Source organism: Apteryx mantelli, chromosome 4 (assembly GCF_036417845.1).
Source record: "Apteryx mantelli isolate bAptMan1 chromosome 4, bAptMan1.hap1, whole genome shotgun sequence".
Taxonomy (NCBI): domain Eukaryota; kingdom Metazoa; phylum Chordata; class Aves; order Apterygiformes; family Apterygidae; genus Apteryx; species Apteryx mantelli.
Genome location: NC_089981.1, coordinates 69,936,866 through 70,081,044, shown reverse-complemented (window position 1 = coordinate 70,081,044; position 144,179 = coordinate 69,936,866). Strand labels below are relative to the sequence as shown.

The window sequence follows — 144,179 nt, the reverse complement described above, 5'->3', positions numbered from 1 at the left end:
AAGTAGTTGTCTACAGCAATAGTTAGGTCTTTCACAGCTTCTTGAGCTGCATTCCCCTTCTAATGCTGAACAGGGATAATTTCCTTAGTAACTCCATTTCTCTGGAGTGCTTTAGACCTCTGTGCTTCAAATGGATGAACTGGTTGATAGAAAATATTGCAATGATGCCTAGATTGTTCCTAAATTTTCTCCTTCTCTGAACAAAGAATTCCAGATTAGCAGCCAACAGCCTTTTATGAAAACACTCACTGCTAGCACTTCCCTCTACTTGATTTTCATGGTTGTATCTTTAGCTGAGATTGTACAGAAAGAGAGAAAATAAAATATATCTTAAAATCTTTTTTAATGTTTGCTTCCATGTGACAGCTTCCTTTTGCTACAGCCACTTATTCCAAGATGCTTTCTGGTTTCTTCAGATCAACACAATCTGCTGTATGAGCAATAAAATTCACAAGAATGGCAGGAAACAGAAGAGAAACTGGGTTTCAAAGCAGGAGGAACCTAAACCATGTATTTTGTAACACAGCATTGATTGCAAATGCCCTCTGATGCTGAACATATTTGAATTGAGTTTATTAGTGCCATTTTTGCATTCAGTCTTCTCTGCTTTTCCATGAAGGCTCCTGACGTTTTCTCCTACATTTCACCTTTCTTGGCTTGTGCAGACATCCTTGCTTTAACCCTGTCAAAACACTGCTATTTCAGCAGTCCACAGTATTGATGTGCTAGATGGGTAAAGCATGGTTATTTGCTACCTGACCCTTCAGAGCTCTGCCTGGAGAGCACTGGGCAATTCCAATTTGATAGGTTTGCTGTTATTCCGAATGCGTGCAAATGACTTGTGTGCTACAAGGTCATGGTTATGGAGAATTTGGATATGCAGAGAGCGAGTTCAGAGATGTTTAGGTTCCCTGTCTTTCTTCAGTGATGTATGAACCTCAAAAGCTTTCATGCATCAAAAAACGGGTACATACTGTGTGAGTGGACAACACTGTTGTGGATAATAACCATTGTTTTAGGAGTCTAGTTGCTTTTGTTTGAAGGATTTGATTCTGTGATAGAAAGAAATGAAAGAAAGAAACGGGAATATTCCTTAATATCTACAGCTAGTAGGAAAAAAGAAAAGAGTGAGGAGATTTCAGTCATGTTTTGTATTGAGATAGCTTATGAAATCCAATTCATTGCTTATTGTTGTTTATAATTCTTTCTAAATATCTGCTTCTAATCTGTAATTTATTGCTCACATCTGTAGCATGCTTGTAAGATTTTTGCAGTCTATTCTTATGAATGAAACTGTGTTATAAAATGTCACTAAAATTTAGAAATACAAGCTGACATGGGCAGATTCTTAAAACCAGTTTGAATGCAGGAAAAAATATTGTAGTGAAATTTGTATTTAAATTGCAGATTTCCCTGAAACAAGGAAATAGGAGGTGCCCAGAACCTTACCCAATGTTTTTGGATCAAAGAACTTTGAAAATTGTCGGTGTTTTAGGTTTCAGTGGGCAACCTCATGTACAGGATGCTGTTCTTCTCTGACTGGCTGTGAACTACAGGGATGCTCAGCCAAAATTTCCAAGAGTATTCTGCATGTGTAGTAGGAAGTGATGTTTAATTTCCATTCTCCAGTGAGGACTTCCCTCTTCAGTACAAAAGGTGCTACTCATTGCTCCATACTGACAGGGTGCATTTGCTCATTCAGGTGTCTTGGCCTGGCTTACGGTTGGAGAACATATGCAACGTTCAAAGTAGGAAAGCAACTACATGCATGAAAGTTTTTCAAGAGTGGTAGTTAAGGATTAGCACATTGGTGAACAGATTAAAATTTTACATGTAAGCATGTTTTCAATGTTTTGCGGAATGAGACACTACAGTAACTTTCTCCAACTAGCCAGAATATAAAAATGTGTCTTCCTGTATCATATGCTCCTCTGCCCTTACAGTATCTGACAGCAGCTCCTATAAATGTAATGAACTATCTGAGGGTAAACGCTGACTTTCTAATGGAGAACACTACAAATGGCATAGCTATTTCCATGAAGTTATTCTTCAGTACAAAAACCTTAACAAATGATCTTCCTTTCTGTGCTCATAATAAATTGGCAGATTTAATTATAGCATAGATTCCCATCCCTCCTTCCAGCCCTAATAATCGTATTCAAAGTCTTCCATAGAAACCATGTGAGATTGAATATGCTTTTGTCTTGCCAGCTTACAGTACTGGGGTAATGTAGCCTGAACTTTAATAAATGTGTGATTAAGTTCATGATTTAAATACCATTTAATTGATCAGGAATTTATATTCTGAAGTCCTCCTTAATGCCATTTGATTGCAGCAGTGTGCCAGGTAAATTAAAACAAATAAAAAAACCCAAAGGTATCTCATTATAGCAAATCATAGTTCCCTCTGGATCATGTAAATGAGTTAATATACTGCTGTATGCTTGCAAATGTATTTATTAGCAGTTTACTTTCAACATGTTCTTCCGTGAGTTGTTTCTTTTTCTAGCCAGCTGTTTAATTATATATTCTCTGTATGTCAGCAAATGACATCTTTTGTGACTTAAAATGTTAATGGGTAGCACAGGATTGATACATCTGTTTGAATTGGCGTGAATGTAAGAAAAATCCTGTACTGTGCTGGTAGCTTCCTTCGCCCGACTGTTCCTATTTCTTCAGTGCAAACAAACTGTGCTAATTTAAAAGAATTGCTATTATAACATTCAATCTAAATGAATCATGAAATTGCAGCTCAGAAAAATTGTAATGCTGATGTAAAATGAAAATGATGTAGAATAAAAATAACTTGGGTTCGGTACTTGGTGAATTCTAGATGGTGTTGGAAGCTGTAACTGCACTGCCTTAACAAATGCTGCCTGTGTGAGGCCTGGAGTTTGCCAGTAGTGCACAACAGTCATATCCTCTGCTCCTTTTAATGCTGCCTGTTTCACCCAATCTTACATTTCTCTTTGTATGCCCTTCTAGGGACTCAGTCATGTCTCATTTGCCTGTCTCTCTGACCTACCTGATGAGAAGGGCTATCAACCATGCAGCTGCTGCCAGCGGCCTGGGTATAGCCTCTCATGGAGACAGAGGGACCATCTCATGGCCTGTGTGGAACAGGAGGCTTATGATGAGCAGGTCCTCAACTTCTGCCCCACTTCTGCTTCTGGGATGTGTGACAGACACCTCACCGGAAAGCAATTTCTTCTTTCATTCACAGTGGCTGACTGCACTTTGGCTGACTGAGTCCAGTCTCTCCTCCATCAAATTTTGGTCTTCGAGAAGGACTGTCCGCATCCACTGAAAGGACAATGTTTTCCACTCTAGCATGGGTGATGCTGAAAACTTCTGGATGAGGTAGGTCTTGCTCAGTGCCAGGACCTGCAAGCACCTGCCTTGCAAATAGAGCATTTCATATGCTTGTTACCACTGCCTCAATTGTAGGTTTCCAAGCCAACTGGCAGGAGGGGTGACCAAACTCCATCAAGCACCCTGTACTGCTAGATGCAGTCTCAAAATCAGGTGTGTGTGTGTGGGGGGGGCCGTGAAGAAATAGTCCAGACTTTGTTGACATTTGCTGACTGGTTTATGTTCTGAAGATAATCTTTTCTTAAAAGCAGCTGATAGTGTATTTTGTCTGCAACTTTCTTGTGAAGTAGGTATTGTATTGATCCTTTGTTTACAAATCAAGCTACCTTCAAATTAACTAGGCGACTATTTTATTACTTTATTCTGGTCTGAAGGCTGTGTGATGCCTGAAGCCATTATCGTTTGTGACTTTTCAATAAAATCAACCACTCGCTCCATGAACTCTCTCCGCAAAGATCTTGGTTTTTAGTTTTGGATAATGCTAATTTATTTTTGCAATATTAAGCCTTGTACTGCATGTTAGGAACTTATTCACCCGTTTTAAATGAATAATATATATTTAATTTCTTTTTTAAAATCTGATTTTGAGACAAAATTGATGTAAATGTAACCTTTTTCTTGGAATTCTCTACCTGCATTAGTGTAATTCTTCTGTACATTAAGGCAAATATGATCATAGTTAGCCTGTGTCTGCTCTTCAACATCATGCAGCAGTGGCATCGCTGATTTAGTGAAATGCTTGTCCAGCTTCTGCTGCCTGTCCAGGCTTAGGTTTCTTTCTTTTACTCTCAGAGATAGAACTGGAATCATGGCAATAGCCCCCTAAGGTGCTAGAATATATGACTGGCAGTGGACCACCGTTACTTATCTTATACAGAGCAAAACTACTACCAGTGCTAATGATGCTGGTCAGTAGTGATAGATTAGAATTCCCGTGACAGTCATAAAAGGACCTACAACCCATAGCCAACTCTGAGCCACCTAATCCCCTGTCAGAGTAAATGTGACAATGATATGAAGGAGACAAAAGAACCCCCCTAAAAATTAAGTACTCGGTGTCTCAGGAGTTATAACAGTGCTGGGGCATGTAAACCTGTCCTTATAACTTAGTTTTAAATAGGAGGGGAACTTCCCTGACGACGGAAACTGTAGAGGCCGTAAGAGAAGGATATCTTTGGGGCTCTATACCTTCTTCGCAACATTGTCAAAGGAAAACAAAATGAGCAACAGAAGTCATGAATCTAGACTTGTTGCATGACTAAAGCAGTTGGGTCATGACTAAACTGTTATGAGATTCCCCATACCAGACTGCCAACATTTAGCAGAAGGTTGAACTGTGTTCCTAACAAATATTCAAAGCACAAATGTACAGTTGCCAAATATGTCTGGCTTGCAAAGTTCATTCTGTTTTTATTCTAGCTGTTTTGTCCCCATCCTGCCCACTCACATCTCCTGTCATCAGTAATTCGTCTGGTGTCTAGAACGACAGCAATTTTGTATGACTTCCGAGATAAGAAAATCTTGATTAAAAGGAAGCTTAAAGTGGGAATTTATTCTGTAAAAGATTAATGTGGAAAAAGTCAGCCTGCACATACCTGCTTCTGCCAGCTTGAAGGTGGTCACTTGAGAACCGCCTAGGTGCTGGCCAACTGGGGAATCTATCCAAGGTAAACTAGGAGTCTGTCTTTGCTCTACAAATAGGTGTACTAAAAAAGCAGTTTGTTCTTTTGTCATTCCATCAAAACCTCAATTCCAGCTTCTAGAATTTCAGTTTTTCTCAGTGAGACTGTGAGATGCTTTTGTCCTTCTTCATTTCTGTATGACGCTTTACAAATTTGGTGCTCTCTTAAGGTTTAGGGACAACTGTGGACAGAATGGTTGAGATGAACAGTCATAATCTCATGGTCTACAAGGCATAGCAGTTTTCTGATGGAAATTAATTTTAAAACAAAGGTGACTACAGAATAGTAAACACACAGGAAATCCCTTCATCAGCTGTTACTGCACAATAAGATAGAGGTAGGCATACCATGGAAAGCAAGACCAAAGCCAAAAATCTAATATCTTGAAATCATGCAGTAAACTTGCCTGAGCTCAAAAGGCAGTGAACTGAAAGCTGTGTTTATTTTATGGCAGAAATGCAAGGTGAGTTTGGCACAACAAACAGGAGTTTCACCTCTGGTTCTAAATGGAAGTGTCACACAACATTCGTGTTTAGACAAGATGCACCCGGATCTAGGTAACGAAAGACTCAGAAGAGAGTCCACATGAATGTATTGACTTTATGAATGGATTGTGCAGTATGTTTCAAAGGTACATTAAACACAAATAGTCTGTGACAGGCACATTAAACTGTTCATGCATGCTCTCTTCAGAGTATATGAAGCACAACCAGTGATTCTGTGAAAGGGTGGGGGTTTTTTTGGTTGTAGGTCTTTTTATTAAATCTCTTTTCTTGATCAAAGAGACTGGTAGAAAAAAGAATTACTTTGGATAATATAGATTACAAAGATTGGGCACTTAAAAAAAAATCTTTCTGTGATGCTTCTTCTGCTTTTGCTCTGATTCATTCCTCCCGCTATCACCTCCAAATCAATTTAGTACAATTTTATGGCAAAAAACATTGATATTGGAGAAACATTTGCCCTGCAGCTCTTTTGAAACTGGCTTACAGAGGTAATTAGTGAATGAGCATGGAAGAAGAGTCTGTGTAAAGGGACCAGGAGTAAAAATGCATACTGCTCCATATGAGCTGTGTGACACTGAGCAATACTTGTATGCAATGCAGGGAACTGAATTTGTGCTGAAAAATAATTTGAGGAATTCCACTTTTATTTTGTTGCTGGATTGCTGACTAACAGATTGCAAAGTCTTAGAGCTATTAATTATTAGATTTGTGAGTTTCCTTACTGAATAATTCTCAGGCTGAAATTTATCTGTAATACAATAAATCAGCAGCTGAGTCTGTGAGGTTAGTTATGGAAGTCATGGTCTGTTCTCCCAAAGGACGCCGTATGTAACTAACATGAGATTTATACTGTAGCTTGCCACAGAGTGCAAGTTGCAAGTTTTGCAAAGAAAAGCAGCAATATTTGAAATATGTCATTGGAGAACATCTCCATTCTCATAGTGAACCTTCCACAAATTGCAAACACTAGCTAGGTCTGAACTGCAGCCTATCCAAAGGAGTGTTCCTCACCAAGAAGTCTCTGGTTAATAGTAGGTCCACCTAAACTAGCAAATTAAAACAGAGTTATGTTAAGCATTTGATGCAAACACTCAAATGTGATGTTCTCTCTTTCTCTCCTCCTAACCACAGTAGAGATAGGAAGAGCTCTGCCTTGCTTTCCTTGAGGTCACTGAGGCAGAACGTTACAGTAAGCACAGCTGCAGTGTGTGTGGTGTGTAAGCCCAAAGGAGGGAAGGATTAGGGATGGATCCTCCTAGGCTGTCAATGTCCAAGGCCCTTGAAATTGGGGCCTCCAGTTCTCTCCAATGGGTGAATGTTATTTCTCACCATCCCTACTTTTGGAGACCATGAAGGTCATGACAGAAATAGAGTTGGATGGCTCAGCCATTTCCAAAAGGGCAGTGAATGTGGTCTCTCAAAACCCTCCACCGCGTTTTGTGCTGTAGCTGTTTCTAGGTGGCACGGGGTTAGGGTGAACAGCCACACAGCACAGCACCAGACAGGGAGCACGTGCACACACTAGCTGCTCGAGCCTGCAGTGGGGGGATCTGAGGAGCAATACAGCCACTGGAGTGGGAACCTGCTCCAGGCATTGGGCTTGTTGTTTGTCCTTACTCAGGGGTGTGTGTATGTTTGTGCAAAGGAATGCAAGTGAATATTAGGTGAAATAAATAACCTTTGGTTGAAAGCAGGGCCCTCATACCTCAGTATCACCTCTATACCTTTGGGAGTAGTAAGGTCCATCCCTGCCAGAACTTTATAAATCTTAGTGAAATCCTGGAGCCTCATTTCTCTCCTGCGCTATGTGAGGCCAGCACTGAGCCCAGCACTGTGTCACACCAAGATGGCAACTCCACGCCAGGAGGGGAAGCACACCCTCAGGGGGATCTCCGCCAGCCAAAAGGCGGTTGAGTTGTCCCTGGTTAAAAGTAATGTCTTACCAGGCCAAATGCTATATAGTAGCTTACTTACCATATAGGCAGCTTATACCTTCAGGCTGTGATGATTATAACAGCTATTCAATCTGAAATGATCCAACTCAAGCTTTAATTTAATTTTTAACCCATCACCTGTACATCATACTAAAGCACTTGTTCAGGGTTGTTTTAGAGGGGAAGATGCTGACATCTGACTCACTGCTTCCTGTAGCATGTAGGTGTTTCTTGGAGCTCCATCAAAGAGTGACCCATGCCAGTGCTGCTCACAGCCTCAGTACCAGAATGACGCTTGAATTTAGTGCTGAGGCTATTACTATAGAATAATAGAAGAGGTATCTGGTAGTTAAATGCATGAACTGTGCATCTCATATTTTGTGACAGTTTTGCTTTGCTTTTGCACATTAAAAATAAAGAATGGAATCTAATTTTTGGTAGAACTGAGGTGGCTGCAGCAGAGTTGGACTAGAAATGAAAATGGCTCCAAAGATTTGATTCACTGGCTGCAAAACTGCATAGCACAAGGATCAAATAGGTTGTAGAAGGCAAACGGCATTCCCTGTCCATCACCAAAAGTTAAAAGCATTACAATAAGTAGCATGGTTGTCATGGTGACTGAGTGTTTGTTTATGGTAAAATACATCAGGCAAAGCTGAAATGCTTTTAATTTAAACTTCAGATGACAGAGAATTGACTAGTGTAAGCAAGAGCAGAAATATACTTTTGGTAGATACATGCAAGTCATTTTTTTTCCTATAAATATTCCCCTCAGTACTCATTCTTTTTCCTGCACCCTTCTTATCCTCTTTTAAGTTCTGAACATGTTTGGCTTCTGGCAATGCAAAGAGCCAGCAAGACAGGTTTAAAGGAAGATGGAAATGGGCAATACTCATAAACAGACTCCTGACAGTAAACAGACGATTGGTCTTTTTATAGCAACACTTTCAAGAGCAGAATAATCCTGAAGTCTGAATGTTGCACTATACACTGTGTGGTGCTAGAAGTTGCATATACATAAGCACTCAGTTGAATAATCTGCAATGTTGCATTGGATCAGCACTTTTTCTCCTGAAAGTGTCAGACAACTCAATTGTCTGGGCTCTATAGTCTAAAATTCAGTTTTCTTGTCTAAAAATCTCAGTCATTAAAAAAAAAAACTAAAAAGCTTAATGAAATATTCAGTTTGCCCCTATCTAAACTGAGGGGAAAATTCTGTTAAGGGAGGAAGTGTCCCATAGACTATAAGATAATTTGTCATGTGACTGCAACTTAGTTGCATGTAAATTACTTTTGTTAAGCTGTAGCAGGGCCTACATCCGCAAGCCCTTCTGTGAAACCATTAGGGGCAAAGCTGGCCCCTTGAATCCAATAGCAAAATTCCCAGTGACTTCAGAGCATCAGGGCTCAGTCAAAGACTAAGGGACAACAGCATCCTCACCTACAGTTGTGTAGTTCCAGATAGCATTTCACGTGCATGGCAAAATATCCAAAGGACTTTAATAGGAGATTTCCAGGAGGTCTGGAGCACTGAGCTAAGTTGTTTAAGGGCTGGAAGAATAAAATTTGTTGAAAGCCTGCAGATCATTACAGATATCACCTTTTCTCTCTCTCTGTCTCTCCCTCTGTTCAAGGGAAATAGATGCGATAGATGGAGATGAATACCTGAATGGTTTGTGTGTAATGATAGCTGGTTTATAAGAGGCTTTTTGATGGTGGGGAAATCAACTTTATTTTGCATTTAATTACATTTTTAGCAACATCTCACTTTGTGTTTTATGGTTTTAAATGAACTGGTAAAAGTTTAGCTAGTAACAATGGTTATAGATTAATAGTCAGAGGCAAATCTCATTGAAATCAGTGGTAAGAAATATATTAACTTTAATGGGCATCAGATCAAGACCTTAAAGAATTGTACATGACACCAGTTAGGTAGCTTTTATAAATATCGCTTTAGAATAAAAGAGGAAACAGTATTTAAAGTTCTCTCTGTTTTGTAAGAGAGGAAAAATATATGGTTTTAGGTTTGAAGAAGCTATCAAGTGACTTTCCTGACAGAGTAAATAATTTTGTCTGATAATCAGATTTGCAGATGCTCAAGTAGATTACTAAACTAGCAATTTTTTTCATGGCATTATGAGTGATAATAGCAATATTATTTACAAATTCATAAGAATAAATTAAACATAAGGAGTATGGGAAGTCACTGTAATGCACTGCAATAAGAAGCAATAAGAATGATTCCACCAAAAATGCTTGAATGCAGAAATGTCAACATTTTTGTAGAATATTTTTGTTTTGTTCTGACATATTTTTTCCTATTCCTAAGAGAAATAAAATCCACCACTTTTCTAGGTCCCCTTAGACACCTTTTTAGCAATGCATTGGTTTTCTGAAAGGAGAGCTGGGTGAAACATTTACCATGAAAGTAGCTTTTAAATGAAATTTCCATCTTCCCATTTTATGACGCTTCTGCAAAATACTATCAATTTCATATTTATTGAATTTTCATGAAAACAGTCCTAGGCATGGGTAAAATTGAAGAGTGAATTTTGTGTGAAAACTTTGGCCTATCAGATATGCTAAATCAAAGTAGCTCAAATTATTTTAATAGTCCTATATTTCTTACAGTCCAAAATGTGTGCCTTTGAAAACACTTGAAAGCTCCTCAAGGTTTCCATTTTGAAAAGAGCAACATCTTTGAGCTGAAGAACTGGGAGGTGAGAGGCAAACAGATTAAGGCTAAAATCTACCAAAATAGCAAGGCTTAACTGGTTAAAGCTTGGTTTCAGTGGGAGCTGCAAGTCCCCTGCCCTTTAGGAGTCAGTAAGGAGACCTGCGTGAGCATTTATGGCTGGAAAACTTCCTCTCAGCTGGCTTTCTTGGTAGGTGAGGCAAGTCAAGAGCACTGGGTCCTAATTCTGGTTCTGTTACTGGCTAGCTGGGGTGGAAAACAGCATGGACATCTACTTTCTTCCACTGGCCTTGCTCTTGTTGCAGAAGATATGCCTGCAGCAAAGAAAAGTTCATTTTTTGATTTCGTTTCTAGTTCTGAATGGCGCCATGGCTTCTTACACAGGAATATTTGGTGTCCTAAGACGTGGCTGAGATCCCCTTGCTCATCTCTCATAGTCCATAAAACGTTCTGCTTTACTGCACCAGGCTGGAGTTGAATCTACATTCCTGAGCGCTCTGCAGTTCACTTTTCCATCCTTTACGGGTTTCCCTTCATGTTTTTCACTGTAATATCTGAGCATGTTATTCATCCCCTGCCCCTGCCAATCAGTTGCCAACAGTAGCATTGCAGAGAAAATAAAAGGTCACATAAAGATAATTGCTTTAGTGTTTTGCTGGGATTAAGCCCGCTACTTTACTGCTGCGGTATAATTTCATTACGCGTTTGAGCTCTGAAACCCCAGCCTGTGAGCATCCCTCAGAGCGTGTTAAGAGGGTATCTGATTTCCTCTCTGTTTCACTCTCCCGCTTTATAAATATTCTGTTCATAACGCAGAAAACTAAGGATATGGATTTTAGCATGATGGCATGGATAAAGTTAAAACTTTAGGTGCGTGGAGACTCCTCCGCTGACGCGCAGCGAGGCCTGTCCCTGCCTGTGGGCGCAGGCTGGGGTCTGGCACGCAGGGCGGCCGCCGGTTGCCCATGCAGCTTCCCGCCCAGCGCAGTTGCTTACCCCTGCCAGCCGGCACTGATACGTCGTGACGGGAGGGTCGTAGGTGAAATGGGAGACCTTTGTTCCTCATCTAGGTAAATTACCTTTCCACTAACATACGAGCCCAACCTTCAGGGTTTAACCATCAAGGTTAGGTTATTCAGAAAGGAGAAATCACAAGAGCGATGACACAGAATTCAATATTAAGTGCTGGTTGAATACCGAGCACCTCTGCTGAAGCCAGCAGCTGGACACCCCTGAAAATCAGGCTTTTCATGTCTAAAATTCAAAACCAAACAAACCCAGAAAAAATAAATATAAATGCAGCTTTGTGGAGAAGTGGAAAATAGGCTGGAATTTCCACAGCTGATGAGATTTTTCTTGTCGCTAAATCTTCAGCAATTTTTTGTTGGTGTTTTTTTGCCTCAGATCTAAATTTAGGGTGATTGCAATTAATCTTGACTGAATGTCTCCTGGCCACTCTCTATGAAGGCAAACAAGAACCCTAAAGAGTGTTTGCACATGTGAAAAATATACTTCTAAACTCAAAAAATGCTCCTCTCAGCATCAGATGGCCTTTATTCAAATGCTGCATTTATTTCTTGGTGAGACTTTGCTGTGTTATGAAATGGTCCCTTGGTCTTCCTATTGTGAAGAATACTGTGCCAGAAAGGTGTCATATTTTTTCAGTAATTTCAGAATTTTTGATCTCTCCAGTATCTTTAATGTATTCTTTTGGCAGCAGTTAATGCTTGAGTGAGTCCTATTTTCTTCTTTATTGGAGTATTACGTGGTTTTGAGTAATCCTTTAATAACACTACAGGTTACAGCGCAGGGAGTTTTGTTAGCATGTGCGGTGTTTATCTGTACCTAGACAGTCCCATACCATCTGTCAGGATTGCTTTTCCTTGATTATGGATTAGAACAATTATAGCGATAATGAATAATAATAGTAAACAGGGAGATGGATGACTCAAAAGACTAGTAACACCTAGAAATGAAGCCCTTGACTTCCGGGTCACTGATTCAATTCGGCTTGAGCTGGGATGGGCCCGAAGTCAGACCCAACTAATTCCCGGGGTACGGTATGAAATAAGTTCATATTAGTTTGGCTTTTGGGGTACTTTATAGGTAGAATGAGAAAAGACCCATGAACTTACAGGACCTTACCTACATTGAACATCATAATGAAGTATCAAAATCAAGTTAAGAAAGATAAAGCAACCTGAATAAGGATTACATATCCCTCTCTCTGTTCCTCATTTACAATCTCCTAACTGAATGTCTTAATATGCTGGGGCATAGGGCAATACATAACTCATCATTAGACAAATATATACCAAGATACCTCCAAGACAACAACATGCCATTTTACTCACTGAGAATAGATTTAGCCCTTTTTTTAGTTGTCTTAGCAGAAAGGTTGTGAAAGCTGTAGGATGTGGAGAATGAACTCTCCCTTATGGAGAGTTAAAGCTGCCCTGAGGTTGCGCTTGTCCAGGGCAGACTAGAATATGGTCCTAACATGCGAGCGCAAAAATGCCTTTACCCTGAGCTCTCCTGACCCACCGCAGCTGTAAGGAGAGAAGAGCTGTGAGTGGGGCTTGCTGGAGTGATTTTTTCACTTCCAGATTTTATTTCTTGAAAATTGTTTGGAAGTGTAATGGTTAATAATTGCACAGGGCGGGTAGCAAAGACTAAAGTGATGGCAAGCCTCTCCCCCAGACAATTGTAGGCAGGCAGTGAGCCCAGAAGGAGGAGCTGTCTGTTGAAGTGCCTCTGGTGAAGAGAAACAGGGATGACTAAAGAGAATAGATGGGCAGGCCTGAAACAAGTTATTTTTACAGATGCTGTTTTATAGAGCCTGGTAAAAAGGGGGCATATTGTTAAGTGAAGAAAAATTTTAATTATAATAATGTATAAAAGTCTAGGCTAACTAATCATGTGATCGTTTCTTCCTTTAATAAAGTATTGTTAAGCCAGATGACTCACATCTCAAAGAAAGGAAAATCAGGTCAGAAAACTGAGTTTTGTTTTTCCCAGGTTTTGAGCAGAGGCTCCAGCTGGCATTTTCTTAGTGATCCCTTTAAAACTGAACACAACCCATGTTGCTGTCAATCAGTGGTTGGCAGAAAGATTACAATAATAACTTGGAGTGTCTAACTCCATGGCAGTAACATGATGCATCAGGAAAAGAACTGCTCTTAGGGCCCATGGAAAAATGTCCAGTATTTAAGTGTTTCTCCTGGCACACATGGGAACCAGGCTGAGAGTGCATATATCGAGGAGCATTAGTAAAACAGCTGAAGTCCAGACCAATAAAAGAGGCAATGGGAAGCCAGTCCTCACGAATGGTTATGAAAATAATAATTTATACACTTAATGTAAAGCTTTCATTTGCATGTCTCAAATGGTCTTATAAACACTGATGAATTAGGCTTCAAAGCACTCTTGTGAGATATTTTACTCCCATTTTTGCTCCCATTATTAATGTGTAAATAAATGAGTGCACAGGGAGCTGAAGCGATCTGACAACAGGAGCAATGTGAGTTTATGTGATATCGTATGAAAGTAAGGCCAAACGGTTTCAGCTCTCTGCATCCTACCCGATAGATCTTCAAACTTCCCAGGGCATCAGTTAACACCCTCAGGACTTGCCAGATTGTTCAGCTGCCCTTCTAATAATGAACGGAAAGAAAGAACGGAAATTACAATGATTTCTGTACAACATTTATAGATGATATTCCCATAAATTTATTGATGGCTAGCTAGGTGCATTCATTTTCCTGGTCACCTGAAGAGATGTTTCACTGTGAATGATGATCTATCTCCCCTATCAAAAATATAGTCAGAGAAGCCCCACTGAAATTATTTAAAAACTATATAAAGATTAGTGAGAATTATTATATCTAATGACTGGCAATATCAATAGGGAGTATGGAATGAAAAGACTCAGAGATTTATGCTGAACTCTTTACTTCTCAAACTCTTGCCGTTTCCGGTGGAATTTCAGATTTTGAGTGGATACAGAAAAGATGTATTATAGGATGTGTCTGTTTTGATCTACTAAATAGGACAAGTTTTTACTCTTTGGAAAAATGAACCGTGAGTAAAAACAAAATCAGTTGTCTTCTGGTAATCAAACTTCTCTTTTCCCTTTAATTATTGCTGCATATGTAAGGGAACTGTTGTGACCTCTATTTTTGACGTTGTTGTTGTTGTTGTTGTTGTTCTTCTTCTTCTTCTTCTTCCCTCTGGTTCACTTCAAGGTGCTTTCCCCACCTTTTTGAATCTTTTTGTAGAGGAGTCTTTGAAACCAGCTCCAGCCAAACACTTGGAACAAATAACTGTTTGGTAAAAGAGAAGTACAAATGCTACTATCTTTTCCCATTTCTAAAAAAAAATCAAACTTCAAAAGGAGATTTTTTTCATATAAGAGCAAGTTTAAAAAACTGAAAATTTTACACTGCGAGAACTGTGCTTTGTCTGTAGTTTTCTTTGTCCTCTGTGCTGTTGTTGAAGGTTTTGAACTCCACCAGCTTCCCTGTTCCAGTTCAGGGCTGCTGTCTCTGTCTCCAGCGCAGCTCTCTGAAACACGGGCCTGATTCCCCATGCCCTTACGTTAGCTGTAACACCGCTACTGCTTCACTGATTCCAGGAGAGTATTCCTGATTTGCACCAGGGTGAAAGGAGAACTGACTGGAAACAACAGCACTGGATTCAAGCTACGTCAGGCAGCTCCGAAGCCATTAATAGCAGGTCTGCATCTCCCTGAGAGTCTTCACCTTCTGCTTGATCCTGGAGTTCAGTCATAATCCTGTAGAGCGCATGTTCAGTGTGTACATAATTAACAACAATAAGCACTGACTTCTGTATGAGAGGAGCAAATCCCAGCCTTCTGCACAAATTGCTTTGGTTACAGTAAATGGGGGGAGAGAGATTCTGATATGTACAGTTTGCATTTGACTGGCTTTCTCTTTTCTTCCTTCTCTAAAGACAGGTGTTAATCATTCTATGTTTAATTTTATTTTTGTTCAACTCCACTTGCAAAATATTAGCTGCTCCTACACTCTTAAAAGCTTTACAGAAGCTACGGATGTATGTAAATTTGTTTTGCTTCTGGAAGACTGAAGTGTCTTTGGGGGAGACAGTCAAAAGCAGCTGAAGGATTTGGGAGCACAGATTAATGGGCTTTCAAATGTTCATCTCTTGTTTCAAGCCTTTTTACCTGTATTTATGATGGTTTTATACAAGGCAGTAGTTTTGTTCCAATTTTGTCATAGCTTGGCAGATTAGCCACTGAAAGAGCTGTCAGTCGGCTCAGATAATGGCAGACTTGGATAATATGTTTGAAATGGAGACCCATCCCAGATCTTTCATTTATTAGTATTTTTCCACTCCTTTACTCACTCATGCTACTGAATACTTTCCTTGATTGTCTGTTCTCCAGTTGTAAGGACCACTGTCATGAGTACAAGGCTTACAAAAAATACGCTCTTAGCTGCTGTGTTAAGTCATACATTAGTAAGAAGGATTTACTAGCTAGGATATACTCTCACTATATTTAACTAGATGAAAATGTTGGACTGGCATCACTTCAGTCTTCTCTGAATATCCCCAGTGCAGATCCTTCAGTTACCCTGTTTCCATATTTCTGTCTGGTTCTCCATGATGTAGTCGTCTCTCCCAGCCTGTTGTGTCACTTGGGGGAAAATCTGTCGTTCAGGGAGAAACTGGGGGAGAGGCAGTGAAGGATTTCAGGCATTCAAAGCCAGTTTACGTTCATCATTTGTGCAAGCTGAACCAGTTCTGAGTGAAAGGAGCGTTGTGAATTGTTTGCATTGCAGATAAGCAGCATTGCAGCGTGGTTTGAACATACTCCTCCAGTCAGGTAAATCAGCCTGAATGCAGAACACTTCCCAACACGGGTCAGAGGTTTTGCATATAGGCGGCAGGGGATTAAAGCTTATTCCAGAGGAGATTCCTGTTTAACTGTACAACAAAATACCCCTTTAGCATTGACAAGGATAAATAAAGCCCAGCACTACCAGCTGGGTAATTAGGCTTTATATGATACTGTGCATAAGCTGATGAAGTTTTCTAATTAGTACTTTTTATACACGCATTTAGATACATAAGGTAAACCTGAAAATGAAATGGATTGAAAAATCCTTCTTGTGCCTGGCTGGTGTTTTTTGTCTGAATGATCTTGGGACCAAGGTGGGAACGTTGCCTCCGGATCAGAGTGGCAGGGACTGGGCTTGGCCCTGTTCTGTCTCTTCGTGGTTTGCTGCGCTGTTGTGTAGGACAGGGTCATTTCTTTGGATTTTTTTTTTTTTGTCTAGCAATTTTCTTGTTATTACAAAGGATCTGGAGCATTAACGGTTTCCTTGAGTTCACCTGTTTTCTTCGTCTGTTGTTGGAGTTGTGCCTGTGGGTACTTTATTAAGGGTTTGAGGTGGTTGCGGGAGTTTTGGGAGATGTTTTAGGGGGAAGGGAGAAAAGGGGAACAGATATTCCACAGATGTTTCTGGGCCTGCCACTGTCCATTGAAGATATGGAGCTCATATGTTCTCTTCTGGTCTTACATTTCTACTGTCCCAACATTTTTTTAATTGACGTGGAAAAATTTTCATACGTTTATTTGTCCCAGACAGCTGTTTTTTGAAAAATTGAGTTTTAAAGGAGTTTCAGGAATCTTAGAGAAAACAAACAAAAAAGGAACGTGAAGGGAGAAATGTACAGTTAAAGCAATTTTAGAAAGGGGGGTAGCACAAGCCTTTCTGAAGCTACATGATATGAGATATACTTGTGTTAAAATAAAGTGCTCAGGTAAAAAAGAAAACAGCAGTCTCTCAGTTCCCTGTAGGAACTGGATTTCCAAGGAAGAGAAATAATTGAAATCAGCCACTATTAGCTAGAAGGAAAAGCATAAATCACCAGCTGGAGGAAAATTAAATGACAAATGGATGAGAGTGCTGGGGACTAGTCACCAGTACTGGTAAAAAGAGGAAAAAAAAATCTCTAGCTGTTTTAAAGAACAAAGTTTTGTGGGTGGAGAGAAGTAAGACATCCTGTTTTATTTATTTTTAATAATTCTGACAGTTGTCAGAAGGCAGAATTCTCCTTGAAGGTAATTCTTACTTGCAGACTGCAGTATTTGAACCTAAATCTGTAAATCTCTAAATCTGGAGCACCATACCCGTTTCATAGAAAGACCGTCCAAATGTTTAAAGGGCATTATTTGGATACAGAAAGGCTGACCTGGCATAGTGCAGAACATTCAGGTTGAAGTTTTTTTCTCTGACATATTTTAAACACAATGTCACATGAAAGTAATATATAACCTTTTGTCTCCTTTACAGGAGCCTGCATAAAACATTTAGTATATACTTTAAAATCCTTTACTGTGCAGATTCTCCTGAATCTCAGGTGACTGGGGGAACCAGCTCATCTACATTTTGGACCTTTGACTTCTGCTGTAACTATCCAATCTGTCTTACTGTTTCCATGGGTGACATTTTTTGCTCTTTCATTCATTCCAAATAATTTTCTTTTTAACCTTGTGATACCAAAACATTTCATTGTATTTGAAAGTAATGACATTCGGTAATTGGTGATGCGCCAAGTGGTAAAGGGCACCGCCAGTAATTTACTTGGATGCTGTTGGTATGAAAGCTGAAATAATGTGATTCATTAGCAAAGGGGTATGAGCATATGAACAGTATCTTCTAAACCATTACCACAAAGAGGCTGATTGTAGGCTGCCTTGGTTCTGTGCACTTTTCCTTTCACTGCTTTAGCTATAATTCTTAATAAACATCTATTAATGATGAGGAGAAGTAGTAAAAATTTAAAAGGGATTGGAAGGAATTTTCATTGTCTTTTTTGTTGGCTAGGGGATATGGTAACCTTACTCTAACTCTAAATTTCAATATTTAATTAAAATAATCCTGAAGTTTTAGGGTTATGAATAATTTTCTTTCTACAAATTTGAAAACTCAAAATATTTCACAGGATGAAATTGTAGTGTTCTGGCCAATCGTAAGTATTATCTGTATCCACATATGACAGAGAGAAAATAAGGTATAAAAATATATTTGTGTGTGGTTATAGAAGTGAATGTGAATAAGCACCGCTGTACTGTGTATTAAAAACTAGTGTAAACTATTGGGCTTAGGACAGGACTGAGAGTCAGAAATAAAAAAGCATATGATGCTTGAACCAAATTATCCAAATATATGATTCCCATGTGGCTTTACATGAACTGTCTAGTGTGTCTTAGTTTCTCCTACTTCAAAATGGAAATGATGAATTCATTTTGTGGAAGGTTTTGTGATTTTTTTTTTTTAATTTTTGTTCCAGGCAAGGAGAGAGACAGGGAGACTTGGTAGCTGCTATTACAGTCTTCTGTTGATATAAACATGTCAAGATTCATTTTGACCAAATCTGTCATTATTAAGTCAGTCTCCTTCACCTTAGTAGGCATTATTATGTAATCATTATGAAAATATAAGCTAAGTGTTTGTATTTCATGAAGTTACAGGTCAGAATTATCAGTCTAAACAGGAAAAGAAGGCAGTAAGGAGAGAGGCTCAGGGAAGTGACTTGCATCATTATCTCGCTGAGAACCCCCACCAGAAATATAAGAGCTTTCTAGATATATTTCCATATGCAGCACTTTCTTTCTCTACTCTTTCTCATTCAGAACAATTCTTACTCATTTGCATGTCATTATACAATGCTGATGGGCTTCTTTGTGACAAGAATTTCATAAGTCTGTAAGTTCGGCTACACACATACATGCTTGTTCATTCTTAATGACATTAGTTTGGGTGACATTTGGCTTTGAGCACACATTATTCTTGCTCAGTTATGGCAGAATAGATAAAGAATTGCAAGACACAGTCATACCTGTGTCCCTGAATGAAGAGTCATTGTGTCATGGTTATGGAGACTGAAGTGTCATCAAAGTGAATATATTATAACAGTCTATTTTCCAGTTCAACCTGGCCATTATTCACTTTTCAAAATAGTCAGGTTTGGTTTTATTTACAACTTTGCCACAAATCCATAACCATGCCACCAAATCACTGCTTCTTCAAGGGTTTAGGCAGACAGCTATGCCACTGCTCAGCCTATAGCAGCACTGAGCCTGGAGGAGTGTCTCCATCCTCTCCCATTGCCTGAGAGCATCCCAGCAGGTCTACAGATCTGAGTCATGGGCCGAAATTCTGAATTTGAGTAATAAATGAGGTACCTAGATGATGCTGGTATTCAGTTTTTCCAGTCCTGAAATCTTCATCTGTGTGTCTACAGTGTATAAGCTCTACATCATGGAAGTGACAGTTTAATTATTTTTCATAAAGCATTCTGATGCATCCATGTTGGAGTCTATAAGATAAAGTTGAATATAGCTTATACATCTGTCAGCATGGATGTATGGAGATAGTAACACAATTTGTTGCTAGACTGAAGTCCCTTTTTTTTCCTTGTAAGTGTGTTTTGAAATGTTTGTTGCTATGAGACTTGTCTTGGAGCTGCAGCTGATTATCACACATGTTGCCAGCGTGGCTTTATCCTCAACTCACTTAGAATTCTACACTTTGGTGTCAATACTTCCTTCGGCTTCCACATCCAACACAAAAACAACTGTTAGACATTTTAAGATTAATATCAACTATATTTATTTCCTATTATAAAACTATATTTATTTCCTATTATAAAACTAAACAAAATAAGTCATAACAATCATTAACACTTTTCCATTAATGGAGTATATTCAAACTAACCTCACAAATAACTATTACCAAACCTTGAAGTATTCAAGACAAATTCAGAGCATGTATAAACAGGATGTAGATTTACATCTCATTAAACCAAGTCTGAAATTAGCTCTTTTACTTTTTTAATGTCCAGCATAGTTTAACTAATGACAATGTTGTATCAAATGTTATATGGATGTGTGCATGTAAGCATACGTGTATGAGACTAAAATATTTCTATCAAAGGACACATCATTGCGTTTTTTATGAGGACTGAAGATCTGCAGGTTGAGGAGGGGGATTTTTTTTTAATTGAAACATGTTAGGTGTCCTATGGTTGTTCAGTAAATGAATCCATCATGATAGTGTTGTCTCCAGGGAAACTTTGAAAGCTATTACCTAGAAACTCAGTGAAGATCAATTATCTCCTAGCACCTGCACATGTGCAATACATTTAAATAATGGCAACTGCATATAATGGAAACATAGGGGAAAAGAAGATTTTTTTCAACCTAAGCACATCAGTCATAGTAATCAGCCTGTTCTTTCTGTGTCCTATCAGATGAATTATGTGGGGAAAGTGCTTTGAATGCCACAAGAGCTGCTGTCTTGCTAGCACATGTTCCTTCACTGTATGACATTGAATTGTCTTTACACTAGGTAGGTCTTTCTGTGTGTCTGTCTGCCATCAAGTGCAATCTCGAAGCAAAGAAGGTCCCCCATTAGAGAAGGATTCCACCACAGAACAGGCTTTCTCTGATGGGTCAGCCAGAAGCCAGGTCTTGGAGTTGCTTAATCAGCAAGTGCTGCTATTTGGCAACAATGGCAAAGCATGGGGAGATCCAGAGCACTCCCTGCAACACTGTAAGGGGAGAAAAGATTTCTAGAGGGGAATGAACAGCATGAACTGCTGTAGAAGTCATTCTTTTAATGATTCCTGGATTTAATTATTATTGTTATTAATGATGTTATAGCGCTAGAGCCATTAGTACAAGTCTTAAATAAAATGCATGACAAGCACCTTTCTGTAGCCTGGAATTACAAAGTCTAACAGATATTCATTGCTAGAAAGCTGCATTATAAAAATATGCATTAAGATTGTCTCTAACCTGTTAATTCTGCTGAATTCATCTCATGTCTGGTTTTGCTTATAAATCTCAATTAGCCACTGTGGTGTTGAAAGCAAATAAGAGATTACAGAAAACAAAATAAAGGTTTTTAGAGAAAAAGTGTTAGCAATATGGAAAAGAATTTTGTCACTTATTAAGAATAATAAATTAGTTGATTCCAGCCAGGTCTTACCGCAGCCTTAGTACAAAAGCATGTTTTAGTCCTGATTTTCAGTATTAAAGAATGCAGATTCTTATGGATGTGCTGTCAATATATACATGGCAATGAAGTTATGGATCTGGTAACGCAAAATATCCTCTGAAGTTAGATGGGCGAGTCTCTGCAAAAATCATTTGCTTATGTGAAATACAGCCTCGCTTTGCCACTTTCATTACTGAAACATTATATAAACCACCCTGTAAATATACAGTAATTGGTTCCTTTGAAAGTTTTGGTGTATTGGTGGGAAAATTCTATCACCAGTGAAGAACTCGGCAAAGTCACCAAAGAAATGTTCGTCCTCAACAGAACTGAAAGTCATTTGCTGTATTCAGGGCATGTACTCTGGGTACCAGCATGTAATCTGGTCCCCCTACCCAGTGAAAACAAATAGTCCAAGAGAAATCTTAATCGCCTCGAGGCGGGAAAGGGAGCCAGCAGCTGCCACTGCCGTGGAACAAGTGGAAACCGAGTGAGCGAGAGGATTGGAGACCTCCATGCTCTTTGGTCATGAAATGGCTCAGCCCCTGGATGTTAGCCTGCAATATATATTACAAAAAATACCCCGTGGGCTTAAAATACTCTTTCTCCTGTTATCTCCTGTTAGGAATAGTAATAGTTATAGATTACTCTCTGCGTGTAGCAAGCCTCATGTTCTTTGGGGGGTTTTTTCGGCCTTGGTATTGGGTTACTGAATTCTAGCAGTAGTGGATGTTGCTGTGAAATTGAGAGAGCAGTGGGAATGAAACTCCTCCAAAGCACAATGTGTTCTCCCCCTTCCTGTAGCACAGAGCAGATAAAACACACCCCAGTGCTAGCTGCACTAGGGAAGGTACTACTTTAGCTCCCACAGCCACTCTAGACAATCGGTGCTTACATTCAGGATAAGCAGCAAGGATTTGCAGACTTAAAGGCCAGCACAGACTATCTAGTTTGCTGCCTTGTACCCACAATATTTTCTGGAAAAAATGGATTATAGCATGTCTTTTTTAAAGCTACATTGCTTCATTTGAGCGACTCCAAGTGCCGCTACTGCTGCCTAGGGGAACTTAGCAATACTTAAATAAATTTGTCACAAAAACACTTGGCCTCTTTCAAGCGTCACTGTCAAACTGCATCTTCTAGCCACTCAGTCCTGTGATGCCTTTCTGGCTAGCAAGGTAGAGAGGCTGCTTGCCATCATACCCTTTCAATGTGCAAATGCCTAAAAAACAATGATCAAATCACTTCTTAACATTCGTTTTGAGTAATCAAATATACTGAATTCCAGAAGCCTTTCAGTATAGTTTATACTATACAGTATAGTACACAGTATGGTTTTCTAGCCATGGATACTTTTTATGAAGCTCTGTACTCTTTCTAGCATTTAGACCTTGAAGGGTGAGCGCCATGCTGTTCACACAGCACAAAACAATTTACGTTGGTTCTTTCAGAACTTGAGACAGAGATCAGATTTTGTTATACAAAATAAGCAGCAGGGATATGTTTCCCTCCTATTGTGGGCTCATCTGTGCTTCGCTACTAATAAATTAAAATCTCTGTGTTCACTGGTGTATGGCCAAAATGTCATAGCTGTTGAACACCTTACTTATTTATGCTTAGTGTTGCTCTTCAGACTTGTGTTCTCTAGGAATTACACTGACACAGTTAGCGATGCTAACAAAAATTTAGATTATATCTCACATATTGATTTCCAGTCAAACAAAGAGGAAATGCCTTATTTCACAGGTATCCTATGCCTTGTCTTGTGTTACTAACACAGACTCTGATTTTTGTCTGAAAGGTCAATAATGTCAGCTATTTTTTTTTTTTTTTATTACTAACTCATTAATTTAATAATGGCCATCTATATCCAGAATGGAATTTATGGAATATATATTATGACCATCTGTTACAGTAGGATTTTGAGATCCTAGAGAGAATGGTTCATAATTCTGACACAATGTCCTATGGATAGCATAGAGCATTGTGGCAGATGGAAAAAGATGGATTTGAACAGATGGATCTGGGAGTGGTTAATGTCACACATACTGCTATACAGTGGGGCAGAGCACCCAGGCTAAATTCTCGCCAGAAGGAAAAGCCTGCAAATTGGCACTCTGAACAGTCACCAACTATTACCGAAATAATTCAGCTGAGAAGGCAGGACTGCTCACAGCACTGCGTATCCAGCTGCACAGGAATAGCCAAAGGCAGGATTTTACTTTCAGAGTAATATGCCAGAGTGACAAACTGCGTAAATTGTTAAGGTATGAAACAGTTGATTATGTCTAGATTTATTTTGGATTGACTGATAAGGCTTCCCAAATGCCAACAGCTACCAGTCAAAAAAGTCATTCTGAAGTGATGGTGAGGCAATAAGTACATTAATGCCAGACTTTGCATGAAGAATGTACCTCTTGGTAATGCTAAAGGTTACAGCTGGATTTGCAATACAGTGTTTTCAAAGCAATATAGCAATACTTGAGATATCCCTTCCAAAAAAGCCTATTCAAATCATTGTCCGTAACAATGACACTGGTTTGAAAAAGTGAATCACATGGATTAAATATTATTTTCTATTTAAAATTTCAACTTGCTGTTACTAATAGAGTACTCATTCTTTGGAACAGGATCTAGTCCAAATCTCACCATGGTTGCTAGGAAGCTTTCCTTGCACTCTGATGGGAGCTAGCTTATGCCTTTTGTATGCTGCTGAGACAAAATGATGGAAGAGAGGAACAAATAAGATGCATGACTACAGTTACCATTAATCAGGTCTCTAATCTGTTTTCTGTTCAATTCACAAATTATACTAATAGAAGAGTTTTGGTCTGAGATGGTAATATTCCTGAGGTGCCTAATGCAGGGAGTTTCAGGCAAAATTCAGTTCTGGGTAGTGGTGCAAATTTCCAGTAACTCCATCTACTTAACAGAGTCTTTCCACTTAGAGCTCATTTTTTTGCTTCTCTTTGGACTGCAGATGGGAACTGTCATAATTCATCAAGTGTGTTTCTATCAGTCAGCTTCTTGCAGTAGTGGCATTTGGCAGTACAAATACGTGGACGGTTGCCTTTGCAGTCTTCGGGAGCCCTGTGAGGTGATTTCTTCACAAGTCTACTTGCTTGAGGGAAGAGAGGAATATATTTGAAACATATTAGAAATATATTTGCACCTGAATGATGTCTGCAGAAGCCTGTGTTGAGGTGCAGAGGTACCCTATGATTTATGATGCAGGACTTTAGCATGGGTATTGTGTGTGTTTGATAGCGCACTCTCACACATTCAGAGAAAGATCTCACGTGTTGTGTGTTCCTCAGTGTAGGCAGTAAGAGCCCAATTCTGCGAGGTATCAAGCGTCTGTTAGTAGAAGCTCAGCAGCCTCAGTGCTGTTAGCACCATATTGTCTTAGAGTCTGCTCTTCAAGGCTTCTGGATGAGCTATACTTAATAACAGGATTTCAAGTACCTCCTCTCAGGATCTTGGCAAACTAACTTCAGTTGGTGTTTCAGATGCTCAGAGCCACTCCAAACCAGCTTGTAATGAAAAATAGCATTATAAAATAGGCTATATTTAATACCTTTGTGCACTGCCAACTGTAATACAAGGTTCAAGAGAAGCTCTGAAAGCAGAAGGCAGATGCTGTGGAATGGCATATTGTTTGTATAGTCATATTTTGTACTTCCCTCCTTCTCCTTTCCCTTCAAGAGTTTTTTTTTATAGCTGGATTCCCCATTATCTACCTTCTTCCTTTATGCCTGTTTCATGATTCCCATTGTCCCAAGCTGCAGAAATCAGTTGTCTAGTAGCCTTGTCTATTTTAGGAAATCTAATGATTTACCTATAAGCAGAAAGGCACATGTCTGCATGGCTTGTAAGAGCAAACCTTTTGCTTCTAATAAAATATTGATTTCCTCTCATCCAGTAATTTATGTCTTCAGTTGGTTTGATCATGCACCCTGCTATTTTTTCACAAGAGATAGCAATCGCTGTGGGAGTTAAGGTCTTTTTAGAATACAAATGGGCTGCTTTTTTTTTTCCCCTGGATGACAATATATTCATGCACAGCTTTACACAGAGTTTTATTACAAAGAGATGAATCCCTGCAAGGCAAGCATTGTGGCCATACCCAAGGGGAACCCAATTTTATTTTTACATTTAACCAAATTAATTTATTGAATTAGTGCATACTACAGTTAAAGGTCACTATGTACACATAATTTCTAACAGTTACAGTTTCTTAAACGAAACCTCAATTGCCATTGATAGAAAAAATGAAAGGCAGCTTGGAGAGAATGGAGTTCTCCGATTGTATGCTGAGATGATGATTTCTTCAATACCTTCCTTATAGGCACCTTCAAAGTTTAGCACCTCATATTAATACTTTTTCATAAATGTCTGATAGCAAAGAACAAATCCAATTATCTCAGGACAAAAAAGTTATTTTCAGAGCTCTGTATTGTCTTCATGGCATCAATATTCTATAATGCTTGGTATTAGCATGGCATATGTAGTGTGTATATAATTGGACTACACACTGCACTGTATTTCAACTTTTATCATATTTTGATCTTTGTTTTAGGCAGTTTTATATTCACATGTGGTGATTGACCAGCGTAGCCATAGTCTTTTTTTTTCTGCTTCTGGTGCAGTTGCTGGTAATTCAAATGCTATTAGCAGCAGCAGTTTGCTAGTAATAAATACATGAGAAAATGGGTATTTTGGAAAGAATGGCCATTAAAATCTATGCTTTGATATTCATTAGAAAATAGCGACTGTGCTGTTGGCCGGTGTTTAAGATGACATAATCCTAGTTAACTAGGGGTGACAATGTGATACCTGTTCTATTCTGTCGTGGTTTCCTGTAATTCAGGAAAGGAAAGCAGAGGCACATTTTCTTGGCTGCAGTGATTCTCTGCAAAGCTATCTTGCAGCAATATTATGTGTCTGTTTGCACATGTATATCTGCATGCATGCCCCTCCCCAGCTGAACGGACGCAGCTCATCCTCGAGGAGAAATGATGCTTGATACAAGAAAAGAGCAAAACAACATCCCAGAGTGACAGCACGATAGGACTGGGGGCTTTCTATGAGCATAGTGACTCTGGCCCAGCAGATGAGCCTCTGCCTTAAGGAAGAGTCCTGTACGCGGCTTAATATGAGTGACAGGTACAGCTATTGCTAATGTTAATTGAATAAATATGCTGCTCTGCACAGGATCAGACGTGTAACTTCTTCTAGTATCTGTTTCATGGGGTCACGTTTCCACAAGACCAGAAACTTCAGATACCTTCCTTGACAGACAAAACCTTCTGACACATATATTTCTCATTCCCTCTTGAAAGGCATAGAGTGAGAATGTGCAGGAGGTCTATTTCTCTTTTGGTAAATTATACAACCACTTATTCTTGAAGTAAGATTGCATAAGTGCGAGATGAGAATGATAACAATAACATCAACAACAACAATAATAATTGTTGATGGGAGCTGTTCAGAATGTTGGCAAAATACACTTCTGAGATTAAAAACTAACCTGGTTCAGGCACTTCAAAGTATCCTGCAGTTACACAGTCTGAAGCTGAAACTGTGTTTTCTTGCAAAGGATTTCTATTCCCAGAAACTGAGCATGCTGCTGGTCCACCTGACTTATTATTGATTAGTTCTATTTTTGTTGCTGATAAGCATTGTTGGCATTGTTTACAACGACAGACCATAATAGAGTTGATACTAATTGAGGAGAGAGCATGCATCCTCCCTGGGTTCAGCTCTGGCACAAATTACTATTCCTGGATTGCAAGAGGGAAGGAAGAAGGTCATTTTTCAAAGTTTCTGAGAGAGATGTATAAATAGAACTCAAAAAGCCTTCATTTCCTTGTTTTAATTCTTGATTTTGTTACTTCATCTGCTAATGTGAAAATCGGTTTAGTCTGTGGGTAAGAATGACAACGAAAGAAAGCATCAGGAGATGAAAAAATGTAAAACTTTGCAAAAAAAGTAGTGTGAGCATGTCTTTAATACTTTTTAAAAAGTATGTATTTAGAATAATCTGAGGACACACAAATATATGGGGTACTGAACTAGGGATTACAAATGGATGATTGCCTCCTCTTTCTCTTGCCTACTGTACTGGCTAAAGGAAATCAGTGAGTTTCAAATTTTTCTTTTTCAGAAGACTTTGGTGACTTTAATTAAATCAAAGAAAGCTTCAGATAAGAGTGGTAACAGGCTATATACATACAAACTAACTTGTTTCTGAAAATTTCTGTGTGTTTCTGGTGGTGCTCCGAGACACTGATGAAAACTGTTGGGTGAAACTTAGAGAAGACAGTAAAGGAAGAAATATTCAAATAAATTGTGGAATAGACAAAAAAAGTTAGGATTTCATCATCTCCAACAAACAAAGAGAAGAATCCGTAAGAGAAAAGACTAGATGAGCTATGGCAGACACATCTTTCCTCTTTGCTATCTATGTCCCGTTCTGTCATCAAAGGACAAGTTCTGTAGTGCCTCAGACAAGGTCTGTGATGACTTGATATTTGAAGTTGTAACATGGAAACAGAAGAGTTTAGTGGCAGATATCACTGATATGTCAGCAGAAGAAGCACCCTCAGAAATGGCAGCTATGAAGCCTTCCCAAAGCTTCCTGTAAATGTCCTCACAACTTGCCCTCAGAAGTTTCTCAGGTAGATGTGTGCAGTGGTGGCCACATCTCCAACCCAGAACAGCCTGGAAGTCCTGTAACTGTGCTTTCTTGGCAAGTTTTACTCAAGGAATTTGCAAGCAATGGTGTGCTGACTCCTGAGGAAATTGGAAAGGCTTTTCATAGACCTCTCATCAAGCTCCATGGTCAGCTGCTCAGAGAACAGAGTGTCTAACTTCTAATTAGGTAAAGTCCATCTAATCCTTTATTGCCTCATTGCAACGCTTGCACATTAAGAAAACATTTTACAGCAAATAGATACACATTCAGTTCTTTCATCAATGCCATCAATATCTGAGTATATGAGAAAACTTCTTGACAATGAAAGCTGATTATGAAATAGCCATCTTAGTGATGGAAATGTCTTCACTTGGAACTTTTAAAACAAGACTAATGAACAGGCTGGAACAATCCTGTATAAGAAAGGAAAGATGGAGTCCTCTTTATTATTGTTTATATTGATTTTTCTCTCTTTTTTAATTCAATATCTAAGTTTTGAGTTGTTATGACTGGCAGAACTTTTTGAAGAACAAACTTAAACATTAAAAAAAGACAAATGATAACAAGAAAACTTTCATAACCATTGCTTAGACTCTTTAGTAATTGTGTTCTTACCTTATGCTGTCTTGTAGTAAAATCATTATGAAAAGCAAGTTTGCCTTCTTCATTTTGTTTTTATCTCAACCTGTTAGTAGTCATGAGTTATAAGCAGCCCTGCTTTTGCTTGTATTTTGTCTTGTGACAGTTTTTAGGCATTAGTTAATATGGATTAGGAAAGATCTTTTGCTCCTTGTGGGCGCACATCTTTGGTGCTTGTGTTCTTGTCCCTATTTTGTCCTGTTTTATATATTTTGGCTTTTTTAATCTTAAAAAGCTATTATGTTTTGAAATATGTTTTGCTTGAAAGGAATTGAAGCCCCACACTAAATTTCCACCAGATCTCAGCAATTCCATATGTAGATGATGCATGTGATTTTGAGTATCCCTGCTGATTCTGTGCCCTGTGTTACATTTCCATACTAGACTGCTACCAAAAACTGGAATACCTTATTCAGCTTCTTGTCCAGCTCCAATACATGTACACTGCTTGCACAAGCTCACAACTCAAAACTTTTCTTCTCAGTACTTGAATTTGTTGGATCCCTATTAAAGAGACAAAGGACTGGAATACAAAACTTTTGTAGTCCAATCTTATACCAAAATTAATGCCATTAAGTATTATAACATGATATGCTAAATAATGAGTGCTACAGATGGAGCCCAGGTTGAGTTAAAGGCGGAGATGATACCTTGCAGGGTCAGATTTGTATGCTGTAATCTATCTAGTACAAACATGAAGTCTTTCTGCATAAACTGGGATGTGTTCTGTGCACAATCACAGATCACATTTCGTATTTTTTCCAAAGGTCTTGAAGAGTTCTCTTGTTTAATAAATTAAAACATTTGTTTCTCATCACTCTGCCTGAATCCCATGTCACCTTGGAAAGCCTGAAAAAGACAGGAATGAAGAAGGAATAGAGGCAGTAAGGGAAGAGAGTACTAAAAAAGATGATTCTTTCAGCATGATGTGTGCATGCTTGGGGCTCATCTATTGCTTAGGAGGATGGCAGAGAAGGCCCAGATTTTGATTTTGACTTTGTTTTTTCAAACAGTGAGAAATAAGAGAGAAAGACAAGATTTGTCAACGCCAGGCTAGAGATCCAGGCTGAAACTTCCTAATAGAGTTAAGGCTGTTGATACAAGAGCACCTCTGTGCAGAGCAGCTCAGTCTCCATAACCTTTAGTGAGACCACCATAAGCTGGGATCCTTAGATAGGCAGAGAGTTAATTGCAGGCTTATTCCTCCCCAAAAAGCCAAACAATTCAACCTGCATTTTCAAAAAATTACAAAATAAAGAGCTAGAATTTGTTATCAGTATACTGTATCCTCTAGTACAGGAGTTTTACTCTCTCCTATATATGAACTGCTGTATATCAGAATCCTTCTGTATGCAAACCAGCCTGCTATGCAACATTTGCTGCTTATTCAAGGATAACAGAGAATTAATCTGGGACTGTAAGCATATTGCTCGTGCTGCCTCTTCAAAACAAAATCTTTACTCTTTATTGCATGGATGGGTTCACAAAGCCCAAGCAAGATAGATATTGAGGTGGAACTAGTATAAACTGAGCTTCCCCATCCTTCTAGGGCCAATGGGAATTGAAAATACTCCGAAATGTGCTGTGACTGAGACATGCTATTTGGCTAATAATTGAGTGTGACGTGCACGGTCATTCAAAAACTGACACATGTACAAAATGCTGCTGTTTTGCCCTGTTACTGGTCAGGGAGGTGTTACATGTTTTCTTCTGCAGACTAAGGACAAATAAAAAGTCACTGACTATATCTTGACAGCTCTCCCCCCTTTTTTTTCTCCTGATGTACCAGAAGATATGAATCATTGCAGCAGTGAACAAGTTGTGCCTGTTGTGCGTGTGGTTCAGAACGTAGCCGTGTCTCTTTGGAGGGCTCTACAGTGTTATCTCTTCCCATTATTTCTGGTTAATAATTTTTTTTGTTGGATTATGTGACAAATAGATCAGTGCACTTGAAAGGGAAACTATTTAAAGTGCTCTCCGATAAAGTAAATTAAAACATTTCTCCATTTTACAAAACAGAAAATTTAGGTCAGAGATCAAATTTGTCTTTGCCTACATTCAGGCAACTCATTGACCGTACTGAGATTGTGCAGATGAAAGTCAGGGCTGAATGTGGTTTGGTAAAGCTGAGATGCGGTTGTTTGTCAATCGTGCACTAGGAACTAGTGCTAATTTACTTAGAAAAGCCATGTGTGTATTTTTCTGACTTTAGACATCTACTCTAGTTGCTCTTGCAGAACCCACAAAACTCTGTGTAAAAGAGTTGTAGTCTATCATGATTTGTTCATCACTTGAAGTGAAAAAAAGCTATAGTGGGCTGTCAAAGGACAGGTCAGTCTTCTAGATGCTCGCAGGAGAATTTTAGAACAGAGCAAAGATCATTAACACTCATTAACATTTACCGATTTGGGGCTCAAGAGAGTGGAATTGCATGACTATAAATGCTGAAATCTTTTCTATGGCACTTTTTATTGTCAATAATGCTGCTGATGCATGAAGAAGGCAGAATATAGTTTGGCCTCAGATGTCTAATTGAAATGGCAGGGCTTTTACAGCAAGGTCTGACACAAATAAATAATATAGTTAATAATGGGAAGTATTCTAAGTTGTAAAGAAATGGAAAAGTATTGAAGAAAGCATCTTAATGAAGGAGAATCAAGAAGGGTGTAAAAGAAACCTTTCAGAATGAGAGCACAATGCTTGGTTGTGGTCACACAAGAAAAGGCAGAAGGTGATAAGAAGGTAAAGTAAGCCAATGTAAAGTAAGCATGAAATACCCTAAGACAAAGATTTCTGCAGAAATGCAGAAAGTCAGTTTCTGTGCATAAAATGGCAGCTATCCGGATAAGGTCTGGTTCCCATAGAGACTGTTGCCAGCAGTCCTGCTCCTTATGAAGTGAAGCACTAAGGGGACATATTCTGGGTGGCATTTAGATACAGAACGTTGAAAAACAGAATATTCACAAAAGTATTTACACACTTGATTCCCACCAAAGTCATCCTAAAATTCTCAGTGTCTGGGATTATGACACTCCTTGGTGCCATTATCTAAACAGAAGCCTTAACTTCAAATACTGCTCTCTATCTCAGACAGAATACCTGTCTTAATACCTGACTTAATACCTATAATAAGACACAAATCCTTCCTAGTCTCATGCCTGGTTTATTTTTGTCCTGGTCTCCAAACTTCTCTGGCAAGGCCCCAGAGTGGTAGCTAAGCTAAGAAAACACATAGAGGCAGAGGAAGATTTCCTGCAGCATCTCTTGGTGCTTTTACGTGAGCTAACTTGATGCCAGAATGATTTAAGGGGTATTTCTCATACTTTTTTGTAGAAGCACAGGCATATAAGGTCCTCCCGGAAATAGGAAGCATCTCAGCTATAGCTTCGTGAAAGGCAGGGGCACTTTATGTTTCCTGAAGTGCCAGCCAAGTACCTCTGTTCCCCAGCAGAATTTGTTTTTACTGTAGTAGTAGACTTGTTTAGAAAATTTGGTCTGAAATTTGGTGGTTGGAAATTCTGTCACTGGAGAAAATGGGATAGCCCCATTGACTCTAAATTTTCATATCTTGCCACTCAGATTCATTGCTTTCCACACCTCACTATTACTGCCATAAGCAGTCAGATATGGAGAGACCAGGCTAGGAAATTGGGCAGTTCTTTTTCAGGGAGATGCCCATGCTAACCTGGTGACTCCTGCTCTCAGGTACTAGAGGAGCCACTGATGATAAAAAAACAGTTCTAGGACAGGGTTAGACATCCCTTTTACAAATTACATGAAATGCATGTGAACTATACTTTATATCACTCTCCTCAGTTTCAACATTAGTAGGGGAAGATTCTCAGCCCAAGAAAATTGCACCAATTTCAGCATGCTGTGCAGGACAAAGACAATTTTTTATTATCCATTTCTTTCTTTTTACCAACACAAGCCCATCTTATTCTCTTTGGCAATTCTTTATTTTTCTTCCTTTCATTGCATAGAAGAAAAACTATCCTGTTTTAAATAGGTAGTTATTCCTGCCCAACACAGCACCCTGCAGTTATTCATACTGTGTTTATTCCCATATAATTATTAATATGATGTAATTGCTCAGCAAGATTCTTCTCATTATCTCTTCCAAATGAAAGCAAAATGAACTTGCAGTGAGCTACCAAAGAGCTAAAGCAGTATGTGGGAGAGCAGTAGGATGCTGAAAGGTTAAGGATCTGTCCTGCTGGCCCTCTGAGCCTGCAAACGACAATTTTCCAGTAAGTGTGCACCAAGCCGAGGGCTGAGTGACACCTAGCATTTACTAGTCTGCAGCTTCCCTGAAATAAAAGCCTGACACGAGCTGATGGAAAGGGCCAGAGCTCCCCAAAGCAGCTACAGGAGGCTTTATTATACAAAGGCTAGCTCCCCAATGGATGTAAAGCTCCCTGCCCTAGGGGGATTCATGCCAGTTTGCCACAGCCTGAAGCTCTTTTCTTGAGCCTTAACATGCCCAAAAGGCTTTAAAAAGATCTGTTCCTGACTGCACAATATAGTCAAATGAAAGCCCAGTTTCTAGCAATTGATTATTGAGCTGACTTCCCTGACGGCATTTCTTGTGCAGATTATTCATCTATAGCAACCCTGAATTTCAGCTAAGTGGAAGCAGAGGGCCACAGTCTCAACCCATCTACAAAAAGGAAGGAGCAGCTCTTCTGGACTGCAGAAGATCGATATTTGACATTTGATTCTTGTCTGCTGTGAAACTGATGCCTGGAGTAACCACTTAGGATCTTGTGAATGCTCTGCTTAAAATAAATGAATAAATAAAATGTGGTTCCCCTCCCCAGCCACAGAATAATAATTCTATCCAATAATAAGAGTTTTATTCTGAAATAGATTTGTTTTTATTTCAGAATAGTATGGCCCCTGAAGGAAATATTTGAAAATAAATAATATTGGAATAATCTAGTGGAATAATTATGCCAAAACTGAAGGGTATTGCTGGTCAAATGTCCCTATACAGTGTTGCCTTCATGTACATTTAAAAAAGATTAAAATACAGTCTTTTTACAAATCTTGTTTCATACCAAGTATATTGTTGTACATCTAGGAAAAAGCCTTCTATATTGAAGTTTTCTTGCAGGAGTTTGTGAACTACTCAGGCTAGAATGGAAACAATTAAACTTCATGCTTTTCATAATGTTGTATAAAAAACTCCTCAATAAACAGAAGTTCCTGTAAAATATTCAAAGTTATGTTAATTGTGCTTGCACTGTATGGGTGACTGGACCAAATTTTCTATAGTCTTGTAGATTTATCAGACTGTTAAACAGGTGCTACACTCTGGGCTTGCTGATTATATAAAATGGCCTTTTTTCTGATCACACATAATTTTACCATCTTTGGAAACAATCATTGCCTGAGACATCTTGAAAAGACAGCTGAACGCCCTTCCACTCCCCCCAATAACAAAAGGCATTTTTGTTTTTCTGTTTGAGGCTTTAGGCTTTCATTATCTTTACGGAAAAGGAAAACCAGATCATGAAGTAGATTAGAGTTCTCAAGCTAAATGAGTGATAATAATGGAGAACTCTGACGCCTCTTGCCAGATCGTGATCAGAGTGACATGAAATAGGGCGATACAGTACACTAGTACAGGATTAGTGCAGTACAATACAGCGGTGGGCAATCAAGCACGTACTGAAGAACGTGTAGATCCTCACTGAACATAGACTGGAATACCTTGACTGGGGAATTTTAGAACCCACTCAGTTAATTGCATTACATGATTAGAAAATACAGAGACAGACGTTTTCATCAGTGTGGTCAGACTCTGCCTGGTTATTGCACACTATAATACCAAATGGTTGGAGTTTTATTAATAAACTCCTATAAAATATCTTCTATTTATGCCAAAGATTCTCATTTTCATTTAAATAGGAAAGCAGATTGAGACCTTTTGGCAGGTGTCCTGGCAGACCACAAAATCAATACACTCATCTTTTTTCTTGTTAAACAGAAATGCAAAACATTTGACCTTAATGTCTCGTTTGATTCAAATTGGAATGCTTAATTGTGGCTTTGAGTTTTAAAATATTCAAATCTCCAAAATATTAGCAAATTTTCTTTGTTTCAAATAATCTGAGATGTTTGTTTTAGAAAATGACAGAATGAAAGAGCACTGCTTTTCCAAATACTCCGTTTTAAATTTTCTGGCTGCAATTGATCTGAATTAATAAATGTTTTTGGTTATTTATTAATTTTTCTTAGAAATAATCTATTTTCTTTTGCATATCCCCCAAAAAGAAAACATGTAAAAAAATCCAATAGTTGCATTGCTCTTAAATGGCTATAAAAATGAGAATCAATGTATGCATAGACAATACATCACAAAGAGCTTTAAACCCTTAAAAATGATCTCTTTGAATTTTTGCCCATAGGTATATTTATGCTATAAGCTATTCTGCATGGTACCTCTCTTTCATGTGGAAGTCAGAGACCTCACACAAATGGTGAATTTAAGACTGTTCCACCATTCACAACATTGTACTATCATCACAGACACAACTGTGAGGCTTTGATGCATGTAGGGAACTAGAGGGACAACCTGTATGTAAAGGACATGCATCCACAGCCCATCACGGCCTCATGATCTCTGTGTCACAGAAAATACTCGGTCCTGCATATGCCCTCCAGGGACAGGTGTTGGGAACTGCATGGATCACAGATCTTGGCTCCATGATTCTGATCTGAAGGCTGGTAAAAGGGTATTTTACAGGGCTCCTCAGTGAGCCACGGCCAATCACGGTAACAGTAATGAGGCTGTGTTGCTCTCATATGCAGGTGCTGGGTGCTGGCACTGTGGTGGGATGTCACCAGCTGCACTGCTGATAGTGGTGACTGTGGGTACAAGGAGAATAACCAAGCTGACCAGAAGTGTGAAGTGCTCTGACCATGTTTTGGGGAAGGGTGTGGATTTGCAAAAGTCCATGTAAAAAAATCATTTTCAGCTATGCTGTTAGTTAGTTCTTATGAAAGAGTGAGGAGAAAGCAATCTGATGTCTTGTAACAGCTGAAGAAAGGCAGGATAACATGGATGCATCTCATTCTTGTGTTCCCTCATTGGAACAAGTCTGTCTGTGCTGAACCATGTTTTCCAGGTTTCGTATCGGAACTCGTATGTTCTTAGTTAATATTTTAGGGATGTGAAACCTCACTATGCCTGGGAGCTAAAAGATGAGATCATTTGGGGGATGAATTGGGGCAGTCTTATCTGCCATGGCAGGAGAAGTAGTGGGTCATTGAGAAAGCACAGGGCCAAACTGGAACCCTTGTAAACAAACTGGTACAAACTGCAACTGCCTAAATTCAGAGATGAACCCACTGACTTTTTGAAAAGGTGCCTCCAAAGAAGAGTAGATGTAGTTGAATTTGGTTCCAGGACTTAGTGATATCCCAAATGCAAGAGGCTCCTGCCAGAAAAAAAAAGAACAAAGTTTCTCCTTCCTTCTCTAACAAACTGAAATTTTAAAAAGGGGTAAGACCAGACAAGATGATCTATTAGAAGAAAAGCTGGAAAGACAGAAGGAATATTTTATCTTTATTCTTCATGTTAACAAGTACTGATCTCACTATGCACCATGTCAAGGTTTAAAAGAGAAATTTAATTTAACCTCTAAAGACAGTCTGAAACTGTGACATAACTGTAACACACAGAGCAGCTTCTTTTGGTTGGTATAACTACTTTTGCTGCATGGAGAAATTGCACCTCAGCAGGCTCTGAATATCTGCTCTCACAGGTTTCTCAGAAACCATTCAGATCAAGTTAATGTTATGTTGGAAATCTTGTACCTTTCTGAGCAAAGCTGAATTATTTGGCTATTGTCATTTCCTGAAATTCAGCATGAATTTAGATCTGCATGATAGTATTTCATGGTAAAGATGTAAAGTTTATTCTATTGAACAACTTTTTACGTTAAAACCACATTTTCTCAGTGACTTCAGTTGTAAGTTCTTCAGAGAAGTAACTAACAAAGACAAAAAAACGCAAATAACAGGAAACATAAAAAGGGATTAAAAAACAGAAAGTCATCTGTTGGTTGCATTAAAAAGGAACCCAGGTTACACAATGGCAGTTTATCATGATATTGCAGGCCTCTAAACTTAGCAGTGGTCGACTCTGGAGTTCATTCAAGTTCTCACGAAATTCTCTTGAATTCTGCTTGCAGAGTTCATTGCAGTAAATGTATCCTTTCTGACCCAGGCAAAATACTAATGCTGAGTGAGGCTTTCTTTTTTTTTTTTTAACATAGTACGACACTTCTCTGTATTGTGCAGTTGCTTAGATTAGTGACAAACATGTGAGTAGAGAGTATTTTATAAATGTTCTTTTGGACATATAAGGGAACAAGGTGGAGCAATATAGAAGAATGAACTTGGGGAAAATACAAAGGAAAAGAAGGGAATGGATGTCAAGGTTTAGTGAAATGGAGGCAGAAGGAAAAAGAAGAAGTTATTGGATGGACTTGTACTAACTATCATTTTTTGTTACTGTTAAATTAAAGAATTAAATACACATGATTGGACCAGCAAAATGAGAGTTGATGGTGTACTATAGGGCGTCATCTGCATTTTAGTGGCCAGGTAGGTCCTGATGGTAAAAAGAGAAAGTACATATTATCATTCAACACAAGGTTTATTAATTGATTTCCTTGTTTTACCTGGATACATTTGGAATCATCTCAGAGAATCACATTATTGAAACGTATTTTTTTCATATGAATAATATAGCCTAGAATAAAAACTGAGCACAAAGGAGCAAAGCTAATAAATGCTGAGAATTTAATTCATTCCATACTGCTTTCTGAAACACATAAATCACTTCAAAATAAAGATCAAAGTTGTTTAAAATGTTAGCTAATTGATGAGTCTTTTGACTTTTAAGGTTGAGGAGATTCATAGTTGCCACTGAACTAATGGAAGAGGCTTGTGTAATTGGTCTGTCTGGTCTTATTACATTAAGAATACCAAAAACATGGCAAAGGATAAAGAAATATCGTAGTTAAAGAGTTATAGTGAGGAGAAGAAAGTACTACCATTGACAAAACTGTAATTGAACTGGTAATACAGTTAATAGAAGGAGCAGGCCTAGTCCTCCTGGGAAGCAGGTGTGGTGAGTATAAAGCACCCGAAACAGGTTTATTCTAATGTGAGCTCCTTGGAGAAGACTGGGGAGAACCAGTATTGGTCAAGATAAGAAGCTGGATATTGCAGAGCTAAGTGATGGAATAGCTTAACACCAATATAGCAATTGAAAAGTCTGATTGTTGAGAAAAGATAGGGATGGAAGTGGTTCACTATATTTCAGGGAAGTGTGTCTGCAAAGAAAGAAGAATGGGTAAAATGGGTAAAACATGAATCTGCTTAGGGGGGTCATTCAGCAATACAAAACATATTCTAATGTACTTTGAGACTGACAGTAAGAGAGCTGTAACCTTGGGAACTCAACCGCTATAAATTCCTGAGGAGAGGAGCTGACCGATCGCAGGATGAATAAATACGAGGGAGGAGGGAGACATAATTAAACAAAAAAGTGTTACAAAGTAAAGTAAGTATAAACCAACTGTTAATAATTCTAGGCTGGAAGAAAGCTTGTGACCATCAGTGTTGGACATTTTGATTTTTCTTTTCTTTCAGTCCCCAGGTCTGATGATCCACACCCTTACAGCTTGCAGCAGCTCGAGACAGAGTCTGAAAGGATCATGATAGTTCACCCCACCTTCAGTGAAACTCAGGGCACAGTGGCCAGCTCTCTTTTCTTCTGCATAAAAACCACATCTTTAAGACAAAATTTTTGTGCTTTTCTGATCACACCTCATTCTGTAAATCCTGGCTAAACAGACCAAAATCGCCACCTAGTGAGAATAGTGTCTCAGTTCACTCATTTCAATCTGTTGCAAATAAAATAGAAATATGCAATATTTTGCTACATTTCTCTGAGTGAAAGTGCTTCAGAATGCTTTGCAAGAACAAATTAAGCATTTAAGCAAAAAATGAATTTGCAGAGGTGGTAGGAAAGCAGGCATTCTCCAGAAGATAATATGTATCCAAGCACAGAGATTACTACTACTTTCTCCTGCAACCACAAAGCTGGCTCAGACCTTATAAAAAGTAGCTGCTTTCAAATCTTTAAAAAATGCCTAGCAAATCAGGTTCATCATAGTGTTGAGATTTTATTAAAAATAATGACATTTAAAACATAACTTATTTTGAGTTCTTTTTTCCTCTCCTACATTTAAGCATTTAATATTCACCTTCTCAAGATTCTTTGCGCATTGATAAACACAAAAAAAAACAAGAAAAGGAAGGGGAAAATACCTGAGAACCTCCAGATACAGAATCCGTGACTTTCAAATGAAATTTAAATTTTTCATATGAAAAATTTCTGAGGAACTCATGAGTGTAAATAACAGTGAGACAGCCAGAATTTGCTGGTTTTTTTTTTCCAAGTTAAGTTATCTCTCTTTACTTCTCTTGGTCAAGATAGAGTTATGGTGGTCATTGCTAATAAATATTTCTACAACTTTTTGAAACTCTTTATGTCAGGCTTATCTAAAGTCAAATTTTGAATCTACTGGTGAAGTAGCAAGGAATCTACCAGCGTAGTAGAGATCCCCCCCCCCCCCAAAAAAAAAAAAAACCTTTAGGACTGAATTTTCCCTTTCCAAAAGGAGCCAACTTTAAACTGCTAAATGCTTAAATCTATCTCTGGTGTTCCACAAAACCAAATCATCCTCAAAGTGTGAATGCTACATTTAGTGATGAAATGTGCTACTCATACAGAACATGGGGAGTTACAGCAGCTGCAAATTTCAGCTTTAAATGCTGAGTCACCAGGAATGGCTTTGGAATACACTGAGTATTTTACTACTTTTGTTGCATTATGGGTTCCCATAGCAACACATGGACTGGGTTGAGACACCACTATTGTGCACCAATGGCCGTGCAGACAGGCAGGAAGATTAGCATCAGTCATGTCAAAATAGAGGTCCAGAAAACTGCATATGGTCTATCACACATTTCTGGCACTAATTCTGCAAAAAATGCATGTGAACAAATAAAAATGTAAGGGATAGTGAATGCAGGATTGCTCTTCTGTACCATATCTTCATATGAAGCTTTTTCTCAACTTGCTTGTGCTAGGCAGAACCTGTATGCAGGTTCGCTGCTTGAGCTGTGAGCCAGGCACATGTGCACACTCTCTGCAGGCCAGGATGGAGAGCTCACTTCTGCCTGCATGGGGTTAACATGAATGTATTACCAGGGCTCCTTAGTTTGATATTCTCTGCATTCACCTGCTGCACAGCATTCTGAGACAGAGCAGAAAATTATTTATGGTGCTGCACTCCATGAGGAAGAGCAAGGAAAAGATGGATAAAGCCATATGTCTATTCTCTCTTGTTCTGAGTGTAAGATTAATCTCAGAAATTGCTTCATAGATATTTTGCACTGTTAGAGTTCTTGCCCTCGAAGAAGTAGGGCTTTTTACCTCATTCAGGAGTCCTTGGGTCGCCTAAGGTGAAAAGATACCTCAGAAGACAGGTTGCCATAGGCCAGCCCACTTTGTGAGACCTTGAGACTCTAACTAACCTGTAGGGATGCTGAGGTATCAGGGGAAGAAGAGGAAAAGTTATTAAACAGGCAGCAATAGTGGGAAACAGCTGTGTCCTGAGGCCTTTGGTTGCACCTTCTCACACCTGCTTATCGTCTGTTGTGTGTCCGGATGGAGGAAAGCTGAACTGGGAGGGACTGTATGAACTGCAGAGTCAGGAGGGTGACCCCCATGTATGTGCTCTACTGATTTGATTGAGTTTTCCATCTGGCACCCGCAGTTAGTCTGTTGAAGGGAATATGAGGGAGAAGATACTTTTTCCCTGTCTTTTGCATCCCAGCCTTCTTCCTTTCTGCCCATTGAAGTGGAGCCACTAATCTTGCAACTTCCTCAGAAGAGACACTCCATCAGCCTTGCCTCCTCAGTCTCACCACTTCACCTCCTTTCTAAGGATGTGAGCCAAGGTGATTCTGCCCAGACCAGGTTAACAGGATGAACTGCATGTTCCTCACAGTGTCTCAATCTGACAATGCCACATGTAATTAAATTTTGGGGAAAAGAGAAGATTAAGTACAGACCTCTCCTTTAGACTGTGGCTCTCTGGCTTTACTGCTTGCCATGGTATCTACAGAGGTACCCATTGCTCTGCCAGAAGTAGTAAACCAAGGGGACAATTTTTCCAATACGTTAATGTATCCCTGAGACAGGGCTGGGATCTAGATACAACTGGGCTCTGCACTATAGTGCTAGAAATGTGAAATAAGAATGCTCCTAGGTGTGATTTTTCATGCAGGGTGGGAAAAAGAGTCATTTCTTTGCAAATTAGTTGTTAAAAGGGAGGAAGCTTTTAAGGATTAAATTGCCAAAGAGGATAAGGACACAGTTATTCAAGCACAGATTTGAGGATACTACCACCAACTCTTGGAAAAAGCTCATGAAGGTCATTACTTGTGATAAATGAAATTCAGTATCTCATCTGAAAGGCAAAGTGCCACAACTAGGTGATCTAAAGAGCCATAACAAGGCATGAGCTGCATCCCTGACTTATTTACTTTAGTTTCATATTTAATGAAAATAAAACTAGACATGATATTTATACATACATTTATATGTGATTGGACACTAGTATAGTATCTGACTGAAATTGCTTTTACACAATTTGCCACCATCTCAATGTTTCATCCTTAACAGATTTTGAATTTACCAGGAAAATACAAAAAAAAAGCAAAAAAAGAAAAAACTGAAAAAGAATCTTTTATCCCTGCTATTGAACCTTTAGCCAAGTAGTTGCTATAGCAATAATATTTCTCAAAATACTATATTTAAAGAACCAGCTCCTGAGAATTACCTCAGCTCTTGCGAGACATGGTTGGCTGTGTCTTGCACATAGCTTTGTAGTATTGGTTTATCTCTATCGGGCTTTTAACATCTAAGCTGATACAAGCTTTTCTTTATTGTTTGCTGTTTTTTTCCTGAAGCCCCAGTCCCGAACGGAGCTAACATCTTTCTAGGATATCACAGGATATTAGGTGAAACAGCTTTGTCACTATTAATTCACAGCTGAGCAGGCAAAAACTCTCTGTGACAGCTTAGGCGAGCGACCTTGCAGTAAATACAGCCCTTGTGGTAGAGCAATAAAAGAGAAACAAAGGAACCTTTCAGATTAGCCCGCGGCGCTTCGCTGCCTTTCCTGCCGTCCTCGCGGGCCTGGGCAGCGCTCAGCCGAGGCGCCGTGTGGGTCCGGGCTGAGCTGCGTCTCGCAGGGCGCCAGGGCTGCCAGGAGCCGCGGTCTTGGGCAGAAGGACAACGCTGGCAACTGGCGGCATCTTGCCTCTGGGTGAAGCCGCTGCTCCTGGCTCCCGCCGAGAGCACGACCATGCTTCGCTTTCCTTCCTTCCTGCCCATACTCATGGCAACGCCTTTGCCCCTTCCTTGCTCTCTGCAAGTGTCTGGTTTGCCTTTGCGGTCGCACGGCTGCCAAGCACGCTAACACTCCCTCTGATTTTCCCTCTTTGTGCTGCGTGGAGAAAGGGAGCCCATGAACGAGCTGCTGTTTTACCGTCTTCGAAAAAGGGGAGCAAGACAAGAGATGACACTGGTTACACTGGGAAGTAATATGAAAAGTGGCACATGGTTAAGCTGTGGCACAGCGCTGCTTGATTTACTGGCATAAAATGAAGAGTGACAACTGCTGAAGATTGTCACTGGAGTAATCAGAATTGTATTAGTAATGCAGTGGAAACAGGAAGTGGAATATTTTAATCTTATAAGTCAAGTTCACACATCTCTCTCAGCTACTCTGCAGTTAGATGTGTTAAAGACTCAAAAATGGATAGGCAAGAGTCTCTGCTAGTCTTCAACCACATGACTCAGGACTAACCCCACTGACAGGAAGAACGCAAAGCCAATGTGGAATTTGCATCAGAAAAGAATAATGGTCTGCACCATGAATACAGTGAGGCAGATCATAGATAATGTCCTAGGAGAAACAAATTAAATGAAATCTGGAACTCAGACAGCTGAGTCACCACAGTTCACTGAAAAGCTCATGCCTTATGAAGCTGAGCTATACCTTTAAGATAGACTTTGGACAGGTGGATTCTGCTTTAGTGAATTATTGGCATATAAAGCCACCTCTGCTGTTACTGTGCTGACAACAATACTATTTGGCACTGACATTTCCTACCCTGTAGATGTTAACTAAATTACCACCACAGCCCTTTTAATTATCCATATTCTTATTTTATAGATTGGGAAGTAAGATAGGAAGAACTACAATGACTCACTGAGGTTAATGCTTTTAGGCAATGTCCATCAGGAAAGCCGGAATTTGAATGTATGCATTCCTTCGTGTCATTAAATAGACCTTTGGATTTTATAGGCTCTTCCCTATAAGGAATCTCCTTGCTTTAAAAAAAAAAAAATCCTGCAAATTTGTACTTGCTTTTTGCCTGCAGAGCCATCAGGAATTCTATGCGGAATATTCAATAACAATGTGTAGCATGGATTTGAGCCTGGATGAAGACACTTACCTTTCACTATGCTGCTTTTGCAACAGCCCTCTCTCCTATAACACTGTGTGGTTCTAAACAGAACCATATGGTAAATTTGGTCCAGTTGAGACAAATAAATTTGGAGAGACACTGAAAAATATGTATACTTTTAGCTATGTAAGAACAATCAGGCAAATGCTCAAATGATTTGAAGTACAGCACATTGTATCTCTACATCAAAAAGTTTCCTTATCTCTCCAGAAGGCTGCAATTTGAGCAGGAAGACTGGACATTTCAAAATAGCCTAAGGAATTAGGTGCCTATGTTTTAGGTACCTATGTCACAAAATGATAGCATCCCTAACTTAACCTGAGCTCATTTGTGAAGCCTAGCTTATTTGCCTGTTGTTGTTATTGTTTTCCTTTATCTTGAAGTGGATTAGAAGCAATACAGGGAGTTAATATAGAAAGTGATGCTATAAAAATGTCCATACACAACATAAGCTGATCCAAAGTAGGGCCTTCATAAGCAATGGTGGAAAATTAAAAGCTTATAAAATCTCAGGGGCAAATTTTATGGAAATGAAGCTCTTGGCACAGTGTCAGGGCCCTGAGCTTACCCACACCTCCGCGGTCTCTTCCCCTGGCTCCTCAGGGTTTGGCTGCCTGTGCTGGAGCCCAGCAGTGACGTGGGCTCCATGTGAGCTGGGGCCGGACCACTGGGAAAGAGCAGGGAGGATTTTTGGTGGTGGGCTCCCCTCCTCAGCACAGGACCTGCTTTTAAGCTCAGATATGTGCCCTTTGTCCTTGCCTGAGCGCCATTTCAGCAATGCCGTGCTTGGCCTTCTGCCTCGCTGATCCTGACCTTGCCTTGCTACCTTGACTTCCTGGCTTGACCTCAGATGTGCTTTGTCACTACGGATTTGTCCGGTGATCAAGGGACTGTTGGCTGACTCTAGTTACCATCACCGGACCTGCTCTGGTTGCCTCGCTCAGATGCTGTGGGATTGCGGCCTCACCAGTACCTCATCTGTGCTGCCACTTGGCATCTCTTTGCAGCCCTCTGATTATTGCATTCTTGTTTTTGTTCATCTTAAACCACCCCAACATGCACTGGGAAGAGGTTAGATGCTGATTAGTTGCAGGTGGGTTTGTTCTTCTGCTGATGGTGACTCACGAATGTCTTCAGAGAGAGTAGCAGTTTGCATTGCCTTGTGCCTCCTAGAAGTTAATCTTTGGGCTGAAACAGCAGTCTCAGACACAGAGTACAATGAAGTTACAAGAAGAAGATTGGTTCCTCTTTTATTCTAGCGCTGCAGTGAAATTTCACATTCTGTTGCAAAATACATTATGTTCTTAGCTCAGCATAGGGACATGTCTGTGGTGAAGCAACTTGCACTGCTACTTGCATACTGTTCATTTTATAACATATAAAAGGGAATTACAGGAAAAAGCACATTAAAACAACACAAAATCCAGCAAACAGATAAATGGAAACAAAGAAGGGAAGGGAATATATTCTTTTAGAGAAGGTGTCCGCCAGAGTAGCGACAAACATATTTATGAAATTCACAGGATCATAAGATAATTCAGGTTGGAAGGGACCTGGTCTCTAGTCCAATCCCAACCTCAAAGCAAGGTCAGCTATGAGGTCAGACCGGGTTGCTCAGGGCATTACCCAGTTGGGCCTTGAAAGCCTCCAGGGATGGAGAGTGCACAATGTATGTCACTGTGCAACCTCCTCCACTGTTTGGTAGTCCTCATGGTGAAAAAGTTTCTTCTTATATCTAGTCCAAATCTTTCCTGTTTTAACTTTTGTGCATTGTTTCTGGTCCTCCCACTATGCAGTGCTGTAAAAAGCCTGGCTCCATCTTCTCAGTAGCCTCTTTGCAGGGTATGGCAAGGCTGCCATCAGGACCCCCTGAAGCCTCCTCATCTTCAGGCCAAACAAGTCCAATTTCCTCAGTCTCTCCTCATAAGTTCCCCTCTCAGAATGTGAAGTAAGTTGAAAGTATAAATAGACACAACTAGGAACTTGTGAAATCAATGAATGTGGCTTTTTGTGATGGAAAAACTTATAATTTATACGCACAAGTATCTTCTCATAAGAATCTCCATATTGCTTGTGACCACTGTGTACTAGAGAAGAAAAAAAAGAATTTCCACAGTGTCCTTAACTGCTTTTTCACCAGCTTCAGGGACAAGTGCTTACCACCCAACAGTGAATCATACAGCAATTGCAGGGGCCTGTGCCGGACCAGATCCCTGAATTAACGTCTGTACTTTTTAGCTGTGCTAACTTCAACCTTTCTAAAAGTGTAGGTTCTTTTACTGTCATTCTCATTCTTTGTCTGTATCTTTTTCTTTAACCTGGCAGACTGAGAGCCCTGGAAACTGTAATTGAGGCATCCATTTGCAGTTAAGTAAATTGATAAAAATTTCTTGCACTATTGACTCTGCAAACATAACCACACTCCAGATTTCAGTCATAATAGGCAAGACTGAAGACTGGTCTTTTATGTTGTGGAGATGCGAAACCTCACCTTTCAATCCTTCCCTTTCCTCCCTGCACATACTAGGAAAAAATTTCATCTGAGTTAAACCATCAGTGGCTAGAGTTTGGTCCTCTATGTGTACTCTAAGTAATGAATCTTCAACTATCTGAAACACGATATTCATATTGTAATAAAACCACATGACATAGGGTCATTCACTAGAACATACATTTTCCAAAGAATACAAAAGCTGAAAAGCTTATGAGCAGGTAAGTACCTGTCTACATGAGGTAGACCACTTTAAGAAGTGGCTGATCTCAGGAGTATGCAGCAGGAAGACTTGAGTCATTTCTGAAACACAGAAACCATCATAGCAGCATAAATTGCACCATCAAATGAAAAAGATTTACTGTACTCTCTCTAGCTGCTCCTTTGTCAATCATGTGAATGATTTCTGTGTGTGTGTGTGTGTGTGTGTGCGTGCATGCTTTATTAATTTCTAGTACAGTACTGATTTAAAAGAAAAGCCTGCCAAAGGCTCCTTACCAGATAAGGTTTAGCTTTCTTTTAAAAATGGAAAAAAATTACTACGTGAAGAGGACTCCAGCCTTCCTCCTGCTGAGTACATGCATGCTCAGCACATGGGGTGGTTAGCAAGCTGAGACAGGAGGCAATTCTGTGGGGGCTCCTTGGTAATTTTGTCAGTATGTCATATTCATGTTTCTTGACTGTGAGTTTGTTTATTGACATTGATTTATGCACCATGCCTGATTTAAAGATATGTTTTGATGCTCCATTGATTTCATTGACTCTGTAATAAGTCATTATTAGCTCCAGAGAACCCAGTAGTCTAGCCTCCCTTTCATCTTTCAGATCAGGCACTCACTGTGCTATTCATATGGGAAACCTTCCAATAAAAGACTGCTCTTTACTGCCCAACACCACTAATTTCCCTTAGACTGGTGTCTAATTTTGGGGGTATTTCTTAGGTACAGGCTTTATCTTATCAAATGTTGCTTTGACTACACTCTCTCTCAGACATTTTTGAGAGAGTCTCACAGGAAGTTCTGCAGGTGATCAGTGCACTGCTCTTTACAGCCGAACTACACAGAGCATTGGCTTTTGCTTGGTCTCCCCCACGCTTTCGTAAATACAGGCAACACTTGAGCAAATTCAGAATGTCTGTTCTTGCAGTTTCACTCACAAAACAGTAAAGAATAGGATCAGCAATGCAATTCAAACTTGTTAAGGCCTGTGTGATTCTGTAAATCTTATACATCAACTGGACAAACTGCGGGTTAGTGGTGTAAGGTTCTTTGATGCTGCGAATAAGCAACACAACATGATAAGGAGTGAAGCAAACAATGAAAGTAACTGTGATGTTCAGTATTAGTTTCCTGATTTTCTTTTTTTCTTCATCTACTGTGGCTTGATTACACCTCACCACTTGGTAGATTCTATAATAGCAGAACACAATGATTATCAAAGGGATCAGGTAACCCGAGCATATCCGGAATATATTCAGCTGTGCCTGCCACCATTCCAGGGGGTATTTATCATAACATAACGTGTGATTAGTGGAATTGCAAGGATCATTGAATGTTTCTTTGTTCACCAAGATGACTGAATTCAAGATGGTTTCCAAAAGCCAAACAGTTATGCTGACAATCAAGGAAAATCTTCTTGTGCGCAAATGCTGGAGCTTCAGAGGGTGAACTAATGCCAGGTACCTGTCGACAGAGATGCAAGCAAGGAATGCAGTGCTGGTGTAGAAATTCATATACATAAGGAAGGCGGAAATCTGACAAAGTAAGGCAGAGAGCCTCCAGTCATCTCCATGCCAGGCATAATCAATCCACAGAGGCAGAATCAGAGAGTACAAGAGGTCAGCCAGGGACAGGCTGAAGAGGTAGACTGCTAACTCATTCTTTTTCCTCACCTGAATGCAAGATGCGTAGAGGGATATGCAGTTGATGGGAATACTGATCACCATCACAGTGCTATACACAAATGGAAACAAATACTTATCCAGGGTGTGATCATCATGGCACCTAGCAGTGTTGTTCATTGTCCACCCTAAGTAATATCTTTGGGCTAATTCCAGCCTGGATTTGATAAAAAAAACCCTCTGTAGTCTGACAGGTCATCACCTGCTAATTCTTCAGGACCTGGCTGGTAAGATTCCATCCATTGGATTGTAACATCTTTCTGTTACCAAAAGAAAAAAAAGTCAGCTATAACAACAACATTTTTAACAATAACATTATTGTTTGTTTTTATGGGCTTCCTGGTGGCTGTCTTTTTTAGAAGAAAGAAACTGTGTGTGTAGGAGATCAAAGTTTTTAGACATTTCTGGAGGGACGCATGCAGAGGAAAAAGAAACCAAACCTCTCCGGAGCATAAGGTCAGTCAGATGCAAATTTATATAGCAGAAAGGGGACATGCAGCTGAGGCACTTCCAGAGGGGCAGGGTCTTACAATTCCAGGTCTTGTGGGAAAGTCGAAAGAGATCGGAAAGTACACCACAGATAACAGAGGGGAGCAGAAGAGGGGTTTGGCCATGCCAAGCTGGCAGATTTATTCTCCCCAATACCCTCCTCTTTTCTGAGTCAATGGAGAGAGAAGGATAGAAAGAGAGGTATTCAGGTACCTCCAGATCCTGGGATTTTCTCAGAAGAGCAGAATGTGTGGCTGGTATGTGACCCTAATACTAATCACTCTCATTTTCTCACGTCCTCACACTTTCCCTACTTCCCCTCCCCTCCTTTCTATACAAGCCCCAAAGATCTTGCTGTCAACTTCACTATTCCAACAAAGGGACTGCATTTCCCGGGAACCATCATGTGAAACCTGGCAGGCTACTGGGTTCATGCATGCACAGAAGAATCTATTAGGGTGTCACTTAGACTCATGTGAGATGGAGATTCTCTGAGAGTACAATTTTTCATTTTTTCTTCTTTCCTCTAAGAATTGCAGTTGCCTTGTGTGAGTTTGTAAAACCAGCATCAGCACCCTGGATGTAAAACCATTGTCAATTAAGCATATCTTAGGCAATATCAGAGCTGTGGGTTGTGGAGTCAGGAGAGAATTTGGGAGGAAAGGAGGGGGGGCACAAAGGAGAAACAGTAAGTGGCAGACAAAGCACACCACCCTTTTGCAACATGAGTAACAAACTAGCTGGTGAAGGCCAGAAAGTTTTATCCAGTTGCCCGGTGGAGGAGGGAGCGATATGAAGGTATCGCGGTCCGCCCTGACCGCAAAGGGTTCCATACCAAAAAATTTGCTGATCACGGACTAAGTGTTGACCTATAGTGCCCCCAGCCTCATTATCCCTGATTACCATATTAAAAAACATGCCCTTCACTGCATAATGATATGTAAATAAGGGGGGGCATATCCCACAACAACCGCGCAAATGGCAATCTAGCCAATGAAGTATGTCTGCTGCGCTTCCACATCCCGCCTTCAGCAACTATAAAAGAGAGGACAGCTCACTAAAGTTTTTTGGAAGGGAAGAAAACTGAAACCCCGAACTGTTCACCGGAGATTGCTGATGAGCGAGCCTCCTTCTCCCCTCCCCCAAACAGGGACGCCTCTTTGGTAAGATTTGCGCCTCCGACAATGTCGGATGCTACCCGGGGAAATATATTATTATTGAAAGCACTTGTTAGTTTGAGCTCAAAGAAAGAAAATTTGTTGCAGAAAGTGCATACATCAATGGCAATTCTGTTGTATCTGTCGCTTTAATAAATTCTTATTCTTTTCGATTTTGCAAAACTGACTCAGGGAAAGTCCTTGAACATGGGGCTCTGGCAGGCAAACCTAAATTACCAAGGTAAGGAAGGGCCTTTCTTCCCTCCCTTCACGCGACATGGGTATCAACAGCTTTGATGTGAAAATACAAGTAAAATGGCAGCCCTGAGCAAAGCTGTGGGACTGGAGAAGTTGTGTTCATGGGTTGGAGAAGCACTTAGGAGAGCTGACCTTCAAGTAGGAAAGGGCATAAAACCTTAGCTATGAGAGCATTTGTACTCACTGATTATATCACAGCTCTGATATTCAGCAGTTCTCTTCCCTAAAGGTTGAACTGTTATATTCAAGAAATGAAAGAATGCGGAATATTTGCTGCGGTCCCATTCTATTGCCAAATATACTAATTGCTTCAGAGAATTCTTCTCTGGACGTGCCTGTGACTCATCTGCGGTTTGCGCCTAGACTGTCAGCAGAGGAGGTGAAGAGGCAGCAGAATGAGTGGGCTGCAGGATAGCGCTGTCTAGAACTGCTCCCACGTGGGGAACAGCTCTAACTGAAGGTAACTTAGGGTGCAGGGGTTTTCCTATGTGGTAGGCAAACTCATCCTGCCCTTTATGGGTTTGATGTGTATGTGTGGAGGTTTGTGGATTTGTCGGAGAAACCTGAGAAGGTTTACCACCTGTGTTGAGAGGTTATTACACAGACCTTTTTTTTGTAGTGGAACTTTCACTGCTATTCAGAAAGAAAAAGGAGCAATGGCAGAAATAGCCGGAAAGCATGTTACCAGCCACTGCTTTATCTGACCAAGTTGACTAACTTTTCACAGGCATAGCTAAATTTGTTCATGGGCTTGAAAGAAAAGGAAAATTCTTGAGAAGGACTTGTCAATTTGGTCCAATGAGCAGCTTTACGCACTTGCTAGATGATGACTAATTAAAAAAACCCACAGTGTCTGTATTTAAAACAAGTATAAGATACCTGCTTTTCGGTGTGGTTTTTTAAAACCACATGGTAAATAGGACAACATAGGCTTATCAGTATAGATAAGTATCACATTCAAACAGAAGAGGATCAAATTAAAAATCTAGCTCTAGAAGTTGGATCCCAGGGTTTTTTTGGCCCACTTCTGACCAAAAGTGATGCAAACCCATGCAGACTGACCAGATGAGTGAAAGAGAAAATACATACCTCTTTTCCAATGACATTTTAGCATCCTTTTTCCTATGACAGGTCTATTCATGTCTAACAGGGAAATGTGCACTTTAAGAAGCATGTATGCAATGCAGGGAGCACACGGGGCAGTGTTTATACTAGTCACATGATTGAGAAGTTGGAGTTCCTTCTCCCTCCCTCACAAACTCTTTCTCCATTGTTAATCGACTTGTCATATTACAGACTCACCCTGCTTACAACCTCCTGACTTGTCTACACATAACACAGCACAGCTCCTCTGACAGCTAGCTTTATCAGCTCTTTCTGACCTGCTAACAGATCAAGGAGCTGATTTCTTTGTACCTCCCATCTTCTTTTTCTTCAGCTTTCTCTTTTAACATGCTATTTCTACAGGTTTTCCTCTACTGATCTCACTGAGCCTAAGTCTGTATATGGCATTTGTCTGAATTGGACTGCATGTTCTTTGGGTGGAGACCTTGCTTTGCTCTTCTGAAATCTGCCTCAAGGAACTAACATTTTAAGATATCACTGGATAATGGCAGTCTGGAGCGCTGAAGTTGGGATTCAAAGAAGAGAGCTGGGAGCAGCTGGGAGGTGGAATTCTGCACCTCAGCAATTTTTTCTGTCCTTCATGTTCACAAGTCACTGTACCCCATGGTTTTCTTTTTTTTTAATAGTATCATCAGTAGTTTCTACGAACAAAGGAAAAAGATTGGCCCAGGAGGCAGTTTAAATTCCGCAGGGAATCCATGTCCCGGCTCTGATGACACACTGATTCTATTTATATGAGGACTTGCTTTCAATGAGAACAATGACAAGAAGTGTGTCATTCTGGCACATATTGATGACCTAGACTGAAGTGTGCCAAAGACACAGCAAACGCAGTACGGTACATAGGGTGTGTTGTAGCTTCTTGCACAGAAACATAAAAGCAGAAAGGGCGGTTTTGCTCCTGATTCCAACCTATTTCATTGCAATTGTTTGGGACCATACCTCAGGGAAAGCTGTCTCTACCGAGTTACTTGCTTAGCTTTTTTTTCTGATAATTTGGACTATGTTGTGCAAAATGATTTGTCTTACCCGAATGATGTGAAACATTCACAGGTTTTCTCTCAGCTATTGAGTGTACCTATCTGATTTTGCCCAGGAGGATGTTATTGTTTTATAGATACCCTGTCTAAAACAACATTTGATAATTATTCCCATTGACTGTTAAAATTTCTCTAAAAACCTATCAAGGAATTTCTTTTTCAAGATACAATCAAATCGCCCAATGTTCATGTTCCAAACTCACTGTAACTCAGAGGTCTTCCCTCTTACTTTGTAGACTTGTTTTTGAATCAGATGCATTTCCAGTGCAAAAAATACGTACGATTTTCTTTTTTTTTTAGTTCACTTCTTTTTTCAGTTAATTCTTTCTGCTAGTCAGACTATGCAATGATTAGCATCGTGCCAGTCCCTTTGTTACTTTGCTACAGAAAACTTGCTGTACAAGAACTCTAGAAAAATAAAATACAACTAGCAGTCAGAAATAAAATTTAGAGAAATGAACTAGCAAACGTTATGCTTCAAGGAATGTATGTAAACAAGCCCATAAACAAACCCTGTGAATGTTTTCAGAGAAAAATATTCATTACAGATAATACCTACATTGATGCATTCTTACAATACCTATTTTAGATTCAAAGAGAACTTTATATAGTCTCCCCACTTACGACATTTTGCAAATAACAGTTGGCATTAAAATATCCTTTCTTAAGCACAAACAGAAAATGGGTATTCCATAATCTTATCCATAATCGACTTTCTAAGAGAAGAATGGAAGAGTCTTTTTTATCTTTTCAGATAAAAGAATTCTATAGTCTGGGTAATCAGGAAAGATGGAGATTTTGTGTCATTAACAGAAAGGTTTAGCTGCTAATTAAAAAAAGTCTTGTGTTAGCCAATAATGACCAGCTTAATAATCTTCAAAACATCTGCTACTAATAAATGTCACTATATGTCCTTTATTTCAAATTCAAGTTGATAAAAGGGGTGAGTTGCTGTAAGCAATATTCATTATAATGTGATAAACTTTTGCAAGTACTTTGCTTTGTAGATAAGATTCAGGGGGAAAAAAATGTTGTGTGAACTAGATCTGTGAAGAAGCTGCTGTAGTGGTGCAGTTGTAGAACAGCCATAAGATGGAAGGACAAATGGTTTTCCTGATTTCTGTTTTCTCTCAAACCAATTCCAACAGTAGATTGATTTGTGTTCTTACACTAAGTTATGGAGCCAAGCTGATTTCCTCAAGTACAAGTACCTTCCATAGCTGGATCTTTTCTTTAATGAGCAGATCCCAAAACTTAATTCTGAAAGCCCTCACAGTTTGGGAAAGTTGAAATATATCTTTCAATAACATGGACTCTATCCCAATTTTTGTTTAAAATGAACAGCGTTTTTCCTCATGCAATGCTAACTTTCACCCACAGATATTCAAGAGGCCGAAGCAAGTTTAAAAGAGCTCAATCACACATAATGGATTATCGTATAGAGCATAAAAATTCTGTTAACATGAACTGACTTATATACAAATAGAAAAAAAATGTGTTTTTTAGGAAGCAGACCACCCAGGTGAGTATTATTTTATGCATACAGAAAAAAAGCTGTACCAAATACTTTTGGAATTCTAAGATGCTATTTTTAGTGCAGTTCATTTTTCTGCTAAGTTTATCTTGGTATGAATAGTGCTGAGTACCTTGTTAATGCAATACAAATATTAAAGAATATTAGTAGAAGAGCTGCTGGAATCCTCTGTGAGGCAATTTTGTAGTAAGGATTGTACAGCTCAAAAACCTGAAAATTCAGCCCCAAATATTTTCTTCTCCCTCCTTCTCCCCCTCTCCTTCTAAGCAATAGATATTTTCATCATGGCAATACCATGAGATCAGTAAATCAAGCTGGCAAGTCTTCTGGATATTTTGAAGTCATTCATGCTTTTGCCTCACATTTCACTTGTGCTGGGGGCAGGGGAAATATTCCCTCTCTCAAAGCAAGCTTTTCCAGCCCCTTCCGTGTCCCTTAGTTTTGTTGTATGATGTCAGCATCACAGTAAGGGAGAGCCAGCTTGAAACCTGTATCAGAAAGTAAGGTGCGTATCTGCTGACTTCTTGGCTATTACACACTTACCTAGGTGGCCATGTGCTCCAGCGTAGCGGTTTCTCTGTGATACCATCGGCAATGTACCCCGCGTCTGGTTCTGAGAAGAGAAACTGCTTCATCAAATAAAGTAACAGGAAGCTGCACTTGGATACACCAATGAGGCAACGGCTTTCACATCTTTTAAGTTTTTTTTTTTTTTTTTTGCCTTTTATATCTTGTTAATCTTGGCTTACCCATGAGAAAAACGGCAACATAAGTGAATAAATGACGGCACCAAGCTTCTAGGACTATTTTTGGTAAATCTGCAAAAGCTGTTTTGAAAACAATGCCTACTGACATGAATAGAGTATACTGTAAACCTCTTACCTAGGACTTAATGTAGCCTACAGAAAAACAGCTCCAGAGAAAGAAAACACTGCTTTACTTATATTTGTCCAGAACATAAAGATGCTTTTGACTGAAGGATTTAGCAGTTGCCTCTCACAACAAATCCTCCCCAGAATCAAATAAAAATCCACTCAAGAAGAATCCAATAAAAATACATCATAACGACTTCAGGAGTTGGGTTTGTCCAAAAAGAATTAATTATTTTCAGAATCTGTATTAGTGTCTTTTTCTCCTACTGATAGGAGCAAGCTTATGAATAGTTTTAGGTAATCAAGGATAACAGAATTTTATGCACTTCAACAGTTTTCATGCTTCTATATTCTTATATAAACTGAATCTGGGGCTAGATGATGCTTTCACAGGAGTAATTCTTTTAACAGATAATTCTATTCAGTTAGACCAGTGAATAATTCCTACATCAGCGTAGATCCTCTTTTCCCTCGGTGATCAGAATAATTTAGTTATGTGGTCTGATTTTCTCATAAGTTCTGTGCTTATTTGGAATGATTCACTTCTGCTTCTAAGAAGCTGGGCACAATTTCAATTTAAATATATATGTATTGGGTAACATAAAAATCGGCCTGTTTGATGATTCAGATGCTAAGGAGAAATGAAACAGACGGGCAAATTTAAAAGCCCTTAAATTGAATAAACAGATTTCTCTGAGAACAATACCAGTCAGTTCTTTAATATTTAATCATCAGATGCATAGATTTGGTTCCTTTTCTTTCCAGCCAGAGCATGACCCTTTCAGCCACAGTTTTTCTACTGATACACTTGGGTCAATATATGACCTAAAATCATCAAATCACTCTACACTTGAGGTTATTTGTAAACAGGTATTATAACCCCCACCAGCCTGGTGAAAGAGAAGCTTTTAGCAACATGGATGGGAGATAGGTTAGATTAATTTCTAAAATAAATTTCAGTCAAATCTATACTTTCACTAACAGAAAAGTCATTAGACAAAGACCCTTTTTATTACTTCCCATCTGCCTTTTCCTGACATGGTATCTACTAAGAACAATGTCTGGTGGGCTAGTTCTGCTTTTCTGTTCAGGGTTGCTACACTGCAGTGAGGCAGAAGCAACTTTTATCCGTACCAGAAACAGAGAAATCTAGTTGATATATTTCCATAGTTCTACTCTGTAACAATTGATGGTGGGTCTGAGGGATCAAAAGATGCTAGAGAGGAAAGACTGCATTTTATACATCCCTGGAAGTAAAGCTATATGCAAAAACCAACTCTTGTCTGCATCATTATGGAACAATTTTATTTCTGATAAAAGCAGCACATTTTTTTGGAGATCTGGATACACCCAGTATCTCAAATCATTCCTCTCAGAACAACAGCATTTTAGTTTTGTGTGAGATTAGAGTGGTATGAGAAAGAACAATTGAAATAGAAAAGCATTAACAGTGGAAAACTATCTTACCTACAAAAGAAGTGATGAACATTTTGTTTAAGTCCTTAGTATTTTTATTGGTTATATTTGGGTTTACAAAGGGTCCAGATCACGTGTTAAAGAAACAAACACTATTTGCAGATAAAAAGCAAGGTTGACATTGCCAATCCAGAATAAAAGTTCTTGTAGTCCCATCATAACCTCTTCCTTCCACAGAAACAAATTCTAAGAGTGTTATTCTGCACCAGCTGAGAAGGGCGGGGGGCTATTCAGCACATCATAGGATGGAAGTATGAGTTTTGAAAGCTGACTCTTTTAAGCTTCTATGAGTGAATAAGAGAATGAATTCCAGAGCTGAAGCCTTCTATTGGGAATATATTGATCTATTAATTTAAGAAATCATCAAAATTATCCAGTTAATCTGTCGTCATGGCAGTATTTCCTGTGCATAAATTCCAGGTGTGCAAAGCTGTACGGTCTGCTGGAACAAACATGGATTAGGAGCCATGAGCGTAATTCTCTCTGCCACTGACTCACTGTAGCCTTGAGGAAGTCACTCTGTCCTTCTGCATGTACTAATGACATCGTGCAGCTTGTCTGGGTGTGAGCAGGTTCATTAGTTATTGCCTGATACTGCTCTAAAGTGCAAATTGTTTTATGAGTGTTTGGTATTGTTGCTAAAAAAGAAATAAACAGGAAATGTTAGTCAGGAAATGTCATCACTGAGACACTTAAGATTCCTCAATGACACGGTCAAGAGAGGCAGTGGCTGGGTTAACAATGTTCTTTACAGAAAGAAATATGCAAAACCTGGGCTTTTCTGTAACTCTGAAATACAGGCTGCATGTCAGTCACTGCATCTCCTTGTGCTTCATTTCTCCTTAAGCACATCAGCATCTGTTTCTGTAAAGGCTGACGGTTGGAAAGTTCTACTTTAGGGATTTTTATAGGGTGATCAGACTGATCACCAGTCTCCTGACTTCTTCTGAGCAGAAGGGTTTTCTTGAGCTCCATGCTAGGTGAAAACCCTGGCTGTGCTCATGGAAACCTTTTAACATATTTTTATCCAGTTGCACAGCAGCGTATGGCAAGAATATTGTAAAACAGAAAAGGTGTTTCTGCCTCATTAGTGGTGCAAGCCCAAATCCAGTTCCAGGATCCCTCTCCGGGGTCCTGTTGATGCAGCTGTGGACCCAAGTGCTACTTGGGGCTAACTGGTATTTCCAGGGAAGGCCCAGGGCCTGCCCTCTCCGGGGCATGCCTCCTACGCGGCCAGCCCATGCCCTAGAGCCGCTCCCAGCAGCACTGCCTGCTCCTTTACGAAAGACCAAAGGTCTTTCCTGCAGCGTGCTAGTTTTCTCCCAGAAAGTGCCCAGTGTTGCCTATGACACGAGGGATTTGGAGGCAGCCTGAGGAGGGGCTGAGAGCTGACCTGGAGACTAAAGCAGTGAGAGGTGGTGGGTGCCGGTGGTGGCCTGGAAATGAGAGGTTTACTGCAAAACAGCATTCTGCTCCCAGGAAAACAAATGTGCCTCGCCAGAGGCCCCGAAGAAAGGAAACCAGCTGGGTTTTACAAGCAGGCTGCTCATTCTGCACTACATGCAACTTTGCTGCGTGTTCACAGGCAAATCACCTCCAGCCCTAACGTGTAAAATCCCAACCACCCCGCGCGTCTTGAACTACAGCCTCCCCAGTTAACCCAAATCTAAGATGGATTCGAATGGCTTCACTCTCTATTTACTGCCCAATTACAGCATGGCAGCGCGCTTCCCACCTTTTGGAGCTTCCCTTGCCCTTTCTCAAAATGGCAACCGCCAACTTCAACCCAGGCCGGGTTCATCTCCTCCTTCCCCTTTAGAAAAATGGCGGCGCAAGGCGCTCGCGCTCCGCCCCTCCCAGGTGACGGCCAGGTTGGGCGGTCACGTGACCCGCGGGGCGGGGCGGGGTAGCGGCGGGGGGCGCTGCAGGGCGGCGCGGGGCGCTGCCGGCGGCGCGGCGCGGAGCGGATGGCGTGCGCGGGTGTCTCTCTGCGCCCCGCGGCTCTGTTGTGGGGCTGGCTCCTGCTCGGCTGCAGCTGGGGCCCGGGGCCCCCCGGCGTCGGTGCCGCCCCGCTCTTCTCGGCCGCTTACGTGCTGGACGACGCCGGCGGGCTGGGCAGGCGGTTCGACGGGATCGGGGCTGTGAGCGGCGGCGGGGTGAGCGGCGCCGCCGGGCGCGGGGGGCTTCGGCGGGGCTCGGCGCGGCGGCCGCGGCGGGGACCTGGGCGGGGAGGAGGGGAGGGCTGGCGGGCGGGCGGGCCCCGGTGCTGGTGCTTGGCGGCTGAGTGCGGGCCGCCGAGGCGTCGGCGTGGTCTGGGGGGGGCCCTGAGGGGGTTCGGGAGGAGAGGGGCCCGGGAGGAGGGCTCTGAGGCGCCCCCTGCTGGGGGGAAGCTGTGTGTGGGGGCGGGGGGGCTCCGCGGGGTGCAGTGATGGGGCCCTGAGGGGCCCCCTGAGGGGGGGAGGCTGTGTGTGGGGGCGGGGGGGCTCCGCGGGGTGCAGTGATGGGGCCCTGAGGGGCCCCCTGAGGGGGGGAGGCTGTGTGTGGGGGCGGGGGGGCTCCGCGGGGTGCAGTGATGGGGCCCTGAGGGGCCCCCTGAGGGGGGGAGGCTGTGTGTGGGGGCGGGGGGGCTCCGCGGGGTGCAGTGATGGGGCCCTGAGGGGCCCCCTGAGGGGGGGAGGCTGTGTGTGGGGGCGGGGGGGCTCCGCGGGGTGCAGTGATGGGGCCCTGAGGGGCCCCCTGCTGGGGGGAAGCCGTGGGGGGGCTCTGAAGGGGGCCCTGAGCAGGCTGTGGCCTGGCCGCAGGAGGAGCTGGAGCAGGGCCCCACTTTGTGCTGCTGGGTCCGGCTGCGCGGTGGCCATTTCTTCTCCACTTCTCTGGGTGCCAAGGGCCGGGTGGGTCCTTGGTGTCGTTGCGGGAGAGCTGAGTCTGCGTGGGTTTTCCCCCCACAGAGGTTCCTCCTAACCGCTGGTCTGGCTAGCTTTTAAAATGCTGGAAGAGCCAACAACCCAGTTCTAGGCTCTTCTGCGCTCCAGCAGTAAGTCACGAGCACCACTGAGTCCTTGCCCTGTCGCGGAGGCATTGTGTTGCTCTCCTCGTCCTCCTGCTGGTGTGCCCCTTTGGTGGACAGGGAGCTTCAAGTGAAGTGGGAGAAATAATGCTGGGAGGGAACTGCTTTTGCTTGCCTTAAGTCTGTGAGATCTCCTTCTTTCCTTCATTTCCATGTTCCTCTGGACTCTCTTCTTTGCAGCAAATTGAGGGTAACTGGAGTACAAGCCATTTACAATCTATGGGGACAGAAATGTAAAATTGAAAGATTAGAACAAAGTTCTAGCAGAGTTCCTGATGCTGTGATTATTTCTGTAAGTTTATTAGCTATGTGAGAATGCCTAGACTGACGATCTGTGATTTACTTGCAAAATATGTTTTGAAGTTAAGCGTCTGTATTTTCATGTTTTCTTTTTTTCATTTTAGGCCACATCTAGACTCCTGGTGAACTACCAAGAACCTTATCGTTCCCAAATTTTAGATTATCTGTTCAAGGTAATGTTTGTTTTACTGCTACAATTGTCTCTAGTTTCATACAGGATTTCTTATTGTCTAATGTTGGAACTCCTTTAGTATATTCTGTACCACCTGAGAATGAAATGAGACGCACTGTTTTGGAAAGCATTGACTTAATGTTGATTTTGACTTGGCACTTGAACGTTGTGGAAAAACTAGGAAAAGAAATAAGCTGTGTTAGTGACTGCAAGTTGTAGAGTAGCTTTTTAGCTGAAGAGTGGAATGGTCTAGTAGACAGAACTTTAGATCTATTAGTGCAAACCCTAGTCCAGTCAATAATTCATTGTTTCTTTTTGTAAAGATCACTTAATTACTAATCTTGCAAACAGTTATGAAACATGTTTCATACATGTTAAATATTTTTTCAGTCTTTAATTAATTTCTTATATTGTATTAGCATGCATACGTTCTTGCACGGTAAATATTTTAACCTTTTTTATTCTTCCTGCAGAAGAACAAGCTTCCTACCTCTTTGCAGAGTTTTGATCTTGCTGTATGAAGTGCTGTATAAAAACGGCAAGAGTAGTTGATGGCCTAGTATGTTAACTCTGAAGGCAAAGAGAGGAGCCTCCTTCTTTCAGAATTTGACAGCTGCCAACATTAAATATCTGATAGGTGTTATGATAAAACTTAATTGTGCTGAAGTAATTTTTATCAGAACCTTAAGTATTTTGCTGTTGGTTTTGATAATCAAGCATAATTCTTCAAATTAGTGCTAAGATTCCTCTTATTCCTGCTGTCAACATATCTTGATTGTCTATCTGGGGTTAGTCAGCTAGGATTAAATTCTTTTTGTGGCTAAAATGTGGGGTTTTGCAGGTCATAACAGTTGTGTGAAGTGGGTCTTTGAGACAATGTTGATTTTTTTTGGAGTACAGAGAGATTTGTATAATGTGAAAACTACTGCACAGACTGCCTCATTTCAATAGGATATCTGTTCCAACCTGGTCTCAAGTGTAAGTGCAGTATTTTAGGGGGTGTATGAATTGTATTGGTTTGTAAGCTGCTTTAGTTGCAAAGTGTAGCTTGTGAAGTTACCCAACTTAATATAGGGTAAGATTATTGCACTGGACAATAATAACTTGTCTTGCTTTTGGCAATATAAATTACTCTGCTGGAAGAGGATATCATGTTGCTTTTAAATAGCTGTAATCCAGATGGCTGGAGGGAAATAATTTACTGTGTAGTTTAAAGAATTGGTTGTAAAGGATGGAGTAAGGTGTTACATATGACTGGGGAATGATAAAAGTTTTTTTAGGAGACTGAAGTCACGTGTTACAAATCTAGGTTTTCTGAAGGAATCAATAGGCATTTGGTCAAAAAAGATCTATCTGAGAGATCATGAGAGTTTTTAGACATGTTCTTTCACCAAAGCCTCTTAAACTATCTTGAGATACCTGGGAGGAAGCCTTGTCTCATTCTCCTTCCTGTCCTTTAATCTGTCAGTCAACTTTCACGATGGAGATGGGAGAGGTAATGTATTAGAAGTGTAAAATCAAAAAATGGCATGAAGAGATGACAAATAGGGAATACATTTTAGTTATTAAAAAAAAAAAGGGGGGGGGATCAAAACCTTGCAGGCCAACCAAGGAATCCTCTATGCAGCAGGTATATTAATAATATTTATTTTGGTTTTATGAAGTGCATTCTCACATCTTTTTTTTGGGGGGGGGGGAGATGCCAAAATTATACTTGAAATTGGATAATTCTATGGAGGAGGCCAATTATTAAACATAATGATTAGTTATAAATTCTGGCTTGAGCAACTCTTAAACCACTGATGGCTGGAAGAATGTTCTAGGAACAGGATAGCTTTATATGTGCTCAAATTTTATATTCTGTCTCATGCCAAGGAAACAGGGTTGTGGATTAGGTGGCCATTTGTTTTCCATTCAGGTGCTTTTTTTCTACACACTCTCACTCATACACACCATCTTTCCCTCTGTGTCTAGCAGATTATTTCTGACCCCTTTATGTGCTGGTTTCACATGAGCAGTGTAGTCCTTTACACCAAAGAATAAATTATTTACAAAGATGGCAACTATAAACATTAAAAAAAAAAAAAGCTTGACTTCTAATGTTAAAAAAACTGTTGTGTTCCTCATACAGCCCATGTTCTACTTTAAGATCTCTTCAATGTTTTCTTTAGCTTAACCAAGCTTAAATGGGGGAAGTGTAGTTAACTGTACATTAGTGAAACTGGCTAAACGTAAATTGTTCTATTTGCTTTGCTCAGTTTCCTTTGGGAGAGGAATTTCATATATTGCACTTGTACCTGTATGGGTATGTTAAAAACTAATACTGTTGAATTTATGGCATCCTCAATATTGTACATTTACTTGTTGTAGTTATCTTGTCAACAGCAGGAATCTGTTTCTCTCTTTTTTTCTTTTCTTTTTTTTTTTCTCTAGCCAAATTTTGGTGCTTCTTTACATATCCTGAAGGTAGAGATTGGAGGTGATGGACAATCGACAGGTATGGATTCTGTGGGAGCAGGGTTTAATTTCTCATTTCCATGATGCAGTAAGTAATGCCTTTAGTTTAACCTCCTGGTCCTGCACACTTCACTTTAGTGGAAGCATAGAGATATGCTCTGTAGTATTTTTGGAGTTGTACAGAAATGTCAAAAATAATTTCTGCTAGCTTGTAGAAAAGAAATTTACACTGAGACTGTTCTCTCTATAATATGGTTAATAGGTTGCATTTTAGAGCAAAATGAGTTCTTTTTTCCCCCAAGATCAGGGAAGCTCTAATAGCATTCATAATTGCTGAACATTTCTCAAGCACCCGTTTTGCAATACAAACTGTGTAAAACTTGCATAGGGGAGGTAGTTTGTGTCTTAAAAATGTAAAACCAGCTGATCAAAAGCAATTACATTCCTTTGATTTAATGAGCCACTACATTGTGGTGTTGACTGACAGTATGCACTATTTATTTTTCCTGGCTCCAATTTAGAATGCAAATGTATTGGTTTAATTTGCCTAACTTGCTGTATTTACATACAGGGCAAGCTGTGAGTGATACATGTTTAGTAACAGCTTGTCTGCTTGTGATGGAAAGCTGAGAAGCAGTAACCAGACTACTGTTCATACTCCCTCCCTTTCTCCCCCTCCATAATCTCTTTTGTAGAGAATCGACTTAAAGCAGACTCGGTTAATAAATAGAAAACATAGCATCTTTTTTAGGGCATTTTATTTTTATACTGTCTGTTTGTCTAGTTACATGTTGTTTTTCAATTTTTTGGTTTATTTAAGAAAATTGACATAATGGAAAGTATTATACTGTTTAAGAACTTAGTATTCGGTCAACAAATTCTGGTCAGGGGAAAATGAAACCTTGTTTACACATGCACAAACCTTATCGTCGAACTCCCTTGCTGCTGGCTAAGGAGAATGTTACGCATTTGTGTTGTGACTTTCCAGCTTTTAGAAGGAGAACACTAAGAAGTATCTGTCTTATCACACTCAACTCCAGCTGTTATTCTGGCCTCAGAATTGTTACGATCAGGAGTCTAGGTCTGGAACTTACTGGTTGTTTTATGTCTCTGACAAACAGAGATTCCAAATAATCAAGCATTGGTAAGACTGAAAAAAGAGTCCTGTTTTCTGTAATGAAATGTGCTGTTCCAACAGTCTTCATAAAAATACATACTCTGGTTAGAAGAGATCTCTGTAACAATTAGGCACATAGTTTAACATGAGTAATTGTTGCAGTTGTGTGCACAAGTTGTTAATTGAGTTTTATATATAGTGACTGCCTATGCAACACTTAGGTACCTTTCTAGTTTGTTTACCACTTCCTGAATGAATTCATTGTATAGCCTTCAAATCCAAAGACTCTTCCTGCAAAGAACACCACATAAATGATAAACTAGGTCTTTAGCTATAAAAATATACTTTCTTGTCATGGCAAAACTTCATGACAGTTCTGTCTTTTCTCCTCCAGGCTTGCCTTCCACAGAGGGAACAAACTAAACTACTTTAATGTTTTTTAGTTTAGCTATAATCTGCTGCTTATACTTGTTATGAGTATCTTTTTCCTCCTGATGCTGTAGCTTTCATAATGATTGTTTGGATGAAGATGATCATGAATATAGATTTAACATTGTCGTAATTAGGGATAGAAAATGTCCAACAGATAATCACATTCTGATGCAAAAAGAGGGCATAATCTTTTAAAAAATAACAAATATTAAATTTGTGCTGTACTTCATCTAAATCTCTAAGAATGAAGGATAGCGTGCCTTGCCTGTTCCCTCTCACTACTCAGTTTGCTTTGAATTACGTACCAAAGAATGTGTGAACCATATTGGAGTTATGTGCTTGCATGCTGTAGCCATGAGCAATACAGAAAACACTCTGATGTGTAGTAGCTTATGACACAGAAGCTAATTGTGAGCTGCCTGCCTCTTCCTTCCTAGATGGTACTGAGCCCTCCCACATGCACTATGAAAATGATGAGAACTACTTCCGGGGCTATGAATGGTGGCTGATGAAAGAGGCTAAAAAGAGGAACCCCAAAATTAAACTGATTGGTAAATTGCTTCAAATAGTTTTTATTTTTTATTTATTTTTTTAATCAGTTGCATACCTGACTCTTAATTAGCATATTAGTTTTAATGGACAGGTGTTTTTATGTTGCAGTAGAGAAAGTAGAATCTATAGTATTTGGTCAGCTTGTTTTCATGTTTCGCTTAAAGATACTCTGTTCTACTCTTAGAGTAGCATGGCATCCTGTGACTCTAATTATTTGCTTGCATTCTGACATTAATGCTTAGACTTTATCACCCAAATAAAACAATGAACATAAATGATCTGTCACAAAAGTTGCATTTCTGAATAGTAAATAAAGTAAAAAAAAAAAAAAAAAAAAAGCTTTGGAAGTGGGGAGGGAGAGAAAAAAAATTCATAAAAAAGATAACTGTCAATCATATATGCACCAAATTCATTTATATGTTTTTATTACAAACCTATAACTCCCCCCCTCCCCTCCAATATATTGTCTTCTGATTTGCTCGCCTTTTGTGTTTAGTTGAATTTTGAGAGGACTTTCATGTCTGCCTATTTTGATTTTTGAGTTGTGCATGTCATGTGAAATACAACTATGAAACTCTACATTTTACCTGAACCATTTTTAAAAATGTGTTTCACATGAAAGAAGAGGAGAATTTTTTTTTTCCTCTGACTATAAAAAAGTGTTCCAATAGTGAGCCTGAATATAACTCAGTTGATTTACAGTGAGATGCCAGATGGAATGTACGTACCTTCTGAAAAAGGAAGTGAAAGCTTTCTCACCAGTCATGATATATCTCAGTTCTAATGGTTCTCAGACACAAACATCAGCACTTGCCTCTCATTGCTGATTTGAACATGTTTGGTTTTTTTTCCTTTGTCAGTCTGTCACATGGAAAAGCTAGTGGAAAAGTAGTTCAAAGTTACAGTCTTCAGTCTTCCCTGACAAATTCTAAAATTAGCTGATGGACCTGACATTTTAAGATACTTGCCTTTGTGTCTTAGCTTTTAAGACCATGAAATTTACCTTGAATTTTAAATACAAGTGTTCTATGCTATTGATAATGCCTTAATGTAGTATACAACTGCTTCCCTTTTGTACGTGTTAGTAGTGGTTGCAGGACTTACTATAATCTTAATAAGCAAGTACCTCTGTGATAGCAAGCCTGATTTCAGCAGTCTACAGGGCAGAGTGTCTTGATGTGTAATATAATTAAAGATACACTGCATCATTTGATTGTGCCCTTCTGTCTAAATTAGTCATTTCATAATAAACATTATAAAATATTATTCATACTAACACTTCATAGTAAAAGGATAACAGATAATCAAGTTAACTATATGAAAATCAGAAGAAAGTTGCAAGACATTTATTTCTTGTCTGGCTGCTAAACTGCACAAGGAAAATTAGTATTCAAGCAGATTAAGATGAAGATAGACTAAGTCACACGAGAAAAAGTTACATCCAAATGAAAGTTTATAACAAATGTCCACGTCTGTAAGTAGTGAAATATTATCCTAGTTACTTTAAAGCTCTTAAGAGCTTATTTTCAGGAGTTTGGAAGGTTGTCACTGTGCGTGCTTTTTCCTTGTGACATTTTTGATCATGTGATTCATCCACATATGCTAATTTCCCACTTTTGCAAGTACAGCCATCTCTCTCTCTCCCCAAACCAGACTTCCTTTCTCTGTAACTGTACGTGCTATTCCAGTTTCAACAAGTTATTTAAATCGTGGTGTTCATTGTAGTTTATTATTGCTTAACAGTTCAGAGTCAGCAATGTTTGAAAAGAGCTCTTCTCAGATAAAGAACAATCGTGCTTTTTTTCCTAAAGAGGTGTGATGAACAAAAACATAGGAAGGTACTAGAAGTACATACAAATTGCTAAAGATGAGGGTTTCATTGGTACTGGCTGTTGTGCTCTAGCTGCTGGATTATCTAATCCCACCCCTTCTAGGCATCGGGTTCTGCTTTATCCAGCTCCAAGGCATGACTTGGTGCAGGATTTGCTGGATGGGTTCTTTTAGACAAGTATTGTGGCAAGCAATTAGCTTACCATTTGAGGTTAATTATGATTATTAATAAACTTCCTCCTTCCTCCAAACCAAGCTCTTGACAAAGGAAGGAGGGTTTGCCTTTGAATTAGCCTATGGTGTCTTATAGAGCATCAGCTGAAAACATAGCAGGATATGGTTAGGTTAATTTATTATTCTTATTCAGCGCAAGATCCAATAAACTGCTGAATCTCAGAAATGCTTTTTCATGATCCAGCTCTTTTTTCCTCTGTTATGATCAGATCATCACTTATTTTGAAAGTCATATTCAGAACGTTAACAGTGTTTGGTGTTCAGCATTGATCCCTTGTTTGTAACTTGTAAACTGTTACTCTAAAATCTTCAAAATGTTAGACCTGTTAGAGCTAATACTGCACAACAGAAAGATTGTACATAGTGAATTGTTCTCTAGTAAAGATGGGTTTAGTTAAAAAAAAAATATATATAGTTTGATCATAATGGATATTACAGTGTGTTCTCTGGTTAAATAAGATATGCTTTATTGTATTCCCTGTAAGTATGTGAACTTGAAGTATGTATCTGCCCCCCCCCCTTTTTATTTTTTTTAGGCAGGGCAAGCTACAGTTAGCTATTGAAGCTTACTGAGTAATACAGAACATCTCCTTAATTACCTTATTCATTTGCTGCTTCTGTCTTTCCAGGATTACCTTGGACATTTCCTGCATGGGTAGGGAAGGGTGAGAACTGGCCCTATGATTACCCAGATGTCACTGTTTACTATATCATTTCCTGGATATTAGGAGCTAAACAGTATCATGATTTGGACATTGATTATGTTGGGGTCAGTAATGCAAAATCGCCTGCATAATTTTTTTTTATCTTTGTTCCTAAGTTCTTGGTCTTGTCTCTCTTTGTGGATTACAACAGGGTGGGGAGAGGGAAAGGGAGGGAGAGAAATTATGTAATTGCAGTTTTAGTTTTTTTTTCCTTCCAGTGTAAGTGGAAAGGCAGAGATCGTGTTAGTTTAGTGTTTCTGCAGTAATACCTATTAATGCAGAAACAGTGTAAAATGGCAAGATTCCTGCCTTCCCAATTCTAGAACAAAGTTGCCTGAAAACTTGAGAATTCTGAAATCTCTTTGAGACTCTGGTTTGTCATTTTCTACCTAACTTGTTCTGCCTGAGTTTCAGATCACCAGCTGACAAAACAATTTAATTAAGACTTCAGAACTTGTGAAGGTCAGCTAACATGACTTCTTGGTATAAAATGTGGCCACTATTTTGCAGAAGGGCAATCCCATACATCTTATTCCATTTTTAACTGCATTATTTATAGCAGATTAAGGTGTATGAATTGCAGTACAGTGTAACTACTTTATGGTGTTACAGTGCAATGTATGCAGGTAGTGAGGGAATGTCTGAGAAAACTGCCCTAACTTGGAGGTGAGAGGAAGAGGCACACAATCTGGAAAAACATTTTTCAAGCTGATTGTTTGACTGAGATTCAACTTTTTTTTTTCCTAATTAAGAAAATCTGTGTGGATAAGATTCCTCTAAAATCAGTTCTGTGCTTACTGAATCACTGAATTCAGGCTATTGAATGTTTAGATGTGAGGAAAATTGTGTAAAGGGCAGAAAAGGAAAAAATCCAGAGTGAAGCTATGGTTCCTATCTCTCAAAGAAAATCTATATACTGTAATGGGGGAAAGTATATCTGATGTCTGTCTCTTCTGGAATATGTTTTCCTTGATGTTGCAGACTTATTTCATCTGTGTCAGTCTTGCACTCTGGGTAACACAGTGATGCTCCTGAAATTCAATTAATTTGGTGGGGTGGGGATGCCGTTTCAAACTTTCTTGTTGCTATGCTCTTACAGTAGAAGGTATGGTAAGTTCTGCAGACTAAGTATTTGAATAATGTCTGGCTTCCATGTTGTTACTTGACACAGTGTTTGGCCTTTTTAATTCTATGTTTTTAAGAAAGGCGAAGTTCTGCTTCCATGGGCAGTGTGCTGACAGTGCATATTATCTGATTTCTTTGTGGGTATAATGTGAAACACAGAAAAACAGTGAAGTCTGCAAGGTCTCAGAAACTGTCAAAACATTTTTAACACTATTCTGATTCTACACTGTAGCCTTTACTGCTGTTTTGACTTGCAGCATGTGCTATAAAATATATATTATCAGTTGTTATATGATGAACTGAGCCTTTCAATACATAACTTTTTCAGAAATGAGCCAATCATATTAGCACTTGGGGAATCTAGATCTAGAAATATCCTTTTAATGATTTCATCCTACGAAGAAACAGGTCTCTAACTCTTTCTGAACTCCACTGATTTATGTGTGGTTTTCTGTAGGCAGAAGGTGCACCTTGAGAGAAATTGCCTAGAACTAGCCAACAAGAAACACTGAGCTCTAAGCATATTTGAGAGGCAGGTTGTTCGCTAGGCTCAACATCAAACGAACATCAACATCTTCCCCTTGCAAGAAACTGTCCAAGGGTCTGGGGATCTACATCTACAGGAAGATGCTTTCAGCTTTTGCTGGTGAACATGAGCCTTTATGCTTATGCTGTGGGTCAGAGGAAAAAGTAAGGAGGTTTCTGACTCTGCATTTATTGGCCAGGGTATTTGGTGAGAAAATCAGCATTTCAGCTCTTGAATTTTGATCTGTGTTTACCTAAAGCAGACATTCCATAAAAGATGGAAATCCAGAGCAGCAGAAATCAGAAACTATTTTGTGTGTCTGTTTACTTATGCTATGCTGAAGCTCTCCATTATGTTTGAATAAGAATATAGTCCTGTGTGAATTAGAAAAAAGACTAAAACAGTGCCATTGAATAATCTCCTGAAACTAGGTAATCATTAAATACGTACCTCATTCTAGCTCTCCTGTGTCAGTGCATGGCAAAAGGGCCCATTCTGTAGGACCACATCTTGGGCCATGATGTGTTTCCCAGTGATCACTAATAGTTGCTACACTACAATGTGTAACACTGCTGTCACTGTAGAGCTCTCACAGCATTACAGTTCTTTTCAGCAAAAAAGCAGGCAGTGGACCTGAGTCAGATAAACAAGCAGCTGTTTTGAACTTTCATATAGAATTTTTCCCCTGGAGAGCTAATAACAACCAGCTGGAGCACTCTCCCCTAGCAGGCTGAAACAGTGGGATTCATTAGTGATTGTATGATCTTGTGGACAAAATCTTTCATTATGTACTCACGCATCCTGTTTTTCTAAACAGCTTTTTACTTTTGCTTTATAGATATGGAATGAAAGGGCATTTAGTAGCAAATATATCAAGGTATGTATTTTTTCCATATCTCTCTAAAGTAAACGTATTTCTAGAGCTTGTCTTTGTTACCATATATAAACAATTAGCTTATCTGAATTTGCCTGGAATAGGGACCTTAATCAATTACTGCAAGTACTTCACTTTCTGAACTCTCTATTTTTTTGGAATAGTTACAGCCATGTAGTGCTAACAGGATCAGATCTCTAGGTTGCGTGTGTGTGTCTGAAACTTTTTTTGAACATAAACTTCCAGTGTATGCTAAGTATGTATGGAACCCTCCTTTCTAATGAAAACTCCAGTTGATGCTACTACGTTCATTCAAATTCATCTTTGTACTGGCTTGGAGCCAGTTATGAAGTAAGCTAAAGATCTAGAACTGCTTAAAGTTCCACTCAATATTATTATTACCTTATTGCTATAAAACTCAAGGTTCTTGTTATATTGTTTGATTACCTTTTCAATAAAATAAATGTCATGTGTTTTAACTCTGCAGAAATCAACATACCTGCTGCTCTAAAACACTTAGAGAACACAGTATTTCATATATTCAGTTCTGAGATATCACTAACCCCTCACTTTCTCTGCCAACCCACTCTACCTGCCCGGCTCACTTCTGTCGGGTATATGGATATGTTATATTGAAGTGGAATCTTAAGCATGTTCAGTTCCTTGCTGCTGCATGGAGGTAAAGATGCAGAAACATTATCTCTTCTTAAAGCAAATCAGAGTTAAATTAAACATGTAGAATGACTGCTGAATTTTTTTTTTGCAGAACTCAGCAGGGATTGGATCCCATCTGCTTACAATTAGTCAGTTAGTTTCTATTAGAAAAAAGTTTCAGTTCTTGCAGTTGTGCACAGTGAATGATGTTAGTCACATCACTTGTTCTTGGCAACTTTCATGCTTATTTTGTTCAATGATTAATTTTAGTAGAACAATGAAGGAAATGATGTATAACATTTAAAAGTGACCCTCCAATAAGACCAAGAAAAGTTAAATATCTTTCATGAGGCTGGCATGTATAAAATTCTGCCTACTCATGAAAACTGTGAGTGCTGTCTTCTAAGGATTCTTTTTTTCTTCCTAGTAGGTAGAAGTAGATGAATACCCGTAGAACTGTTTCCTCTGGTTTGTGCAGCACTTTGAGGGAGGTCAGGAACCAATGGCAGAAAACTTTGTACTGGTGGTGTACTCGTACAAAGAGAAACACCCTGTCTCTGGTTTTGTGGTTTTTTTGTGAAGAAATATGTTATTGGTTATATATATTAAACTAATTCACCAGGTCCTCTCCCAACACAGTAAATTAGTTTCTGAGGCTCATCTCTTCTTTGACCAAGTTCTGTTAACCATGCTTCATTCTACAACGACTTTCACAGAAGTTATTTTCTGTACTCCACTTCCTTAGTCTACTAGGCCATTAGTTTCTTTTGGACTTGGTTGACAGAAGTTCAGTGCTAAAGCTCTTGAGTGTGACTTACAAAATCCATCCTGAATAAAACACAAAAATACTGAAGTGTGAGTTAGCAGAGAATAGTGAGATAGCACCTGTGTCAAGGTGTCTGTTTCCAGTAATAAAATTCTGATGGATGTGTAGCTGTTCAGATTTTGCTGGTGAATTTACTTAAATTTGTCTGAACTGGTTCAATGGGTATGCCTAGAATCTTCTTAAAATATGCCATCACAATATGTGTTCTTCACTAACTATTGCCTAACTTTATTTTTTTTTAAGCTAGGAAAAGAGTTCAGAGTGCTATCCCTTTATTAAAAAAACAAAAAACAAAAAACAAAAAACTCAAAAACCGTAAGTCTTCTGGTGTGTAGTTTTGTTTTTTTTTCTTTCAGCTCAGTCAATGTGGGTTTCAGGGTTCCTAGATCCTATTTAAAAAAATTGTTAATTAATCAGGCTATAGACTAATGGAAAAATCACTGAGAATACTAATAATCTCCTAAGGGGTAATCCTAATTGTAGGTAAGTTATGCTGACAGGGGCAGAGGGGGAATTCTGGGGGGACTTCAAGTACAAATCCCTTGTTATTTATTATGTATGTTATAAAAGCAAAAACAAACAGAACTGGAAGCACTTGTTTCTGCCTGGAGTAAGAATGCAAGTAAGATGGAAGATAAGTAGATACTTTTTTTTTTTGAGCTGTGAGTTTTATTTATTTGCTGATTACATGCTATGTTGCTTGGAAAGCTTATGAAACTTGAACCCTTTGTAAAAGGAATTATTGAAGAGATTGATTGTCACTAATTGGCTTTTTTTTAAAAAAAAACTTATTTCTTGGCTTTCTGTGCACCTTGTAAGAAATAGAAATACTCTACTTTGCAGCTCAGTCCCATATAATGCCACTTGGAGGCCTTCTCATCTCTTTGCCTTGGCTCCCTAATGTGGGGAGAATGAATGTGGAGAACAGGTTGTTTGTGGAGACAGAGCACTCTACTGGTTAGCTTTTCAAATACTGCTGAATTGGGACTAAGCTTTTAGCTTTTAAAGCTAAAATTTTAGTTTAAAAATTGATCCTAAAATCACAAAGGTATTTCCTGAAGTGTCACCCTTCTCCCCAATATGTGTTCTTGGAGATATGGCTAGTATATGACACAGCTTTTTATTTAACATCTGTTTTTCTTACACTCTGCAGTGTGGCATGACATCTAAACAACATGATAGGTCTATTTGCAATCAGCCATTTCGAAAAAGGCTTATTTAAATGTGTACTGTTATTGCTTGTAATGTCTGATGAATGAAGGATATAGATTAGCTTGAGTTCTTGGTTATCTTACTAAATTTTTACTTTTAAGAACAGCTAGTTTAGTTACTTCATCCACTGAGGCTCTAGGAATGTTTCTTATTAAGTGGAAAAAAAAGTAAAAGAGAAATGATGATCTGTTGCTTATAAATTCCTCTTTCAGATTTTAGTCTCCCAATTATATTTTTCAATACTGTCATCTTAAACTAACCCTAAAATTTAAAGAATATTTTTATATAAACAAATATGGGGTGGGGGGGCACTGGAGCCCTTCTGCATACGTTGCTATGGAGTGCACTGTGAGTGTCTACAGCTCTGCGTCCTTGGTACTTATTTTTCTACGTGGAAGTTCTGCAACCTCTAGTAGGTTTGTTTTGCTGAACTATCTCTATAGTTAGGTAATTTTTCTGACCGTCTAACCTAAATCTTGCTATACGTGCTTTAAATGTTTATGCTTTTACTGATTCTGGGTGCTTCAGAGAACTAATCATCTCTCTCCTCTTTCAAAGATCATTCAAGGAATTTGAATATTGTTGTCATATCTTCTCTCGGTCTTCTGTTCTTAAACAGCACTGGTCTTGCAACCTTTCTTTGTGGGTCATGTTTTATTAACTCTTATCTCTTATGTGGAACAGTTAGAAAGAATCCAAATCATTCTAGAAATATGCTGCTCAAAAATGAGTACAGGGGTCTTAAGTGTTAATGGAATCCTTCCTGATTACTCAATGTATTTTATGTACTGCACTGTTTATATAACCTGCTGCAGTTTACCCTCCTCCCAAGCAGTAGGATAGTACTATTTTTCCCTTAATGAGCCACTGGAATCCTCAGAACCATTTCAGCAGGGCTGAAGCAGAGCTTCCGCATACTTTGCATAGAGCAGAGCTACATCTGTTAGAGCGTTTCTGTTGTACTAGGTCAAAATCATTTATGAATAAATATTTTCAGGCTATTGTTCTAATTTGTCAAATTCTTCCTTGCTTGGGATCCTACACAAATTTGAGAAGTATACTTTCTGACGTGAAGTCTTTGAGAAAAATATTATATTAATATCATATCTGTGACAATGCTCTCTGAATCTTACCTTAGAAATCTTCTGATTTTTTTTTTTTCAGTGAATTGATCGCTGTTACTTGTCTTTTATAGCAGTTTTCCTACTTGAGGTACATTGTAAGGTAGGGTGTTCAGTCTGGACTTCAGTTATGAAAATATTGCGGGAAACAGCTTCAAAAGCCTCAGCTCCCTAGGGTTTTGATTAGTTAACTTTGTCTCTAAAAATACTTTCTTTTTAGAAGTGTGGTTTCTCCATCTGTGTCTTCTCCAATCTCTTTTTTTTTTTTCTCCAATCAAATCAAACATACAGATTTTTTTTTGAAGACTTTTTATCAATGAACTGGCAAAGTTCTGTCTTTCAGTCAGGTATTTAAAATCTAGTATCTTATAATCATTTAGGGCTAGAGACAGGAAATCGGCACCAACATGTAAGAAAAGATATCTGATAAATTTTGGTGATGGACATTGAGATCTAACTCTTTGCAGTGTTTTATGATGGCAAAATAACCTAGAGTTCTGAACTGTTAAATATGTTTGCCTCCCATCTCTTCTGATTACTGAAGAACTTTGACTTAATGCACTGAAGGTTAATTAAGACAAAATCAGAATAGTTAAAACATCTCTAATGTATTCATTCTTTAACATGTGCCAGATTTGTAAGAGTTTTGGGGGTAGCCTGAAGATTAAATTGATACAGGTTTGCAACATCCACCTAGCATCACTGTGGCTTCTGCAATTATGAAAAAAAACCTGTACTAAAATCATGCTTATTTAAAAAAAAAAAAAAAGTTTGGTATTGTATTGTTACTTATATCTATTAGTGGGGGAGGCGAAACCTCTTAAAGTTTATCAGCAACTTCTGATCTGAAATACATTTTTTTGATTAAGGGATACTTGACATGGTTTCATGCTAGGAAGTTTGGAACTGCAAGGACCTTACTGTAAATGTTTCTACCATTATGAATTTTCTTCTGGTAAACTTTTATCATCCTTCAAGGACTTCAAGCAGTTATACAGAATTTCATTGTTACTGTTTTTGCTTCATGTTCTTTGGATCTTGGTGCTTATTGCTACCAGTGCTTGGACTTTGCTTTTTGTCCCTATTTGAGTACATGTCAGAATAGAAATACCCCATATTCTCCTTTACATTACTGGAGGACTATTAGAAGAAATCATTTAAGGAATTCATTCCTACTGATCTTCAAATGATTAGAAAAAATCTTCCTTACGCATGCATACGTGGTTACAAGCTCTTTTCTATTTCAAGACTTCAATCCTGTTTTCTTGTATTCTTTTGGGGGGATCAGGGTTAACTTTCACTTCTGATCACTTGCGGAGGTATGTCCACCTTCACACTCCAGTCAGTATCATTATTAGGTTAACTTAGTGTGATTGACTTTGAGATAAATCCATTACTTATATGCAGTGAATTACTTGCATGCAAAGGATGGAGTCAGTATGTTGAGAGTGACTGAGTGCAGTGTTTGTGTATATATACATGTGGTGTCAAAATAATCCACGTGATGAGAAGGCTTTTTTTAGTGTAGTGGTTATCTGAATGTCATAGATGACCCTGCCATGTTAAAAGTAATGCTTGTGTTAATAACTTTATTTTAGTTGTTATGGCTTTCCTTGAAAAATGGGAATTTTTCTTATCCATTTTGCTCTGAAGACAAATGCTCCCAATGACTCCTTCTACAATTCTTAAATTGTTTTTGATCTTATATTTTCATGTTGCCTCATTGATAAAGGCTGTAGTTTAAGTGGTATTGTCTGTTGCTAAGGTACTTCGACAGTCTTTGGACAGACTGGGTCTAAGGAACATTGGCATCATCGCTGCGGATGGAGATTGGAACATTTCAAAGGAGATGATAGTTGATCCCTATCTTAATGATGCTGTTCAGGTAGTCGGGTAAGTGTGGGAGAAGAGGGGAGGAATGTTGCACACTGCTTCTTGCTTTATTTTTGTAAACAAGTCTTCACCTTCATTTTTTGAAGTCCTGTATCCTTATTTCATATATTCTACCAATTCACAGTTTTGTGATCATCATGTTACAGTGGTGACTGATGACTCCTTCCTGTTTTCCTCTCTTCTTTCAGTTCAGTGCATGTACAAGGTGATCTTACCAGTCTTCCATCATTTCTTTCAAGTCTTCAATTAAGAACCCTAAAAGTCAGTGCCTATCTTAATGCTAGCAAATCATGGGAGACTTTTAACAGATCTCCATGTGCATCTTAAAGGTCAGAAAAACCTTAGGACTGAATTCTTGATCTGAAATCAGTTTTAGTTTCAGATGAACTTCAACTTTAACCCTGGGACTTTCCACAGTTGCAGAGTTCCCTGTTACTTTTCCTTTGTTTGTGGTCATGTCCTAAAACTAGGAGTTTCCATTTGTTGCTTGTTATCTGATAACTGATAGTATCAGAAGCACATACAGAGACTGTGAAATATTAGTAAAAATGCGCATCCAAAATTGGGGTTTAAGCAGCGTAGCTTACTTCTCAGTTTCAGTGGCTAGGAGTTGCAGTTCTGGAAAATGGCAACATGATTATTTGTCTGTGCTTTTTTTCATAATACGCTTTCTTACTACCTTTCTTTTGTCAGCTGGCTTGATACCCATTCTACTGCTCTTGCTTTCTTGCTTATCTCTGCTTTCTCAAAACTATGAAAGCATTTTTAAAAACTATTGCATGTTCACACTGGAAATGAACTATAATGTATAAACTTTTCACTTGTGTTATTTTTATCTTGCATACCTCTAATTTATTAATCCTACTGTGATAAGGATATGTTTGTGGTCCCTAGTGTGCCATTTATCCTCATTTAGATGTAAGGATATGTAATGTGCTCATAATTGTTAAAACAAGTGCATGATGCAAAAGTTATTGTGGGTCAGTTAAGCAGGGATTTTATAAAGAAACAGCTTTCTTATGTATTGAGCTTATAAACATGATTACCTGAAAGTGGTTGCCTGAGAAAATATTAATTATAATGCCAAAGTGCAGTAACTAATTTCATAAGAAACTTTTGTTTATACATGGTTGTATTTATAACTTGCCTAGAGTAAGCAAGACTTGCACCTCAGCAAGTTACAGTGTTTTAGGAACTGTTTTAGTTATGATTTCCATACTAATGAAACCTGCAGAATGAATGCACTGAATGTATATATGCATTGAGGAGCATTCTTGTTCTGAGAAGATTTGCTTAAACGTCATAAGCTCAGTCCTGCCCTGCCTTAACTTTGTCTTGTGTCAGGTATGTATGTATTTTTTTTTTAATTGCCAATGCCTGCAGCAGATTATTGGCTAATAAAATGAAAAAGATGCTGTATATTTAGTTGGCAGTTTTCAAATCTTGCTGTCCCTATTTTAGTTACAATAGATTTTGGATGTCTTTTGGGATTTAACTAATGTGATAAAGAAGCACATGTCAGGCATTTATGATTTATCTTGAGAGAGGCTGCTGTGAGTATGTAATGTATCTCTTTGCAAGATATTGGCAGTTATTTTTAGAACCTGACAAGTGGAAAAAAGAACTCTTAAGTTCATTTCTAAGTTGAATTTTTTTTGTCACTTTCTTGAAAAAATGGGAGTTCTAGTCAACTAGTCTCTTCAGTGTCAAGTAACACTTTATGCAAGTTCTTAACAAGTCTGTTTATTGGACTACTTTAACATGTGGAATGCTGAATGTGTTCTTCAGTGTTCTTCTGTACTGTGTTACAGGAGTAATAACAAATTTTGTTACTTGAATCACATTAAAAGGGAGTGGGTGGGGTTTTTTGTATGTGTGGTTTTTTTAAACAAAAAAAACTTGAATGCTATAAAGATCAGTTGATGTTTTTCTTTAGTTTTCCTGAAGGAAATAGCTATTTTCATCCAGAATCTTTGAGTAACTTTAGCAGATTTTTTTTCTTGCATTTCTTATTATAGGGACCTATGGAGATACCAGATGTAGTCTAGTTATGCTGCAGACCTCATGACTGCAGTGTGATTAATGAAGTGCATGTGTGGGTGTTGCTCCCCCCCTTCCCCAGTCATGAAAAGTCAAGAGTTAGCAAAGCTACTGCACAGGAAATGTTCCTCTGTCTGTTAAGAAATTTGGGTTAGTGCACACACAGCAAAATGAGAACAGCACATCATTTTAGTCAGTGCTGACTTGAAGGCACCAACTGCAACACTGAGTTCATGTTGACCTAGAAAAAGATGATAGTGGCTGTGCATATGTCCTTTGTTGCTCAAGTTTAGAAAGTGGCTAAAATTACACTGTATCTGTATGTCTCTTGGATATCTTTATCTAGTTGCTTGCCAAATCTACGACTTTGACCCATTTTCCTAAATAGTCTTAAATTCTTGTTCTTTGAAATTCTTATTTGTACATTGGTTGACTCTTCTGTAATCTCCTTGCAAGTCTAATGCTCTCTGTGACATTTTTTACAGTTTATTTTTAATGGAATCTTGGAATTAAATTTATATTGTTTTATTCAGCAGTTATCTAGATAGTTGAAATGATCACTTTGACATCCATCTATAAAGTAACTGACCTTTCCCTTTCTTTGTGTTTCCTTTCATTTGCTGTTTTGCATCAAGTAATTTTTACTTTGATACCATTGTTTCCCTTTCCCCTTGTCCCCACCCATGCTATTTACAATCTGAAGCATACCTAACATAGATTTATGGTAAAGCTTCTGTCTCCATTTATTTATTTTTTTCCCCTGCTGTCTGCTGTCTTGTGGTTTGAAAGATAGAAGACTTCATATTTTCTCTTTAGGTCCAAAGTTACCAAACTGTTATCACTCAGGGTATTTCAGTTTCACTGTTTGAGTGAGCGGTCTTCCTGGGCGTACTGCTCGCCATCATTTCATACCAATGAGTTACAGCACTTGCCAACAAAAAGAGGAATTTAAGTCTATGGTAGAAGGGGGGCGAGGGGAACCTTTATTTGCTATCGAATCAAATTGCTTACTTGGTACTGATAGAACTGCTTGAAAATGAAATAAATTTGCAATTTAGTTACCTCAAGTTTTAAACTGTTATGTTATGCTTCCTTATTTTGTCTGTCAGACTGTCTTCACTTCCATTTCACGTGTCGTTTTGATGTCTTAATTCTGTATTTATACAGTATATCTTCATGTTACTCTTCTCCTGGGCTGCATCTTAAACTTCTGGTTTTGGAGCACCTCTTGTATGTTAGACATGAATTTTGTTTGCTTGCTGTGCTTAATGAAGCATGATTCTACTGGGCAAGAAGTTTTTTCTTAAGTTTACATGCCAACACAATTTCTCTGGTTTATCTAGAAGTAGACCAAGTGAAAATGTTTTACAATAGTTCTCAATCAGTTAAGATAACTTCCCATTGTAAGTCTTCATTGGTGGAAAATGATTGCATGTTGTGTGGTCAAAAAAATCTGACTTCAAATTAATTTCTATTTAAAAATACAATATGATTTTGTTCTGTCCAATAATTGATGTATCATTAGTATTTTCTAGTACAGTGATCAAATGGCAGAGATGATTGGTGCTATTTCAGTTTCTCTCTCTCTCTCTGTCTCTTTTTTTCCCTTTCCTAATGTTTGTAATTCAAAAATCATGGTAAGTCTTAGGAACAATGAGGAGTGACTGTTTAATAACTATTTCGTCAGTGATTATGGCTTTTATGCAAGGGGTTCTTGTTTTGTTGGTGTTTTTATAATGCATATAGTTGCAGCTTTAGGGAAATTGGTAGTCTTATGATCAAGGAAGGAGCATTTCAACTTGCCTGTGATACTGGTATAGTCACAATAATATGATAGCTTTCTCAGTCCAATAGGAAGAACAGGTCCAGTTTGCTGACTCTTTTCTCCATCTGAGGCAGAAAACATTTGCTGTGAAAGAGAAAGCTGAATTGATTTGCCTGAGAGGTGTGTGCTAAATTGGTGGAAGAATTAGGATTAATTATAGAAAATACCATCTTCTGGATTTTATTTTATTGTTTTGAACCATATTACTTTTGCCATCTATTTTAAACAGGATTTCTGTATTGCACAGTTCAAAGCACAAGTTAGAAGCTGCTTTTGCATTTGTTATGTAACTGATCCTAAGACCCAATGTTTGTCTTTGGTTTAGAACTGTAGATATTGCTGTTAAAGTGGCAGTGTCTTTTTTTAAATGTGATATTTCTGGTGATCTGGTTATCTGTAATCAGACAGAATCACTGAAGTTGAGTTCAGTTGAGTTTTAGTATCTTCACAACCCCTCTGGGCAACCTTTGTTTGTTTGTTTTTTCTTCTTTTAAGTTCTTATTCCTAACTGAATTTTTTTCATTGGTCCCCAGTCTGTACTGTTGCACAGACAGGGTTATTCTGTCCCAGATGCAGGACATTGTGCTTGCCCTTATTAAGCTTTACAAGGTCCCTGTCAACCTTTTATTTTTTTTTTTCCCTCCCCTCCCCCCCAGCCTGTCTAGGTCTCTCTAAATAACGGCCCTCCTTTTTGGCATGTAATCTGTGAACTTCCGGAGTGTGCGTTCTGTCCTGTTGTCTTTATTATTATTAAAGACATGGAATGGTGTTGGCCCTGATGTCAGTCTTTGGGGACATCACTAATAATTGGGTCCTGCTTGGACTTTTCTACCTGCCTTGGTGGGAGACTGTGCTAAAGACCTTGCTAAAGTCAAAGTATACAACATCCGCTGCTTTCACCTTGTTCACACAGGTAGTCATCTTGTCACAGAAAGCAATGAGGCTCATCAGGCATGATTTGCCCTTGGTAAATCCATGCTGCTGTTCCTGGTCATCCTCTCATCCTTCATGTGCTTGGAAATGGCTTCTAGGAGAATTTGCTCTATAACCTTCCCAGGGACTGAGGTTAGGTTGATTGGCCTACAGCATCCCAGATCCTGCCTTCTTGAAGACAGGCATGACAGTTGCCTTTTTCTAGTTATCAGGAACCTCCTCCGATCATTAAATACTTTAGCCTTGGTCTGTATGTTAAATTTGTAAAACAAATATTGCCTTATTCTAATGTAAAATGAACAGGAAAATACAGTACAAATGTAGTATTACTGTTGTGTTCAGACAAAGATGTCAAGACTTTGGGAAGGAAATCTTGACATTTCAGACTACATCTGCCCAACCACATGCAAACTAGCTCAGATTCTAATCTGTGAAAAAGATCTTAAAGTACTGTTTTCTGTAGTTAGTGTTCCCTATTGGACAAGATTATATATTCTAGAAATATACAGAATGTTTGAAGGTACTTGGACATTTGATGTTATCTGAATTATAAGTACAGAAGTACAGCAAACTGTTTAGGGGCTTGTTCTGTGTGGGCTTCTGGGTTTCTAGAAACTGCCTTCTTTAGGCTTACTCCTGTGTAACACTGAATTTGTCTCAGAGATTCTCAAGGCCTCCAAGTGTCTCTTGGGAAATGTACACTGATTGCAATTTTGAAATTTGAAATAAAATGGAGTTGAGTAATAAGGTGTGAATATATGTCTGGGTTTTCTTTTTTTCCCTTTGATTGTATTTAGGAAGAGCTGGTCTCATTTGTGTTGCTTCATTGTTAAACTGAAATATTCAATTAGTTGGGAGAATAGGTGAAATCATCTCCTTGTCACCTTAATTAAATGTTTGTTTTGGTTTTACAAGGGCTACACAGTTAATACTTAGTTGTCTTTGCCCTGCTGTATGCGGTCCTTGGAGCTTAACTCTCAACATTGTAACATCTAAATGGCTGATCTGCAAATAGACTATCTTGCATGACATGGGATACGCTTTGCCTTTGTTTATCTGTAGTTTTGTGTTTGTAGGAAAACAAGGAAAAATGAAAAACATTTGGTTCTTTTGCCATGGACATGAATAACTTGTCCTTCCTGGAAGACCTTTTGTGCTTGACAGTCTGTTTGTTACATTTTATTTGGTGTAGCAGTTTTTGTTGGATTTGAGGGGAGGAGAAAAAGTTGAAATATGTTCAATTGTTCGGTTAGTGTTGAAGGAGGTACTGCCTTCCCCAATAATAAATGTTTGAAAATTTGAAAAACTTTTTTATTTCTCCCTTCTCTCTCTTCTTTCCTCTCTTCTTTTAAAGCTGTTAAGATACACATTGGATAAGCATGGTCTGCAGCAGGTGAGGATCATAGCCAGCGATAGACTGTGGGAGCCCATTTCCTTTGTCTTGCTGCTTGACTCTGAGCTCCACGGAGTGGTCGATGTGATTGGGTAGGGGGTTCTCTTTTTTTCTTTCTTGGTGGTTTGTTCTCAGTTTGTCTTTATTTGCTTATTTAGAAATAGCAAAGCTAAAGCTTTACCTCATATTTTTATGTATTTTTTATCTGCAACTAAAAGTCTTATACTGTAATCTTTCTTACTAACCCACATCAAATCACAGATTTTTGTCCTGGTGGCAACTCAGACCCTTTAATCACAAGTCTCCCATCATGGGGAAGAATCCTATTGGCTGTGGCTGCACTTTTGATGAACTTAAATTTTTTGGACAACCTTGTTTATTCTGAGGGTTGCTTTGGTTCTTATTTGGTAAGCAAAAAAGTGCTTTAACTTTACAGCCTTATATACAGCCTTGTATTACTGACTTCCATCAATCTGCAATAACAGAAACTTGTGGGATCCAGAAATGAATTGCGACTGACTTTTTTTTTTAAGCTAAATTTGTGTCTTGATTCTTAGTTCCTATTTTGTTGTGATGAGGGGGATATGTTTGGATAGTAGTATGCAACAAGCTGACTTGTTTTTCTGTTTCTCGGTTTCATCATATAATGGTAATATTTTGCAAAGTAGTAGACTAAAATTGCGGTTGTATGTTGATTTGTCTGCTGAATAGAAATGTGAATAAGACTTGCCAATTTAATTTTTTTTTTTTTCACAACAACTCTAAATTCTTAGGATCCTTAAACTTGCCTGACCCAATCAGATGCTTCAAATGTAACTGTTTCTGCTTCAACTTGAGTTGTCTTTTCTATTCATCTTTACATATCTGACCCATAGTAGGTGTATAAATAAAGGTTTCCCCTCCAAACACAGGCAATCCAGGGTTTTTAACTTCAAGAACATCATATACAACATGTGCAACCCCCCCCCCCCAAAACAAAAACTAAAGCGACCCTGCCACACACACTTTTTGTCCCTGAAAAATATTCTGAACAACAAAAGGTATCCTAATACTTTCTTGCAAGTGGAGACTTGGATCATATGTAGATCAACAGGTGAAAGCGGTTAGAACTCACTCTGACCAGATTCAAATCCACGGATGTCTGGAAACTGTGGAGCTGTGTTACCATGATCCCATGGCACTGAGCATGTTTCCTTTCCAATTTTTGGCAGCCTCAAGTGTGCAGTCAGTAGGTTCATGAAGCTGAACTGGTTCATGCTGTCTTAGTGAGCTATAATTACTTAACTCTGTGTGAGAAGTTTAAGTTCTAAAGTCCCTACTGTGATTCAGCCTTAACAGGGAATTGAAACACTCTGTAGTGGATAATCAGCTGGCTACTGGACATTCAGTGGTGCACATCTCTTCATGATTTTTTTTTAACTGCGGAAATATTTCAAATAGCCAGGATTTTACATGACTGTACATAAAATCAGTTTTGGACTCAACCTCATTGTAATCTGTGAAGCCTCTAATCAGATCAGCTGGATGGGAAATTAGTTAAAGCTGGTGCTTTTTTGTCTATATTTGTTTTATTTTGCACTGTTTGCATCCAGGCTTCATCGGTAAGGTATTGCAATGGCTGGAAACGAGAGAGAGCCCTGAAGAGATGCTGTAAAAATACTAATAGATGTTTACCCACGTAGGAATGACCCTGGTCACCAAAGCCCTTTATAATATGATATTTGCAATAAGCTTCTCAGAGCTATTATGGCTGCATCAATTTTGCCAGTGAAATGAAATATAATGAAGTACAAACAAGTATTGCTCTTATTCTGAACACAATTAAATGACAGTATAGCTCTTAAAAACATTGTTTTCCAGGGATAGGCTTACAGATTCCACAGTTACTCTTTTTACTTTAGATATGTTGCTTACTTGTAACACAGTGTAAACCAGTTAGTTCAATTTTGCCTGTTATAGAGACCAAATTACTCTTGCTCTAGATATTGGGGGAAGAAAAAACAAAACAAAAACAAAAACCTTTTTTTCTCTTCTTGCTGCTAATTGAAAGAAAATAGGAAGTGTTTAGAGAGTGACATTAGGAGTAACAGCAACAGCTTTAATTTTCACCCAATAAAATGCAGAATACCATTAGGTGACATCTCAGTCTCTGTGGATAGAAGCATCAGCATTCTTAACTGGATCTGTTCTGAAGATACACTTGGCTGAATGCAAGCGTCACACAAAACCAGGCCTTTTGGAGAGAAGTTTGTCAGAGCTAAATTATGTCCGAGTGAACAACCCAAGAAAAAGATGACCTTGTGAAATGGTTGTTTGATGGAATTATGGTGCCTGTAGTAGTGTGATTTCAAACTTTTGCAAGTTCCTGCTGTGCCTGTGTGCCTATAAAGAGTGATAAATGGGAAAGATGGTCATGTTAGTTGAAAAATTCAATTTTTGAGAAATGTTGAGAACCAGGCTTTGAGTTTTTTGTATGTAGTGCTCTTCTGTAAAGCTTCATTGCAATGATGGTATTCTATATGCTAATCTTGGTATTATTTTATTTCTGTAGCCTTGTCATGGTGCACGAGAGAAAAATAGTGAAAACCCTGCTTTTTCTGTCCTGATTTCCCCCTTTTCCCCTTTGTTCCCTTGCTATCATCAAAAGAGAATTCATACAAAGGATTTATTGTAACTAGATTATCCTAATTGGGACACTGTAGGCAATTGTGCCAAGCAGCATTCACAACTCAAAAGTAGAAAAGTTAAAACTATTGTTACTTTGTTAATATATCTGATCTGGTGTAACTATCAATTACAAAACTTTTGCACTACACAGAACTGTGGATTTTTTAACATGGGAGATATAGGAGGATGTGGAGCTGTATAAAAAGCACTTCATCTGATAATTGTTAATATTTTAAAAATATTTTGTTACTGCTGTAACAGTTAGGGGCTCTGATGAAGCACTCTGTTAAGACCCGTTAAAGTGGAAAACAAAAAATGGCTTTGATGTATATTTACTAAAATACAGCATTCAAAACATCTCTCTTCCCCTTTCAGTCCATCTGCTGACCCCCAGACCAAGGTGCTAGAGAGACTAAAACAGAGGGATTAATTTAAAAAAAAAATTTTTTTTTTGTAAATGACAGTGATCTGAAGAATGCAAACACTGATATTAATAGCTGTTGGTAAATTCTCTGGCACTAACCTGAAGTTTATAGTTATATGGCATGTTTGTTGTAATTCTGTTCGTACCATTCTTCTCGTTACCTTTTCTCTACCAAGAGCCAGTGTAACTTTTTCCTACTTTCATGATACGTATCACTTTCCTCTCTCTTGGAAATACTCTTCTGTTATAGTGTGCCTCAAAAGAGCAGAGAATCTGCTGCTGTTGAAGTATCACTTCTGTAAGGATGGTGCGTAAACTTTCTTCTCCAGTTCATCTTCCCAGGCAGCAAGCAAGAAGCATAGGTGTTTAGGAGTCTCTTTTTTTTTTTTTTTTTTTTTCTTCCTGAAACTTTATAACATTAATTGGGATACTCAGACCCCTCCAAGTGATAGTGATCCTTCAGTGGACCAATTATTTCCTGAAAGTAACTGGATGGTGACTTCTGTGTATCTGTCGTTGCATCATACAGGTTTAGAGTTCTCTTGACTTTAAGGTGGCTCTCCAATGGAGTAAAAAAGTTGCTTTCCCTGCTGAAGGAGCAGACTACACTATTTTCTTGACACAGCTAATATCCTTTCCTCTGCTGCATACCTCATTTGTTAATTGTTGAGGCTGTAAAGTGGCACACGAAGTCTGAAAGAGGGCTGTAACATGATCTAGTGTTTTCCTTAAATATAAATTGTGTTGAATTCAACAAACCCAAGGCATATTGCATTTAAAAGTCTACACCTTAATCTGATAGCAAATGTTTATTTGGTGCATTTGAATAGGTCTTTTTAAGGCATAAAATCTACACTGATATTAGAAGTTTTAAAATAATTGCTGTACTTTTAAAAGTACGGCATTCCTATGGAATAGGAGTTTTGAACTCATTACCCATGTGCTACTTTTTTAGGACTGATTTAGTTATTAATGAAAATAAAACAAAAACCCCTGGTTAAAAGAGGTGTCTGAGTGAGAAGCAAATAGGATGTAAATCACGTTCATTAACAGTTATGGAAATTGCATCTAAGAAGAGAGAAAAATGATCCATTTCTCGACTGGAGGTGAAACTGTTTTTCTTGGTTGCAAACCAGTGGGACAAAAGTAGAGTGTTTTAAGCCTGTGGGCTTTAAGTGGAACAAAGCTGCCAATGAAGATGTACTGAAAGAGTCTGTCTGCCTCTAGAACCTGTTTTTTGTTCTTGGAACTTTAATCCTATCGCCCCTATTTTTTCCCAATGTATTTTAATAGCCTTAGTGTCTTTGATGTTGAATTATTTCTCTGTTCCCTTTTATGCAAATAAAGGGAAACCTTCATCTTTGTGTAGGAGATCTGAGCTCTATACATGTTCCATGTGATCTTGTGTAAAGCTTTTTATAAATATGCCCCCCTTATTATTATATATATATTTTTAAACATAATTTGTATTTGACAAGGATGCTGATACTTAATAATTAAGACAAAGAGCTCCCTGGGGTATGGAGTATAGAAGTACAGATCTATTCCTTTTCTGCTTTGTCTTTGCAGACTACACTTTTCATGCCATTACCAAAGCCTTTGCTTGGTACCAAGGTAGTACTTGTGTTTCCAAGCGAAAAGGAAAATATGCAATAATCTGAACAGCAGAAAGGAGGATGTACTTAAATTCTCTAACATCTGTTAGGCTATCACTAGTAAAGTTATATATGAAGGACTACAAAACTGAGAAATGGCTCAAGGCCCAATCTGGGGGTCAAATTGAACCATTAACCTAGAAAAATTGGTATTTCTTGTGTCCCTGGCTCACAAATTCATAAACTTGTGATATTTCAGGCTAATAGTAAGGGAAACTTTTATGCTTTCATTTCCCGTGCTGATGGTTTGGATTTTAGTGCATGTATTTAGCTTACCAGTGTGTTCAATGGGTGTGTTATCTGAGGGGAAAATCATGACCTTGTTTTCTGTAAATTATTTGAAAGGTTTTATTTCAGTCAGACTAGTTTGGCACAGTGAATCAGTGTTGTAGCTAAGTATGATCAGTAGTCTTCATTTGGGAGAATCTGTTCTCATACTAAGGAAAGTCTTGCAAAGATAATGAGCTTTTATTGTGTGTCACTTTTTTTTTGGTTTATTACACCTTTTCAACTGTTTTTTTTAGTCCAACTAGCTTGCCTTGCTTGAAAGATCAGTTTATTAAAAAGGTGTACAAAGCTAGTCAGCTTTTCTTAGATGATGACTAGGGCATTCATGCAGTTAAGGTTTTAGAAGAATACCTTGTACTTTATCTTACTGTTGATCTATAATTATTTACAGATTTGTTTAGTGCAAAGTATAGCATGATTTTCTTTATTTGGCACAGCAGTTATGAAAGTATTTGAGCTAAATTTCAGGATAAAGCTTTGCCTTAGAAAGCTGTGGGACCCGCATGGTATATTTAAAACTAGGTCTACTCATGCACTGACATGCATTAGAAGGAATAATCTTGTACTGATGCAAATGAGATAAGCTACATAATATTACAGATCTCTCTGTTACCAATTTCTTTGATTCCATTGCTGTTATTCCAAAGCAAGAGTTTATTTTTCATTTTTGGTTTGGAGGAGGAGAGTTGGTTTGCTACTGCTTGTGCTTCGGGCTTTGATTTTTCTTTTTGTGATAAATGTTCTTTCTTTTTGAAAATATTGTGTAGGGCTCACTATCCTGGAACAAAAACAGTGCCAAATGCCATATTAACTCAGAAGAAACTGTGGTCTTCAGAAGATTATAGTACTTTCAATGATGAAGTAGGTGCAGGCTGTTGGGCTCGGATCCTGAACCAAAACTACGTGAATGGAAACATGACCTCGTAAGTGTTGTGTGCTGTTGCTCGCTTTCACAGCTTCATACGCAAGAGTTATCTAAAGTACTATACCATGCATCCATTTGCTATGGTAAGACAAAGAGTAAAGTGAAGTGCTCTCCACCATCAGTCTGAGTGCAAATGTAGTAAGGTATCAAGCCCAGTGGCCTTACCCTTTGCAGATAGAAGTCCAACAAGTTTTAGTGTGTTCTTGAGTTACTGGTCCCCATGTTTCCATTGGCTTACGCAACTGAGTTCAGGTGTCTTTGAGCATCTGATGATATTATTAAAAAGAGAACACTCATAAGAAAACTAACAGCATGAAAAACACTGGAGGAAAATAACTTTAAAGCTAATCTCTATATATGATTCTTAGTCTTTGTCAGTTTATTGCTGTCTTAAGTTAAAAGGAGCAGATAAGAATGTCATCATCTACTTTTTCCACACAACTTCTGAGGATCCAGTCTGAAATCTGCTGTAGTTTTTTGGTGTTTTTTCTCTCCTGGACATTTTCTTGCCAAATTGAAATCTTTAAGAAAGCTGTTGTTCTATTTATTGGAAAATTACATAACTCACTATTTTAGAACAGACCAGAAAACATACTTTGTTTCCAATGAAACAACTACTAATTTTAAAAAGTCTGATTAAAGAAAACGTAAGCATCAGGATATAAGCAAAATAATTTCAAAGCTTTATATTATACATAATTTCATTTTGGAACTATTAAGAGAAATATCGTTGTCCAAAATGCTTGAAACAGAGCACAACAAAGGATGCGGATACCAGTAAAACGATATTCATTGAAATCAACTGGTTTCTATGAATCCTATCTTTCCTTTTGAGAGCTGACATTTTCTAACATAAATATTTCCTAGATGAATTCCTGACCAGTATATTTCTCTTGGCTCTCATATGCTTAAATATCTTGTTTCGAGTCTTTTTTTGTTTTATTTTTTACAAGCCCTTTGTAATTATATGAACCCCATTAATTAATAACCCAACAGCCAGACCTATATATGGAATTCATAAATTATTGTAGAATAGTTCCAAATCCATATATCCAATGAAATTATCTTGGCTTCTATACTGAAAACAGGCTTTGGCTGATAAAAGAAGGCTTATCTTTCTGCTAAATTCACTTCCTCTGAGTCTGAGTTCCTTTCATTCCTTTCCTGTGAGGTTGGACCTTTGAAGACTTTTAATGTGAGCAGTTTGTCAAGTTTATATCTCAAAGCTGCTTTTTTATGAGCACATTTTTGGGGGTTTCTACATCCTTTCTGAAATGCATGTAAACTGTGGTAAAACTATAGCAATGACTTTAGAAAATGGACCTTTTGCTCTCATCAGTTCACAGCAGGAGAATAATACAGCAGCTTTATTAATAACTGCTTTATTAAGCTGTATTTGCACATTTATGGATGTACAGATCTTGAGTTTCAAGTCCTAGCTACAGATTTTTTTCAATGAAGACCAGATCAAAAGACTTGAATTAACTAACTTGTTAGTGTTCTGACAACTTCTTAAAATGGTAACAATTGCTGGAAGCTGGCCAGGTAAAGTTGTTATCTCTTAATGTATGTGGGTAAAGGAAGGATTATACTTTCTACTGTTTCCAAAAAAAAAAAAAAAAAAAAAGGGTGGGGTGGGGAGCAACCAACCAAAAAAACCTCCACCAACAAAGAAACCTTCTAAACTTTGGCAACTTAATCTTTTTCCTTCAAGGTTTCCACAAACTGATGTGGTCAGAAGAGAAAATGTAAATGGAGTCTTTAACCCTCAGTGCACGTTTCCATTAATGTCCTAATTCTGGCAACTTGCTACAGTGACACAAAGAACGTATCAGTAAGCAGTTCCCAACACTGCTAGTTGATTTGCTTTGCTTTCCCCTCCTGTGGTTTTGTCCTTTAACAGAAAAGATTTTTGCCCTAAACTACTTTTCAGTCTATGCTAGAGAAAATAGTTGTACTGCAGTTTTTGCTTTCTAGAATTTAGAGATTTTTAGTTTGAAATCCTTGGTGAGAGAAAGAGGTGGAGAAGGGAGAAGAGGTGTAAATCCTTGTACCAAATTCATCTACTACTATCCACATGAATGAAGCAAAAAACCCTATTTTTCTTCCAGAACCATTGCATGGAATTTAGTAGCTAGTTATTATGAAGAGTTGCCCTTTGGTCGATGTGGACTAATGACAGCACAAGAACCATGGAGTGGCTACTACAGAGTAGAAGCGCCTATTTGGATTACAGGTGAAAAGTTTGCAAATATATATTGCTAAAGTGACCTAAACCAGAGCATAACTGTATCATCTAAGCCCTTTATTGATTTAATGCTTTTAAATGTGTATTAATTTTTGTACCAAATTAAAGTAGCTCTGTGTAACTGTTTTATGAATACAAAAAAAAATTGCTCCCTTTAACAGAAAGCAGGAAGATCAGTAGCAGGGGGTATCTAAATATTTGACCTTGGGGTGCGTGCACAAATGAATTAACTGCTGTCTTTTATAGCTGTCACTATTAAAGTATTTTGATCTGAAATGCCAGTAAAGGTTAGTGTGCTTTGCCTGGTTCTGTTTTTTTATTTTTATTTATTTATTTTTTCTCCTCCTTAAGTAGACATTTGGTATTTTTCCATTTGAGAAACTAGACCAAAGCACTTCTGTGTTCTTTTGAGGCTGCTTGTGTAACCCAGCATTTTCTTGTACCTGGGGGAAGGGGAATACTTCTACATAGTATCTCTGAACACTTGGCTTCACTGGTAATTGTGTAGTCCTTCCATTATCTTTTTCTGTCTTTGCTACAGTTCAGTAGGGCAGGTGGCATAAGCAATGTCATCAAGAAGAATCAAGACAAATGTCAATTTTTATTCTTCTGTTATTACCTGCATATGTAAAAACATATATATTAAAAAAAAAAGAGAGAGAAAGGAGAGGGGGAAAAAAAAAGAAAAAAAAAGAAAAAACCATACTGGACTTCACTGGACTTCAGAAGAGAGACTGAAGAGTTCCTGTTTCTATGCTGCTCAGGATTTTATGATCTATGTCATATCCCTCTTTGATACTGCCTCTTACATGCTGAAAACTCTACCTCACTTAGTTATTCCTCATATAGATGCCTTCTGTACTTTCTCTAGCTCAACCGTTTTCTTTGTAAAAATGGACGAGTGTGCATGTGAGAGAGAAACTGATGAATGTTGCAGCTACATGGTTGATTTATACAATGGCATAATAGTGTTTTTGTTCCTGTTTAATTGCTAACATTTCTTTTTAACTGTTTTGTCTGCCATTGAGCTGATGTTTTTAATTGTGCCTAAATATAATTCTTTAATCTTTCTTCTTATATAGGTGCAATTTGTTTTGGAAATTTCATTACTTTCTTCCCAAAGTTAAAAGTTTGCGTGCATGTGTGAGAGAGAAAAATTTAGTTTAGACTATAAATGGTAGTTATTTTTTAATCAAGGCTTAGTTATTTTCTTCCAATTTTTGTTCTGTTTTATTTCAGCACACACAACCCAATTTACTGAACCAGGCTGGTCATACTTACAAGTGGATGGACATTTAGAAGGAGGTGGCAGCTTTGTAGCTCTGACTGATGGCCTGGGAAACCTTACGATTATCATTGAAACTATGGTAATGTGCTTCAGCAGCTCCAACAAACTAGAAAAGATAAAGCAATGTTTTGTTATGAATAACTTCTTTGGATGTACATGGTTTAATATGTGTGAAGATGTTCTATGATATTTGTAGTTTTGTTAGTGAGACCACTAAATGTCCTTTTTCTATCTAAACTTTGAATAGGCAGCTATCAAAATGTTCCTGGTGGTCACTCTATATGTCATCTTTATATCACAAATTAGCCTTAATTTGATGACTTTTCAGTAGGAAATTAAATCATTTTCTGTTTTAAGCAACATCCCAAATAAAATTATTAAGGTAGTATAATGGTAACTGTCATTAAGATAGCAGTGAAATAGATGAAAACTGATCCTATATGGCTTTTTTTTATTTATACTTATGCTATATGATTTTTTTCATCAGCACTGGTATCTGGTGAATTCCAGAAATGTATATTCCTTCTGTTTTGTTTTTGTTTGTTTTTTTTTCCCCCCAGAGTCATAATCACTCTCAGTGTATCAGGCCTCCACTGCCTCATTTCAGTGTGTCACCTCAGAGAGCAACTTTCTACCTCAAAGGGTCTTTTGTAAGTAGATATTGAATACATCTGATCACTCTCATAAAGTGAGTTGCTATCTATATTTGAATACAAACAAGGTAATATCACAGGATAGCAAGAAATCAGAGTTCTTCTACACATTCAGCAATAGAAGCTGTTATACCTCTGGCAAAGTCTAAAGCATTCTACTCCCGCTTTTACCACGAGATGTAATGTCATAACTGAATTTGTATAACTATTACCTTACAGTCTAATCATCTGTGTGCTGATGAAAAAATCCCCTAAAATAAAGATGCAATTGGATTTTTCTTCAGGATTTATTTCAAGGCTGGTTGCTCTGACGTGCTGACTTAGTTTGACTGGCTAGCATAGTCATGACCTTTCTAATTGCCATCAGCTTCTTTCCAGGGGAATAACTGCAGTCATTTGTACATTTTAAGTTAGGTTGCTCCATTCCATGAAGAGAGATTCTGAGAATCTCCTGGGTTTTGTGGTCTCACTAAACTGAATCTCTCTCTGAAATGTGAAGAATGCTCTGGTAGCATAAACTCGAGTATGTTTTATTAGTAGCTGTTAAGGATAATTGCTTCTCAGAAGCTGGAAGTGTTTAAATATTTGGAGTTTGATTTCTGGTGACATTAGTTTTCCTTCATTTAGGAGGAGATATTTTGAATGGCATACTGTGGTGATAAAATGGTTTACTTGGGAAAAGCATTTGAGTATCACTTTTGGAATACAGCTCCCTTTGGGGGAAGTATCAGACAGCTTATCCAAATCAAACTTTAGATTGCCTTGTTTGCTGTTCTTCTGGGAATTCTTCTATTAAGAAGAGAATATTAAGAATGTTGTTCTTCTATTAAGAAATAGCAAGGATTGTCTATGATTAAAATCAGTAACTAATGTAGTTGATATGCCATGGTATCACAGGAGTTTGGAGATCTATAGGCAACATGCTCTGTTCAAGAATGAACATCAAAACCAGGAACTAACCTCAAGGTCTCATTAAAGCAAAATTAGCATGAGACTATCTCAGTCTGGTTGCTAGTAGGCTGAGAGTTTGCATCAATGATGCTGTTATTGATTAATAGAAAAGGTAAAGATGTGTGTGTGTGATCGCATTGCTTTCTGTCTCCCTAAGCAGTATTACTGTGTGTTGGGACAAAGACTTATTGACATGCATCATCTGCAAAAAGTTAATCTGTATGTAGTGGCTGACTGGGTAAATGGATTGGTGGCTTCCTATGAGATCAGTAGATCTAATGAAAGGTAGACACCCTTAAGAGATGGATATTTCTAAAGGTGAATATTAAAGGACTTAAAAAAAAGTTGTGTTATGTTTCATTGCAGTATATGGTGAAAACACTTCAGGTGTGGCATTCTAGGCTTGGCTTTGAATCTGCACAGTCTACTTTTTTTCAGCAGCTCCATCCTGTAAAGGTAAATGGATCTGTTTTAATACTCTATAGTAATCTTGCTTTTAAGAATTGATAGTGGAAAAAGATGTTTTTTCTTTGATTTAGAATATAGGATTACAAAGTAAAAAGTAGGATCCCATATATCAGAATAATCTAAAGTAACTTGTATTGGGCCCTTCTGGGTGTGCCTTCAGAGACAAACTTCATGGTCTTCTATGTGTGTTCATAAACAAATGCTGAGTAGGCTGATGATGTTAATTGTTGTGCAGGGCTGATGCATCACTGCTTTTTAACAGGTATGTAGTTTGAGAGTAATCAATTACTTGGTTCAAATGTGTTAATGATGCATTTGACCTTTTTCTGTTTCCTGCCCCACCTTATTTTATTCTCAGCCTGTACATTAGCAATATAATAAAATGTCAGTATGGTAGACTCAAGCATTATTTGTCCAGTTTAACCTTATTTACACTCATCTGCTAGGTGTTAGTGTCAGTCTGAATTAGCCTTGGAGTTCATGCTACAGGAAGATTTGCAAGATCGTAGCCACAGTATTTCTCTGGCCTGGAGGCCTGATTAACCTTCTGACTTTTTAGCCTCTCTGCCTATGTTCCTTGTCAAACCTTTGGGACCTGCATGTTCTCTGGATGCATTTAGAAGAAATATTGTGGAGTAAAGAACCTCTGTTGAAATTATATTTGTGCTACCCAAAGTAGTGAGAATATGGAGTTTCTCACCAACTTGATAAAAATGCACTTTCTCAAGTTATTTACTAATGACTTTGTTAAAATGGCCCTTTTAAAAAGCGAGGCGCGTTCTGTCTTGCATGTGACTTTACTTAAATCCTGCCCATAAATGAGTGTTCCTAAAAGTCTGTCTGTAATTTCAAGTGTTTCCTCCCCCTTTGCTTTAAAAGTTAAGCTTTCATACCTTAACTGCATAATTAAAGCATGTCTCATTTGCTCTGTTTGACTACAACTTTACTAGCTGTATCCAAGCTTACCTGGAGAATGTTATAAAGAAGCTGGGGGAATAGTTTTGAATATAGCTTGGAGGAATTACACTGAGGCAAGAAAGGATTTTTGCCTGAAATCAGGACTTAAGAGGATCTCTTCTAACTCAAACTTGGATATATTGCTATTTAGTAGTGTTTGATTTTTTTCTTTTTGCAGCTTGAGCTTTCTTTAATTCCAGGTCTGGAGGGGAAGTTTTTATTTAGATCTAAATGTGGATGAAGTCTACACTTTAACCACGCTCAAGACAGGGCAAAAATGTATTTGCCCAGACCCTCCACCATCTCAGCCCTTTCCTTCTAATTACAAAGATGATTTCAATATTCGTAAGTCTGAATTCTCTGGTCTAGAAACTTAATTTACACACAGATATAGTCTCAAGATAGAAAGTCTGTAACAGTTGTGGTATTTGAGTCATCTATGTGTGTGTATGAGACATGAAGCAATCTGCATGTGTTTTATTTTTTCTTATTTATACCTGCTTCTCTGACAGTTTACACCTGCATGCTTCACTTGCAAGAAGGTGTATTTAATACTATGTTTTAATTGGTTGGCTACCAACAGTTTTAAAATTCTTGATTCAAATGATACAGCTCATAACTGTAGTGAGGTAGTTTTTGGAAGTGAAAAAGCAAAGAAGGGAGTTTGTTTTGTTTATGCATATGTAAAAACTGGGGCCTGCTTAAAAACAAAACTAAAAAAATCCAAACCCAACAAAACCTCGCAGCCCCCCAAACTGATCTGTTTTGGAGTCTGTACTTTGATAAAGTGAGTCAGAGGTATGGAAAATACCTTCAGAGGAACTTTCTGAAGTCAAGGATAGATTGAAGAAAAATAATATTTTGGTGTTGATATATATTTTATTCTCTGAACAGGTAATCCACCTTTCAGTGAAGCTCCGAATTTTGCAGATCAAACAGGAGTATTTGAGTACTTCATAAACACTTCCGATCCAGGAGATCACGTGTTCACCCTCCGTCAGGTGGTGGTTCAGCGACCCATCACTTGGTCTTCTGATGCAGACCAAACCATCAGTATCATAGGAAATTTTCAGTGGTATGTAAACACTATTTTCTGGTGACACATAGGAAGATGTCCTCCTTATTGGTGTGGGTTATGGTTGGTTCATTGTCCCCAGCCTCATCTCTCTTGGACAGATGGTTTATGCATTCAGACTGTCTGTAGACATGTGGAAGTGATGACTGAAAGGAACTTCCAGAGGTCATTGAGCCCAGCTCAAGGCAGGACTATTGCCAATGCTATTGGATCAGATCAACTGTGTCCTTGTCTAGATGAATTTTGAAAACCTCCAAAGATGGAGATTTCCACCATGTCTCTTGGTAACCTTTTCCAGTGCTGCAGTGTCTTCCTGGTGGAAAATTTTTTCCTCTTATCCTGCTGGGCATTATTTGTCCAAGCTGTCTGAGAACAGTGGATATAGGGTGGCTTATTAGAAAGACCAAGTCAAAGTAGTAACTCGGGTAGGATCATAATTCAAAGTGTGCACTGAGTTTCAATGTGTTTTTTAAATGGGACAAAAGATTGATTCAGTTTAAATTACTTTAAGTGGTCTTGCTTGTCCATATAAAGCTTGATTTGTTAGTGATTTAATCAATCTTGTATCAGTGAAATAATTTGGGAGTTAATTCAGTTATAACTGCCACCTTCTGAGCAGTCCCTAGAACTGTGTGGATTTGATTAACCTGCTACAGAGAACAGTTTTATTTCTGTGTGAATGTAACTGAGCTTTACTGGTCAGGTGTAATGACTGTAGTTCTTTCTAGGAGCTGTGATGCTGGTAATTTGGGATCAAGCAAAACATTTCAGCATGATTTTATTAGTATTAAAAAGGATTTGGTAAAGAACCTGCTAAATATTAGATTTAATAATAGTAAATAAAAGTAAACTTTATTAAGACTTTGTTTCTTTGATTTGTAAGAGTCTAGCCTAAATTCTTTTGATACTCTTTCATGTAACCATTCTGTCTGTTTTTTCATTCTAACAGTATCGATAATCCCCCAAATCTTTCTTCAGAGTAAGCTTCACCTGTCTATTTTCAGGCCTGACCAAATGATCATTTTGCCCTGAAGCCTGGAAGTATGCCACCACCTTCTAGTTGGAAGTTTTTTCAGTTATCTGATGTTTTCATCTGCAGTTCTCTGTTAAGCAAGTCTTATATTCCCCCTTAATCAACTTCCCCTCTTTGAGCAGATCACATTCAGTGATCCCTGAAACTACTTCGTAGTCTTTATTCTTAGACTCCTGCACTGAAATGCCCCAGAGCTTCCAATTATTTCACTTTGGGTTCCTTTCCTTTCTCATCCTGTTCTCATAATAAAGCTTTTTCTGAATGTTCAGCTGGTTGCTCAAGTTACATCTATATACACCTATATAGGTGTTACACAGCTATAACTTTTCATAACTTCAGTCTTCAATTTCATAGCCTTTGATATGTTTGTTTCATCCCAGCTTAAGGCTCATCTTGTCCTGGGTTGATGTTTTCCAGTTTTATTGCATTGTATTGCACTGCTGAACTAATCTTTCACTGGATTTCTTTGTGGGGTGATGATTGTAACTTCAGTCTTTAATAACAATTTACCATGATTAAAGTTCAGGGTTATTTAGTTGTTTTTGGTTTGAATTTTAATTTTATTTTGTGAAAGCTATGCACTCCTACTCCTGCATTTGTTAATGTTTTGCTCTCGTGGTTGTATTGAATCTATAGATAGGTTGTATCTATACTAACACCATTTTATTGCGAGTCACTTCAGACTTGGGATTTTGATTTTTAGTTTGTTGAACGTACATTAATAGAATAAATGAATACTTTTATTTTTTATTGTAAGGGGCTTGTACTGCGCTTGTACTGCAACTTCAAGAAAAAAAATTGTGTAAGTTTTCTAGGTGCCACTTGATTGTTCTGAGATTCCTTTGCTTGATGCTATATTTTTATCCTCCTTTTCAGTTGTCATTCTGTGCGCAACTTTATAGTTGTGCTCAAGTATCGCTGTTGCACAGGAAAATCAAGTGAATATAACAAATAGTTAAACTAGGTTGATTTGTTTAATATTGTTTAATAATTTGTTTGGGCAAGGGGTCTGGATTTCCTAAGGCTTGACCTGTATTAAAAACCCTAGAGAAGTGAAGATCAAATTTTAGCAGCTGTGGCCTAAAATCTTGGATATTCAGTCATCTAAAGTAGTAGTTTCTAACTCATCATTTTGCAGACCTGAATGTTTTTCTGTGGAGGTGCAAACCTTTGTGTAACAAACTAACTTGCTGACAAGATGCTTATTTTTGTTGTTGCCCTCTGAGAAGAATAATTCTTTAGAAGACCATCTATGGACTTGCGGGTGGGGAACTACCAGTCTAGACAAGTAATAGGTGAGGATGGATCTATACATCTCACACTGTAGGTAGTAGCAATTAGGATGGCTAAACCTTTCCTCAAAAAGGTTGCTATACTGTATAGAAAAGTTTTCTACCTACTGCCTGCTCAAAATCCATTCTTTGCTTATTTAAACACTACACTTTGCTTACAGGGAAAACTTTACAGTCACTTGTGACATCTACATAGAACAACCACGTGATGGAGGCGTATTTGTTGCAGGAAGAGTTGACAATGGTGGGATATATGTTCGAAGTACCAAAGGAGTTTTCTTCTGGGTTTTTGCAGATGGCACCTACAGAGTCACTGGTGACCTAGGTAAGCAGCTGTTTGCTAAAGTGCATGCTGACATATGGACTTCCCACCTTGAAAGCCATCTAGAAACCTGAAGATTAAAAAAAAAATGCAGATTTCATAGCTCAGCTGTCATCACTGTGAGCTTAACCTGTTATTCTCTAATGAGGGTCATATTCTGTATGCAAATGGAACATTTGAAGGCAACTGGCCAGTACACTAACCAGTCGCAGCTTTTTGGATCTTTTTTGTGTTGACAAAACGTATTTAACAGTAGTTCAGGTAAATTATTTTGCTTTTTGTAAATATTCTTATGCAGTAGTTATTTCAGAAAGGTTTGATTTCTTATACTACATCTAAAAAGAAAATCTGTCTTTAAAAGCAGTGACCCATCTCATTTAGCAATGTAAGTCAATATGCATATATTTGTTTTAGATGATGATGAGTGGCTGACTGTTTCCACAAGTTACGCGTTATACTGTCAGTCTAGTCCAGTGGCATCAGAGTGTGTTCTACTTGTAATGCACTCATGTGTTCACCTGTACAGCACTTGACAGGCACATGAAAGACTATCTGTTTTAATATATTTGAGCAATGGCTATAAATTCTTTTTTAACTTGCTTTGAAATAGTGGCAGTGTTTGTTGCTATAAATGCATTTCCTATCACTTCATGAGTATAAATTATAATTTTCAGTGATTCCTGGTGACTTAAGTGCAATTTAATGACCCATTTCACACTACACTACTGGACTTCAAAAGTATTCTCCTCTTCTATTTGGTAACTGTTGTTCCTTGTTTCTTTCTCCCCCCTTTTTTTTTCCCCTCTTTTCTTCCTTCTTAACAGTGAACAGGTGGAATAGAAAAGGCATCACATTATCTCTTCTTAGCATACTGCTGCACCCTAGGAAACTTCACAATAATCTAACTCCACAACAATTTAATTTTCAGCTGTATAAAAATATACTTATGTTAAGAAGGGACTCCAGTATTTATTTTTAATAGGACATGGCAACATTACCCAATTAGTTTCTCAGGCTGTCAAGAGTAATTTTCCTAGTTGAAATGAGGGGAATTTGTTTAACCAGCTCATTATTTCAGACTGGGATGCTGGTTATGCAATATGGTAATTTTTCTCCACAGCTATTTTCAGTGATCTTTATATTTTTCTAGAAGATAGTTCTAGTTGCAAGTTAATTTATTATTCAGGCTCTCTACTGAATAATTAAAGATGCTACTTGTTGCACTTAATTTTTTTTCAGGTCTTCCATCCAGGTGTCAGTCACACCTGATCTTTTAAATTTTTTATTTTTATTGCTTAGCTTAAATTTTGACTAGAACTAAGCAACATGCTGATGTGGCATCTCAAACTCAGGGAACCAGAACTAGTTTAAAACAGAACTAATACATAAACAAGGAGACTTGTGGAGCAAGCAGAACAATAGCTACTGTCACACTTTATGAACCTATATTCCTAATATGGGGAATCCTTATTTTAGTCCCCAGAAGCTTTTTGACTCTTACAGATTTCAGTGGTAAAACAGTCCTGGCAAAACAGGAGAATGACATTGATAGTGCAGAGTTCAGGCTTGTGTGTTAAGCCCTTCATGCAGCAGTTGAAATCCATAAGCTGTTGGTTCTGAACACCTCTGAAAATCAGGTATTAGTTTCCTCTTGCTGGCTTGGTGTTAAGCTATCAGTCTTATAGCGAAGGTGTGAAGTAACTCTTTGCTAACCTTGAGTGTGTTTTGCAGCTGGAGAAGAAATACTAATGAAAGGACTCTCTGGTGTCCGGGCCAATGCATGGCACACACTTACTCTCAGCATTCAGGTAAGGAGAGACAGGCAAAAAGTTAAAAGACCAGTTGTGAAGCTTCCTGTCCTGGATGAGTTGGACAAAAACTGAGGCATACTATTGACTGTCTGTTTGCATTAAAGTGCCCTATCTAAAACACAGATGTTTCTATTTGTTATTTGAAACTAATATTGGAAAATTTTGTCAAGTTTTGCTGGCTGTAATTTTATAGAGATCTTGAGAAACTGGAGAGGGTGTAGAAAAGAATCACAAAGATGAGCTGAAAGCTGCAAATAGGTGGGATAGAGAACTGAATCTCTTAGCCTTATGAAAAGATTGTAACCTGATTTTCCATTCTGAAGACTGTCAGGGAACCACTGCACTAGCCTGTTTTATGAATGTCACTCCCACCCATTCTTTTTGCATGCTAAGGCCTTGCAAATGGAGCCACTTAAGGACTGGGGAACTGAGAGGAGCTGCTATTCTTCTTTCCTGTACAGAGAAAGCACAAACAACTGTTGCTGTGGAAATGAGCCATAACTAATGAGAAGCCTGTCCAAATTGTTTTTTTTTCTGTTTGACCTAGTTAATTGGTAAACAAAATGGTCCCAAACTCTACTTTTAGTATACCTGTGCAGTTAGCTGGCTTTAAAATTGATGTATGTAACTAAAACAGGAATGGCTTCAGGTATTTCGGTAGAATCCCCTGCAGAATATAACCTTTGCAACTGCATGTGGCCTGAAGTATAGGAGAGCGTGAATCCTAGCTGGGGAGATCTAGGACTGAAGCAAACTCTCTTTAAAATTATGCACCAAGTCTTTCTCTCATGTTAAAATGTCAAGTGAGTGTTCAGAAGCTTACTTTTACATTTTGTACTTTCACATTGGGAGACAAAGGGACACTCCTCTCTGGGCATTCACAGGAATATAAGTAGTTTAGTTCTGTTTTTTGTTCACTTATATATATGACTGGTTGCCATCTGTAAAATGGGCTAAGACGCTTGCCAAGCTGAATGAGGTGCTGAAAGTGAATGTAAATTGTTCAAAACACAAAGCCATGGTAATTTTTAAATGATAATGCTACAAACTTCTATATGTGCCATTAAAGTATTTTGTGCTAAGCATGTCTTTGATGTAATGACAGAAATGTAGAGCCCTCTGTAAAGAGTTTTCACACTGACTGGAGAAAATTAATTGCTTCTCGAAATACATTCTTTGCTTTTGTTTGTGTTTATAATTGCCTTTCAGATTAGGAAAGGCAGGTAAATTGCCGTAATTTTTTTCCACTACTGTTTAGTGGAAAACACTAGCAAGATAAACTAAGTGACTTTTACTGAAACTGCTTTTAATTTTAATGGTAATGTTACACTTGAAAGTTCTGCTGTCCCCTCTTCCTCCTCTCAGGTTAGTGACTAAAATACATCTCTGTTATCCTTTGACTTTTGCCCAAATCTGCCAGATGTATCATACCCCACAAAGGACTCTTTGCAATCCAGGTAGCTCTAGCTTTGCTGCTCTCCTGAAGACAGCTGGCCTGTTTGAGGGAGCCTGACACAGATGCAAGAGAAAAATCTGGTTTACCTTTCAGATTCTTCAGTGAATTTACAAAGCTGTTAAGTTAGGTGAAAATGAGCCTTTTATATATTCACCGTGAATGCATTAGTTCTGTTTCACTATTTCAGGGTTGATAGGCACTGGATATTTAGAGGCACCTTTGCATGGAAAACATATGAAGTGTAATTGAAAGTTCACTTAACATCCTTCTGAATTTAATCATCTCTTCTCCCATGTGAGATGACTCAGTGCCAACATATTTAGTCCCTGGATTTTACAAAGCTAACTTTCTTTCCTTTCTTTTGACAGGGCACTTCTGCCTCAGGGCTGTTAAATGGTTATCCGCTCTGGGAGAATGTCACCATCACTGAACCAAGTAACGGCTGGGCTGCTATTGGAACACGCTCCTTCGAGTTTGCACAGTTTGACAACTTTCACGTTGAAGCCAGCTGAGGTGGCTTTTGTGTTTGGAGAACCCAGTTCTCATATTACTTTGGATCAGAGCCAGTTCAAACTTTGAGGACAATTTAATACTGAGATTGATCTGTTGGCAGGGAATCCAAATTCTGTCCTTACTGTTTGTTAGAGGTTTACTTGATTAGGTATCAACGTGACTGCAACTTTATCCCCTGGTTGTTATGGGATTTTTACCCTTCAGTTTTTAGGGGAAAATTTTAGTTTAAGGTAATGATGGAGACAAAACCATAGATTTAAATCTTTTTGAATACCAAGATCTTAACTTCCCAGCTCGCTTTTAAGATAGCTTTAGAAGGAGTCTCAAGCTGCAGTTTTAACACTTACATGATTGTGTCCGTTCCTTTCACTCTCAAAGAATTAAATGCCAGTAAGCCTAATGAGCCAGTAGCCCCATGTAGTTGTAGACTGTGGTTCTCAAATTTTCTTTACACAAAGTACCCAGGGTTTTTTGTCTGTTTTTTCTACTACAGTCTGAGACTAGGCAATATAGTACTTCAAGTGCATTTGATTACTTCTTCCAAATTTCATTGCCAGCCTTACAGTAGATCATATTTTCAATGGAATGGAAGTGTATCTTATGACTGATCAGGCAATGCAGGATGTGCCTTAATTTTAAGCTACCTCTTCCCCAATGAAAGGATTGAAATGAGTTAAAAGTTTAACTTGCAGTTCACTCCTTGTGTTTTTCTTTGCATAGTGTAAAGGATAAACCCTTTGTGATCCTTTGTGTCATCAGCTCATGGATGCTGACAAGCAGAGCACTTACGTTTATGTCAGATCACATGTGAAAAACTAGCCTTTTGTTCCTAAAAGCTCAGGTGACCATCTTTTACCTGTGATGGAGCTAAGGCTTACAGTAAAAAATAGTTAAAGCCCAACTGTATATAATTTGGTTGATTGCATCACTGTAACACAGAAGGGCTGTGAATATTGCTTCCTTTTATACTTTTTATAAAAAAAAAAAAAAAGTAGTCTTTGCCATTAAGAACTTGCAATCTGTTCATATTCAGACTTTTCCTAGGCCTCACCAAGTAAAGCTCAGAGGGAATTTCAAATTGTAGGGAAAGGGGGGATTCTATTTTGCTGTGGCTCACTTCATTGTTTTTCCAAGTTACTTTTCAAAGTTATTTTTTTCCAAGAAAAAATACCTTAAAATATAATGAGGTCCTAAATGGGATTTTTATCATCCCTTTACCAAATTCAGTTGGCTTCTGAATTTATTTTGTTGTTTTTCTGTTGATCAGTTTGAATGAAGTGGATGACTTTTGCCATGACAAAACATGCCTCCCGAGTCCACTAACTTTTCACATTCAACTCCTGTTTAACTGACCAGCAAGTAGTTCCAGACTTGATAGGGCACTCAGTTCTGTATGAAGCTATCAGTAGCAGGCAATATCTTATCTTGAGAAACAGATTTGCAGTATACTTTGATTTATATTGAGTATTATTCTGATTCGCATTATATTGAAGACTGATTCCAGTAAGCATTAACTTAAGTCTCTGAAGTAGTCATCTAGGATAGTTTTAATATAATCAGAATTATTACTGGAAAATTATTATAAATGTTATTTTCCAAATTAGCTTTTGGAGAAGAGATCTCAGAATTCCATCTCTAACAGGTAGAGATGAGAATGATCCCCCCCCCCCCACAATTATACTGCTACCTCTATTGGTTGCAAATCTTTGTGTAAAGCTTCATACATGGAAGTAACCTTGAACAATAGTCTAAAACACTAAACTTTAAAACTCTTGTAAAAAGCTTCCAAATGTTAAGCAGCTACCTATTTAACTGGGTGAGAAGTGAAAGCCAATTTTCTGCTTCAGTTTCATCCTGATAGTTAAAGGATGGATGCAGGTCTGTTGATTACTTGTTTAGCTTCAGAAGGGATATCCAGATGGGAACTCCATATGTGAAGGAATCAAATTTTAGGTGCTCATATTAAAATAATGTGAGTATTGGATAAAAATTTCTCCAGAATAAACTGTTTTTAGGTGGGATGAATTTGCGCAGTAGGAGACTTCTTGAAGACTTCTTGGTAGCTTTTGTGGGCTGTAAGTTGTGTTTGTGTAAGGGATTAACAGTGGTCCAGTTACTCCAAAGGAGCTGTCCAGCTCTATGCACTAGTTTAACTGTACTGTTGTTACATTGTGTACCAAATGCAATGTATTTTATCATTGAAGTGTTGATTTTTTTTTTTGAATCTTAATTTATAAAGTTAGAGGATTAAACTGTTGTGAACAGAGTAAGCAATTTAATGATGATATAATGTTATTCATCTTTAGATGTCTGTAATTCTTCACCCTTCAGCAGGTAATAACGCCTGGCATTAACAAGCTGTCAAGTCTTTTCATTGAGGGGTGGATTTATGTTGTTGATTATAAATACTAATCATTCCAAATGGACAAATAAAACACTTAAAACACCTTGTTTGTGCAGAATGATTCTGTGAATGGGTCTTGGTATCCTCCGGTAAGAAAGCTGACAGTTTTTCCATTGTGATTTCTGATAAATATGCTTGACATTAGGTTAACTGGACTGGAAGAGTTTTTCTGACACTTTGAATAGCCAAGCAGTCCTCATTAACAAATACCTCAAAAACCATATATGTTAGTGCTTGTGCTATTGATTTAAAAAATGTTCCTTTTAGAGCTGAATGTACATTTTGCTTCTTTCTGGGTCCTTTGTATTTAGTTAAGGGAATTAAATTGTTTTAAAGGGCCAGTCATGCAAAACTGCTGAATACTAAGGCCCTGCAAAAATTAGCTGAAGATCTTTATCTCTAGGTATGGAAACAATTGGTGCTGTAAGGGTGTATTTTTAAAGTTTAGATGAGGCTTCTTTACTTTAAATCTCCTTTTGAATCTATTTTGAAACTTCCACCCTGTCCTGCCCTTAAGGTTCAATTTTAAAAGGGGAGGAGAAATTCCATAGAGCCAGTCATGCTAGTAGGCATGAATTACCCTAGAAACATTGTCTTCCAATAGTCAAGTATTTACTGCCATCAGTACAAGTGTGCAGTCTGTGCTGCAGCAGGATTTTGTCACAGGCTGTCACTTCAGTTATACGCACACTACATCAAAATCAGTTCTGTCCCCTTTTCTCTGCCATCCCACCTTTGAGTTTAGCCACTATGAACAGTTCGTTGTTTGTTTGTTTTCAAATTCATGCAAAAACACCAGGACTCCTTTGCTTTGAAATTATAGGAGACTGTACTGCTTTTGATAGGCTACCTATGACTGTTCTTTTTGCAGCTTCCTTCTGTTGGTGTATCAAAAGTAAATTTCTAGTTCAGGATTTGGTTTGGAGCAGGAGGAGAAAACCCAAAGCTTATTATGCAAATAAAATCTGATATTTAAATAAATATTTTTGTCAGTTGTCCTGAGCATTGTGTTTTGTGTCCCTTATACTCCCACTTATTTGTCCTCTCCCCCAGGCATTTGGCAATATGTAAGGCTTTACAACTGCATGCTTTCAAAACTCCTTTTCTTTCCAAGAGAACTCCTATAATAAATGGGTGCAACCTATTTTTTTAGCTGAGTAGATTGCAAGCTGACAGTGTCTCTCTTAAAAATAATTTATATTAATTTGCAAATTGATAGATGATGAAAAACTCTGATTAAGACAAATAAGATAAAACTTTAATTTCGTTGACTTAATATAAGACAGGCATATTTGGTTCCTTTCTGGTTGGTTTGTTCTAACTGAGGTAAATCATAATGCAATGCTTGTTACTTTTCTGTGAATCTACCTTTTTTTGAGCTGCTTCTTACAGTCTTTCTCCCTTTGCTCTTTCCCTACAGGCCAGTCAGCCTCACCTGCATCCCTGGAAAGGTGATGGAGCAGCTCATCCTGGAGGCCATCTCCAAGCATGTGGAGGACAAGAAGGTGATCAGGAGTAGTCAGCATGGCTTCACCAAGGGGAAATCATGCCTAACCAATCTGATAGCCTTCTGTGATGGAATGACTGGCTGGGTAGATGAGGGGAGAGCAGTGGATGTTGTCTACGTAGACTTCAGCAAGGCTTTTGACACTGTCTCCCATAACATCCTCATAGACAAGCTCAGGAAGTGTGGGCTAGATGAGTGGACAGTGAGGTGGATTGAGAACTGGCTGAATGGCAGAGCTCAGAGAGTTGTGATCAGTGGCACAGAGTCTAGTTGGAGGCCTGTAGCTAGCGGTGTCCCCCAGGGGTCAGTACTGGGTCCAGTCTTGTTCAACTTCTTCATCAATGACCTGGATGAAGGGACAGAGTGCACCCTCAGCAAGTTTGCTGACGATATGAAACTGGGAGGAGTGGCGGATGCACCAGAGGGCTGTGCTGCCATTCAGAGAGACCTGGACAGGCTGGAGAGGTGGGCGGAGAGGAACCTCATGAAGTTCAACAAAGGCAAGTGCAGGGTCCTGCACCTGGGGAGGAATAACCCCATGCAGCAGTACAGGTTGGGGGCTGACCTGCTGGAAAGCAGCTCTGCCGAGAAGGACCTGGGAGTGCTGGTGGACACCAAGTTAAGCATGAGGCAGCAATGTGCCCTTGTGGCCAAGAAGGCCAATGGTATCCTGGGGTGCATCAGGAAGAGTGTTACCAGCAGGTGGAGGGAGGTGATTCTCCCCCTCTACTCAGCCCTGGTGAGGCCACATCTGCAGTACTGTGTCCAGTTCTGGGCTCCCCAGTACAAGAGGGATGTGGCACTACTGGAGCAAGTCCAGCGAAGGGCTACAAAGATGATTAGGGGACTGGAGCATCTCTCTTATGAGGAAAGGCTGATAGAGCTGGGCCTGTTTAGCCTAGAGAAGAGAAAGCTGAGAGGAGATCTTATTAACGTGTACAAGTATCTGAAGGGAGGGTGTCGAGAGGATGGGACCAGACTCTTTTCAGTGCTGCCGAGCGACAGGACGCAAGGCAACGGGCACAAACTGAAACACAGACGCTTCCATCTGAACATGAGGAAAAGCTTTTTCACTGTGAGGGTGACAGAGCACTGGAACAGGTTGCCCAGAGAGCTTGTGGAGTCTCCTTCTCTGGAGATATTCAAAATGCTCCTGGATGCAATCCTGTGCAATGTGCTGTAGGTGACCCTGCTTGAGCAGGGGGGTTGGACTAGATGATCTCCAGAGGTCCCTTCCAACCTCAGCGATTCTGTGATTCTGTGAATCAAATCTTCTGCATGGTAGCAGAAAATTGATAGTTTTCACGTAATCGTTTTTCACTGACCTACCTGAAATTTTTATCTGGAGTCCATTTGCTGGAATGGTGTGCATATTACAAAAATGGCCACTGTCATTGCTGCTGTTGACAATTTCAGCAGAGCAGTCAAAGAGGAACAGTGCTTGGAGACTTAATTATCCTCACTCTCATTTTTAGGTCTTACTTCTCCAGGTAAGAATTAAGATATATGTGTGTGGGTGTGTTTTTCAAAAGTTCTTTGCTTCTCTACTTGTTCTGTAGTTAAACAGTGGCTATTAATCTCCCATCTAAAGGCTATCCCCTTCATAACTACTGAATTCATGTAAGTCTAACACATGCTTTGGGGAAAATAAACAGTTCTAAAAAATCTAATTTTAAAATACTTACTAGATTTGTTTTTCAGGTAGTTGTTTTAAGGTTTTGAGTACATTACACTTGGGCATTTGAAGAGAAGAAATATGTTACAATTAATGTCAGGGCTTGCTGAAATAGAGGAATGAAATACAAATGCTTATCTGATTCCTTAACAAAGCTATCTTAGGTGCAGTTTACATGTCTTTTGTGTATGGTTGGAAGCTTTAGTAATCATCCTGCCCATATTGGTAATGCATGAAAAATTAGTATCGGCAAGTTCCTCTTGGCGCTAAGTGTTCCTTCCATTTGTTAATGAGCCTGTGCTCAGGTGTCACTGAAACAATAAAGGTCTTGTTCATAGAACTTTTTTTTTTTTTAAACCCTAGAAATAATTGAGCAGAGGCAAACATATGTTGCAGTAATGCCGCCAAGCCTTCACTGTGTGCCAAGATACTTCTCTGTGGTTTTCACAGTGAATAATACAACACTGAAACACAGTCTCTTACCCCAGAGGAGTTATAAGTGGATAAGGTTAGAGACTGATACAAATTCCAAAGATCAATTTTGTCAGCAGGCCCCAAGTAACTTTGCAACTAGTGGATTAAACCTGTCCTTCACTTCTGTAGAACCCAAAACAAGGCTTAAAACCCAGGCATATATCTCTGGAAAGTGGAGACAAAAGTAACCTAAAAATGTTCACTGAAGTGTAATAAGTGATGACTTTTTAGAAAATGCCTTTTCTGTTGGCACCAAGTGTGCCTATCCAGAGTTACAACTTCCCTTGGAGCAGGAACATAGTTATTCCTGCTCTAACGTGTTCATGGATGCCCCTCAAGGTGCAGGACTGTAGTAGAGGATGGGTCAGTGTAGTACAAACTCAAGGGTTTGGAAGAGAAAATGCAACCTAATGCACTAGACTAATGCTGCTCAGCTTTGGCCTGGAAACCCTTGATAGTCTAAGACAGAGACTATCATCACCAAAAGGACCTTTAAAGAAAACCAAACTCTACCCTCTTGTGTTCCCAAAGAATATGGGGAAAAACAAAGAATATTCCAGGTTTAGCTTGAATTCCTCTGTTAAATTCCTGCCAGGAAGTACAGTCATCTTCCTTGCTGTTTTTTCATTGACAATATTTTAATTAAAATGCCTTTAGAAAAATTAAGACTTTATTGTTGCTAAAATAAGCAAATGTTGTTCAGCTAATTATAAACACTTTCCTTTTTCCAAGAACATAAATCCTCATGCTGTTTTTATATTAAGAGCACTTGATCTATGGTCAGAAAAGATTAAAAACCACAGCACTGGGTTACGCTGCTAGAAGGCATGCCTGTAATGTGTGAATTGGTGCCACTTTTGTGTGAAGAAGGTATGTTCTCTGAAAGCATATCAGCAAAGCTATAACAAAAGGAAAAATATTTCCTTTCTGCCACTACCCTTCTTTTGGAGGTTTTGGGAGGCTTAATGCACATCAGCCATTTTGAGATCTCACAGGATAGGCTCTGTAGCCTCATAGCTTGATTGTACAGAGTTATTTGAGTCACTTTAAAGAGCGCGCAGCAATGACAAACAGCAAATCCTATTAAGGATGTCCATATTCTCTTCTAATGTGATTGCTCTTGTAGTGGGAGCAATAAACAGTAGTGCTCACTAGTAAGAGATCAGACGGGTTTTGTGCTGAGCTGAGGTGCACGCTAATGTCTCAGCGTAGAGATCTATAAAGCTCCTTTGGGATGAACAATGTCTCTGTTATAAACTGCCTATTTCCTATTCAGTCTGAGATTGCTGCTTAATGGTTCAACTTGATTTTTTGCTTGTCTTTCAGTTGATAGTTTATCCTAAAATTCACTCAACTCAGCAGGGCAAAGTCTGTAGCAGGAGGAGGAGGTGGGAAAGAACTTGTTGATTTCATTTGGCCCATCTCCTTGCCAAATGAAAATTATTCCCTGTTGTACCTTTTCTGGCCTTTCCTTAGTTGAGCGCTGAGGCAAAAGGATGGGAGAGCTTCCACTTCTCCTTTGTAGACGGCTATTCTGCTATTGATTTAAAACAAACAGAATCATTGCTTTCTTTTCTCATCTGTGTAACAGATGGAGGGAGATATTTCAAATTTTTCTCCAATTCATGATAAAAACAAGGCTGATACTTCAGATTTTGTGTCCTATATCCATTGAGTTCTAATATTTACCTGTTGATGTGGCTTGAGCCCTTCATGAAGCATCCAACTGGCTACTTTGAAAGACAAAATGCCTTGACTAGTGATGACTGCTTTCATAGGGATATCATGTCAACTGTGAAGGAATGCTGGTAGGGTACTACTGAATGCATGGCAGAGACTTGTTTGAAACGCCATCACCAAATTTAAATCATTTCCTTTTAATAACAGTTCTGATAGGTATCCACAACAAGAATTTCCCTCATAAATGTAGATATATTCGTTACATCTCTTGGTTCCTTTCTCTTTCCCCACTTGCACCTTCTGAATGGTCTGTCACTCTCCCTAGTCAAGTACTTAGTCAGGTGAAAATGCAATAATCTTTGTTTTTTGTACATTTCAATCTTTTGGGCTCTGTGGTGGAGCTATTTTTTTTTCTTGTACTTTCTACTTCACTGCATTTTCCCACATAGTGTACAGAACAGGTTTTCACTGTAACTTGATTTTTGTGATAAACAGAATGCATGCAAACTAGGTACTGCAAGGATGGGCTAGCAGGACCCTGCAGGCAAATGAATGTTGTTTTGGTGTTCTAGCTGCCAAGCCACCAGCAGAAACCTTATCTCTATTCCTCGCCTTCCCCCCCCCCCCCCCAGTACCATATAGAGTGACAGCAAGGATAGCATCCTCTCGGCCGATATTAAGGATTTAAGGTGCCTGTCTGTCTTTTCCCCTTCTTGCATGGAGAAGTGGGAATGGTGGATGCTGATTTTTCTCTGCCTTCTCCGTGAAACTCAACCTCCTAGAAGTCAGGCTGGTTCTTGAGCACTTTTTCAATTCAATCGGGTGTTAGAGTGTTCACAGTCGTCTTCCTTTTGGGCCATGTTTCTGGTTATCCTTCCTTCCTTTTACCACCAAAATGCTTGTATTTGATTTTTTTTTTTTTTTTTTTCCCTCCAGGCAGCCTGATGCAGAAAGGGTGCTGGCTTGCTTTTATCACATCAAAGCCTGATAACAGCAATTCTGTGCTTACCAACCTCCCTCATGAGCGTATACAGCATCCACAGATGCCTTTGAAGACTTCTGCTGAGGGTACTCATCCCCACTAGGTCATTTCAAAAGGCAGCTTCTCTGAAAAAGTTGCAGGCTTCTGAAAGTAAAGTAATGTGCTGATTATAGAAGTGATGATGATGATTTTTCTGTCCTATGAAACTTTAGTCTTCCATTGTCTAACTGGAATGTGTTTCTCTTGCTGTGTCTGCTTACTTCAAAAGATCATGGACCATGTCCTAGTTCTCTAATCCTGCAAGGAGATAACAGGTAAACATTAGCAGTGCCCTCTACTGCAGGTAGATTGGACTGTGTGTTCTATGCCCTATGTTTCTGAGGATTTGGGGATTCTCTATTTAGTTTCCTTAGTTGGGGACAGTGCTTTAAGAGCAGAATATCCTGTATTTTATCTGTGAAGCTGTATTTACTTTTCAATATCTACTGTTTTGTTTTTAAATAATTATGCATTCCTGGATAGTAGTGAATTGTTTTAATGTTTAAATTCACTAAGCTTATCAGAGTTTTAAATGAGTACAGGATAGAAATTTTGAGCACGTATCTTAGAGGATAGAAAACTCCAACTATTGTTCTAACTGCCTATGCAATCCAGAATTAATATGGGGAGTCTGAAGATTTAAACAGCAAGTCAGATGTCACAGTATGGGGATTTATTCCTAACGTGATATTCTGCATTCACTCCGTGCCACAGTTTCCTCATTAGCAATAATAACAACAATACAGGGATGTAGTGGCACAAAGCACTCTTGCTTAATAGAACTGAAAGACAACTGCTGCTTTAACTTCTTTCATCCAAAGACTAAATATATTACCAGGGAAAAGCCCTGGATTATAAGAGCAATGTCTCCTCCTGTCGAAAGTGTAAACAGGGAAATGACAGGGCAAGCCTCTCTCTGAGAGCAGGCCACTGCAGTTGTCTGTTTCATGTTAGTGATGGTGAGGTCACATGGAGTGGTGACATAATTTCCATTTGAATCCTTCACTGAAGATGCTGTCTTGTTAATTCTTCAGGTCAGAGATCTACAGTGCTTAGGACATTGATCATGCTCTATTTTTAATGGCAATCATACTATGGGTGTGGGTCTTTTCATAGAGTTTTTGGAGTATTTAAAAGGGTACTCCCTGGATTCCATGCACCATCAGTACACTGGTGTCCTGTGGTTCCTGTGTCCAACAGTCCCACAATGGAGGAAATGGGCAAAAGTGATGGAATCAGTGAGCTGAAACATCTGCACATCACCAGCAGCTGCCACTGCCCTCAAGGAAATCTTCCAGAGAAGGTAAGGCAACTGCTGTGCTCCAGGGAAGTGCTCTTCTAGTGAAACCAGGTAAAATGGAGGAGATAGGTTGGAAAAGGCCTTGCTATAGAAAGGCTTTGCGACAGAAATGCATAGGGGATTGATATAAAGCCTTTACAGTGTCATCTTGGAGTTGTATCAGTCCCTTTATACCTATCATGATTTAACAAGGTAGGAAGGGTGGTGTTAAAACATCTATAAAAAATTTGAATCCATAATACACCCTCAAAAATGCTTATCTCCAGGATCTCTCCCCTCATTGAACTGATGTGATTCTCACCTAGCAAAAGAGCATGTACAGAATGATTTGAGAGGAAAACTGAAGACCCAGTCCACTTGTTCCTATCTTTGGTCTCCTTTTCTCAAAGTCGTGTTCCTGAAGTTAATGAACGCTGTTCACATTATTGCCTAACCATAACTTCTCCTTTCCCTCTTGAGACCCAATCCCCTGTGAAAAGTCTCTCAGTCCTAACCAAAACCAGATAAACAGAAATGTTATTTCAGTTCATTGAGTGTGACTGACACAATGTTTGAAAACACCACTCAGCTTAGGCAGTCAAAATGGCTAGCTCATACTTCAGGCTACAAAAAAACCCTCATTACAGCAAGTCTGATCTGTACTCAGAAAAATCTATAGTGGTATCACAAAGATTGGTTTCCAAATGAAAAATAGAGGTTTGACATGAACCTTAGGACTTTTTATCTTCTGTGACAAGTTTGCAAAGGAAAAGGAACTTGTGTTTTATGCCAGAGGCACTAGATGGCAGTGTAAGCATAAGTAAGAAACCACTCCTCTTGCTAGGTCTGGGGCCAGCCTCTCTGTGCCATGAAAATAAGGAACGAAGGGGAGCTTTATTTGAGAAGAGAGATAAGGTTGAGACTACGAACAACCTTCTGTGCACAAAACCCATGGCTTCCCTTACAAGGAGTACTAATTCACCTTTTAATAATTTTGCATCTGCTCTAAGCAGATTAAGCTATAAAAAACAAATGCTTTGTAAAGCATCTATTACCTATAGTGGTTCATCTGGATCAAAGTCATTAAAATAAGAAAACACCCCAAATGTCCAATTGTTGCCAGTAGCATAGCTTTTGTGTGAGTCTCAGCAATCTTTAACTCGTGTGTTCAAGTTATGAAAGGTTCTACAATGATTATTTTTAGTACACAATAAGTTTGCACTTAACCCATAACTGAGCTGCTACAGCTACCATATCCTAAAAGCCTTTTACATGCCACAGCCCTCAAACTGGAAGGTATCCCTAGGCACGTGCACACGCCTACGGCTGCACACAGGCTTATTTACTGTGCTGAGACCCTGCAGAGGAAGAGCTGTATATGTACGCAGAGGTGACCACAGAACTAAACCCCAGACAGGGGTGACAATGAATGAAGATTGCACGTTAAGAGCTTTTTACAGTGTACAGCTGGGGCTCATATCTCCTGCTTCGAATTTAAAATACCAGATCAATAATTTGGGTCAGCTACAAGGGACAGAGCCACTGTGAAAGAAAAAGGAAGCGTGTTTACATTGGTAGAGAAACTGTTCAGTTTATCCTTGAACAAGGTATTTCTTTGTTCAAAGAGGTCCAGAGACAAAGAGAAGCGGGAGCCTTGCAAGCTTGTGTGAAGGGAGGATACAAAGAGAGCGTGACGGAAAGTGGAGTTGGCCGAGTCTGGGGTGGCGAGAAGCTTCAGGTAAAAACAAAAGGGTCAATAGTGTGGAAGCAGAAAGGGAGGATGGGTTTGATATTATCAAGTGTCTCAGAACAGCATAATGAGAAATAAGGGGAGAGGAAAATGAGCATCCTCTCTGATCATGAGGATAGCAATTCACTCCCTCATGCCAGATTTTCAAAAGCTTTATGTGACCTAGGTTAATAGCCATCTATTTGCTTTCATTCTGAATTAAGTCCCACATTTCCTGAGGCGATGTCCTTCCCTGTCCCTCACAGGCCACCAATGTCAGACAGCTCAGCAGTGGGCATAAGAGTGGGCCATGTCAACTCAGTCTCTCCAGTAATCCCTCTTTCAAGGGGGTCCTTAGTTATGGATTCACAGTCTTTCCATGCCCTTTGCATTGCCCCAGAAAGGACCTGCCCAGAGACATGTATAGGGACTGGGAAGCAGAAGCATTCTGAGGAATTTAAAACAAAGATATAAGATTCTGACATGGAAACCTGTAATTTTTTTGCCTCATTCCCTGGAAGGCAAAATGAGAAATGTTTCTGATTTTGTTGGAGATTACAGCAATACCCAGAGGATCTGTGAAACTGAAGCAGGGACTGTTCTTCTGTAATCATGCTCTTATGTAAGGCATCCACTGGGTTTTCTTTTCTAAAGAGTGGATACATCATTGTGTGGTGGTGAGAAAGGACAAAGCAGGGAACTCGGTGCTTATTTGTCTTAAGTGGCTCTTACAACTAGAGTTTCACAGGAATTTCTGTGGAGGAGGAAGATAATGTTTTCCATGGGAGTGTCATGCCCCTCTATCTAATGAAAGCGATAGTCTTTTTTGAAAAACTACAAAAATTTGGCTTATTGGTTTATAACCTTAATATTGTCTGTCTATTTTTAATGTATGTTCTTGATGAAATTCCACTGAGTGTTATTGGTTAGCTTTACAGTTCCTTAGATACCGTGTACTGTCTTTTTCTTGTAGTTTGCTTTGACAGAATGTGATTTTCAGAAACATTTCAGGTTTTCATTTTGCCTTTCCTTGGTATAATTTCAGCTTCTAGTGCAAAAGTGAGAAAGAACCCTTTCCATGAGGCAGTAAGGCTGAAATATGATCATTAAACCTTGATAGGTTTTTCCTTTTTGCTTACAGTCCTTTGAAGGCAAATTGCTTACCCAAAAAAGCACTTGGATAAGTGAAGGATACAGGAGAGTAGAAGAGAGATCCCAAGATATCTTATGGCCTGCAGAGGACAGTGGTTATTTACAAGTATCTCTAGAGCAGGTGAGTTATATAGCCCTGTCTCAGCAAGCAAGGTAACAACAGGATACTGTTCCTGACGACTGTTTTGTGTAGTCAGCACAAGGATGCAGCTTGGCAGTGTGCTAGCGATGTTTTGAGTCATTTTGAAATGCTCTTTGTGGATTATTTAGTGAGTGAATTTACTTAAGAAAGAACTTTTAGTTCCTGAGAGAGAAGGAAGAGCCTAGATGAGCTGCTGTTGTAAATCTGTGGTTGCCAACTGCTGGCAAGCATTTATGTTTCTGGCTTCCCTGTTCTTAATGACAAACCACTTGCTTGGCCCCAGTGCTCCACTGCTGGTGGGTGCTTGAGCTGCTCCGTGGCACAATACATAACACAGAGCTGTAAAGTTAATAACAAGGAGCGGTAGTAACAGAACTGAGCTATAATCTGATGCCTCAGAGAGCCATACATAACACTCAGCAGAGCACAGTCTTCTTGAGAGCTTTAATATGGAAAATGCCACATCAAATAGCAGGCTCACACCAGTCTTTAAAACAGGAGAATGAGGCAGGTTGCCTGGCAATAGCTGGCTGAGGAGCAAGCCTCCATTAGTTATAAGGTGGTTTAAGTGAGGGAATGGTCCTAACTTCCAGAGGTAATGAAGATATGGAGCTTGGGCCACCTTCGGCTGGAGTTAGGGGCAGTCAGCACTTCTGCAGATCAGATCAGCACAAGTTTCTGGTTAAGGCTTCATTTGTGCAGTCTGTCCTTATAACTTACTTGTTGCAAAGGCAAGAAGGCTACTCAGAAGGAAGTTTAGGAGGTAGGATTTTGCCTTTAGACCAAGAGGACAGAAAGCCACCACCTTAATCTGCTGGTGCTTTTAGTTCTCCGTTTTCTGTAGATATTCCTGCAGAGTTATAGGCTGAACACAGAAATATTGTCAGCCCACTGGTAGATTCTAATGTTGGGGAAAAGAAACTCTCATATAGCTGAAACTGGAATGTTTGTGAAATCCTGAAGAGTTTACCAGTCTAGACTCCTGTCCTGGAGTCAATTTGTAGAGTTTTCTGCTACTGATGTGAGTTTCTTTTGTGCCTGAGATTCCCTATCTGTAAAATGGTGTCAGTGACATTACCCCATTTTTGTACCTTTGAAATTCATTGATAAAAATGCTACCACAGATGCAAAAACACAGTTATTAGTCAGACAGAAAATACAGAAAATACAAGAATTACAGCCCTTGTCCTTTAAAATGATTTTCCCCCCTCCTCCCCTGGAAATAATAGCTTGCATTGTAGGAATTCAGCATTGTGCAATGGAATTTACCCTGGAGAACTAGAATACTAAAGCTTGGTGATGACAATACAACTGAGAAATAAAAGATCAGAAGCTATGCAACCCAAAATGGCTCAAGCCTAGCTCTGGACACAGCGACTTGCTTCTATTAGAAGCAGACAACTGTGGCTAAGATATCAGAGGTATTCCTCTGTTGTGCAAAGCATGTCTAAATGTTTAATTTTGTTTAGGCAGTCTCCCGCAATGAAAAAGTCTCTCTTTCACATTTCATTTACTCACCCTTTTATAACTGTCTTTGAAAAATGGAATTTCCATCCTGTGTGTGTGGGGGGGAACTTTGGTAGGGGGAAAAAGTCAACTTTGGAAAATTCTGGGGAAAAGTTTCATTTGGGGAGAACAATGACAACATGGTTTTGATTCCTTCCTGGCTCCTCTCAGGACAGTCATCTCTCTGAAAAAATGTGGGGCTGAGGAAGTCAAAAAATCAGCCTCTCACAAATAAAAGATGATGCTTAAGAGGTATGTGGTGTCATATCAAATAGCTAGCAATGTGTTCCTTGTGACATGCTCATGCACGTCTTCACAATTACTTCTGCGAGAGCAGAGAAAGAATTACCAATGGGCAACAACAAAGCCACCTCATTGTTGCAGCATCCTCTTGACCATAACACAGGGTATCTACTGTCGGTGCCTGCGGTTGGAGTGGGAGAGGAGACCAAGGCAGTGACATCTCCTGTGACTACAGAAGAGGCATCATTTTTGTTCATGGTTGTGAGAAGATATTTATCTTTTGCAGTGAAATTATAGCTTCACTGACTTCTGTCCCTAAGCCTCCACAGATTACACAGAGGTCAGGATTTTACCTCTAGGGGAGTTCAGATTGAGAGGCAATGCTAGCTCCATTATGTTCACAAAGAAATGTGCAGAAGTGAGATAACAAGTTTAATCTCCTTCCTGGATTTGTTGCTTGAGGGTCATAACAGCTTCAGAAGAAGAGTCTTTTCCACTGTGGTCCTTTTTTATATCCATTTGATGCCTCTGGCATGTCTCCCTCTCTTGGATTCAACCAAAACCACCAAAAGAAATGACTGCAAGCTTGAGGAAATTCCTATGCATATTTCATGGCTCCTAGTAGATCTAGGCAGCCCTTCCTAATGCTGATTTGAAAATATATATTGTCATTCTATAGCAGATCAGGATTTTTCAAACAAATGAAAATGTGTTGAGAATTCAGAACAACACGTAGGCTGCCAGCCAGGTTGATGGTTCTGTATTAGGAAGAAAGAGATTCAGATCCTTATTCTCTCTGATTTAGTCCTGGAAATGAAACTGGCTGTCCTGTTTTCCCTAACTTTGAGGCTGTTTGCTCTTTTTGGGTTCACAGGGGTTCTCTCTGAACTCAAACTCATCTTATAGTGGTTTACAATTGCTATCAGGTGTGTTATTCTGTTTCAGCTAAGCCATTGTAAAAACATATGTATGTTCTTAGCTTGCAACTTGATAATTTAGCTTGTTAATTTAACGACATTTAAGATGGCTCCAGCACAGAGAAGACACCCTATTAAAAACAATAAATCAAGCTCCGCAAACATGATAGCTGAATTGGAGTTTGAGCCATTCCATTGTCTTTACATTCTGCTTTTTTCATGCTATGTATACACACAGACATATGAACTACTTACATTTATGGTCTTGCAATTCAGTGTGTTGCTTACAGCAACAAGGCGTTTTAACCTAAAAGCACAAATTTTGAGGTGTTCATAACATTGGACCATCTATCACCAATTACAGTATTTTTGTTTCATGAAACTCTCCTCAGTACATTCTTTCTCATTCAAATGGAATATCTTCATAAACCACATCTGAAGGCTCTTGTAGAAAGATAAAATACCTGAATAATGGCAAAATTTGTTTCACGTTTATCCCAATCTGTTTATGAAAATATTTGTAAAACAAAACAAAAGTAGATCTGCTGGGGGGGGGTGTCTTTTTTTCCAAGCTCCGTATGGAATTATTCTAGTAGGATCCATATCCAATGCAGTGGACAAGGGGGAAATCTCAGCAAAGGCCCAGCAACATGAGATGGCCTCTTGAACTGTGCTCAGCCCTAACTTCTAGAATTCTTTATGGACTATGAATGTTAATTGCAGTTTGTAGCTCACTGTGACAAATTAGATTTAACTGATTGGCTCTCTGCATTCCAAAGTGATTTACATCTCTGGAGAAGAAATTGATGCCCATATTATCTCTAACTTCCAAACATGCTCAATACCTACGTCCTGTCTTTCTGCTTTCAACTTCTTGTATTCTCTTTGGATCCCTGACTATGGCAGCACAAAGTCCTCCTGTCTTTTGCCTTTCTACTATGCAAGGCAAGCCTGCTTAAAATTCCAGAGGCCTGTCTTTCATATACCATGAGCCTCTAGGAAGTCAAAAAAAGTCAAAGAAATGTCAGATTATTTATGTATTTATTGGGTCTATATTACATTTCTGAGAAGGTCTTGTGGCATTTGGTCATCATATTCTTAGAAGACATAACACAGGGTAAAGCACTGTAAGTACATCAGAAGAATTTCAATGTTCCTCATAGAGTAAATCTGGATTTCTCTTGAGATATCAGACTGTTGAAGACGACACTTCTGTCTTGGCTATTTCCTTTGCTGAATGACTTGCTCAGCTCTGTGTTGTTGTTATTTTTTTAAGGATCCGTAAGCAAATGTTTAGTGCAAGAAGGAACCAGTCTGGTCTTGAACTTTGTGTATTTCACAGAATCATTTTTCTTCTGAATCAGTTCCAAGTTGTCAGTGATCCTTCATAACATATGCAAATAAAAGAATCTCATCAAGATGATGCTTAAGCATCAGTAACCTTTGGTAGGATTTGGGTAAAGATTTATGTCTATAGCATTGGCCATGGTTTCTTTCTAGCTTCACTTTCTGTATCCTGTAAGGAATTTTACTCCCATCTGACATTGACCAGGCATGCTGTCTCACTCTGCCTCAACTAGTTAAGGGTGGGGTCAGAACCATCCACTCCACTCTGCTTGAATGAAATGGTGCAGACAGCAGGTCTCTTTGTCTTAAATCCAAATCCAGATGTTCCACCCATGGATGCAACAAGCCCTCTATTGCCAGGCCCTTTTGTGATGTCTCTGGAAGACACACAGGCTCAACAGTCTTTGAAATAAACATTATTTGTAAAGAACAGATGACTCTACCCCAGTCTCAGATATGTCCTAGGGGCTTCTCTTTCACCCTGCCCTCCCCAGACCCCCATAACTTTTGTGTGTTCTTCGTATTGGCTGTGGGCTGTATTTCAGAGTTCAGCTGATTTTGGCTCATTGATTGTCTTTCAGCTCACATAGGAAAGACAAATGAATACTTTCTCCGAGTTAGTGATGTTAGCTATTGTATTTTCTATAAATACCAGGTGCATAGTCCCTTTCACTTTGAAGTGCCACAGCTTTGCAAACTGTTGTGTTTCATAATAAATACCTTTTCCTTTTGAGGATGAAAACATCTAATCAAAATGAAAGAGAGAGAGAGAACCTGTAGCTTGCTTGTCTGCACTAAACTTTCAGAACAAAATATCACAAGGCAAGGGACTGTGTAGAAACAGAAATATGTGGTATGCACTAAATAAGCAGCCACTGCCCGTAGCTTTGCAATGAACAGAGAGACAGATGAGTCATGCACAGCATCCTGGTGCAAGATTCAAGAAGTTTGGCCAAGGACACTGTTGACTAACTTTTCTTTTACTGAAAACCTACTATGTGATTGTTAATATCAAGGCAGGGGAGATTTCTTTCTAAGTCTTATCTGCCTTCAGTAAACATTCTGAAATGCAGCCTATCTACCAAAAAGGGATGAAAGGTTGGGTTGATGCCTGGATTCAAATTGGTGGTTCATGGGCATCCAAATGCGTCAGGTATGTTGTGCTTAGACTACTGAGGCATGTCTTTTGAAATCTAGCATCTGCTGTAGTTCCGTGGTTAAAGCTGGTAAACTGGTAATACTTATTTAATGAATTCTAATCACTTTTAAGTAATCTGTCAATAGGCCCTGTTTTCTCTATGAATTTGTCCATTGATCTGTTTATGTGAACAGTTTTCACTCTGTGTATTATTTACAAATTATTCCCCAACTCTGCTCTCCTTTTGGAACATGTATTGACAACTGAGTGGACAAGATGTTATTTTTAATCAGATAATAGACAACCAAATCATTTATGTCTAGCAGGAAGTAAATAAAAGGCCTTTCAAAATGGTCCCATGGACAGTTCCGGACATTGGTAATTGTGGTGGCATGTTTTCCATAATTACTTATGCATGCAAATACATCACTCACAACTACTTGCTAAAGCAATAAGGAAGGTTGATATTATGCTAGAAGCAACCAATATCCACTAATCCTTTATCGTCATTCTGTACTATTTTTAAGGCTTCTGGAACTTTATTGGTTGCTTTACTGGCCAGATAGGGACATAAGAATGGATTGCCCAGATGACTCTGTAACAAGACATAATGTTATAGGTAACATCTGGGGCAGCAAGGAGGAGAACCACAAAGAGGAATAAAGGTTACCTGATAAGATATTAGATACAGGTAAGTACACAGCTCAGTGGCCTTACTTGCATGCCAACACCTTCACAGTGATGTATGCTCCTCCATGAGTATGCATAAAGTTATTACTTTTTTTTTTACTGTGTCAGGTTAGCACTAAACCCAAGAATCTAAGGTCGATTATTTATATTTTTCATTACTAGTAAATAAAAGGGCTGTTAATTGGCATCAGTGATACCTCAATACCCTCAATTGGGTATCATTTTACTGAAGACGAAGGTGGAGTGCTACAGGATATGCAAAGGGGTGATAGTTTTTGGCAACACAGGTCTGCCATCAACTGGGAAATGAGTTTATTGCTGACAGAACTTTTATTATGCTGGCTGTAAGTTTATTAAACACTATACTGCATAATCTCTGTCAGCATATTTTGTCATTTTCTGAGCCATATAATGATATTGCTTTGAACTTCTATAGTGCCTTCCATTTCTGTAGCTCCTTAAAAAGTTATACCAATATTAATTAATTGTCACGGTACCTCAGAGAGGCAAAAAATATTTTCATCCTCTTGGGATAATCAGTATCACTTTTAGCACTGAAAGTAAAATGAAATGAAAGGTTCAAATTCAAGCTGAAAACTTATGTCTGGGATGGGTTTAGAAAGGAAGAAGCATCTTACGTTTTAGCTATAAGACTTTGACGGGCTAGTGAAGAGTTAACAGGACTGAAGTTTGTCAATTGATATGCAGAAGAACTGATAGCACAAGAGCTGACTGCGCAAAGCTGTTGAACAGAGGACTTAACAGGACTAAAGTCCTCTGCCAACCGATATGCGCAAGGATTGATATGTATAAGGCTGCGGAATGGCAGCATTAACAAGACTGAAGAAGTCTGCCACCTGGAATCTGCACGGACCCCCGGGGAGGGGAGAAGCAATACGGAGGTGCTGTGGTCTTGCCTCGCTAGCAGGGTCCTCCCAAGCAGACAAACAAACAGTCCTGTGATTGCGAAACTCGCAAAAAGTCAGCAAAAGCAGTGTTTGCCCAGAGCCCCAGCCGTATAAAAAGAGCCTTGGCAGCTAGGAGAGTTTGAGCAGGGACGGGAACGTGACCTGATCATCCTCTCCGGCTGGACCGTGAGTATTCCCCCCCCTCCCCTTTTCCTGGGACGCTGGGCTAAGGTAACTCCTCGAGGTTGAGAGCCCTCTCACTAGGAGAGTGAACAAGAAAGCTTTCAAGTAGGGATAAGCAGTCCTTCCAATTAATAACGCAGTAATCAACGGTTTCAGGTTATCTTTTCTAAATTAGTAACTGATGGTTTTGTGTTATCCTTCCTAAATTAGTAATCGCATTATTTTAATGGATGTTACTAATCCAAGAACTTGTGTGAGGAAATAAACATCTTTTTTATTATTATTATATTACTGTCTCAGTTCTTGCTATTGAACCTTCATAGCATGACAGTGTGACAGACTTACAGGTCTCAAGGCAGTTGGGCTCAGTCACAGACTTCTTGTGTGATAGTGGTCCAGCTGGTAAATCTCTTTTGTCTCAGCTCTCCAAATATGACTATAATTCCTCTCTCTGTTCTTTGTCTTATCTTTTCTGTGAAAAATTCTTTGGGGCAGTGTGCTTTGCAGTGAAGGTGGCTGGATTCTCTGGGCCTCTAGGTTAATTCAAAAAAACTTCCCAAACAATGATGTAGGTGCTCACCAGAAAGTCATTTTCCCTAATTAACAATAGTAAGGCTTCTCCTGTATGGTACAGCGCAATTACCTTTCATCACATGAATATAGATGGAGTCAGCTGAGGACGGAACCAAGTCTTTGGTTATCTCAGCACATGCCCAGAGCCCTAACACTCTGCCACTCTCATCTTATCCAACTGCATAAGCTGTGCCAGCTGCGTGTTGGCCAGAACTTGGACAGGAAACCTCTGAGAGAAACCCAGGATGTTGTAGGCTGCTGAGATGGGTATTTTGGTAAACTGTCACTCCTCTCACTGTCCCAAACATCAGCCAAAACTACAGAATGATTTTGGGGTACACAGTGTCTCCTGAAGAGCTGTCTTTTGGAGGTGGTATGAGTCAAAGCCTGTTTATTTATAGGACTTAATCTGCCAGTGTCATGCTTTGCAAGACTAATGCTGTGAGCCCCAGACAGCTTGTCTAGCCTGTAATGATGTGCACTGCACTCCACCTGCACTGGCCAGTGTAGTTCTTGTTTACTCTTAGAAAATGTTACACTGTCCGCCTCTGCAATGCTGTCCTGATGTAGTGTAGCTGTTTTTCAGGGATGGATGTAGTGCATGGGCATCGTTTTGTAAAGGGTGCTGGGATTATACGCGTTAACTATTTCGTTCTTTGTGACGCTTCATTCTTACCTATAGAAACAACCCATCCACTCCAGGATGAAACAATCTCACTCGCTTTTCATGGCAGTCCAGGTGACTCAGAGAGGAAAGGGAAAAAATGTCCCCTTCTGCAGTCCTGTTATCCTGTTGCTGCTGCAGCTGCTGCCATAGGAGCAAGTGAGGTTTCTGCAGAAGAGGACTATGTCTTTCAAGCCCAGAGTAGTAGCTCCGTTAGTCAGTGCCTCAAGTCGCTTGCATAAATGCCCTGGCTCCCTGCTTTGGGTGCGTGAACAGCATTTAGCCTCTTTGCTTGCCTCTCCCAAGCAAGCACTTCTGCTGCCTGCAGGGCCTTCTATGCCTGCAATAGAGAAAAGAAATAAAAGGATTAGTATTTGACTTCTACTCTGTTAATCATACAGCTTCTTATACTATTCCCCCCTGTAGACATAAATCCCAGAAATCATGTATTCCTTTCTTCCTTCATCTAAAACCATTCGGCCTTTGCAATGGGCTTAGAGCTGTAAACATGCCTGAGGAGCCAGTCACACATGGGCACAACTTGTTCAAAGCAGCTCAGCAGATAATCATCTTGTAAGAGGGTCACTGACATCACTGTGTATATCACTTAGCCAGGACTGTAAGGGTGACCTGCACAAGAACTAACATTAGATTTCTTTTCTCTCCCTCTCTTTTTTTTGGTAATATCTTTATCAAAGGCAAAGACAACCCAAAAGGTTTTTACTGAGAAAAAGAGTTTCCTCTCTATTTCTTTTCCACCTCTGTCAATGCTGGGAATGTCAGGATAGGTTTCCTGGTCTGGCTGGAGACTTCCTTGGAGAGCTATGGAAGTGACGAGCAGTGCTCACACAAGCCCAACTATAGAGGTAAGAACTGGCTCTTTAATGAAGAGTTGTCATTCTCAGGGGTTTGACTACCGGGATACTTTCTGAAGAGCATTATTGACTTCACTTACACATGAACCAAGCAACCAACAGCTGCTATTGTGCTGTGTGATACCAGTGTGATCTGGAAGTCCTCAGCACTTTGGAAAATTATGTCAAATTTGATCCATGAGCTACTTCTGGAATTTTTCAGAAGGAGAGGTTGAGCATCCACAACTTGAGCTGACTTGAGGGAGAGCTATGGGGGTGACCAGCACCTCAGTCAAACCATGTCAAACTGTAGCAATTATATTGCATCAGACTGATGCCTTGTTCTTTCCTTTTCTCTATTTTTTTTTAACCTGTCTATTCTACATACTTATCTATCTGCATCTAAAGAGAACTATTGCAAAACCTGCATGAAAATAATTTTTTACTTTTGATAGGTCTTCTAAAAGCAGTGCAGCTGTTTAATATCACCAAAGAAGAGAGAGGGAAAGGCAGCTGGACCTGGTGTTTGCTCATCAGAACGAAGAGCAGAAGCAAATCCTGGGAATAAGGAGTTGTTCTAATTAATAGCCTTGCTCTTTACAGAAGGCAGAATTCACCACCCCACTGGAGGGGGAATACCTTTGGCAAATCACTGGTGGATTGAGTGAAGGAGCTTGAACTGAGCCTTGAGGATGAAACACCTAAACTGACGAGAAATAGGTTAGGTAATGCTCTGCCTTTCAATTACTTTAGAGCTGTAGGTGCTGAAGTCTGCTCATTAATTGAGGCTGTAAAATGCCCACATTTATTCTTTCAAATATTGGCCTGATGGGCTTGTCAGAAGTTTAGCTCTTGCTGCCTGAAAGTTCCACTGGTTCTACCAAAGGAAGCTTCTCTGCTTCTCTACCCAGAAATGTGAAATCCTCACTTGTTAACTCTCCCTCTATTAAAACAGTACTCAGTACTAACCTTTATTGGCCTAATGAAGAGAAATATCGTGTCCTACTTGCCCTCTTGCTGACCATCAAAACCTCAGCAGACTCTGCAGGCCCATTCCTCGTTAGCCCTCCAGGTCATTCTGTCCTTGTGTCTTACTCCTCTCTGAACTCTCCAGCCACCCGAGGCTATTATCTGAATCAGTTTTTCTTTACAAAATGAGCATGTGGCAGCTTGAGTTGATTTCAGAACCTGAGCTATTGCTTTATTAATCAAACTGTAACTCTATTTGCCTTGTATTTAGAACTGAGTTAATCTCCACCACTCCTCCAGCTCTTTTCTTACCCCAAACCATCTTTGAACTTTCACATTTTCCTTCAATAGTGGCAGTGCATAAGGACTTCTTGCTCTCTGTTATTTGGGGAAGTCAAATAACAGTAAGTCTCTTTACCAGTCTGTGCCTCTGTTTCCCCTTTTACAAGTGAGGGTCCTTTTTCTAGTGTCAAAGGCTCGTCTTGTGTATGTGGAAGGGGAGGCTCATACACGTTCCCTGTTGATTCAGCTCTTGAGATATATGGAGGATATGATTGTTGTTGCTTTTTGTAAGTGGTCCCTTCAATATTCTAAGAGTTTCCACACAAATGAAAATGACAGTATGTTTCCATAACAACCTGTGTGACATGTTGCTTGCTATACAGCACATATGTATTGTCTCTTCAATATGTTTCCATTTCCTGGGGGGGGAAAAAAAGATATTAATTTTCATAGCCAAGGTACATTTTTCTTTCTCCTGATATTTTCACTTGAATGGGTTATAGATTAGCTGAATATTATTCTTTAGCCTTTAACTGTTGCCTTCTGTTTGCTAGATAATAACTGATGAATTCAAACAAATCCCTGAGATGTGAAACAGATAGATCTAAACCTTGCACTGCCTCCTTCATATGTGACTTGATGTTTTTCCTGGTTTGATCATTATCTAATTCAGTAACAGAGAAATGGGCAGTGTGTTTCATGTGGCTGCTTGTGAACTTATTTTTTCAGGTCATTTTTGCTGTGTCTTGTATATAATTTCCTGGCAGGATAATGGATCTTTGCATTTTACACCTGGGCTACAGATTTTTTTTTTTTTTTGACCTGTACTTGAAATTGGTTTTCAGCATCCTTTGTGAAACATGCCATGCAACAATGCAATGTATTTTCAGAGTTTATTTTGGAAGGAAAATTTTGGGTTTTCCTTTCACTTCTGGTCTCAAACAGTCTGGTTAGAACTGGTGTAAGAGCAGCATGAAGGAGGTGGGAGAATAATAATCCAGTGCATTGGTAGATGATTAGCAACTTCATAGGAATAAAGAATGTAGTTCACTTTAAAATATCTACCAATAAATTAACTTCTCGGCAGGGATTAACAGGGAGAGCTTTTCTAACCCATGTGCTTGTAAATGTGAATTATTATTTAATCTAAAGAGAGGAGTGAAGCAGTGGGGAGGAAAAAGCATTTCCCTGAATCCTCTGAATCTCTGCAAATACAAACAAGCTTGTAGGACAGACAGCACATGCTGTCAAAGGCTCCTGGAGATATCTGTTTTGACCTCTGGAGGTCTCTGAAGTTAAACTGGATGGACATCTGTCAGCAGTGGAATGGGAATGGCTGCACTGCTTGGGAAGAGGGGCTGGGAGAGCCCTTCTGAGATCACTGCAGCAGTACAATTCTGAGACTCTGTATTCTCTCAGTTTTAGTTTTACTAAATTTTACTCAGCCAAAAAATCACCACCCTGGTCATAACTTCTTCAAGACAAATTTTTTTGAGAATGGGATTGAAGAAGGAAATCTTTGTTTTTCTATGTTAATGGAAATGTTTTCTAACCTTTTTGTTAAAAATCTCCACATTTGCTCTTGATTTAGGGGTCTGGACTTGACATTTGTTATGGGAGGGCCTTCTGTCAGGGGTGTAGCTTTTCCTGTTCCAAAAAACCCTCAGAAATCCCAGAATCTCCAAAGATCCCATCTCTCTGAGCATGCTCCATTGCTTTGCATTTCTGTCATGTGAATAATTAGTCATCTATTTGCTGTTCTTGTAAAATGTGCTACAGTCAGAGCTATATCGTGTGATTTCACCTGTTAGTTCTCTATGACTCTCTACAGATTACAATGCTGTGGAGGCAACTCTCTGCTTTAAATGCAGGTGGGGCAAAAATCTGGTGCGGGCACTGTGGGAGTATCCTGCACTATAGGCTGGACAGAGAACCTGGCAGTAAAGCCAGGGACAGGCTTGGGAAGGACCTTGGATCTGGGAACCAGAGAAGAGACTGATACAGGAAAGGGCCCAACTAAGCCTGCAGGTGAAATCACAGTTCAGGAGTCTCTTGCCACGGAGTGCCTGACTTCACCATCTTCATATAATGAAGAGCACCAGAGGCTCTTTCCTCCTTCATGACCTCATTGACACCCATCATATGGGCTAACTCACATGACACAAACCATGAGGTGTGTATCCCCTTTCCATGGTCTGTAATGAGGCAGAAAAAAGTTGGGCTATCTGCCCTGACAATTAGTAATATAAACATTATCTGTGGCCAAAGGAAGCTTTAGCCTCGTTTTTAATCTGCTGGATATCATGCTTGGAAGGAAGAATAATTTTTAAGCTGCAAAAAACCGTGAAAAGGAAATCTTTTGTTGCTTTGTGACTGATTTTCATACTGACAAGTGGAAAGATTCAATGGAATTTACTGGCCCAGGAATGTGTTATCTTCAGTTTTTCCCATGTGCAAAATGTCCAGGCTAGAATGAGATCAACTTCATCAGGAAGCTGTGCCAGAATTCAGATGTTTACAGCTAATAAGATGATTTTTTCCCCTCAGACCCAATCAGTTATACAGTGTGTCATAAATGAAGAAGGTGAATATTACTGTCAATAAGGTACTTCATGCAGTTTCCAGGAGTTGTAATCAATGCTGTCTGGATAATTCTGATATCAGTGCAGTCCCTAAGAGCCTTGGTGTGAGAGAGTGAACAGTATGTGTTAATTAATGCAGTCATATGTGCCATGCCTGAAGTCTGAGTTTTGAATCTTTTTTTCTCCAGTAATCAGTTTAAAAAGGTTGAATTAATCTTGGGTATCTATTTAATTCTCCTGCTTGGGCTACTTCATAGACATCTTGAAATACACATGGCAAAAAACAGTATGATGGAGAGGGGGCCAAAGATGTATCATGGCTTCTCTTCTTAGTAATGTCATCCTCCAAAATACAGTGTCTTCCATAATAATCCTTCCATCTGCCATAGTATGGACAATACCCTCTTACGCTGTATTTCTGTCATAATAATGATACAGATGCAGGCACTTGCATCATGCAGGCACTTGTACTTGGTTGTGGCTTTGACTCCCATTATGTTTCCTCTTGATCCTGTTCCCTGAATCTACCCCCCGTGGTTCATGTTCCTGCACGTCTGGCACCGTGGTGTGTGACTGCTGTTCTCCCCCTTTTTTTGCCAAAAGACTAGGGGTAGGGGGTGGGGTGGGGGGATATCTTTTCTAAATTATCATTTCCTTTGCTCTATGCTTGACCTAAAAAGAAGACTGTTCTTGTCCAGGTGCCAGCAGGAACTGAAGGCACTTTTCCAGACGGGGCTGAATACCAGCCAGACATTATAGCAGAAGGAGCTAGACAGGAGTTTTAGTTCCTTTGTCACGTGGTAGGCACTTGAATTTTTGAATTCACTGTTAGCACTCAGTAACTTTGTTTGATCTAATTATACAGATGATCCCTGTTGTTTTTATGCCAGAAGTAACCAAAAGCTCAGTGCAGCATGAGAGCTAATAGTTTTTAGTACAACATTTTGTAGTGCTGTTATGAGCAAGATAGAAGAGAGACTGGATGAAGGGGTCTGAAAAGCAGGTCAGAGGAATGGCAGGCCAGTATTCACTCCAGTTCTGTGCCCTGCAGCTCACAATTCAGCTGGATTCTCATGGCAAGAAGTCAGGCTCCAGTCTTGCTTCAAATAGATTAAAATTTTGTATACAGGTACTAGAGAAAGCAAATACACAGTCAACATGCATATAAGCATATACATCCAGGTTTTCAGATTTTGCATGTGGATGATAGGGTTATAAGCCCAGAAGGATCCTAGGAGAAGAAATGCCCTTAGTTATATAAAATAATGTCTATATAACCCTATAGCTTCTAGAACTTTTGCCTTCCCATAAAGCCCAGATGTGTTCAGCCAAGATAAGTAACTGGTAAAAGGAAGGATTCACATGAACAACTTTGGTTACAGCTGTTTAGACTCTTGCAGCACGTCAAAATAAGTTATTTGGGGGACTTGTTTCTGTACCAATAGACCTGCCACAAACCAAATCCAGAATCCATGCCAGGCCTGACAGTTTTTTCAAGATTTTGTGATAGTTTGGTTATCTTTTTCCATTTCATCTCTTCCTATTTTGCATCTGCTTTTAGTTCTTGTTGATGTGGAAAGCATCAAATTGTTGCAAAACAAGAGGATACTGTTTTTTTCAGTAGAGTAGACACAGTGAAAGGGGGAGAAATCTCATGAGAGTTCCCTCTTCCTGGAGATTCAAAAATAGATTTGAAAGCCCAGAGCCGGCTGTTGGTGCCGTACCTATGTGCATGGGGCAGCGCGCCAACAGGAGAGAAGGTACTGTTAGGAATTGCCATGCTGCGTTTGCTACAGTGAGGAGGACTGAAGGTGCTTGCATCTGAGGCTAGATGATGCTTTTCAGCACAGCTCTAGATATGAAGAAATGTGTCTCTCTGCTTGTTGGAGAGTTTTAGGAGGTTTTGTGACACCAAGGCAGACTGCCTTCTCAAAAGAAAGCCTCAGGGGGACAGGTCAAAGTACTCTGTTTGTGACACTTTCCAGAGTGCAGCTTTCTCCCTCCCTGGAGCTGCCCAGGTGAGTACATCAGAAGCTGGGTCCTGTCTCTGTACATGACTATTCACTTGTGTGTGCCCCACTTAAGTGGGAAAGCCTTTGGCAGTCCCATCCGGTATTAGAAAATACTAACTGTCCCCATGTTAGATACTTAAAGAAAAGGAAAGGAAAGGAATCTCTACTTCCTTGAATCTCTGCCTAAATTGGCCTTAAAGGGTAACTGTCCGTTTTGATATTGTTTCCTCCTTTTGTGCTAGTGGAACAGTTCTTGGCCATTTTCCTTTTGGATGCACTGAATCCAAATGGGAGTGAACTCTCATCAATACAGTTGAAGGTATTCTCTGAGCGCAGGTGTATTTTTTTCGTGCCTGTTTCTGGAATTGTTTTTATATTTATTTGATTGAAGTTCCTTTAAAACACAGAGCTGATACTGCCTTGTGCTCACTGAGAGTCCTGTGTGCTGTACCAAAGAGCCATAATTGCATAAGGCTCAAGGGGGAAAGTATCCTGTTGAGTTTCACCTCTGCTCCAGCTAATTTGCCTGGTCTGCTGCAGCTTGTATTATTTTTCTAAGTAAAAGGAAACAATTTGCTTGCTAACAATACACTGGTTTAAGGTATATTGGTCTGCATGCAGACTTTCAGGTATGGATTTTCCATAAACCAAGAAGCCAGCCCAGCTTATCTGTTTTGCTTTTAATTCTGAAATTTATTAGCTCTCCACATCCATTGCACATACAAGCACAGTCTTAATTGTTCCATTTTTATTCTCACAGAAAATGCAGTAAATCTTAATGGTTGTGCTTCAGACATTAAGAGGCAGTGTAGTAGCTGTAAGAGAAAAGTATTCAAAGCACATTAAATTAGCAAGTGCGTAATAACATTTTTCAAGCTGTTCATCTGAATTTATTTTGACTTAGAGTAGTTGTCCCAAGAATTCTTAAAGGGGCCATCCAAATGGAATACTTTTCCCCCCAACCTTGATAATTCCTTAAAACATTTTCCCTGCTCCTCCTCCCCTTCTGAGATTTTCACAACTGTGAAAACAATATTTTTTTACTTTAATTATAGTGCTAGTTGAGAATCTGTTCTGTTGTTTTGGCTACATTACCAGCTCACATACTGTTTGTTTATAGCTCTCTGAAAAGCCATTTTAATAAGGTCAGATTTGCAATTTAAATTAACTTTAATATTTCTTGCAAACTCCAGCTCTGTTTGTTTATGCGAGGGGTAAACATACTGGAAATTTATTGTTTTAAAAATACATTCCTTTGTTTTATTTTCAAATTGGTACATGTCAGGTAATAAACAGTCTTGACTTTATATATTTGCCTGCATGAAAAGGAAGAAAACTTTAGAGAACAAAAGAGAACATGGGAGAGTGAGAAAGAATGAAATTGGTTATTCAAAATGGGGATTTCATCTGCAGAAATAATTCACAATGAACAATTTATTCTACAAATTAAGACCTTTTTCCTGTTGCAATTTTTTTCTAGGGAACTGTTGTTTTAAATGAATTTGCCTATTTGGAATTTGTTATACAAATCTTTTGTATAAACAAATGTCTACCCATGGATAACTTATGATTGTTCACTGGGAGTTTTTATTTCTGTACTGGAAATGAATTTTAAAATAGGATAGTTGGTCATCTGCATCATATTATTTCATTTTTTCCAATCAGATGACCTGAACTCTTTCTTTCATCAGAAAGAAATCTGCTTTCATCCCTATCTATCTTAATTGTTAGATATTTTCAAAGCCTAGTATTTTAAAAGCTAATGCTACACTCTTCACAGCAGACACTACTGCAGAGCTTGAACATGAAACAAAATTCAGTTTTGTAATTAAATGAATCTTGGAGTCAATAATTTCTTTTTCAGATGTTCACATCAATTAAACTCCAGTCAGGCGGTTGCTTGCCAACGGGCATGTGAGCATCACCAGATGAATTTCTGATGAGAAGTTCCTAAAATAGAAATAATTGTTTTCATTTTACACTACCTTTATTGAGCAGTTAATACTTGATATTGCCTGTTTTATATAAAACCTGTGCAACTGTCTCACTCTAAATGATAGGCGCGTTTTAATTACCACGGCTTTGAGCTTGTGGAGGAACTGCATCAGCTTGCCCCTGTAATAAGTCATTTTATTCTCTGTGTGGCATGGGTGCTAGAAATGAATAAGAAGCCCGTTCCCGTGTGTCAGTCCTCGTGGTGGAGGCGACAGTCGCGTCCGCAGGGCTCAGAAACCATGAGCTTTTCAGTGGCGGCCCGCCATGAGGCCCGTTTCGCCGAGACCATGCGGTGCCCTGCTGGTAACTGGGACGTCCGGCTGCTGGCGGAGCTGCTGAGGAGTGGGTAGGCCTTGCCTCGCGCTGCCTGCCTATTTCAGAAATGCTGGCTTTAAGTGTTTGCCGCCTGCCAGTCTGCTGTTTTTAAAATGGTGGTAAACAAGGACCCTTCTGGTGAGGTGAAAGGCGCAGAGGTGCGGCAGGTGCCACAGGCCGGGGGAGCCGGAGGGGGGGCAGTGGGGGCTGGTGCCTGCCACAGGCCTGTCGGTCTCGATTCCTGTGCTTTGAGGTCTGCTCTGCTTGCTTTTTTAAAAATTATTTATTTATTTTTTTTTAAAGAAGCGAATTTCAGTCTGTTTTGAGGAAATACAGCTTTTGAAATCCATTCGTCTCCGGCAGGAAGAGAGGCACGGAGTGGGATTTTCAAGGCGCTGGTGGCCTTTGCCCTTCCTTGTCCTGATTTTTCTGGAAACATCCGTGACAGAGACACAGGTGCTGGTGAGGGAGGGACGGGACCTGCAGGTTTTTCTTGTGACTGTTGAGAGTGAAGAGATTTGGGGGCCCTGGGAAGACTGAGCAGAACACTTTCAATAAAGTATTTTTGGTTAGATAACTCAGTTGTAAAATGAAAAATTTTCATAGAAATATACTAATTTTGACTAAATTCTCTACAGGGAATTCATGAGGTGGGATTTGGGTCAGACTCCACTGGAACAGAAAACCACTGACTTGTCAGTGCAGCCAATAGCTTGGTGTTTAGGACACTGGCCTAAAATCTGGAGTTGTCACAAATCCACGCAGCTGACCTGGCCCTCAAACTGTTGGATATTCTGGAGAAGAACTCGTTTTTTTGGTTTTTTTTTTCCAACTTCCCCCCTTCCCCCAAATCCCATCCAAAATAATTGAAAATCCACAGTTTCTCTCATGCAATGAAAACTCCTTTCAAAACCTTGACTGTTTGACAGAAAAGAAATATTATTTTCTGATCAATCTTAAATATAAGCTGCCTCTGCAGAGTTTCTTTCTGCTGTCTCAAGAGAGAAAAATTAGATGGGTAGGAAAGATAAATTTCCCAGCAGACTATCCAGGAGCCTGACACAAGCTTAAGGGAGAAGCGGATGATTTCTTCCCCAGGGGGTTCTGCTCTTGAAGAAATACCACTGCTGGTTTCCCCATATTATACCTGGTGCACCAGACCTTATTGCCACATGCCTCTGCATCTTCTTAATGGAGCACGGTAATTCTGTTCCTGGCTGAGTCTATTAATATGTTTCATAATTATCCATGGCATTTTTTTTCTCTGTTCCCTGTGTAGCTGTGCATTGCTTAAGGCTATGGCCCTGTATTTTTCACCTGATGGATTCCAACAATTTGTTGTCTGCATCATTGTAGGATATATTTAATAATTTGTTCAGACTTTGGAGGTTGAAAAGAGAGGTTAATCCCATTTAAATGTAACATCTGTCAAAGTATTTATAAATCCACTTTAACAGCTTCAAAACCTGAGTCTTTCTGTGTACGCAAACAGAAGAAAATAGTTAAATTACACAAGATGTCATGATGAAACATTACCCCTGCAGCCCTCCACCTTTAATAAATCAGTGAGAAGTGATGGGTTTGGCCCAGGGATGCAGTCACAGGGTAAACATCATTAAGGGGGTAAAATTGGTTCAAATAGATTGTTACTGAAGGGTTTTGCAATGTGAAGAAATATGAAATGACTGAAATTACTCCTTGGACCACTTAGGCATCAAAATGAACTGTGGAATAATATTTGAATCCACATCCCAACTCTTGAAAAATCTCAGAGTAAATGTGTCCAGCTGGATCAGCCTGTTTCCAGGAATGAGTGGCTGAGATAAGCGTTAGAGAAGAGTTCCCCAATTTTGGTATTGTATTTTTTATCAAAACAATTTTAGTTTCCTGGCCTGCCTTGCACACAGCCTGACTTCATATATCTCTCATGTGTAGTGGCAAGAGGGAAAAGTGAAGCTGGCAACAAGTATCTTTCTTTCAGATGATCCTCCTGGAAGACTCCACTGCTGTATGTGGATACATATGGATAAATGAGTAAATTTCTTCCTTCAGATTCCTAGTTTTGGACCAACATCCCTAGTGGTTTTCTCCAAGTCTGCTCTGCTTAGATTTTGAGGCTTTGTCCCCATCCACATCTCCTGTTCACATCCAGTTCTAAGTTTGTTTATGGCTTTAATTTGAACATGAGCTTCAAATTAGCTGTGGTTTGAGGGTCATGTTTTCAAAGCAAAATTTCAAGAGCATGTGCCTTCCTCTGACTCAAAAATATGAATTATCTTCAAATAGTGATAATTTCTTAATGGCCATGTGTGTTGTATGTCTTCCTTTTTTTAAAAAAAAATTGAGCACTAATAATGGCCGCTATTGAAGGCAAAGTGCCAATGTTGATCAACTAGTAAAGCCATTCACCTGAGGAAATACTGTGTTTCTATGAAGATAATCCATCCACTCAGTTATCATTGTGACTCATTTTTACATCTCATTTCTCATGAAGGATTGGATGCAGACTTTTTAATCTGTTGCCTGTTTTTCTCCCCTTCCACTAGTAAATCAACTTCTCTTACTAACTCCTCTTTTTACATGACTCTCTTTTACATGAGATAGGAATGCTGAATGACATTGTTTGGCTGTGTAATAAATAGGATGGTTGTGTTCATGAAGGAGTATGCAAAAAACCCTGTCTTTGTTGCTTCACTGCACAATGTCCTCCCAGTGCAAAAAAAGACATGGGATTTCTGCCTTTTGAAACGTATAGCATATTTAGTCATCCAAAGAGAGAGAACTGCCAAGCTGCGGGAGAAAGAGAAGGGAGGAAAGAAGTGGCCACGACCTCTGCATTACCTTTGGAGCAGGAGCAGGGGGTGATGTGAACCATCTCTTGCAGTGTAATACACATGCCAGGCTGCTCTAAACCCTGCTTGCAAGCAGAAGTTATGGGATTCCTATCAGGTGTCATAACCGTCATATTGTCTTAGGCCAGTGTCCCAATGACGTGAGCACTGGGTGTAGAATGAGGATGCTAGCATTGTACTCCTGACTTTGCCATTGATTTGCTATGTGACCTTAGATGAGTTACTTTAAGACACTTACTGTGTCTTAAATTGTTCATAAAATGAAGATAACTTTACCTTCTTTATGAGGATGTTGTGAGGTTTATGTCTGTCTTTTTTTTTTCTTTTTCAATAACAATTCTGTATGATTTGTAACAAACAGGCTGTTTGTTGTTACACTTTTGTTCCATATTTCACAAGACTTTAGTGGTTACCACTGTTGTAATTAGTCTTAAACTGGGCATATTTTGGCCTTCCTTTCCCAGAGACACTTCTTCATCCACTATTCATCCTCTCGTCATAGCACCGCAGCAGTACATGATGATCAGTCATTGCAATGTAACATATGCCAACTCCAAAGGAAGTCGAGCCAACAGCACTCAAAATAAGTGAGTTTCTTAGTGTTACACGCTGCTGATAGAAAGGGAAAGATAAATGAAGTCCATAATTCCTTCACTGTTTGTACTTTCTGGTAGTGAGGCATACCAACTTGCTGAGTAGGATTTTAAATGAACCTCTCTTACTATTTGTCATAAAAAGCACCAGTTATATAAAATAAAGTGAAAGCAACCTTTAAAAATGAAGTGTAACCAAGCACTACAATTAAATGAGATCACTTTCTTTTTAGGCTTGTTACTTTTGATCAGACCTTATGTAATGAGAACTGAAATTAAATTAGAAAATTCTCCGGTGCAGCAGAAAATTTAAATGTAAAATGCTGTTAATGCTGTTTCCCTACATGGTGCCTCTCATCATGGCTGTCATTGGGGCTACTACTAGAGTTGCTAAAAAGCCAATTAGATGAAGCCTTGTTTCCAGAAGGACTGTGCACACGCTAAAGGATTTTGTCCATTCTCTGGTCAACCAATTTAGAATCCACTTAAGGGCTGGGGGTTTGAAGGTCTGACAGGACCTTAGAATTTATTGGTTTCCTGTTTCAACACAGATTTGCTATCCTGAGAAAGCACACAAGAGAAAGCAGAGTTACAGATGACATGGAAAACCGATGACAGGATGGGAAGTGCAAAAAAATTGAAATATGATGCAACTGTGCATAGATAGAGATGGGTGGGGAAAAGGGCAAAACACTAATAGAAATTTCCAGTATCCTGTGTAAACTGTTTGTTACTGCAGACTCTTTGGGCTTATTCTGTCCTGTAACAGAATGTAGCCCAGTGTATTAACTTATGTTGGTATTTGAATTAACAGATAAGATATTTGGGAAACCTTGTTTCATATGGCCAATCCACAGACAGCATGTGAGATTTACATGGCTTCAGACTCAAAGAAGTGCCACTTCCCTGCTTATGATATCATCAAGAACAAGTAATATACATTGGCCAGTAACCTACAAACATCTGCTAGGAGCTGTGTTCTGGGAAATTTCACCTAGCAGTTTATTTTTTCATTTATTCTTTGATGTATATAGTTTAATATTAAGAGTACTGAGTTATGAATATTGAGGCTTAAGTTGGGAGAGAGAGATATTTTATAAGGTGAATAAAATTTTAAAAACTAAGGACATTTCTAGGCCTGTCTAGGGATGTATCATCCTCTTCAAAAATTATTCCGTAAGATTTTGTCGAAAGATTTTGCATAATAGATCCTGATAATTCATCTTAATGCAGCATCATAAAAGAGACAGGATGGAATTTGATTTAAATTCATTTTTTATTAGAAATTAATAGATTTTTAAGGCCATAAGGGACCATTATGATCCTTTAGTCTGACCTACAGCAGGCTATCAAGTTTTAGCCTGTAATTTCTATTTTAAGACTGATACTTGCAGTTAAACTATAGCATGCTTTTTTTCCCCCCTTAAATCAAGATTGCCTGTATTAAAAGTAATCAAGTAATGGGGATGCACTCTTTTGATAATCTATTTCAACATCACAGTTAAAAAACAAAAAAACTCTGTTAACAACAACATGATTTGATGTCTATCACTACTCAGTGGTAGAAGGCTTCTTGGGTTAGCAGTGGCTATCCTGAATAGTGCATGGAATAAGTTTATCTGTGCATGTGGACTTGCTTTGATCATACATTGCTGCCAGCCAAGTCTAGTCTCCATTTTCTGGACTTCTAGAACTAAAAGTGCCTGAAACAATCAGTCCTAAACCTTAAGCGGATGCACCAAGCATGGTCAAAAAATATTGTAGGTGTTACTAAAATGTAAACCTTCTCTGTAGAACCAACTTCTACGATCACATCAGTGGATTTATTTTGAATCGGATACTGAACTCTGTCTACACAAACAATTTCCTTTAAGGGTTAATGCTTGTGTCTCCTCTTTGGTGGTAATAATTTTGATAGGAACCCCACTGTCCACCCAATTCCAAAGGTGTCTGTGTTTATACCACCATGTTGTCCAACTCCATCAAGACCTAGGGTATGTGGTTAGTTACATTTTAGGTGATGATTGTCAGATTGCTTTGGGGGAATTCTTTTTTATCAAAAACACCTAATTCATATAAAGCCTTACCGGGTAAGGTGTAATTCAAGTTATGAAATTGTTACTCATTTTTGATGACTTCTGGCTTTCCTCTGACATTTAAGATCTTCACATGCCAGCCACTCTAGTTGAGAGAGGAGCTGTAGCAGTTCCCATCTCGGTGATTGAGCTGCACTCTATTGAACACAGCTGCACATACAGAGCCTCATCAAAACACTCTATTATATGTGTCAAGTTCTGAAGGAAAAGGAAATATTTCTCTCTGCTTTTTACTTCTGGCTTATGCCACACAGACAACTCTTATACTAACTGCTTCACTTCTTTCTTCTTTATTTTCTGGTGGGATAAACTTTTGCTCTGAGGACCAGTCTGACAAATACTTCTAGTTTAATGCAGCAACTAGGAAGCCACCCACGAAGTTCACTGTTATCATTATGTGACAGCAAGGATGTTTGGAAGCTCCTGGTGATATTTGGTGTAGAATTCTAATCCTCCAGTTACAAAAATGCAACACATTGCTCACTCTAGAAGAGACTTTCTACTAGTCATTCAGACTTAAATGAACTTCTCATTTTTTGCCCTGTTTAGTATAAGGAAGTGTTTACTCACGTGTTCAAATGCCAGCTGCAGCTGTGATATGAATGTGATAGCTGCATTATATGTACAAGGCCCCTCCATCCCTCTTGTTCCCTTTTCTCCAGTAAATCTGACATCTGTGTGTATGACAGTTTTCATTACAATCCTGAAATGGCAATTTGTTGCTTCTGCCCCTTTGGATATTCCTAGACAGCTAATATGTGTGTTGATTAGCTGAATTCCAGATTTAGGACCTAATTCTGTTACCAATTGTAACAGCTAGTTTGTTGTAAGCAAAAGCCCTTTATCTTCAAGGAAGGTGCATTTCATATGAGTGAAGATGAGAAGTAAACTTAGACTTTCCAAGTGTAGTCAGAAATGACTGCTCTTCAGACACTGATATGGGCCCTCTCAGTGAGTGAACCACGGGGAATTAGGAGTGAGCAGAGGATGCTGTGGTAGTGCAAAGAACTTGTGAGGGAATCTGAACCTCTCATCATACAGTGAACTACAACACAGTGGTATGGCCTTCCTGACATGATCCCTTTCCTTTATGGAAAAATGGACAAAGGTCCATTTTTTTTATTATTTAGAAGGTATAGACATCTTGCTATCTTCCTTCCATCTGTTTGTGTTTAAAAAGCTGTAGGAATTGGACTGCAGAAAGGAAACTATGCATTTGAATCAGTTCAGCTCCTGAAAAATCTGTGTCCATTTGGAGCACTGCCCTGTTCCATGCAAAGGATGTGAACTGGACAATGCAAGAAAAGGAGTGAAGCCAGAAGGCATCTTCTCGGGGTTACACCAAAGCTCATGCTGCTAATAAAACCAGTGAGTCTGGGGCAGTCCTACCTGTCCACAGTTTGTGGAGACAAGTTCATCTCCTCTACTCTGCAGAAACTTTCCAAGCAAGGTGTATCGCCATGGATAACCATAGCGATGAAATAACTGAAGCAGGAGAGAAGGATTTTCTTTGTCTTCCTTCCCATCTTCTATAGAAGAGGTATGTTGCTCAATAAATTACGGAATTGAAAGATAACTGTGTTTGGGAGTTACATCAAAGAATGTCAGAACAGTTCTACTAATGAAAATGGCTACCTGAGGGAATGTTGTAACCAAGGCATCATGTCAATAATGAACTAGTGTGATTTACATTTAACTGATATTTGTGACAACTCCAATTGAAAATCTGTGTGATATAATTGATTTGTAAGTTGTAAACATATTGTCAAGGTTCTTGTACACACAGTATTCAGTGGAACTGAGCAGAACGCTCATCCTGAAGTGTGCTTTAGTAAATTGATTTATAATATATTGTTGTCTTACTGTGCATCTCCTCTGACTAATGCATACTGATCTGATTCGCACTGATTTTCACTGGTGTTTAAATTGCAGGGCAATTATGGACCTGTAGGAATAGAGCTAGGTTTTTTTCTCCTTCTAGTGCCACTGTTGTTTTGTAAGAACCTCATAGAAGAAGCACCGCAATTTTATGGATCTCTATCGGTAGATCTTGCTGGGAGGAAGTTTTCTTCACCTAAAATACTTCTTGCTCCATTTCTCCTTATTACACTCTGCTTTCAGGGCTGTTCTTCTGAAGTCAATGCAAAGTATCCTATTGATGATATGGGCTAAGGCTGAAGTATAGTATGTGCTGAAGTATTATCATTACAGGAAGGAGTAAGACTGGTTTGCTTCTGAAGCTGCTTGTGAGCAGCTTTTGAATCATTTTCTTCACAAACCCCAAGTCTTGTTCTGTTGCTGCAGTACTGTGAATCATGTTTTTCTTTCTTCCAGGTTTGAACTCGTAATATGCACCTGAACAGTTCCCCCTCTTTTGCCTTTAGCTAAGCTATACAGAGTTCCTATATACAACTACTGATTTGTAAGTATGCTATCATGGTTGTAAAGTTAAGCAGTCAAAAACAGGACACTCTAGAATAAATGTAGTTTGCACAACTTAAACTCGCTACTTTTGTGGGTATGGGCAATATGACATTTTTCGAATATGTGACAACATATCTTTCATTCTGTGTGAACTCTGCCTCATTCAGTCCATAGAGTGATGTTGTTTCCTTTCTGAGTACTTTTCAGTATTTTATTTTCTTCTTGTTTGTCATGCAGCCTCATGTGCCATTTTCTGCATATGTTTCAAACCCTGCTCTAGCAATGGAGTACCTCATTATCATGCTTTTTTTGCTGTGGAGCTCATCTTTAGATTGACCATAGATTTCATAGATGATCATTAATTTATTTCTAAATAATTCTCTAATTTGAAGGGTTATTGTTGTTCCCATTTCACAGATGAAAAGGAGAGGTACAGTGAGATTACTAACAAAAGTATCCATTAATATGGATGTGTGATATGAGAAACTTACGGCCTGATTTTTCAGGGAATAACACTGATGGAAGCAGACTTTAAAGATGTTTGCTTTGGTCACTGTTCTGAGCCTTTACCATTTAGACAGGTGAGTTTCTGGGAGCTCAGGTTATACGTCCATAAAATGGTAAAGCTACAGTAAGAGACCAGCTGTTGGCCAATCTGCCTCATCTACTGTCATGAGGGAGGAAATCTGTGGCAGGGCAGGAAAGGACTCCGCCAGACCAGGGTTGACTTCAACCGCCTTAGCACCCAGCGTCTCTTCCAGCATCCCCTTCCTGACACCACTTTCAGCTTCTGGCACAAGTGAGACAAGATTTCTTACACATCACACTGTACAGGGACCTTTTTCATGCCTAGAATTTATTTCTGAGAAATGAATGAGGTACAGCCCTTTAGAGATAAATGGTACATTAAATGCAATACTAATACCAACAGAAATGCTGAATTCCAGTTGAAAAGGCAAAAAATCCTGGTGTTTAGAATAGATGAAGTACCTGAAAATATATGACAGATGTGGAACAACCTTAGCAATAAGGAGTAATACCCACTTTCTGCAGTTTACCATCCTAGGGAGCAATGGGGTGTACCACAATATTGGATCCAAACCTTTCTCATCCTTTCCATTGCTGCAAGTCCTACATTTGGGGAAAATGTAGATTCAGCAGCAATTACAATCCAGGCATTGTGGCTTTGGAAAACCTTTTCCTTAGTGTTAACTCTGTTCCTTTAGGTAATCAGGTTAGTTGTTAAGATTTGCCTAAGCTGGGTGCAATAATGCATGTAGTCACTACATTGTGTGATCTGCTGGGTGCGTGTAGAGAGGTAGAGCATAGGGACAGCTGCACTGTCAGTTGGCCTCCTCAAGAAATCTGCCTTTGATGAAACTATGATTGTGTTGCCTGTGCTATAGACTTTCTAAAACTAGAAAATATACGTGACTGGCTGGGAATGTAGCCAGCACCATGAGAAGAATCAAGATGAGGACATTGTAACATGGAGGGAGCTGTTTTCCATAATTCTGCAACACAGTTCCAGCCATGTTTTTCTTCTTTTACCTTCCTCAAAATGTGTGAGGAGAGTATTCTGGTGTCTCAGGCTTAGAAGATACCCTCAAGAACCCCATCAGCTAAGCCTCCATGTGATACCAAAAGCACAAAAGTCCTGAGGCCACTTAATCCTTTTTTTAGTCCTTTTGTAATGTAACTGCAACATTTTTTGATCATTTATTTAAAATGTGCCTGTGAGTTAAATACAGTGGCAGCCCAGAAAAAGAAAAGAAAAGCAGTTGTTCAAACTTCCTTGACGTAGTGTTTTGTCCCTGAGCTTGACAGGACCTCCTCTAGGGATGAAAGCTTAGAGGAGGAAGAGACTGGTGTAATGCACAGGGAAAGTGACTTGAATATGCTTCGTGCTTATACAACATGAACAAAATAGCTCCTTGCTCTGAAAGGCTCACAGTCTAAATAAGGAGAGAGGAATAAGTAGGATGATCTCCTCTGATTCTCTCTCTGCTGTGGACAAAATAACATGCTCACTGAACCATTCTCACAGGGCTTGGCTGGCTTTGTAGATGGGCTCTTGTCTGCCTCTCTCTCAGGGTGCATGGACTGAATGTGCATGGCTTGGGCACTGTTAAACCTGTGGAAATGAATGACATGGTTGTAAAAGAGCATTGACCTCCTGTAGGTTGACAGTAATTCTCTTTCTCATTGTGACTTTCAGTGCTATTACAGAAGTGAGTCAATACAGGTAAAGCTGCAGTGTAGGGTTTTGGCTGGGCTATCCTTGACCCAGCTTGACTCTCTGAAGTGCAGAGGAAGAAGATAGAACAGGTTCTTACAGGGTCATAGAGGGTGAGAGCATCAAGATCATCACACCTTTTTGACTTAAGTCAGGCATGCAAAGTTATAATTTCTGCCCTGCAGAAAAATTTGTCTTTTAGAATTTGGTTTAATAAGGAAACAGATTAAAAAATGTAACTAGTGAATGTTTTTTGCTCCACAAAGGATATGTGGGAGAGTCACGCTCTGATTTAAACCATATAACCGTGCTGATGCACAGTCAGAACTATCATACCTTGGCTATATCAGGGCTCAGTGGCATAATATTGCCACTGCATAAATGTGGTCAAATTGCTTGAAGTCAGGTCACAGTTTCCTCTGTCTCCTCACAAAAACATCTGTAAGAAAAGTGCTAAAACAACATTTTTAAGAACACTTCATCTCAAGCTGCAGAGGATGCATCAGAGTCCTATAGAAATATAATCTGCACACTCTTGGTCCTTTTGGGGTTCTTTTTGTGTCTGGCTTCATGCCATCTTCCATCAAATATCTCCCTATCACAGGGCACCACATGGTAATGGCTGGTCCTTGGGCTAGGAAAGGGACATATATTTCTGGAGCACCATATCCCATGAGGTATCCTGACCCTCGAGGCAGGCTGAGTGCTGGGAAATGTCGTTCTATTTTACCAGCAGAAGATTTCAATTTTGTAGAAACTGTGTTTTCTGTTGAAAAATCATTTTGACAGCAATGTCCCAAAGAGCCTCACCAGTCAGCTTTATCTGAAGGAAAATGTAGTTAATAACAGGGCACAGCTCATCTAGCAAACAGGAGAAAGAAATGTAAGCATTGCAGCTCAGGACGGACTACTGAGTATTGATGGTTTGGGATAAGAAACAAAAAATAATAATCTGTTAGTCACAAGTGGAATAAATAGAATGCTCTGTTTCTGTGAGGATGTCTCCTGGAGCTGAGACATAAAGCAGAGGAACCTTACAAGTGTCTGTCAAACCAGCTTGACAGAAATAAGATGTATCTCCTGATAGCAGCAGCAGACTGTCAGCTATGTGACAGGCTCTGAATAAATTGCTGTTTTCCAAAGATTTCTTCAAGAACAGGAACATAAAAGTGAAAGAGAAGAATACAAATAAAAATCCTCCACACAGACTCCTTATCACCGGTGCCTGGCTTTTAAGTGAAAAATATTACTTCTGAATAAATATACTTGTGTGTGTGATGTCTTTTAGACTCTGTGTTTATCATCAGTGTTTTTGCAAGCTGATCGAGCACAACAGCAAAGGCTGGACACTGTTCTCTGCTCTTGAATAGGTCTAATTTCTTCTGGGTCATCCAGAACACAGGGGAAAGAATAAATTAGTAACAGCCTGAGTCCTGGAAGGAGGAGAAGGCTGACCTCATTTGTGCAGAATTTCTTTCTTGCTAGACCTCCAAGGGGGTTAAAAGGATGCATAAGTTACAAAGCTGTTGGCTCCCACATGAGAAAATATCGGAAGAAAAGCAATATGTGTGATCATAACTCACATTCTCTCCCCTCTGTTTTTATATCTAGGCTCTTGCTTAGCCTTTCCCTCTTTTCCTACCTCCTCATCCAGTTGCTCTCTCTTCTCCTCTGGCCAGTCTCCCTGGTGACCTTTCTCAGGCTCAGGCTTCAGGCTCCTCATGCCTCTATACCAGCTGCTTGTCTTGATGCCATCAGTCAGCTTGATGCATGCCTGGGTTCCTGGTCAGACCATCTTTTCCCTTTCTCCTCCTGACTCTCTCCGGTTCCTGTGCTCCTTGCCCACCTGACACACACTTCCCAAGCCCAGTCTCCTTGTCTCTCTCTATTCCATTTGCTGATTCCCGCGCTGAACACTAAGTAAATCACACAAGGACTACCTGCCTGTAAAACTGTTCACAAGAAGCCTGTTTACAGAGCTGCTTTTATGAATGCTGCAAGCAAATGGGGCAGTTTCTGCCACCTCCTCCAAGCTCATTTTCCTTCTACTGTTTATTTTTCTTCCAGTGTCAGCAGTGTGGAGATAACCGAGATATGCCTAAGCAATGTGTTTTGGTATTGGATGCAATTTAATTACTTCAGCAGAGTTTTATTCACAGGTTTGTTAGCCTGTCTGTTAGTCTAGACAGGCTGCCAGGAGAATGGGGCTACTGCTTCCCGCACTTAAGCTGGGTCATTGAGACCTAGCTCTGGTAACCCTACAAGTGGCTGAATTTATTATGAAGCTGCAGACTCCATTCAGGCTGCAGTACCAACTCTTTGCTTTATGAGTTGGGCAAGCTGTTTCCTTTCCATGATTCCTGAACAGGGCATTTAGGGGACAACAGTTGAAAGTCTCCCTGTCTTAGTTTCTGATGTCCAGTCTGTATCATCCCAGAGCAATAGCTGAAGGACAAGTCTTCCTTGTTTTCAGGCTGCAGCACTGTCAGTATGGCAAGAAATCCCTCTTTTTCTCTGGGTTTTGCCTCCAGGCTTATTGCCTTAAGCACAGCCTGTGTTTTCCTCTGCAGCTGTTTGTGCTGGCTATGCTGATTGTATGCAAATTACTCAATGACCAGGTTAATCTTTTATCTTCTGAATTAGCATGGGGCACAAGCTGAGTGACAATGCCATGGCAATAATAAGCATGACTGCTTTAGCTGCCCTGTGTCTAGCCCCAGACTTGCCACTGAATGACAGCCAGCAAATCACGTCCTCTCTGTGTGCCTTAGTTTCTCCAACTCTGCAATGGAGTTAATTATGCTTACATTTGTACCACTTTCTGGGAAACATTACAGCTAAGCACTGCTGAGATGGGAGAGAGCAGCTCAGAGCAGGA

At 39.2% G+C, this 144,179-nt stretch overlaps 2 protein-coding genes across 5 annotated transcripts; one reads left to right on the top strand and one right to left on the bottom strand.

Annotated features, from left to right (window-relative positions):
* Nucleotides 1-46,653: 46,653 nt before the first annotated feature.
* GPR65 (G protein-coupled receptor 65) lies at nucleotides 46,654-53,777 on the bottom strand. The gene is made up of 2 exons (XM_013940914.2): nucleotides 53,742-53,777; nucleotides 46,654-47,855 (listed from the first exon to the last, which is right to left on the bottom strand). The coding sequence occupies exon 2, from the start codon at nucleotides 47,713-47,715 to the stop codon at nucleotides 46,654-46,656; it is 1,062 nt and encodes a 353-aa protein (XP_013796368.1). The 5' UTR covers nucleotides 47,716-47,855; nucleotides 53,742-53,777.
* A 3,708-nt stretch (nucleotides 53,778-57,485) lies between these two features.
* GALC (galactosylceramidase) lies at nucleotides 57,486-103,306 on the top strand. 4 transcript variants are annotated; one of them, XM_067296894.1, is made up of 17 exons: nucleotides 57,486-57,702; nucleotides 59,018-59,086; nucleotides 61,519-61,582; nucleotides 63,529-63,642; nucleotides 66,337-66,476; nucleotides 68,901-68,939; nucleotides 80,795-80,925; nucleotides 86,635-86,790; nucleotides 88,904-89,028; nucleotides 90,280-90,407; nucleotides 90,889-90,978; nucleotides 92,299-92,388; nucleotides 93,558-93,702; nucleotides 94,252-94,432; nucleotides 96,919-97,082; nucleotides 98,811-98,887; nucleotides 100,715-103,306. In XM_067296894.1, exons 1-17 carry the CDS (start codon nucleotides 57,514-57,516, stop codon nucleotides 100,856-100,858), a joined length of 2,046 nt encoding a protein of 681 aa, XP_067152995.1. In that variant the 5' UTR covers nucleotides 57,486-57,513; the 3' UTR covers nucleotides 100,859-103,306. The 4 variants fall into 4 exon arrangements, with proteins under 4 accessions (XP_067152995.1, XP_067152996.1, XP_067152997.1 ...); XM_067296895.1 differs by lacking the exon at nucleotides 80,795-80,925 and adding an exon at nucleotides 74,515-74,642; XM_067296896.1 differs by lacking the exons at nucleotides 98,811-98,887; nucleotides 100,715-103,306 and adding an exon at nucleotides 97,904-98,096.
* The last annotated feature ends 40,873 nt before the right edge of the window (nucleotides 103,307-144,179 follow it).

Coding starts and splice junctions, on each gene's coding strand:
- GPR65 (XM_013940914.2), bottom strand. CDS start 47,715: ATGAACAACACTGCTAGGTGCCATGATGATCACACCCTGGATAAGTAT.
- GALC (XM_067296894.1), top strand. CDS start 57,514: ATGGCGTGCGCGGGTGTCTCTCTGCGCCCCGCGGCTCTGTTGTGGGGC. Junction 68,940..80,794: donor TTAGTAGCAAATATATCAAG/GTATGTATTTTT, acceptor CTTCTTTTAAAG/CTGTTAAGATACACATTGGA. Junction 80,926..86,634: donor GGAGTGGTCGATGTGATTGG/GTAGGGGGTTCT, acceptor AATATTGTGTAG/GGCTCACTATCCTGGAACAA.